General features: G+C 37.1%; 3 protein-coding genes and 2 long non-coding RNA genes across 10 annotated transcripts; 3 read left to right on the forward strand and 2 right to left on the reverse strand.

Annotated features, from left to right (window-relative positions):
• Positions 1-1,953: 1,953 nt before the first annotated feature.
• Positions 1,954-39,741, forward strand: SPARCL1 (SPARC like 1). Its single transcript, XM_079153268.1, has 11 exons — positions 1,954-2,349; positions 21,830-21,894; positions 24,725-24,871; positions 25,251-26,234; positions 27,815-27,887; positions 28,594-28,712; positions 29,085-29,205; positions 30,539-30,675; positions 33,242-33,390; positions 33,987-34,135; positions 39,286-39,741. Exons 2-11 carry the CDS (start codon positions 21,841-21,843, stop codon positions 39,312-39,314), a joined length of 1,962 nt encoding a protein of 653 aa, XP_079009394.1. The 5' UTR covers positions 1,954-2,349; positions 21,830-21,840; the 3' UTR covers positions 39,315-39,741.
• A 7,566-nt stretch (positions 39,742-47,307) lies between these two features.
• On the forward strand, positions 47,308-58,501 carry SCPPPQ1 (secretory calcium-binding phosphoprotein proline-glutamine rich 1). Its single transcript, XM_079153965.1, has 2 exons — positions 47,308-49,248; positions 52,021-58,501. The coding sequence occupies exons 1-2, from the start codon at positions 49,144-49,146 to the stop codon at positions 52,126-52,128; spliced, it is 213 nt and encodes a 70-aa protein (XP_079010091.1). The 5' UTR covers positions 47,308-49,143; the 3' UTR covers positions 52,129-58,501.
• NUDT9 (nudix hydrolase 9) lies at positions 58,358-87,074 on the reverse strand. Of its 6 annotated transcripts, XM_079153329.1 has the most exons (9): positions 86,656-86,672; positions 80,662-80,747; positions 79,471-79,710; positions 75,127-75,222; positions 73,142-73,228; positions 65,435-65,546; positions 63,346-63,492; positions 62,060-62,144; positions 58,358-59,149 (listed from the first exon to the last, which is right to left on the reverse strand). In XM_079153329.1, the coding sequence occupies exons 3-9, from the start codon at positions 79,665-79,667 to the stop codon at positions 58,971-58,973; spliced, it is 903 nt and encodes a 300-aa protein (XP_079009455.1). In that variant the 5' UTR covers positions 79,668-79,710; positions 80,662-80,747; positions 86,656-86,672; the 3' UTR covers positions 58,358-58,970. The 6 variants fall into 6 exon arrangements, with proteins under 6 accessions (XP_079009455.1, XP_079009454.1, XP_079009453.1 ...); XM_079153328.1 differs by lacking the exon at positions 80,662-80,747 and having other exon boundaries at positions 79,471-79,671; positions 86,656-87,074; XM_079153327.1 differs by lacking the exon at positions 80,662-80,747 and having other exon boundaries at positions 86,656-87,073.
• On the forward strand, positions 81,437-84,570 carry LOC306669396. The gene is made up of 2 exons (XR_013766095.1): positions 81,437-82,965; positions 82,998-84,570. It is a non-coding gene; the product is annotated as an uncharacterized lncRNA (long non-coding RNA).
• Positions 87,075-90,037: 2,963 nt separating the features above from the next.
• LOC306669406 lies at positions 90,038-119,792 on the reverse strand. The gene is made up of 4 exons (XR_013766105.1): positions 119,724-119,792; positions 110,841-111,531; positions 108,513-108,625; positions 90,038-92,766 (listed from the first exon to the last, which is right to left on the reverse strand). It is a non-coding gene; the product is annotated as an uncharacterized lncRNA (long non-coding RNA).
• Between the last annotated feature and the right edge of the window lie 3,610 nt (positions 119,793-123,402).

A 123,402-nucleotide genomic window follows, 5' to 3' on the forward strand; every position in this document is an offset into this window, starting at 1 on the left:
AGTGTTAGGAAAAACACTTTGGTTTGTCAAATATTTTTCCATAGCTCTCTAGCTAAAACTTTCTCTGCATTTTCATTGAATTGATGTAGTCAATTGAAATCAACCTCATAAAGCCATTTCAAATAAATGAGAAATGTCAGAGAAGCTAACACTTGGGTCCCTGAGAAAATGTCCTTAACCAATTAGGACAAATCCTCAGAAATGCTTTCCCTACATACCCTGCAATGGTCTCACCATTCCCAGGCCCCTCGGGAGAGTTAAGAGAAAAGGTGCCTGTGTCTTCCACATCTCAAAGACCAGATGTGCTGAGGCGGGGGGGAGAAGCAAAGACAAATACAGCCCACCCCTTTATCCTTCCTCCCAAAGACTGCTCACATCCCAGACCTTGAGTAAGGAAAAACATCCCATTGTCTGAGTCAAAGAGAGGTCACGTGCTTTCATCCTGTCCCTGGAAAGGCAATTTGGAGCAAGTAATCTTGATTCTAGAGGAGTGAGACAGTTCCCAGCTGCACTGCGACATGTTTTTGGTCCTAGGCAAATTGCCCAGTTTCCTCTGCTCCCAAATTTCCCCAACTGCAAAACAGAGATAATTCTTGTCACCTTTATTTTTCAATGTTTTTAAAATAAATAAGGTTAATGTTTCTGAAGTTCTTTGAGAGATTTGACTGAGGAGATCCTTGCCTCGGATTATTGCTGATTTTTTTGTTATTTTTTTGTTGTCGTTGTTGTTTTATTTTGTTTTGCTTTTGTTGGGTTGTTTTGCTTTTGTCAGATTTTGGCATACATTTAGAAAATCTAAATTAAGTTAGAACCATTCATCTAATGTTAATAGAGCATTTACAGTGTGCAAAGCACCTGTGCTAGGCATCTGGAGAAAAAGAGGCACATCCCCCACCTTCAAGGAACTTAGCAGGTTTACAATTGAATAGCACAAGCGTGGCCAAGGTAGCTGACTTGGAATTCCACTCTCCTAGTTATGGTTAGAGACCCTGGAAAAACCACTTAGGTTTAACCAGCATTGCTTCTTCTCATTCTAACCATAAGAGCTAACATTTAGAGTGCTTATGAGGTGGCAGTCGGTGTTCTGTGCAGTTTACTTGTATTGAAGTACTTTTAACTCAGAGCAATTGCCTGAGATAGATACTATTATGGTTTTCATATTCATAGTCCAGTCTTACAGGTAAGGACACTGAAGCTTAGAAAGCTGGTAAAGCCTGTTCCGGGTCTTACCTTTAGGAATTGGTGAAGCCACAATGCAAACCCAAGCTGCATGGCCTCAGTATCTGAATACCTAACCACCGAACTACACTACCCTCAAGTAGAAAGGGTGAAACTTACCTCCGATAGAGTTAGGAGTATCAACTGATATACTGTATAAAAAGCCACTAGCGCAGTGTCTGGCACATAATAAATTAAATGCAGAAGTAGCAGTAGAAGCGATTAGACACATCATAAATAATCAAAATGCATGTCAAACACAAGCACACCCTCCCAGTTATTTCTCAGAAAAATTCCTTCTTATAAACCAAACATTATAACCACGGGCTTATAGGGGGGAGCTGCATTGTGGGGAGAAGAGTCTACAAATTGCAACATCTCTGAATCATCTCTGTACCATAAGGAGCAACACTCCCTCAGAGAAATGCTAAAGTAGCTGAAGCACCCCACTATTAAAATTCAGACTGCATTTGCGAGAACAATTTCCAATCGAGCAATGTAAAAATGCATCTGTTGCAATTATTCTCCTCTTCTTTAACTCCTGCTCCCCAATTGCCTTTTGGAAGAAACAACAGCATGAAGTTTCTTTTCACAGTCTTAAAATCAAAATCCCCCATAAAGGCATCCTGCCTTTGAAACCTTTCAGAGTGGTTTTAAAAAAAAGGGAAAAATGCATAAAGAGCCAAGTGCTTATATTCTGGCCAAGTTATGAGCCTGTGAGAACAAGGGCTTGAGGAGAGGCTGTTAACTCCATGCATGCCAGCAGAATTAGCTCTTTCCCTTCGTGCTTGCACTGTCTGCAAAGCTCACCCTGCCCTCAGAGTGAGAGGCTAGCCGGCTAGAGAAATCCAGGAATCTGCAACAAAAACGGTGACAGTCTGAAATACTCCCCGGTGCCAACCTCCAAATTCTCATCTGTCACTTCAGACCCTGCCTAGTTGACAGAGCAGCAGAATTTCAACTCCAATAGACTTGAATGTGCTTCTGGGCAAAGAAGCACAGCTAACGATGGAAGGGATTTAAAGAGTTTCTCTTGGGTATTTGTCAAACTTTTATTTCCTGGCTGTGTGCAAAGAGGGGATTCAACTTCAATTTTCTATCGAGGCTCTGCATCCAGCCACCTATCTGAAGGTAAATTTTATCAAGTTTACTATATTGTCTAATTAATTGTCTACTATATTGTCTACTTGCTACTTTGTTAAGCTGATTTACATGAATCTGAATCTGATAAAGCTATTTAATATTTTTGCCTAAATAATATAAAGTCATTTATTTACCAAAAAAAAAAAAACTTTTTACCTGATTTACAGAAAAGCTACTGAATAGAGAATTTCACCTTTTGTTATTCCTGTTTCCTTGTTTTTTCCTATAAGATTAAGTAGCAAGAACTAATTAATGGTAGTTTTAGTAAAGACCAAGAACAGATATAGAACTATTGTTAATCAGAGAAGCATTCAGATCTTGATGAAGTCTGAATTCTGAAATGTATGATAAACCATAAGAAAAGGAATTTTTTAAAAACTTCCCAATTAAATAGTTTTTTAAGTTGTATGTCTTCGATATTTAAATTATCTAAAGTTATTCAATCACCACCATAGCGCCAGTTTGTACCTAACAGCAATGTAGAACTGGAACATTTTGCTTTTCTAAGAGGTAGAAAAATCCCTCTCATATTATATTCTTATTTGTTACTTTTAAGTTATTTTAGGTTATCTCTTTCCTCATTTCCTTTTATAGGTTTTTAACTATTTCTTGCTCCCTTCTATCATTTTTTTTTAAATGCACACAAAGGGACATAAAATTTCTCTGATTCCTGATGAAGTCTTATTTAGAAAAGCAAAAAGGGGGAAAGAGAATTTCAGAGCTAAAGGGATACAATAATTCTTACATTATAAGATTTTATCATTTCTGGTTCTCCCTTTTTAAAATATAGCAATAATGCAAGGAGGGCTTACTCATTCCTTCAGGCATTAAAGGTCACCCTGCAGGAGAAAACACTGCTTTCAACTGCAGATCAATACTGTTGAAACTATACACCAAGGGTACTGCAGAAGGAGTATCTCATTTGCATTGCCTTTCATCTACAGAGGTTAAATATGTCACCTTGGCAATGTATCTGCACTCTGCTCTGATCCGGGGCCTAAGCACACTGAATAGAAATGTTCACTCAGTCCAACTCAGCAAAATCTCTTTTTTTTTTTTTTTTTTTTTTTAATTCTCCCCTTTTCTCACGTATAACAGCTTTTTTTGTTCACAGCTCAGTTAAACAGTGGTGGTTATGACTATTATTAACTATGACAATTTTTTTTAAAGGCACCCTTCCTGGGAAAGATTTATGTTTTTATTTCTGATCATCCAACAAGATCTAGCAAAGCTATCTCATCTGCTTATTATTTGATTAACTAATGCTGCATTTCATAGTTTGGAAAAGATTATGTACATATCATTCATGAAGTTTGACTTTTTCCTTTAGAGAATTTTTGTACAAACTTTGAGCAATTAGAATACTTGGGGATTTTTTTTTCCTTGTCCTTTGGGATTTAATCCTCAATAGCTTTTCATGCCCCAGTTTCATGTATCAACTAAGTAAAAATAATAAATAGTGATGACAGAAATGAAATGCATAGTGATATATCTGGGCAACTCCAAAACATTATTCACTTCATTTCCTCTTGAGTGCTATTTTTACTGAGTTGACTTGTAGCAGTACATGGACATTGCTATTTTAGAGAAGTTAAGCACAATGTCCAGAACATGTTGGGAACATTTTCCATCAAAAACATAAACAACTTGTTAAAAGACTTGAGGTGCACTTTATTTTCACATATCACTCTGGAACAATCTTCAGAGGAGGAAAATGGGACCCCATAAATCTGGAAGAACTTCTTTGGTGGATCTGGCTTTCTGAGAGATGCCCAGCCAGGCCAGAGGTCTCTCAGGGCATCTTCTGCCAAAGGCTGAGCTCACAATTATGGTCCCAGCTATCACTAGCCTGGTTTTTGTCTTGGGCATCAAAACCTGGACACAACTCTGGAAAACAGAGTATGTGGTCTTGACCGATTATACCAAAGGTAGGGGGCTGGTCTAGTAAAGCAAGTAAGACTGTGGGCCCTGGTTTAACATGACCATAGAGGTCTGCTTTACTTACGACCACATAGACCTGATTTATATTCAGACTTTACCACTAAACTGCTCTGTGACTTTAAACAAATGACTTAACCTCTTTGTGACTCAGTGTCCTCGTTTGTGTAATGGAGTTCTTAAAATTAGTAGCAATCTTAGACATTTATTATGAGAAATAGGAGAAGAAAGTAGCTGTGCCTGGTACATAGTAACTAATGAATCAACGTTAACATGAAAGTACTGGCCTACCTATGTGTTTGTGTCAAAACTTTAGGAAGATAGCTAACTCTTGCTTTCCCTCAAGGCTCATTCCTTAGACTTGTATATGTTGTTCCATAAAAATATGTCAGTGCCAGGTCTGTGCCTCTGAGCCAGCACAGCAGCATGGACAGAGCATGGGCTTCAGAGTCTTACTGACCTGGGCTGGAATCCTCACAGTGCCTCTTACAAACTGTGTGAACTTAGGCAGTCTCAGACCTCCAGGACTGTTTAGCAAAGTGATGATAATACTGTCCACAGATGAGGTCATTGAAGAATCAAATGAGATATTTATTTAATACCAAGTAGAGCACCTGGCAGAGTACTCAAAACACAGGACATTTTATTGATTACTCATAGGAAATCTCATATACCAGTGAGATATCTATTATGCACTTGGAATGATGTTTTCAGGAGTAAAACTGAGATCCAGAAGGAAATATTCTGTGAGTTGACTTTTTTCTTAATCCAAAAAATGTAAAAGTAAACCTGGTGCTACTGGATTCCCCTGGGGGGCTCCAACTTGAGGTGTTTGTTACTGTGGGTCTCCACTGCTTCCTCAATTAGCAGCTTCTTAACCTCCAAGTCACCAGGGAGCGTTTCTGCCACAGTTACCATCAGGCAGAGAGAAGACCTGCCGCTCTGCAGTCAATCCTGCTTTATTGGCCCACTTGGACAGAGAAGAAGGCCCCCAACGTTTTTCCTTTCAAATCTTTTCTGGAGGCAAGAATAGGGGGTTTTGACTTACTCTAGAGGGTATTTTTTCCTCTCTCACCAGAATTCAAAAGAAAGGGATTTTTTTATTTTGTTTCTTGTTTTCTTTGTCAACCTCTCCCCTATGTTCCTAGCATTGAGATGTCAGCTGCTTTTTCTGGCTGTGTGAAGCAGGAGCAGCCTGTCGTCATAGTGATGAAAGAGCATAGAGAGACTCCGGAGTCATGACCGGCTCTGTGAAATAGCTTAGTCGGCTTCAAAATCCTTCTTTAGAAATGAAGTCTCCAGTCCTGGCTTGTCCCTGTCCTATTAGGCAGCCAACTTATGTACACCAGTAGCAGTAGCTAAGTGTTTCCTTTAAAGATTCAGTGAATAGGAATTAAGAAAATGAACAAGAAAGCTACTAAAACAGAGGCCAGCCTACTGTGGGGTGCAAGGAATAAACAACTGGGAAGGCAAAGAAGGAGAAATAGAAATGGCCTCACTTAATAAAACACACTGAGCACCCAATCAATGCACTTTCCAAGTTCCCACTGCCTCTTCTCATCGCCCCTGCCATTCAGGGGAATGCCTCCGTTCGAATCCTGGCACTCACCCTCTCTAGTTTTTTTAATCTTATCCCCTCTGGGCCTCTCTCTTCTCATCTGTAAAATAGAGAAAAATAACAGTCATAAAATTGGCATGGGAGTTGAATGAGATAGTGTGCATCTGAAATTTATGACAGTATCTAACCCGTGGTAAAGGCTGATCGCTCGGCTCAAGAGCCTCAATTTCCCTTACTTGTTATAGGGGGATAACAGCTAATTCATAAAATCATTGTAGGATTAATCGAAATGATGGATGTGAATGCCCAGTAAGTAGCAGTTTTTACAGTTCTTTTCACGGTTGGGTCTAACTCTGCTAGTTCTTTTTCAACCTGGAATTTCCCAGTGAACACACTGTAATAGTGACCTCTGAAATATCATCGCACAAATGTGAAGCACTGACTTCTAAAGAGAAAAAAAAAAAGTAAATATGATTTTTTGCTCTATTAAAAAGTAAAGAAGATTCTTCTCATCTTGATTAACACTAGGGCAAGAGGTATTAAAACATCATTAATGAGAATGCTTTTTATTAAAGTTTCTTTTTTAGAGCCCCAAGTGTTTTCTAGGTCATGCAACTGTGTAAATAATATTTTTATCTGGTGTCTCAATCAACAAATATACCCAATATTTACCCAGTATTCCACATGCTATGAAATGCCAGAGATGCACAGGGAGCCAAGCCAGATAGGGCTGTGTCCTTGAGGAGCTTACAAAATCCTTAGGGAAATGATCATTAATCAAATCATCACATTAAGGAAAATTGCAAATGCCCAAACATAAAGTGACCTTGAATCCAAAGCCATCTTCATTTTTCTAATGAAAAATTTTGACTAACCTAAATGCACAAATGGATAATGTATTGTAATGTATACTTAGAATACTTGATCTATTTTTACACATACATATTTAAGATCTCATTTCATCTCAAATGTTTTACACTTATAAAAGTGATTCCAGTCTCACATATCCTGAAAAAATGTTGTTAAAACTCTTCACATACATACACATTTACATCAGTGTCATCAGTATGCACTGGATCCACTCTGTAATTATCTAATACTGAGCACATCATCAATCCTTGTGCAGGTTGTTTATAACACACCTTTAAAAAACCTGCTGATGCTGCAGATGTAATCCTGAGGCATAAGTTCTCATTCTGTGGTGATGCTCTCCACATTCTAATTACTTACCATATTGCTTTTTCCACTACTCTTTAAAGGACTTATGTAAAACCACTTGAATCTGTAAGTGTGGTTTTCTGAAAGTGTGTAATTTCAACACTTGCAATAATGAAGTCATACCTCGAGAATGACTGAGTCCTCTTTAACTCCTTTATCATCCATTCTGCCAAGGTGACCTTCCTATGAACAAAACAAGTATTGCTTGAGACTATTTCAGATTGACCTCTTGAATGGTACTTTGTTGTTCAGAATGAAGTAATTGACACAGTGTCCTTTAATGTGAGCGACTTCGGAAGCACTAGCATATGCAACAGATCCGTCTCTTTTATGGCATGATTTGGGGGAATGAAAAAATTTGCATTATATTTGAACACATATCATATATAATTATATGCTGAAATAAATGTTACGAAGACATAGCACCTTTGTTCCTAGACAGTATTGTAAAGGAACCAATTGACCTCCACTCAAGGTCAACATGGCTTCCCCTGAATACAGGTTAACTCTGAGTGGGTGTTGGGAGCAGGCGTTGGGTGGTGAATGAGAGGACTGAGTGCTGGTAAAAGAATTTTTCAGAAGCTTGAAAATTGTGTGCAAAAACCCTGAAGTAAGATGGATCATGGCCTTCTTGACTAACTGATAATCAACTCCTCTAAGTGCCAGGACAGGGAAGTGGGAGATGTATGTCCTTAGCAACGCCCCATAAAACCCTCTTCTCTGTCCCCTAAATATATGTACTGTGCTTGAGCCCAGTTAAATGTATAACTTTAACATTTCTGTGGAATTCTGGTTAGACTACAAACCCCTAACAGGCAGGAGCTATGTCTATCATTAGCTGAGACCCAGATGGTGGTAAGTTCAGTTAGGAAGAATGGTGGGCAGATAAATGTCAGAAAAGCTTATCATTGAGTCAGAGTATGTCATGTACATTCCCAGAGGAGGACACCTTGATGTCAGGTGGTGATTCAGCAGAGGACTCAAAAAGGGCTTTGTTTTCATCCTTCAGAAAACTTGAATGCCAAACCATTGAGCTCTCCCCAGAGACTCATTAATACTTTAAAAGCCCCAAAGTATCACTGTTAACTCTGGATCAGGTAACAGCATGTATTTAGTAGCCAAAATATGACTAAGGGATTTGGTCTCTGATAACAAAGCCTTTGACTCTCATGTAAAGACAAGGTGAAGGAGCATGTTCTGTCTGAGTCTGATTATGAAGTACCTATAATAATCATTTTGTTTGCTACCTTTCCCAGAAAGGAAATTTTTCCATAGTTATAATAACTACTAAAAATAGCAGCCTACAGGCTTCCTTTGATATAAACGAATTCAACAGAGGATACCTGGCCTTATTTGGAAGTGTGGATGTACATCCTCCAGGAAACAAAATACCAACCAGAAGAAGAAAAAGAAAATAGCAGGGACAAGAGTCAGAGCAAATGTCTCCTTTCTCTAGGATACATGGTATATCTTTCCTAGATCATTTGACTTCAGAAAAAATGAGAAAAATATACTAAATCGTCATCATCTGCCTTGAAAACCAAAAATACTAAAGCAGAACTCCATGGTCTAGAAGGAAGGAGGACTTTAGAGTTTTCTTGAGGCTCTCAGTGGAAGAGCCAGCAACTGGAAATCAAGAGACCCACTTGAAAATTCAGTTAGAAAGATCCGAAGCAAAACTACCAGCACCAAAATTGCCAAAGAGCCATTGATGTGACCAATAGAAAGAAACAATCCTTCCAGAGGTGTGAGTGACTATCCCAACCCCAGCTCAGTGTTCACAAAGCTTGTTCATTCTTAGGAGAAAAAGAATGAGAAGGGAGAGAAAACGAGAAGAGGAACAGTGAGGCGAAGTGGCCAGTGGAGACAGGTTTATGCTCACTAAGTTTAAGTGACCAGGCAGTACACAGAACTTCAAAAATAAAATGTATAACTTTATATTTAAGTTTATGTTCTAATTAATACAATAATTAATGTTCTAAAAACTTAGGAACTGAAATCAGAAAAAAATTTGCTCTCACCTAATCTTATTCTAGTTTAAATTTCTAGAAAAATACTATATACCTGAAAGGAAAGCAATTACAAGAAAGAACACAGAATTAACCACAGGACCCCAAACAGATTCTGGTTGTATAAATTCACTACTCTGTCTAAATGGAAAATGATTTTTTTGGGGTACGCCAAACTTTGGACACCCTTTTCTTCTCCAGTACATAGAAATTTCAGGACAAAGAGATAGAAATGAGTCAGAGGGTCTCATTTGGAGGAATGTCTTATGTTTCCTACCTAACGCATTGCCCAAGCAATATGTAGCAATTACACATAGACTTTTCCAACCCTCACCTGGAAGACTGAGTACTTTGTCTGAGAGGCCAAAGTGGAAATTTCTCTATCAGAGATTGGGAGTAGCTGTTATGTGCATGGCCCACTCCATGGTGCCTTTCAGGCCAGTGTATGCAGGCTGGGCTGGGCTACATTTCCATCTACTTGAAAGGATATTCAGTCCCCTTTCCTTGTTTTTCCAAGGAAACAGACTTGTGGAGCTGCTGAGAAATCTAATTACTACTTCCTTTCATGGTGAAATCTAATTACAACCTCTCCTATGGTGAAAGCCAATCCTTTTAATACAAAGAGAAGCACAACAAAAGGGCTTCAAGCAGGGGATATGCCTGTTCTGCCTTCTTTCATAGGCGACTATGCAGAAAGGTTACAGTGACCTTGATTTACCTTGCTTAAGAACAATGGTCCTAAATCTACTAGTATCCCCACTCCTATAAAAAGGAAAACTACTTTTATATCTGATGCCAGGAGTTTGGGGGATTTTCTAGTGATCTATTAATGAAGCAAAGTGAATCTTGAACCAACATCTACTCCCTCCACCCACACATTTCTTATTCAACAAAATTACTTTCGTTATTGAACTTGGAATGCCATGATAAATAAGAAAAATGCAAGAAGGGAGCTATTTAGGGCATCATTCTCCTATACTACTTCTGATAACCTTAACACTGTGTACGACCCTTTATCCAAGCTTGTCACTCGAGGTTAGTGAGAAGTAACAGTGCATCTTGGCAAAGGGTCACCCCTAAATTCCTAAAACCTGAGGCAAATGGAGGTTCTCAAAATTTATGTTATTTATGGAAATACATATTATGTATGTGCCTACCACAAATCTATAATTGCTGAAATAATAAAATTACTAATTACTTCCCAAGGTCCCATACTAATCCTGGTGTCAACATGCTGGAGACGCCATGCAAAGAGAAAAGGGAGAGTACTAATAAAGTACTAGGACTAGTTGTCCATCTTTCTTTCTAAAGCTCCTCCATTACACAGCATTTTCAAATTTTGTGATGTTATCAGTAAAATCATGTTTTGGGTGGTTTATCACATTTGAGTATCTTGAGCTTCTAATTATCTTCAAATATGAAGGCTGCTATAGTCCATTAAAAACTGAAATTAGTGCCTAGGGGTATCACTCAGTGGTAGAGCATGTGCTTAGCATGCATGCTGAACTATCTATATCTATCTATCTATCTATCTATATATATAAAATATATATTTAATATATATATATTAAAAATTTTTAAAACCAAATGTAGCTGTTAAGGTGGCTCTACACTGACTTAAAACAGGGCACTCTTGGCAGGAGAGGGGCAGCTTCATTGGCCGCAGATATTCAAATGAATCATAAATTTTAAATCAGTCAAGAACCCAGATAGAAAATGATGGATTGATACAGGAAACTCAAATTTGGAAACTTGAGAAGAGTATGATTAAGTAGTTATTTTCCAAAGTATGGACAGATTAAGCAGAGGCCACAGGGGTTGTAGGAACAGATGAGGGAACATTTTCTGAACCCATTATGAGAGGATCACCATGAGAGGCTATGACTAGATATTCACAGGGAAAATCTCCTCCCAGGGTGGGAGAAGAAAAAGGAATAGCCAAGGACCAGCTGTAAACCAGCTGCCTTTTCCTTGCCTGAGGGAAGCTTCCTAGAGCTTTCCCTCTGAAGGCACAAATAAGCTACATACAGTTTTTTATCCAATTTTCAAAGAACTCCTTAAACTCCAGCCCTAAAGTCCATCAGGAGTTATAATATCTGCTTCTTTTGGGAAGGTGGGCAAAGGATAATGTTACCCCCTTGGGCAAGCAGTTGTTTCCCTCATTAAACGTGTTGGGCCCAATCAAGGAAGATTGTGTGGAGGAGCTTCGTCCACAGGCTGCATCCTGAGGGGTCTCCTGCTTGCAGTAAGTACTTCATTCGTGGTTCACATCAGAACTACAATCTCCTCAAAGCACACCATTATCCCCAGAAGGTCCAAATACATGAGAATGAGTCTACTGGGAACCATTCTTAGGTATTATTTGCTGTTTTTCTTAATCCTGGAAGAGAATTCCCCCAACGAATAATTCTTGGTCAATTCACAGAGCTGAAAGCACTTGAAATTCCTCTCCCAAGTAGCAGCCTTTAACAACTGACTTACTTATCAACAAAAGGGAGACAATTTCCACTGAATCCAAAGAGGTTTTATATTATGCTGGTAGAGTTTAACTAATGAAGGAAACTCAAATAAAAGTAGTCAGAAGAGAAAGCCAAGAATTGAGTATTCAGAGGAAAGAAATTGCAAGGAGGTAGAAAATAAAATAAATTAAGGGGTAGAGAGTAGAGCTAAAGGCAGAAAAAGAATAGGGTTCATCTGTTTGATCATTTTATGACCTAAGCTTTACAAAAAGAGTTGTCACACTATTAATAACATGAAGCAAATCATTTAGACATTATTAAATCCCACAACGTTGCAAATGCTACAGGCTTTCAGGCATGCCATACTTAGGAGTGGGGACAGGATTTGTGAAACCAGGAGTTCATACAATGTGTGGGATCTTATTTTTAAAAAATAGAAGAGTCAAAATCATGTATAGGATTTTGTATAGGGCCTTTTATAAAAATCCTGAAACTCAAAACTTCTTAGTTTTGTGGTATATCCACTCTGTACACAAATATCTGTGCCCAAAGAACATACAAACATAGTGTGGGGGGATAAATTAATGTAAATGTGAGAAAACCCTGCAATCATAGAGAAAGAGGGAACAGAAGGACAGCAACGAAAAATAAATATGACCAAAACAATTTCCCCCACTACACTATGGGGCAGGGAGGGGCAGGGGCTTCTGAAGGCAAATGACTGAGGAGAAAACAAAGAACTGGTGCATGGATCCACACCTTATGGAGTTCTAGAATGAGGCACAGTGAGATTAGTGAGTGGTATGATGAGGAGCTCTGAAGGAATGATGAAGAGGCGTGGAGAGGTGGTCATTGCACCATCTCGCTGTGAGAAGACAGTAGGACTCATCTAGATGTGATTAAAGAAATCCCTCAATTACACATTATAGAAGAGGAGGAATGTACTAAGTTCTTCTGAGCAAGAAAGAAAGCAAGATCGTTGAGAATGTCCCTGAAAATCCATCCTTTTGGGGTGTCCGTTGACTTCCATGACTGGAATGTGCACAGTGGAAAAGACTGAACACAGGCAAAGTAGGATACTCAGAAAGTTCCCACTGGATGGATATTGCTAGGAAGTTGACAAGAGGTCACAGGTAGGAATGCATAGGTGGTACATAGGTGAAGGGTTTATCACAGTACCTGGCATATAGTATTAGCTACCTTTAAAGTCAATTTTTTAAATGTATAGATTATCAATAAAATAATATTTGATGAACATAAGTGTTTCTCCCCTTAATATAACTTAATGAATATACCTGAGTGCTATTTCACACATAATATTAATATTTATTCCAATTATATATCTCTGCTTATAAATTTAGTGACTTAAAACAATAACCATTTTATAATGTTTCAAGATTTTGTAGGTCACAAAATTGGGCAGGTCACTCAGGGTTACTCAGTTGACAAATGAACTGACCTAGAGTCTCCTAGTTGGCTCCACTCACATGTCCTGTATTTTGCAAGGACAAATAGAAAGCAGAAGTCATTAGGAACTCCTAAATGGTTTTCTGTGGCATGACAGTCTCTTACAACTGACTCAGGGCTCCTAAACAACTGTTCCAAGATATTCAGATAAAAACTCCAGAGTTCTTATGACCTGGCCTCAAAAGTCCCAGAATATCTATCACTTCCAACTCAGTTACTATGTCAAGCAAGTCACCAAGGACAGTGCAGAGTCAAGGGGAGAAGAATTAAACCACCTCTCAATGAGATGAACAACAAGGAATTTACAGCCATCTTTTCTGGACCATGATATTTATGTGTATTAAATGAAAATATAAGAAACTATCTCAAGACAGCTACCCAATGTGAGTTAGAGTTGACATTTGTGAATGTTTGTTTCTTGGTGGGAGACCTACTTCTCTCAGACCAAATGGTTCACCTAGATATTTGTTTTAAGGGTACATTGGAAAGCCAATGAAAGAACTCTAGGCATTTGAAATTCCAAATCATAGGCATTTGATATCTAGGTTTCCCCAGAATGGCCTGGCCTACAAGATGCAATCTAGCTGTCACTTTTAAAGTTTCAACTTCCAACTCTGTGAAGTTGGGCAATTAAGTGACCTTGTTCCTAACAAGACAAGATCCTCCTTTAAGTTTCCCACCTTCCCTCATCTTCAGCCTCTCTAGATCCAGGAAAATAGACAGAGGCGTAAGGGAAGAAAAGAAAGAAATTACTGAAGGACACTAAGTAATGAGATGAATTAGTCTCCGTGCATTATTAATTATTGGGGTTAAGTGATTTTCTGCCTTAAAGCATTTCAAGAAATGACATTTTTCACTTCATTTTTATAGTTGTTAAAATTGTCAAATGACTAGATGATCACATTTCAGTCTCAAAACAACTCTAGAAGACAAATGGAAAAATATATTATTTTTTCTCCTGTTTTTGTAGAAAAAGAAACCAGTGACTTGACCAAAATCTCCTGACTTGATAAAAGGCATTTCAGGCCTGGAAGATAGATATTTCAATTTCATCCTGTGCTGTCTTGAATAAGTTCATTTATTTGGGGAAATAGCATTTATCTAATTTCACATGGATGTCACATATTTAAATCTTCAAGAATAATTATTATGTATATTCAAAAACTTGTCTCATTTGTGCATTTTTCATCTAGAATTTTATTTTCCCTTTCTGCAAAATAAAAACCTGCATTTTGTAGACACAGCACGCCAAATTTGAATATCTCAAAATAAGTGACTTTTTACATATCCAAGAATAAATGGTATTCATCATATTGAGCAAGGACATCATGGTTTTCATTTTCAAAGTACTTTGCGAGCATCAGCAAATTAAGTCTCCCTTAGTCTTCAATATGACACTCACTTGTTTTCAAAATATCATTCATTTCCCAGTACAGTTCTACTCTCTCTTATTTATGCAAATCAGCACATTTGTTTAGTTCTTCAAATAAGACTCTAAAGACCATGAAATTGTCTTCATCAATGTGTGGCAAATACAATTAGCTAAATGAGCCCAAAATGTCCCATGACTGGTCTGAAGGACAAAGCAGAAAACAATAGACGTCAAAGGCCTTCTAAATTCTAAATATTGGATTGCTCCACACTGTCCAGACCTTATAAATTCAACACAGGCATCTTCTTTATAATTGAAACATGAGATGGTTTCCTGCTTGAATCATTCTAAATGACATGGACATATTCTGTCTTTAAATTGTGTTTTCAATTTCAGAGTGAAAATAAACACAAGATTCCTAAAAATCAGTTCCATCCTGGGACAATGCTGGAAGCGATCAGGACCCATGCCTGGATTATGGGCTCTCAAAACGCCTGCACAACCAGCCACCCAAAGTTACACAGCAAACTCTATATTTGCTCTATACCTTAAACATCTCGCTATATCTGTGGAAAGGATTCCAGGAGTCTCAGCATTCTACCTGCTCCTTTGAGTTAAAGCTAATAGGAAAATACCTCTTACTTGAGAATAGAAACATATTCATTCAGGAATTTTCTTATCAAATGTAAAGATTATCAGTTAAGTAGGTTTGTTTTTAAAGAGTGAATCAAATGTAAATATGTCCCGGATCTAGGGCTCCTGGGTAGCTTGAAATCACCTCGGGGAGGAAGGCTTGGAAGGACAATGGAGACAAAGAAAGGTTCTTTTCCTGTGATCACACTTAAGGCATATTCGTTACTCTTACATCAAACAATATAAGACATAAGTGATTATAATGATAATATTGTTGAGGGACAGCAGGCAGAATAAGGGAAATAATAATCACATGGTACTTCAGAGTTTGCAAAGTGCCTCTCTGCTTCAATGGCTCCTTTGACTCTGAAAGGAATTATTATTCCCACTCCGTAGATAAAGGTTGCAGAGTTTTAAGTAATTTGTTCATGCTGGCATTTAGTACTTGGCAGATCCAGGTCCTGAAGCCACAACTTCTGACTTCTAGCCTGTAACCTGTCCCACTAGTTTGTGCTGTGCGAACACTGGACACTAAGTCTAAAACTCAGCATTCTTATTCTTGACCACCTCTTAGGCCTTGTACATTTGGCCAAATAATTTAGATTCTTCAATCTAATTTTTCTTTATATTTAAACATTGTGTACCTTCCTTTCCTCATTGAATCAAAAGAGACTGTATATAGGAAGATACTTTATACACTGAAATGCTATAAGGAAGCCATAATTAAATCCATCTTAATGAATTGATGTTTCTGGAGCCCTGTCTCAATCTGTCCTTAAAGTCATGCTTTTTTTCCTAAAGAATAAAGAATCCCTCCTTCTCTGCAAAGTTACGCCTTCTCCCTATTCTTTATTATCAGACCAGCAAATATTTATCAAGGGCTTATTGAGGTTGTATCATTCTGCTTAATGTTCACATCGTTTTATGCATAATGAGTTAAAGCCCCCCCAAGCTAAAACACTTTCCCAAGATTCTGCAAATTAAGCATTAAAGCCCAGAAAGTTCTGTTTCAGAGGCTAGTCTTTGAACTCTATGTAATACTATCCTGCCATGGCTCAGGCAACTTGTCTATTTTCCTCTGATTCAGTTCCCTATTGATGTTTAACAATCCACTCCAAAATTAAATGGCTTTAAATTATAGACCCTTGTTTTCTCCTGGTGCTGCGGTCTGGACTGAACTCAGCCGAGTGGTTCTTCGGTTGAGTTTTGTCTGGATCACTTGTGGCCCAAGTGAACTGGAAGCACAGTTGAGACTGAACCATCCAAGATATCCTCATCCTCTAGGGTTCTCTCCACACCGTGGCTCAGCATTTAGTAATCTAGTCCAAGCATTTGTAGAGCATGATGGAGGCTTCCACAGGAGGACACACCCCAATGTGCAAGGGTTTAACAAGCCTCTGCTGCATCATGCTTGCTAAGGTCACATGAGCCCAAGCAAGCCACAAGTCACAAGGGTGTGAAGCCCATGAGCTGTGGTTCACTGAGGGCCATCAGTATCTACCATATCTTCTCTCTTTTCTCTTACCTCCAATTTCTCATTCTTTACTTATGCTTTCCCCTCAGCATGGACGATAGTTGAATGCCCATTTTTAAACATGAAAATGCCCCAAGACTGCACATTCAGTTTTAGCTACTATTCTATTCTCCTTCCTTTCAAACTCAGACTTCTGTAAAAAATGATCCACACTCACTGTCTTCACTTCATCACTGTCTTACCCTTTTCAATTCAGACTCTCTTTCACCAACCCTGTTGAAAAAATAAAAATAAAAACTTGTTCTATCTGAGGATTTCATAATCTCTGCATTTCCAAACACAATAGATAATTTCCTGGCCTTAATTGCTCTGACCTCTCTGTGACATTTAACATTTTCTTTTTCTTATGTGACCCTCCTTTGTATCTTTAGCTCTTTTCATTCTCTGATGACACCTAATAACCTTTATTTACCTGGTTTGGTCTCCAGACTTCTTTGTTCACTGTATATCTTCTCAAGCAAATAGTACCCAAACCATATTTTTAGCTCCAAACTCTATGCTTATCTATACACCAGTTTATCCAAGTGTCTACTAGATATCTCTACTCAAATTCAACAAGTTTAAAATTAAATCGTCTTTCTTCTAAAACCACATTTTCTCCCTAATAATCCCTCATCTTTATGATTAACATCACCATTTACCCAGATGTCCAAAGTAGAAATAGGCTAACCCAAGATTCTTCCTTCTCATCTCCTCAGTGTCTAACTGGTCATGAAGTCTTGTCTGCTCTTCCTTTAGGTATTTTTCACAACTACCCAGAGATGTGCTGGCAAATGTTTAACAGTCAGCTCTCTGAGTGGTAAGGGTAACATTTCATGGTTTCCATGATGGAATCCTCCCATAATGACTGACTTTAAACTCCTATATGATATTCTGGAACAGAAACAGGAAGAGATGTATACTAGAAGCACACATTATGTAGTATTTGCACCTAAAAATAAAGGTATAAATACCTTGATATTAGATAATAGTAAAATAATTATAAAATCCTGTGCTTTGAGTTATTATTTCCATTAGTTTTAATATAATTAATTTATAAGTGTATATAGTTAAAATTTTATTTCTGGCATTGACAAATTCCTGGCATACAGAATTCTTGAAATTTGACAGTTGACTTTTATGAAGCAGTACAAATTGGACCTATCCCTCCCTTCACCATTTCCAAAACCACAGCTAAAATTCAAAACTCTTACTACAATCTCACTTTGATATTGTACTTGACTCCTAAAGGTCTCTTTGCTGGTCTTTCTTCCAAACGGTTGTCCCAAAAGCCCTTTCTAAAGTACAGATCTAATTATATCACCTCCACATTTACGGTCATTCATTGGATTCCCATAGTTTTTTAGTTGGAATTTAAAATTCCTACTTTAATGCACAAAGGTTTTCACAAGCCATATACCTGCCTTAATTTTGAGCTTTATCTTCCTCCAATTCCCCCCCAAAATTTTTAGGATTTCTGCCTCTGAATCTTCACACATGCTGTTTCCACCTGTACTTCCCATGCTTCATATAGCTAACTACTTTGAAGGTGCTGTGCTTTGAAGGTGTCCCCCAAATTTCACATGTTGGAAACTTAGTCTTGAAACACATATATTAATGATATTTGGAAGCAGGGCCTTTGGGAGATGATTGGGTCATGAGGGTTCTGCTCTCATGAATGAATAAGTTCATGAATGGATTAGTGGGTTATTAAAGGAATCACTTCATTGTAAGTGAGCTCTCTCTGGCATTCTTGCCGTGTCTTGCCATGTGATATCCACCTCCTTTTATGATGCAGCAAGAAAACTCTCATCAGATGCTGAGCAGAGTCCAGTACCATGCTCTTGGACTTCCCAGTCTCTAGATCCATATAAATCCAAATAAATCTGTATTCTTTATACATTCTCTGGTTTCAGGTATTCTGTTATAGTAACTTAAAAACAGACTACACACTACTATTTATTAGTTTTCAAATTCCAGTTCAAGAATTACCTTCTCTGGATGTCTTCTGTATAGCACAATAATTAGGAACACAGACATGAAATGAAACAGTTCTTCTAGATGAATTTCATGATTGCTTTCTCTATTTCTGTGAGAAATGTCATTGGGATTTTAATTCGAATTGTGTTAAATCTGTATAGCACCTTTGGAAGTATGACCATTTTGATAACATTAATTCTGCCTATCCAAGAACATGGGAGATCTTTCCATCTTCTAAGGTCTTCTTCAATTTCTTTCTTTAATATTCTGTAGTTTTCATTGTAGAGATCTTTCACCTCTTTGGTTAGATTGATCCCCAAGTTTGGGTTTTTTTTTTTTTTTTTTTTTTTTTGAGGCTATTGTGAATGGAGTTGATTTCCTCATTTCCCTTTCAGATGTTTTCATCACTTATGAATAAGCCCCTTTTTTATAGTTTATTTAGAGACAGGATCTCGGTGAGTTGTTTAAGGCCTTGCTAAGTTGCTGAGACTGACTTTGAATTTATGAACCTTCTGCCTCAGTCTCCTGAGCCACTGGGATACCAAATCTAGCCCTCCTTCAAAACTCTTAAAGCAGAAACTGTATCCTTGTACTTAGTGTCTGGAAAACATTCAATAAATGAAGGAAATAGTGAATGAGAATGCGAGTTCTAGCCAAATAGATACGTTTCTTCTTGACACATTCAGCTACACTTAGAGTTAGGAATGTGGAGGCAATTCCTACCCTCCTGTGGTCAAATTAAAAGGGAATATTTGGTTCCACAATCTAGCTATTGTGAACTGAGCTGCTATAAACATTGATGTGGCTGTGTTAGTGTAGTATGCTAATCTTAAGTCCTTTGGGTATAAACTGAGGAGTGGGATAACTGGGTCAAAAGGTGGGTCCATTCTAAGTTTTCTGAGAATTCTCCACACTGCTTTCCAGAGTGGCTGCACCAATTTGCAACTCCACCAGCAATGTAAAAGTGTGCCTTTCTCCCCACATCCACACAAACATCTATTATTGTTTGTGTTGTTTAAAATAGCCATTCTAATTGGAGTAAGATGAATGGGGGTTGGGGGTGGGGAGTGAAAGAAGAATGGAGGAACTTTAGCTTATGTAGAAGGAAATGAGAGGGAGTGGGGGTATGAAATATGGTGGAATGAGACAGACATCATTACCCTATGTACATGTATGATTACATGAATAGTGTGAATCTACATCGTGCACAACCAAAGAAATGAAATGATGTACCCCATTTGTATACAATGAATCAAAATGCAGTCTGTAAAAAATTTAAAAAATAAATAATTTTTAAAAAGGTAATACTTTCCCAAATTTAAAACTATAAAACCACTATAAAAACCAAACTCAAAAAAAAAGCTTTTTGATCCACAACACTTTGGTTATTCTTGCTGCCCATTTGTAGAAAAAAAAAAAAAGTGGTAAGATTCTTTTAGCCTAATTTCCAGTCCATTGTTATTTATGATAAATGTAAGAAAGATCTTGAAGTTAAAGGGAAATTTGGTAAGTTTGTGGCCAAAATAGATGCTAAATGTTCCACTGGAAATTTTTTCTGACTTACAGCAAATTTTGTATTATTTTCTTGAATTCAAAGTTGTTTATTTAAGAATCACAACTTCTTTGGAAGATGAGAGTGGAAAGAATTAAAATTTATTGAGCAATTCCTGCATATCAGGTATTATTATGAATAGCACTTATAAAATTTTCAAAACTAAATCAAATATTTTATTAGGGTTCTCCAGAAAAATACAACTGAGGAAGAGAGATTTATTATGAGGACTTGGCTTACATGATTATGATCCCAAAAACTTCCCATATCTTCCCTTTCTGGAAACCCAGAGAGGACAATGGCATAGTTCTGGTCTAACTATAACAGTCAGAGAACTGAAGGTCTCAGTTCTGCCTAAATCCAAGGCCTACTAGAAGACTGATGGCTTAGTCCAGCCTGAGAGCAAGAGAAGGCCAAATGTCCCAACTTGAGAATTCTTCCTTCCTCTGTTTTTTGTTCTATTCAGACCTTCAACAGATTGAAAGATGCTTACTCACAAGGGGTAGGGAAATCTGATTCATTCAACCTACTGATTCAAATCCTAATGTCTTCCAAACAAATCCTTACAGAGATACCCAGAAACAATGTCTAACCAGATAGCTGAGCACCTCATGACCTAGTTAATTTGAAATACAAAATTAACCATCAGAGATGTTACCCCCATTTTAAGATGGGGAAATCTGAGAATCTGAGGGCATTCAGCAACTTGCCAAAGATCCCATGGATGACAAGTGTTGGTCCTGGATCCAAACTCAGATCTACACTGAGAGCACTAGTCTTCTTCTGCTAAACCAGTATTCCTCAATTGTGGCAACGTCACTCTCCATAGGATATTTGTCAATGCCTGGGGACAGTTTGGGTTGTTACAACTAGTGAGGGCTAGCGGAATGACACTGACATCTAGTGGGTCAAGGCCAGGAATGCTGCTAAACACCACAATGCATAGCACAGACCTTCACAACAGAGAGTATTCCAGCTCCAAATGTTATTCAACTATACACCAAACTATACTGAACTATATTGTTTCAGATTTGTTGGTTTTCAAGAACAATTAGAACAATAATACACTGACCTATAACTAAATTTCCATAAATTTAATAAATACTTTTGGAATGAATGATGAATGTTAAATTTTGAAATAGAGGAAGGAAACTTCATTTTTCAGTGATTGTTTACAATTAGCATTTATTAAAAGAATAAAATATTTAAGTGATCTTCAATAACAGAGATATAAGTAGATCTTACATATTTGCTCTGAACATTAAATTCTGTATATAAAGTGTTTTATTTTGATACAATAATCATATATTTTAGGTTTAATAATTTGAGGGGAATAGATAGCAGTATTTAGGAGCTCATGAAATTCATAGATTTTCAGTTTTAGAGTTCTAAAATATTACAGCAAGAGGATCATCTAAGCTGCCTCTTCACAGTTCATCACATAAGAAAGCTGTATCTAAGAAAGAATAAGAAAAGTGCCTTAAGATCTCTTGGCCGGTTAGGGACATTGCCAGAGCCAGAGTTCAGTTCTCCTGACAGTTTGAAGTTTCTTTTAGTTATAAAGGCAAAAAAATTAAGAAGTAATTTTCAGAGGGACAAAACTGGTAAGAACTGTCATTATCTGGCTTTTCAGACATACTATTCCACAAAGACAATAATCTCCTCCAAATACAGAAGACAATATCAAACTCAGTATTTGCTAAGATTATCTTTTAATCTTTCTAAAGGCAATTTTTACCGATCACTGAAATTATCTTCTTGGTTCACAGGCCTAGAAAGCATGAAGACTCTCCTGGTTTTCCTATACATCTTGGGAACTGCAGTTGCAATCCCGGTAAATTTCCTTTCCTCTGTTATTACATCTCTCCCTCCTGACATTTACTTCAGAAACCTACTATTTAAAAGGAAATGTTCTTATATGGTGGCTTGAAATTCTGGTTTTTATTTCAATTACATTCCTTCCTGTGCAAACAGTGAATGCATGACTAAAAATCAAGATAATATTTTTTCAGGTCTATCTGGTTCTATAAGATACAATCAATACAGCTGCAAGTGTTGGCTGTCAGTTTATTAACCATGGAATAGGGCAAAAACCAAAAGAACAGGAAAAATAAATTCTCCTATAGATTTCATATTGGTATAAGAAATCTATGAATTTAACTTGAGTGCATATATACATCCATACTCATATAGCATTTTCGTCAAGATCAAACACATGCTGGCTGAGAACTTCTAATAGTCTTACAATAAAAACAGGAACCAGTGGGAACAGAAGCACTATGGTAATCACAAATGGATTCCTAACTCATTTTTGAGGCACTGTCCAAACAAGTATGCTGAGAGTAGACAGGACTAAAGCATTCTCCACGTCGTGGTAAGATACACTGAGTTCAGCATTCACAAGCCATCAAGCTGCCACACACAAATCAGACCATGTTAGAAAACTCAAAACGACCCCAAAGTTTTAAGAAAAATTGTTTGTATAATCATTTTAGATGCTCTACAAATGATCCATATCACCTTTAATTAAAGCAAAAAATTTGTGTCGTGTTCTTCTTTTTTATCAACGAACAAAGTAATTTCTCTATAGTCCCTTCCCTCCCTTCATCTTTAAGATTCTGTCCTTGCTTTTTGGATAACTGGTTGCTGCTTCAGGTTGACAGCTGCATCAGCAAAAATAAGCTACATGCCACCCAGATCAAGCGATCCATAGAAAACAGATTTTCTGACCACCACGAAGAATCCTGCTTAAATAGTCGGGAGCTACGCCAGCTGAAATTACACAATGTACTTTGAAATTACACAATGTACTTTGAAATTACAAAATTGGGACAAATTAATAAAGAAAGGAGATCCCACAGAGCCATTGCTTTCTCTTGAAAATGTGCTTTGCCTTTGCAAGTGTTGCAGTATTGAAAATAGGCGTTAAAACTGTATGTGAACCAAACGTTTGAATGACATGTCTGCCTAAAGACATGCCAGATGTTTCTTTTCCAGGGTAATTTGTTATACGCAGACCCAGGCAAATATTAAAAAGCTAAATATCTTTTCATAGTTTTGAGCTATTAAAAAATCTTGTATCATTTTCCTCACAGCATGAATTCTCCAGAGGTAAGTGAACTCTGAGTGGTCAGGAGACTTCCAGAGAGAATGTTAAATAAATATAGATGTGGATATAATAATTTCAATTACCAGATATTTTATGAAAGAAAATGAGCTGCCATGGTTTTTATACATTTCTTCCTGCTACAGGGAGGTGTGATCTTGCGGATGGGGAGAGCAGTGGAAAGTCATCTACTAAAAAACCTCAAATCCCCCCCATCTGTTGCTTTTCATGAGGGCCCGTGTTGGCAATTCATCAAAATAGTCACCTTTCTTTCTCCTTGATCCTCACATTTTTTTTTTTAATGTGGTGGCAGTGCTGGGGACTGAACCCAGGATCTCATGCACACTGGATAAGCACTCTGCCCACTTCTTTATGACTTCTTTCAAAACTTTTATGAAAACTATTAATCCTCTTAGTTATAAAGGGGACAAGAAGCAAAAGAACAAACCAAATTTAAAACAGATTTGTACCCCATGGATCATTTTATAGTACACAGCACTAAAGGACCTGCTAGTGAAGTAAAAATGAGCCAATACAAGTATTCTGAGTTTTACACTTACCTCAGCTGCTAAGCATCCACAGCAACTCTATAACAGAGATCCCATGACAAATACCTGCCTCAGATATTTGAACAGTTCATATCATTACCACCACATGATATTACGATGAGGAATTTTAACCTGGATAACTCCTCAAAATTTGCAAAACAGTTTATGTAAACAACTTTTACTCGATATTTATGCTCATTTCGCCTTGAGACAGCAAGGTAGAACTTAGCAACTTGTCAAACCACGGATAGGAAGTAAATGGCAGTTAAGATTTAAAGCTTCTTACCCTCCAAGTCCAGTTGTTCAACTTCCCATCATGCATCACTGCCCCCCTCCATCTTAGTCCCCGGTCTTTCTAGAAACAGACACCACCATCTCTGTCATGGAAATAATCCATAGCTGCCTTTCTCTACTAGACTGGGTGCTCTACTTCACACAATCTTTGAATTAGTTCTAGATCAATTTTTTTATTAATAGACTTCCTGATGGATATTAAGGCCAACAGTGTTAAAAACTTGATAGTCAAAAGTTTTATAACTTTTTCTGTTAATTTTCAGTGAATCCTTAAATGTTATGGAAATGAACAATACTATATCCTATGGCAAGTTTTATTTGATTCCATCTTTCTGCAAAACAATTCTTTTCAAAATTATTAAGTATTAATGTATTGTAAAAGTTTGAAAAACAAAAAATAATTCCAAAACTCAGAAATAATTATTATTGAATTATCAAATCATTACATAATTATTGACAGTTTTTGTTTGGTTTTTGATTGAATGGTTTTCATCTAATCTCTTCACATGTAACTTTTTCTTAACAGTGGAATTTTGCTTTAACTTAACATTATTCTGGGCATTTGTTGTATTCTCAAATATTCTACAAAATATCACTTAGCAATGCTCTGAATGAGCAAAACTGCTACTAATAATGATGATAACAAAAGTGTAATATAAATTTTTTAAATTGGCACCTAGAGATGAATGACACAAGCAAATTTTTAATTTTTTCAGACAAATGCAAGGTTTCTATCTGATCATTCCAAACCAACTGAAACATCAGTAATACCAGACAATACTGAAATTCCCAGTGCAAGTGTTGAAGCTGCAGAAAATGAAAAGGAAGCTGCAGTATCCAGGGAAAACCTTCCCAACCATAAGGTAAAAATAGCATTGTTGTATTTATGTAATTGCTTATTTCTAGAAAAGATTCAGTATCATGGTCAAAGAGACTACATTATTCATGTCCTCAGTTTAGATTCTTGAAATGTGATGATCACATCAACTGCCTCCAATCACTAGAAGATATGAAGATTAATGAGTTTTACTCCTTGGGCTAACATGCTATATAATTGTTTCACTTGACAAAATTCAAGTTCAGGTTGAATCTGTGGCCACATAATGTGAAGAACATCATTAATACATTTACAAGTTATGTGTGAAGAAAAAGAAGGATGAATATTAAAGGTTAGCTTAGGAATTGTAAATATGATTACATTATCAATTGTTTAAAAAACAAACACTTATTTTTCCTTTTAAGGATGAAACATCTTCAATATTAAAGTCAAAAGAGGAAAACCATGAACAGTCAGCAGAACAGGACAAGACTCACAGCCAAGAGCTAGGACTGAAGGATGAGGAGGATGGCGATGGTGACTTACGTGTGAATTTGGAGTATTCACCAACCGAGGGTAGCTTGGATCTCAGAGAAGATAAAAGTGAGCCTCAAGAGAAAAACCTCCCTGAGAGCACTGATTTCCCTGCTTCTGATTCTGTGGATTCTAACCAACAAGAAAACATCACAGAGGGAGAGGAAAACCAAGAACAACCCATAAGTGATCCACATCATCAGTTGAACAAGAACAATACACACAGCCAAGACCTAAGGGATCAGAGAAACCAAGAGCAGGATTCTAATACTCCCAATGAAGAAAAGGAAGAGGAAAAAGAGCCAGGGGAAATTGGTAGCCCTGATGATACCCAAGAATGGGAGAAAGAATTTCCTGAAGAGAATTCTAACAGTAAGCAAGAGGAAGACAGTAAGAAATCTGATGATATTTTGGAAGAGTCCAATCAGCCAACTCAGGTAAGCAAAATGCAGGATGAATTTGGGCAGGGTAACCAAGAACAAGAGGAGGATAACTCCAATGCAGAAGCAGAAGAGGACAATGCATCAAACATCAATAAGCACATTCAAGATACTGAATGGCAGAGCCAAGAAGGAAAAATGGGTCTTGAAGCTATTGGCAAGCACAAAGACATGGATAAAAAGACTGTTTCTCAGGCTTTGTTCATGGAACCTACTGATGATGGGAACATCATGCCCAGAAATCATGAGACTGATGATGTAGGTAATGATGGTCCCAGGCAAAGTGCAAGTGAGGACGACTTCATCCCAAGCCAGGACTTTATAGAGGCTGAAAGAGCTCAATCCATTTCCTACCATCTCAAATATGAGGAGCGGAAAGAAAGAGCACATGAGAATGAGCATGTAGACACCAGTGAGCCTGAAGTCTACCAAGAGGTGAGACTATTTACAACGATGCTTGTCCAGGAAAGTTAGTTATCAATAAGTAACCATGACCTTTCTCTGTGTTCTCACAGTCTCTTGTGAGTATTTCTATCAGTATATTACTAAAATACTGATGATAAGTTGAGCATCCCTTATCTGAAATAATTGGGATTCTAAGTGTTTCCAATTTCTTTTTTTTTTTTTTTTTAATTTTGGAACATGTGCATATATACAATGAGATATCTTGGAGATGGAACCCATGTCTCAACACAAAATTAATTTATGTTTCATATACATACTTTATATGTGTGGCCTAACAGTAATTTCATGTAATATTTTTAGCATGTCTGCCTTTTGACTGCATTCCATCACACGAAGTCAGGTATGGCATTTTCCTATTGTAGTATCATATCAGTGATCAAAATGTGTTGGATTTTGGAGTATTTCAGATTTCAAATTTTCAGATTAAGGATGCTCAACCTGCACAATTATTTATTTTTCTGTCCATCTCCATTATTAGACTGAGAGCACCTGTTTTATTTGGATTTCCCTAAAGTTATTTGAGAGGTACAAGGAATAACAGAGGAATGGAGAAATGATATAGGCAAGTAGACTAAGCTAATGAAAGGAGCATCATTATTCATCTAAAGAAAATTCTTCAGAATTTTTCCATTTGAAATTAAGTAACTAGGGAATCTATTTTGGCTGAGGGATGCTAGAGAGGCATTACTTTCCCACCACATCCAGTCAGTCCTTCGAACAGACCAACTAGATTTGCATGGTTTTCTGGGGCGGGAAATGCAGATGATGAAGGTTGAAAGTGCCTGGGGCTAGCTGGAATAGGCTCTGACAGACCTGAAAAATAGGAGATGTTGTTGGCCACAGCTCTAATGTCTTGAAGGCAGGTGCCATGTTGCGTTGCAATTGAAGCTTCAGTGTCAAACAATGTACCTCTGACATAGGGAGAGAGCCAGCAATGTTTGTTGAGTCCGCTGTAAAAATTAAAAGTACTACTTTATTAAGCAAACACATACCAAAATGAGAATCCAGAAATTGCAGCAGGGAGCAAGGGTAAGTATATTGCTATTTGACTATTTAATCATTTGGAGCTTTTGTGCAAAACTTTGCAGCCATCCATCTGAAGGATTTGGCACAGCTTTTGGTGAGAAATTCGAAACTAGTCTCGAATACTGAGAACTCTGCTGCCATTCTAAGATAGGAGTTTTCTTACATTTTAAAATCCTGCTAGAAAAGCTTTATCGACTTGATGGAAGTTAATGATGTAACGCTGTCTTAACTACAGAATCAGAAGATAATAACACATTGCTAGTGTTTTCCCAAATCCAAAGAGAAGATCCTAACTTCTATCACATAATGCCCCCAGATATGGCACTGAATTCGGCTGAAGCTAGAGAAGGGTTCTGTTCTCCAAAGGTTATTCTCTATCTCTGCAGTTGCGACTTGTTTTCCTTTTTGAGATCTGACATTAGTTGACCACAAAAAAACTCTGTGAAGACACACACAGTAGGAATACAATTAAGTAACAACTCTCCTCTTAATAGAGTGTAACTTCTGCTCTCGTTATTTTAAAGGCCAAGAAAGCAGGCAGCTCATCAAACGAAGATGACGCTTCAAGTGGAGGCAATGTGGGGGTTCACAGTGTGGGTACGTGCCTGAACCAGCTGTTTGTAACCATCCCAAGGAAGAGATGTGGTCTGCTACCTTGGGTTTGTCCCTCATTTCATGACCAGAAATTTCCCTCTCCCCATCCCTCCCCTAGGAAATATTCCCATAAATTGTTGATATTATCTTGTGCCTATTTGATAAACTATGAAACAATGTGTTTACAAACTGAAAGTCCGGTTGAGATACAGTACACAGCTAGAATTCTTTTCTCTATCTCTTTTTGCTTCTGAGAATTAATTCTGCCTTATTTATTCTCAAATCCATAACTTACTATTAAATTTAGATTCCATACTGAACTAAGGGCCTAATTCCTACCCTAATCACAAACATTTGGGATTTCAACACAATAAAATTCTTATGGTTCATTTAACTTCTAACTATTTCACATAGCACTGCACTATATATTTCAGACTATGCTCATCTTAGGCAGGCCAAGAAGAACTGCTTGTTCTTTTTACATCACCAAACCAAATGGCTGCAAGAAAGCTAAACAATCATATAAAAGTTTGATGCCAGAAGGCTCCATCTGGAAATCAACACATCAGTTAAAGCAGTTTCTTAATGTTTTCTTGCTTTTAAATTTTCAAATTTCAGAATTTCAAAATTCCTGCCTTATTAACATAAATTTGCATTTATATGCTCAATTTTGCTGAGTCCACGTTTCCTGTTCAAACTTTTCTGTTAGATTCTTGTGTAAACTTCCAGTGCAAAAGAGGACACATCTGCAAAGCAGAGCAACAGGGAAAACCCCACTGCGTTTGCCAAGATCCAGCAACTTGTCCTCCAGCAAAACCCCTTGACCAAGTAAGTATTCATCAAAGTAGTCCTTAAGACACGCCAAAATGCCAGGAATTTGAATGAAAGTAGTTTGCATTGAATTTTTTTAAAAGGTAGATGCACAGTTTATAATCTAATATTTGAAGTGACATTGAATAGAAACAAATGCCAGAAAAATCAAAGTATTTCAATGGTTCCATAAAAAGACAACCGTGGCATTTAGGCTATGAATATAGTTTGACACCAAATTGGAGAATAGCAATTTTAATAATCTCACCTTCCTGACCACATCTTTGGCACAGCACCATTTACCAGACACCCTGTGAGCTTTCAGGAGCAGAGTACTCTCGGAAGAGCATTTAGGGTCTATCAACTTTTTCTCTCACTTGTCTTTCCTAGGCTTGTGGCACAGACAACCAGACCTATGCGAGCTCCTGTCATCTGTTTGCTACTAAGTGCAGACTGGAGGGAACCAAAAAAGGACACCAACTGCAGTTGGATTATTTTGGAGCCTGCAAATGTAAGATCCCATCCCTTCTGCCAACCACCATTTCTGGGAGGGTTTTGGGTGAATCTGTACATGACTGAATCCTACATATGCAAATAAGATGAGGCTAATATAGTCATGAACTCAAGCTGCAAATTTAAATCAACTGGGGAGATTGGTTTTTTTTTGTTTTTTTTTTTCTTTTTTTTCCTGAAAAAATAAGAATTCACAGGTCTTAACCACAGGCAATTCTGATTTAATTGAACTGGGTTGGAACCCTGGCATTGCCTTTTCATTTGTTTTTCAAGTAACCTAGACAATTCTAATACACAACCAGGGCTCAGAACCACTATGATAATGTTATCCATTAATAGAGATAAGATACTGGAATTTTAATAAATAATAGAGATGAGATACTGGAATTTTACTAAATTATTTGCCCTCTTCCCAATTTAAGATGTTATCAAAAGTTTTTATGACAACATATTCTTCCAGAAGTTTTTTTAGTTTTGTTTTGTCTTGTTTTTAAGTTATCTTTCTTCCCCAGGATACTCTCAATTGTGTTTGGCTCCCCTTACAGATAAGTGATTCTCCACATTGGCAGTGCTCACCCATGTTTCTGGTTCTCCTCTCCTTGCAGACGCTCAAGAGAATTAAACATGCCAGACTCCTTGATGTTAGGTGTGGTCATATGACTCGCTTTGTTCACTGGAATGAAGCACAATCAATCATCCATATGCATTCTGGGCAGAAGCACTTCAGAGCTGGAGTGGTTCTCCACGTTTGCTCTCTTTACCACCACAAGCCTGGAGGTATTATGTTGAGATGGTAGCAGCCAAAGATGAGCCCCAGGGAGGCAGCAGCAGAACCCTGCTACCAACTTGTACTAGAATTGTAGCAGGATGGAGAAATAAGCTTTTGCCTCTTTAAACCATGGAGAATTAGCATTCCTTGTTACCATAGTGTAAACGAAGCCTAAGCCGTCCCTTTTCCTCTCATCCTCTAGTAAACAGCTCTTGTGACCTCCTTTTCTAAATTCCTGCTCTCTGGTTCTGCAGCACTGATTCTCAGCCCTAGCTGCACACCAAAATTACTTTTGGAGGTTTTAAAACTCCTGATGTCCAGGTTCTACCCTAGAGCAATCAAATTAGAATAATTAGAATCTCTTCAAATGGAGTCTGGCATTTGATATGTTTTTAAAACACACCAGGCAAATCTGTGGTGCCACCACAATTAAGGACCTCTGAATGAAGGGGCAGTGAGGATGCCCCGGAGGTCTCCAGAAGTTATCCAGCTTCCTGTTATGAGGACTGCCACAGGCAGAACTAGTGCCCAAAGATCACAGTGTGTTTTCTGCTTATAACAGCTATTCCTGCCTGTACGGACTTTGAAGTGGCTCAGTTTCCTCTACGGATGAGAGACTGGCTCAAGAATATCCTCATGCAGCTTTATGAACCTAACCCTAAACATGCTGGCTATCTAAATGAGAAGCAAAGAAGTAAAGTAAGTTATTCACGGGTCTGCTACCTAAGGATCTGTCCAGAGGGCCTGAGGAAAAAAGATATGGTGGCAGCTACCCACCTCCACTCAACGGCAGAAGCCCACTCTGCCTCCCACACACGATTATCCCACAGGGATTAACATTCTAGTAGTGGTCACTATTCATACTGCCAAGGTTTGGGACACTGTCAAACTGCCCTATTCCTACTGAAAGGGCAATGGCCTTTGAATCCGGGCTCTTTAATTCATACCTAGAGCCAGCATGGTTGAGCAAAGTTACCATATATTCAGCATCTGTATAACCAGGCCATGTGTTGTCAGCTTTCTGTACAATAACAAATACCTGAGATAATGCAACTTAAAAAGGATAGATTTATTTTAGCTTGTAGTATTGGAGGTTCCAGTCCATGATCAATTGGTCCCACCGTTTCTCAGTTCTGTGGTGAGGCGGCACATCATGACATAGAGCATGTGGTAGAGCAAGTTGCTCACCTCATGTTGGACTGGGAGACAAAAAAAGAAAGAGGAAGGCCCAGAGTCCCAATATCCTCCCATATGACAGAGGGATTACAACTTGGTCCCACCTTTTCAACCTTCTACCACCTCCCAGTAGTGCCACAGGCTGACCAATCTTTAACACATGAACTTTGGGAGACATTACAGATCCAAATTAGAATAAACTCCAACATATTTAAATCTGACTTTTTGTTTGCGTGATATAGATATATAAGGAAAATCTATTATTCATAATGCCAGTGATATGTTTTAGTCAGTTTTATTGCTGCTGTGACCAAAAAACCTGATAAGAACAATTTTAGAGATTGACAAGTTTATTTAGGACTCATAGTTTCAGAGGTCTCAGTTCATAGATAGTCAACTACATTGCTCTGGGTCCAACATGAAGTAGCACATCACACAGAAAAACATGACAGAGGAAAGTGGCTCAGGACATGGCCACCAGGAAGCAGAGAGAGAGATAGTTCCACTCTCCAGGAACAAAACATAAATCCCAAAGGCAAGCCCCCAATGACCCACATTTTCCAGCCATACTTTACCTTCCTACAGTTACCACCCAGTTAATCCCTATCAGGGGAATTAATGCACTGATTGAGTTAAGGCTGTCATAACCCAATCATTTCACCTCTAAACCTCCTTGTATTATCTCACACATGAGCTTTTGGGGGACACCAAATATCTAAACCGTAACAATATATTAAGCTTAAAAAGTGAAGAATATTAATTCCAGATATTTCATCAGAGTTATTGAGAATATCCTAGATTTCAGGAACTGATCTAAGTACCAGAGATACAGCAAGGAGCCAAACAAATCTCTGCCTTCACAAGCCCACATTCTAGCTGATGAGACAGATTCCAAACAAATAAGTGTGTGTGTGTGTGTGTGTGTGTGTGTGTGTGTGTGTGTATAAACATATGTATGTAAATATAAACCTATGCAAATATATCAAATCAGCAAACATGCATAAAATATGTCAGGTGCTTTAAAACATGAAGAAAGATTAAAGAAGGAGGGTGTGCATTAACTGTCACTGATTTAGCATATGGTGGTCATAACTGGCCTTGACACAAGCAGCAGAGTGGATCCAGGCAAAGGAAGTCTGAACGAACAGCGTTCAAGAGAGACTAAGAGAAAGGATGTAGAAGCAACAAGTATAGGCAATACTTTGAAGGAGTGCTACTGGAAAGAGGTAAGGAGAAATGAAGTGGCAACTGGAGGAGAAAGTGAGTTCACGACGTCCTGTCGACCAGTTAGAGATGGCAGAGGATGATTGTATGTTTCTACAAATAAACTAGTAAGGAGGATTTGATGAAGAGCAAAGAACGTGCCCAACTTCTAGAGGGTTTTCTTGAGGAGGTATTTCAGGCAGAGGAGAAGGGTGAGGCTCAGAACAGGAACACAGGAAGTTCATCACTGGTAACAGTGAGGAACGCTGGGAGAGCTAGGCATGGGAACAGGTGGAAGTTCTGTTTACTTCCAATTGCTCAATGAAATAATAGGTAATGTCACAAGCTGAGAGTCTCATATGCACTGCTCATGGATAATTTCTGATCACCCCTCTTTAATACATTTTCACAGATAGCCTTTCAAGTATTAGGTATGAAAATCGGAATCTCAATGGGGTAGCCAGGCAGCCACAAAGCAGAGCTAAGCAGACTAACCAGGCACTGGATGGAACACATAGGGGATGAAGAATGAAGTATATCAGTTGTAGAAGGAGCAGAATTTTTCACTAAGTAATCAAAAATTTTGCTCAAGTCAGTTCAGTTCTTTTCATTAAAATCTTCTCATAGTTTTAAGAAGTGTTACTGGTTAAAAGAAAAACTCAAAAAGAACTTATTTTGAAAACCACAAGTTTCTTACATCAGCTGTTATTCTGTGTAGATTAAGGAAGGCTATAGTATTGACTAGAAGGCATTAATTTGATGCACATGATGCCTGAGTGTGTTTTCCTCTGTCACGTCACTGTTACTCTTCAAGCGAAGCTGAACAAGTGGCAATTCCATTACACTTGTCTGATGCTCTGACAATCTACTCCCTTCTTAATAACAGGTCAAGAAAATTTATCTGGATGAAAAGAGACTCTTGGCTGGGGACCATCCCATTGAACTTCTCTTAAGGGACTTTAAGAAAAACTACCACATGTATGTTTATCCTGTGCACTGGCAGTTTAATGAACTTGACCAACACCCTACAGACAGGTAAAAAACTCTACCTTCCCATTACTAGGTCACTCTCTGATATAATGATATCTAGTGAAAGGGAAAAGGAAATATAATTGGGAAATTTTTTGGCTCCATTTTAGAACAATTAAATACCAAATAATGGTGTTTGGGAGTCTAAAACACAAAATTGCCTTGAAAATAAGAGAATATGACTACAGTACAGCTCCCACATTTATATACTAAGATCTACCTTCCCACAGAAACTCCTCCAGCTTTTTCATTCTTGATTCTAAATTCTCAAGATAATCTGACTGGCCCAACATGGGTCAAGTGCCCACATATGGAACAATCAAGTATAGCCAGGGGTTGGAATGAGGCAATACAAGTGTGACTCTACGTATGCTCTAGATTTAGGATGAAGGGAGGACAGTTCCCACTGAAGACATACATTGGGTACTGACATTCCATCTCACCCACAAAATTGTTTATAACATTTTAGACTTTTTATCTGTGTACTGTTTATTTGGCACACACAGCAACCTTGTGGAAGTAAACTGTCCTTGGTGATCCTAAGATTTAAATCTTTATACACAAGTCACTCAATTAATAGGCTGCCATTTATTTCCTTGCAGAGTCTTGACACATTCTGAGCTTGCTCCTCTGCGAGCATCCCTGGTGCCCATGGAGCACTGCATAACCCGCTTCTTTGAGGAGTGTGACCCCAACAAGGATAAGCACATCACCTTGAAGGAGTGGGGCCACTGCTTTGGAATTAAAGAAGGTAAATTCATCATCAGCCAAAGGAGAATGATGTCCTTTTTTCCCAAATAAACCCTGAAGGTCTAACAGAGAAGTCCTGCTGTAGGTTCTAAAAGAAACCTAGAGGCAATGAGGTGTCATATCCCAGACAGGACCATCTCATACACAGACTGTCATTGCAAGGTCATTTTTCACTGCTTTTCAGAGCAAGGGTGAATATGCATTGCATTCTCAGCAGTTGGATAAGCCTAAGAAACTATGGGAATCCAGAAAGCTGTGCCAAGTCTCAGAGGGCTCTATAACTTATTTTATCTCTTTATTGGGTAAACTTTTCAAACTCATACATGCGCAGCAAGGCTGCTTCTGACAAGGAGAGATGTCAGAAGACACATTAGAATCCATTATTAATTAAATATTGGATCTTACATCACAAATTGTGACCAGATATTATTCCTTTAATCCTAAACTGGCTCATGCCTACATCTTCAGTGATTGGTGTGTTAGGAAGCAGGAGGGATCAAATGGTTCTTTCTCTACTCTTGCAATGGAAGAATTTAAATTTAGACATTTGTTATGCTGGGTTATGTCTTAATCTACTTCCTTAAGTTAGAGTAGACTTTTATGAGCAAGCATGTTTTCAATAATCAAGTTATAAAGCATTTCCAAAAAGATAGCACTGAAACTGTTCACAGAATGTAAATCAACATTAAACATCAAAAACATCTAAAGCAGAGGTTTTAGGAATATATGTATGATACAGATGTAGGATGAATATGCAATCAAGCAGTAAAGAAAAGTAAGTTCATCCAAAGTCAGAATTTTCCAAAAAGAGGTAAGCCAATACTTTAAAAATATTCTTCATGCTGATATAGAAAGCCTTGAAATTGGAAAGAACTAAGAGCATAAGGAAGGCCTAACAGAGATTATTGTTTCTTGTTTATTGATTAATAGGTCAACCAAAAGAGTAGTCCTTTTCCCCTACAATATCATTCTATGAAATAAACACAACCATAATGAAAAATGCCTAATCACATAAGCACCTAATTCTGTGTATTAGCTATCTATGCTGCATAACAAGTTACCCTAAACTTAGCAGTTTAAAATTTCTCACAATTTTCAAGGATCAGGAATCTGGAAGTAGCTTACCTGGATGTTCTAACTTAGTATCTCTCAGTATGAAATCAAGCTGTCAGCCAGTATGGCAGTCATCTGATGGCTTGACTAGAACAGAAGGCTCTGCTTCTAAGCTCACTCATTTGGTGATCTGCAGATTCCACTGCCTCACCATATGGGCCTCACCACAGTACTGCTTACAACATGGGATGTGACTGTCCCCAGAGTGAGTGACCAGAAAGAGCATGAACCCAATACTAAAGCCCGTACCGTTACTTCTGACATGTTCTGTTGGTCACACTGGCCAACCCTGCTGTAACATAAGAGGTAGGAAATTAATGGCAGTTACCCTGGAGGCTGAACCCTATTAGTACTTGTAAGTTATTAAGACCCATATCCACAGAGATAATGTCAGTTTCCTTTCCAACATCTATTCTACAAGCAGAGTACTTACAAAACTTCAAATGTATTTCTAAAAATAGCTTAAACTGTTTTAAAACTTCTCTATTAAAAAGACAAATATACAATATACAAATACAACTGTGCCACCTTTTTGCATTCCCCCACCATTATCAAGAGGGGAGAACTTAACTGGGATAGGACATATTTAGGTGTGCCCTTTTATAGGACATGTGATTTTAAAGACCTGATAAAAGGGCAAATTTGGACAGATGCTGTTTATTTAAGGAAACCAGTTGCATTTCACTGTTCTTTTGCAAATCTTCTGGCAGCTCTTCAGCATGTGAGCTCACCCAAGCCCTGTGCTGTGGGGTTGTCTGGGAGAACAGGAAGCGCTTAAAGTCCAGTGACTTGCAAAGCCACTAATGATCTTGTTTGTGTAGTGTGGTTTAACTGTCATTATGTTATTTTGAAAAAAAAAAGAATTATCACATAATAAACCAATAAAACAGATATTAAATATTCAGTCAGAACAAGTAAACAAGTTACTGCTTTGGGATACAGCTAGGGAAAGAGAAAAATCTCTTTGTAAGTATACCCTGCCTTCCCTCAGGGCTGGAAAAATCACAAGAAAAGACAGATTTTAGCTAGTGTTTTCCTGAATTTTAACTGCCCGTGGTCTGATCTAGCTAACTGTGTTTTAATATTTCAGTTCTGCCATTAACTAGCTATGTGCCATAGGGCATGCCACTTGTACTCAGTGAGTCTCATTTTTTTAAACCTGTAAAAATGGGGTTCAAGTGCCTGGTGGAGGAGTCTTCATTTATTTAGAGCCCAGGACATACCATGTTTTGACATCTATACATGTTAATCTTTAGGAAAACTCTCCAAATGAAACTAATAGGGTAAACAAGTCAGATCATGCAGATCCTACTAAGTCATTTAGAGACATTATCCAAAGAGCACTGGGGAATCACTAAGCAGGGAGTGATTTCCCTGGGTTTTTATTTAAGAAAGATTTTTCTGATTATATTGTGGAGAAGCCACAGATAGTTGAGAACATGTTGTGTTAAATACAGGTAAGAGTTGTGACAAATTAGAGGAGTGACCATGGGGAGATAGAGAAGTAACATATTCAAAGATGTATGTTTAAACATAAGCATCCTCAAGATATATAACATGTAGAATAAGAAGACAAGATTTGACAAGAAATACGTAGGGACAGGGAGTAGACAGTTGAGAGACTGAGAGAAAGAGAGATAACGATGCCTCGGGTGCTGGCTTGGGTCAGGCAGGATAACTAGAGCCAAGGTCTATTGAGGTAGAAAACACAGGACAGAAGCAGATTTGGGGGCAATGACAAATTTCCTTTCAAATGACATTGAATTTTGAAGTACTCAGGAGATAATGTATCATTGGCAATTAAATATATGTCAGCATTTCAAGACAGATTTTTAGATTTGAAATACACAGTTGGGGATTATGAGCACACACAGAGTAATTGACAACAAGGAAGGGAATTAATACTCTCAAGGAAAACGAGTCAAGTTATATGAAAACGGGTCCAGAGTTGAATGCTAAAGGCCATCACCCAGATGATGGATATAGGAGGAAGAAGAGTTCACCAAGGAGAATGAAAAGTCTCAACTGAAAGGAAGGAAGACTATCAGAAGAGCGCCATGTTAAGGGGGTGTTTCAAGAAGGAGGAAGATCTTGAGTGTGCCAAAAGCTGCTGAGATGTCAAGGAGGAAAAAGACTAAGAATATTCATTGAACACAGAAATAGGATATACTGGTGATCTAAGTGTGTTAGTTTTTCATCCACTGTGACAAAATACCTGAGGGAAGAAACTTACAGAAGGAAGTTGTTCTTATTAGCTCATGGTTTCAGAGGTTTGGGTTCATAATCACTTGGTTCCATTATTATGGGTGTGATGTAGGAGCACCTGGAAGAGCAGAGCTGCTCACCTCCTGGGGGCGGGAAACAGGGAAAGAAGGCATAGAGGGAACTGGAGACAAGATAAACCCTCAGGGTACACCCTCACCTACCTCTTACACCTAGGCCCCATCACCTCCCAATAATGCCATCAGATTATGAATCCATGAATGGATTAATCCACTGATAGACTTAGGAGCCCTCATGATCCCAAAAGCCCCACCTCTTGAGTATTTTTGCCCTGGGTACCAAGCTTTCAATACATGAGTCTTTGGGGATATTCCATATCAAAACTATAACACTTGGTATGAGCAGTTTGGGTGCAATGGTAGGGTTGGAAACCAGATTCTACATGTTGAGAAAGAATGAAAAGTGAAACAGAATGAAGAATGAATGTTTGGAGGCAGGAAAGAGCTAGAAGAGGACATAGAGTTGAGGGAAGCATTTTTTAGAATAAAAAAGGCTTGAGCAGTCCATTCATTCTTTCATTATTCATTCACTTTATCAGTGGTCTCCATAGAGCCAGGCAATATTCAAGAGACTGAATATATAAAGGATATTTAAATGTCAAGGGGAAGGATCTAGTAAAGAGAGAGGCGGGTCGGGGGGAGGCTTTGAATATAAGGGAAAAAATAGGAAAATGGAAGGAGAATTCTGAGATCAGAAGAGATCTTGAGCACAGGTAGAGGAATTAGGCTTAAGGTCAACAGAAAGGAAATCTCTCACAGGGTACAGTGGTACATATCTATAATTGCAGCTACTTGGGAAGCTGAGGCAGGAGGATCGCAAATTCAAGTCCAGTCTGAGCAACATAGTGAGACCCTGTCTCAGAATAAAAAGGGCTGGGGGTGCAGCTCAGTGGTAGAATACTTGCTTTTCATATATATGGCTCTGGGTTCATTATCCAGTACAGAAAGAAAGAGAGGGGGAAGGAAGGAAGAAAAGGAAAGAAAGAAAAGACATCTCTCATCTGAGCAACCAAAAGAATACAGAATAGTATGTGTGTGTGTGCAAATATAAATTTACAGGTAATGAAGATAGTATCTCCATTTTAATAATAAAGCCAGTGCTCAAAAGAAAATATGTTAAAGTTTATACTCTTCAATTCTCTGGGCTAAAGACTTACACTGGACAGGAAATTTACCTGATGCCCCAGGCAGGGTAGTAGTTTAGTTTGTTTTAAATTAATCTGCTATAAATATCTAACAAAGCACACCCAAGTACAGCTGGATAGACCAGGAGAGTATATCATATATATCTTATGTCTTATATATCCATGATATCTTTGTTTTCTTCTAGTGGTGTGGTAATAGGTTCTTCTGCAAATTATTACATTGGAAGTTCATTGAATTGGCACTATACATCTGCCTCTTTCTATGAAATTTTAACTGCCCTTATAGATTATTATATTTGGCACTTCCCGGCTAGACCGCCACTTAACCTGCCCTTCCTTTATCAGTGATTCAAAACTACCTGCAGAGTTGTCTACATACCTACCTGCCATCAGTCCACCCCTAGAAATTCTGATTCCAGAGACCAGGAATGAGATCAAAGAATTTATATTGTTTAAACTTCATGGGTGATGTTGATGTCCTAGCAGGGTTCACAAGCACCACTGTCCTGCCTTATTTGGTGGCCTGTCTAATCTCCCGGCTCTAACACTATTTGTTGACCTTTCTTTGATGACATTCTAAAAGTATATTTGTTTTGTTTTTGTTTTTACAGAAGACATAGATGAAAACCTCCTGTTTTGAATTAAGATTTGAAGAAGTCAAACTTTCCAGCATTCTCCTCTGTTCTAACCACTTCTGAAATATATGCAGCCATGATACTGGTAGATATATACTTAGCAAAATATCTGCATGTATGAGAAGACAATGAGAAAAACTGCTTGGTACTATATATACACCAAGCATTTAACATTAACTTAGGAAATAGAACTTTAAAATTAAGTAATGTCAGTATATACAAAAGACTGTAAACCATTTATATAAATAGGAGTTTAATTCATAGTGATTTCACTCTCTACATCAATTCATAATTACTAATTATAAAACTTAAAAAATAATGTGTTCATAATGTCCATAACATAATGTGCACTTCAATAAAATGGAATATTTGTGCTTAACATGTATTGTTAATATCTTAATATCCTAATAAAGAGTCCATAAAAAATCCAAATGCCTATTCAATTTTATTTCTAGGCATTTATTTAAATAAACAAATTTATTTAGATAATCCCTCAGTGAATGATCAACCCAGGACTCACAATTCAAATCAAATTATAATTGTGCTTTCTAGTCCTTACTACAAGAGAAAAGAAGTGAGTGTGATTTGAAAAGTGTGAGACATTTCCAATGGAAAACAATACTGGGAGGTAAAAATAGTAGTTGCTCATGAAAACCCTTCATCATTATATAAATTCAACAGGAAAAATTGAATTAAAGTGCTTTTTAGCCAAACTCAATTTAAAATGTGGATTACTATGCACATCTTGATCCAACTAATTATAACTTTTGTGCAGTTGTTTGTGTGCATGGGGGAAGAGAATCTAAAAAAATTCTACACAATCCATTTTTTCAAAATAAAGGTAATGAAAGATGAAACAGGTCAGTGGAGAGCCATGAAGTGTCATGATAGTCAGTGTGGTGAGAGATGGACATTACCACTATAAACTGATAGGGAAGGCGGATTCAAGATGGCGGACTAGAGGGTGGCTGCGTTTCATGTTGCTCCAGGACTCAGGACTCAAGAAGAGGAGATATAGAGAGACTTGGGACCAACTCAAAGCAGCCTGGTGAGTCTCTCCCGTTGGGGAGGCGTCCCAGACGGGGCGGTAGCCCCGAATGCAGGGATCTTTGTGAAGTAGAGCTGCCCGGCGAGACACCTCTCCCCCCGCTGGAGCAGTGAACACGGACAACTGGGAGCATCGGAGAGGAGGCCGCTCAGCACAGCACTGGGACTTGGAGCAACCCACCGGGGCTTTGGGAGGCTGCCCAAAGGAGGGAGTGCACGGTGAGCTGTTTGGACTGAAAGCAACCACTCCTGAAAACCAGGGGCTGCCCAGAGGAGAAGGAGAAGCACGGGCTCGGCACATCGCTTGACCTTGGAGCAGCTGCACCAGGGCTCCAGGCGGCTATCTGGAGGAGCAGCGTGGACTCAGGACTCAAGAAGAGGAGATAGAGAGAGACTTGGGACCAACTCAAAGCAGCTGGGTGAGTCTCTCCCGTTGGGGAGGCGTCCCAGATAGGGCGGTAGCCCCGAACACAGGGAACTTTGTGAAGTAGATTTGCCCAAGGAAGACACCCCTCCCCCCGCTGGAGCAGTGAACGCGGACAACTGGGAGCATCGGAGAGGTGGCTGCTCAGCACAGCGCTTGGACTCGGCGCAACCCACCCGGGCTCTGGGAGGCTGCCCAAAGGAGGGGGTGCGCGGTGAGCTATTTGGACTGAAAGCGACCACTCCTGAACACCGGGGGCTGCCCAGAGGAGAAGGAGAAGCATGGGCTCGGCACGTCACTTGGACTTGGAGCAGCTGCGTCAGGGCTCCAGGCAGCTATCCAGAGGAGCAGCGTGGTGAGTGGTTTGGACTCAGAGCAACCGCTCCTAAACACAGGGGGGTTGTCTGGAGGAGGGGGAGGAGCGCGGCGGGGTGCTTGGGCTCGGAGTGACTGCACCAGGGCTACGGGTGGCAGTCGGGACGAGGAGGTGCACAGTGAGTTCCTGGGACTCATGACAAACGCACCAGATCTCTGTGTGATTGCCTGGTGGAGAAGGAGGTGCGCGGTGGGTCACTTGGACTTAGAGCGACCGCACGGAACACCAGGCAGCTGCCGGAGGAAGAGGCGTGTGGTGGGTCACTGGGACTCAGAGCGACTATAAGGGGCTCCAGGTGGCTGCTCAGAGGAGGGGCCGCATAGCCAGGCGATTAGGTGCAGAGCAGGGTCCCAGGACCTAGGCGGCTTCTTGGTGGAAGAGCCACACAGACAAACTGAGGGGCAGAGTGAAGGCTCCAGGACTGCAAGCAGCTTCTCTGAGGAGAGGCAGCCTAAGGAGATTCATCTGCGAAGGGCGAGGCTTCCAGGCCCAGGAGGTAGGTCCGGGTCCCTGGAAACATTGCAGAAGAAGGCTGTCCAGCCCAGGCGGTAGATGTGAATTGAACGGAACCTCTAGGAGGGGAACAGACCAGCGAGACCTCCCCACCAGGTGAGTCCTCCCTGCCGGGTGAGGTTCTCCCACAAGGACTGTAAAACCAGAGACACAGGCCCAAACTGGCCTTGCATCAGCCCACATCCTACTTCCCCTTTGGATGACCATTCGTCAGCAAGAAGGTACCTCTGCCCACTAGAAGGGAATATACCCCACCGGAAGGCCACCACCCCTAGAGAGTCAGCTTCCTTGTGGAGCACTGCATTATCAACTTCCTCCAAGACTTCAGGCTACTGAAGGCTAAGAGGGGATATACTAGGAATCTTCAGGGACATTATAAGTCAATAGAGGAAATCTGCAATATCACAGCGGTCAACTGATACCTGAACAATATGAGAAAACAAGGAAAGAAAATGCTGCAAACAAATCTAGATGTTACATCAATGAAACCCAACGACAGCATGGCAGAAGAAATGACAGAAAGGGAGTTCAGAATGTACATAATTAAAATGATCAGGGAAGCAAATGACGAGATGCAAGAGCAAATGCAGGCACTGAATGATCTCACCAATCGACAGTTAAAAGAGCAAATACAGGAAGCAAAAGATCATTTCAATAAACAGTTAGAGATATTGAAAAAAAAAACCAAACAGAAATCCTTGAAATGAAGGAAACAATAAACCAAATTAAGAACTCCATAGAAAGCATAACCAATAGGATAGATAGAACACCTGGAAGACAGAACCTCAGATATTGAAGACAAAATATTTAACCTTGAAAATAAAGTGGACCAAACAGAGAAGATGGTAAGAAATCATGAACAGAATCTCCAAGAACTATGGGATATCATGAAAAGGCCAAATTTAACAATTATTGGGATTTAGGAAGGCTTAGATAAACAGACCAAAGGAATGAACAATCTATTCAATGAAATACTATCAGAAAATTTCCCAAATCTGAAGAATGAAATGGAAAACCAGGTACAAGAGGCTTATAAGACTCCAAGTATACAAAATTACAACAGACCGACACCAAGGACATTATAATGAAAATACCTAACATACAAAATAAAGACAGAATTTTAAAGGCTGCTAGAGAGAGGAATCAAATTACATTCAGGGGGAAACCAATACAGATATCAGCAGATTTTTCAATCCAGACCCTAAAAGCTAGAAGGGCCTGGAACATTTTTCAAGCCCTGAAAGAAAATGGATGCCAACCAAGAATCTTATACCCAGCAAAACTTACCTTCAAATTTGATGATGAAATAAAATCCTTCCATGATAAAAAAAAAAGCTAAAAGAATTTACAAAAAGAAAGCCAGCATTACAGAACATTCTCAGCAAAATATTCCATGAGGAAGAGATGAAAAACAAAGAGGCAAATCAGCAATGGGAGGAACTATCCTAAAGGAATTGTCAAATAAAGGAAGAACCAAGTCATGTCAAAATAAATAAATAAATAAATAAAATGAGCCAAATGACCGGGAATACAAATCATATCTCAATAACAACCCTGAATATTAATGGCCTGAACTCATCAATCAAAAGACACAGACTGGCAGATTGGATCAAAAAGAAAGATCCAACAATATGTTGCCTGCAAGAGACTCACCTCATAGAAAGAGATACTCATAGACTAAAGGTGAAAGGATGGGGAAAAACATACCATGCACATGGACTCAGCAAAAACGCTGGGGTATCCATCCTCATTTCAGATAATGTGGACTTCAAGTCAAAGCTAGTCAGAAGGGACAAAGAAGGACATTACATATTGCTTAAGGGAAGCATAAATCAGCAAGACATAACAATCATAAACATCTATGCCCCAAACAGTGGCTCATCCATGTATGTCAAACAAATCCTTCTCAATTTTAGAAACCAAATAGACCATAACACAATAATACTAGGTGATTTTAACACACCTCTCTCACCACTGGACAGATCTTCCAAACAAAAATTGAACAAAGAAACCATAGACCTCAATAATACAATCAATAATTTAGACTTAACGGACATTTATAGAATATAGTATCCAACCAAGAGCGAATACACTTTCTTCTCAGCAGCACATGCATCCTTCTCTAAAATAGACCATATATTATGCCACAAAGGTAATGTAAGTAAATACAAGAAGATAGAGACACTACCTTGTATTCTATCAGATCATAATGGATTGAAATTAGAAATAAATGAAAGAGTAAAAAACAGAAGCTACTCCAACACCTGGAGATTAAACAATATGCTATTACATGATGAATGGATAACAGAAGATATTAGGAAGGAAATTAAAAAATTCTTAGAGGTAAATGAGAACAAAGAAACATCATATCAAAATCTTTGGGACACTATGAAAGCAGTACTTAGAGGAAAATTTATTTCATGGAGCGAATTCAATAAAAGAAGTAAAAATCAACAAATAAACGACCTAACACTACAGCTCAAAGCCCTAGAAAAAGAAGAACAGACCAACACCAAAAGTAGTAGAAGACAGGAAATAGTTAAACTCAGAGCTGAAATCAATGAAATTGAAACAAAAGAAACAATACAAAAAATTAACAAAATAAATAGTTGGTTCTTTGAAAAAATAAACAAAATTGATAAACCCTTAGCCACTCTAACAAAGAGAAGACCAGAGAAAACCCAAATCACTAAAATTCAGAATGAACAAGGAAATATCACAACAGACACGAGTGAAATACAAAACATAATTAGAAGCTATTTTGAAAATCTATATTTCACCAAAATAGAAAATTTCGAAGACATCAACAGGTTTCTAGAGACATATGAATTGCCTAAATTGAACGAGGAGGACATACACAATTCAAATAGACCAATTTCAAGTAATGAAGTAGAAGAGGTCATCAAAAGCCTACCAACAAAGAAAAGTCCAGGACCAGATGGGTTCTCAGACGAGTTCTACAAAACCTTTAAGGAAGAGCTCATTCCAATACTTCTCAAAGTATTCCATGAAATAGAAGAGGAGGGAACCCTCCCAAACTCATTCTATGAAGCCAATATTACCCTAATACCCAAACCAGACAGAGACACATCGAGGAAAGAAAATTTCAGACCAATATCATTAATGAACATTGACGCAAAAATTCTCAACAAAATTTTAGCAAATCGCATACAAAAATATATTAAAAAGATAGTGCACCACGATCAAGTGGGTTTTATCCCAGGGATGCAAGGTTGGTTCACCATCCGGAAATCAATAAATGTAATTCACCATATCAATAGACTTAAAGTCAAGAATCACATGATTATTTCAATAGATGCAGAAAAGGCATTTGATAAAATACAGCACCCCTTCATGCTCAAAGCACTAGAAAAAATCGGGATAGTGGGAACATTCCTTAACATTATAAAGGCCATCTATGCTAAGCCCATGGCTAATATCATTCTAAATGGTGTAAAACTGAAAGCATTCCCCCTAAAAACTGGAACAAGGCAGGGATGCCCTCTTTCACCACTTCTATTCAACATCGTACTTGAAATGCTAGCCAGAGCAATTAGACAGACCAGAGAAATTAAAGGAATACAAATAGGAAAAGAAGAACTCAAACTATCCCTATTGGCAGATGGTATGATTATATACTTAGAGGAACCAGGAAATTCCACCAGAAAACTTTTAGAACTCATAAGTGAATTCAGTAAAGTAGCAGGTTACAAAATCAATGCTCATAAATCCAACTCATTTTTATACATAAGTGATGAATCCTCAGAGAAATTATGAAAACTATCCCATTCACGATAGCATCGAAAAAAATAAAATACTTGGGAATCAATCTCACAAAAGAGGTGAAAGACCTCTACAATGAGAACTACAGAACACTAAAGAAAGAAATTAAAGAAAACCTTAGAAGATGGAAAGATCTCCCATGTTCTTGGATAGGCAGAATTAATATTGTCAAAATGGCCATACTACCAAAAGTGCTATACAGATTCAATGCAATTCCAATTAAAATCCCAATGATGCACCTTACAGAAATAGAGCAAGCAATCATGAAATTCATCTGGAAGAATAAGAAACCCAGAATAGCTAAAGCAATCTTTCACAGGAAAAATGAAGCGTGTGTGGAGGGGGGGGTATCGCAATACCCGAACTTCAACTTTACTACAAAGCAATAGTAACAAAGACGGCATGGTATTGGTACCAAAATAGAAAGGTAGAACAATGGTACAGAATAGAGGACATGGACACAAACCCAAATAAATACAACTTTCTAATACTAGACAAAGGTGCCAAAAATATGCAATGGAGAAAAGATAGCCTCTTCAACAAATGGTGCTGGGAGAATTGGAAATCCATATGCAACAGAATGAAACTAAACCCATATCTCTCACCATGCACAAAGCTCAACTCAAAATGGATTAAGGACCTTGGAATCATACCAGAGACTCTGAAGATTATAGAAGAAAAAGTAGGTCCAGATCTTCAACATGTCGGCCTAGGACCAGATTTCCTCAACAGGACTCCCATAGCACAAGAAATAAAAGCAAGAATCAATAACTGGGATAGATTCAAACTAAAAAGCTTTCTCTCAGCAAAGGAAACTATCAGCAATGTGAAGAAAGAGCCTACAGAGTGGGAGAATATCTTTGCCAATCATACTTCAGATAGAGCACTAATCTCCAGAATCTATAAAGAACTCAAAAAACTCTACACCAAGAATACAAATAATCCAATCGACAAATGGGCTAAGGAAGTGAACAGACACTTCACAGAAGAAGATGTACAAGCAATCAACAGATATATGAAAAAATGTTCAACATCTCTAGTAATAAGAGAAATGCAAATCAAAACCACCCTAAGATTCCATCTCACCCCAATTAGAATGGCGATTATCAAAAATACAAGCAACAGGTGTTGGCGAGGATGTGGGGAGAAAGGTACACTCATACATTGCTGGTGGGGCTGCAAATTAGTGCAGCCACTCTGGAAAGCAGTGTGGAGATTCCTTAGAAAACTTGGAATGGAACCACCATTTGACTCAGCTATCCCACTCCTTGGTCTATACCCAAAGGACTTAAAATCAGCATACTACAGAGATACAGCCACATCAATGTTCATAGCTGCTCAATTCACAATAGCCAGATTGTGGAACCAACCTCGATGTCCTTCAATTGATGAGTGGATAAAGAAACTGTGGTATATATATATACACAATGGAATATTACTCTGTCATAAAGAACGATAAAATTATGGCATTTGCAGGCAAATGGATGAAATTGGAGACCATCATGCTAAGTGAGATAAGCCAATCTCAAAAAACTAAAGGAAGAATGATCTCGCTGATAAGTGGATGATGACACATAAGGGGGAGGGTGGGAGGAGTTAGTGTTAGGGTTAGGGTTAGGGTTAGGGTTAGGGTTAGGGAGGGGGGCAAGAATAGAGGAAGAAAGGACTGTTTAGAGGGAAAAGAAGGGTGGGAGGGGTGGGGGGAAGGGAAAAAATAATAGAATGAATCAAACAATATTACCATATGTAAATTTATGATTATACAAATGGTATGCCTTTAACCCATGTACAGACAAACAACATGTATCCCATTTGTTTACAATAAAAAAATTTTAAAAATTAAAAAAAAATAATCTGATAGGGAAAAAGTCATAGAAAACGTGTGCTTTTATTTGTGCTCTTCTTTAGTAACTATTATGGTTCAAGCTGGATCCCCAAAATATTTATATAAATGAAACCATACAGTTTTCCAAAGTCTGAAGCACAGCAATTAAAGATGCTGTCATTCACTTTATTCCACTTACAATATTTAAAAGAAAGAGGGTTCTTCAAAAACATTTTTCTATCTTACTTTTCAGATATCACTACAATTAACTTTATTTTTATCTTTTTTCTTCACTCAGTAAGTCCCTTGCTTTTAACCAGAGTCACATTAAACCATGTCCTTTCCAAACAATTAAGCTCAATTAATCTTAATGCTAAGGACACTGCCTATTTACTAAACTTTTTAATTTGAAGATAATTTTCATTTTGAAATGAAAATAGCACTTAACATAGAACATTCTAAACCTTACATTTCTCCAGCAGCTAAGGCTTCCATATGGATACCTGGATGACACATTATAGAAACACGTTAATATTCTTGACAGATATCATTTTTAATTATGGGTTTGTTGTGATAAAGATCCACTCTAACCTCAACCAAAGAGATGAAGTTATTTTCTTAGTAATCAGGCTTTAAATCTCTGTGTAATTGAGATACTAAAGTTGGAATTCCCAGTCCGAAAACAATTGTTCGGTTTAGCTTTGAATCGTGTGACTCATATTGCCCGTGACTATAAAGGCATTAGTAATATGGTTTAAACACTTGATGGGTAAAGCGGCTCTAGGAGATCACTCTGCTTCCCGATTCTGTTGCTCCGAAGGCCATTTGAAGCAAAGGTAATTAAAGAGAGAGAATTTGGATGATTCTATTGCACTAGATAAAAGAATGTAAGATATTCTTGTGTTGGCTAATTTAATGATAAGATCCACTTATCAAAGCAAGAAAGAACTTCAAAATTTTTAATTCATGAGCAATAAAAATACAAAGGAAAGACATAAAAAAGAAATGGAAAGGGAATAAGTTGTCTAAATTCCAGCAAAGTAGCACTAAGAAAACTTAGAATTAAGTTTTAAATATACATAAAAAGCTAAAGAATTATCTATAAATAGTTATAACTTATCTCACATACTGGAAGTAAGCATTTATAAGAATATGATGAAGTGTTTTTCTTCCAAAATCAAATTCCAGGGTACAGTGATTTGGTTTGAAACTCACACAGTAAGTTCATTTGAATTAAGTGTATTTTTAAAACATTTAAATGTTTACTTGCACAAACAACAGGTCAGTAAATATTATGTTGAGTTGCTTTATTGAATTTATTCATACTATACTTATTTTCTACAACCCATTATACCTTACAAATTTTTTCCTATATACTTTCTTCCTGAAAACTGTGTTCATCAATAACAGCATCCAGACTATGTGAAGGTATGGTAAGTCTCTTGGCACAAGCTCCAAGCAGATTTATTTATGTATTACATAAAAATTGTCCTCTCGTTTTAGCCACGATGATAAATAATATTGCTAATAATAAGCATTATGCAACATTAAAGATTAAAGATTTGTGTACAGAAACCACAATTCAAACAACTGAACCGATACAGGCTGGGTTGTGGGTTTTAAGAAAGAGTAGGAGATGGCGGGTGGTATTAGGAGTCAGAGATTGCATGTCTGGTTGAAAGGCATTCCACACTTTTTAAAATGCTCTTCTGGGTTTACACAACCTGAATCTGAATCTGGAGGCACGAGTTAACTTGACCATTATTTCAACATCTCTACCTCAACTATCTATTTATAATGGAAACAGGACTTAAAAGAAAACTGGAAATGATCTCCTGACCTTCAATTCCAGGCTCTACCTTCAGAATGAAATTTCTCATTGTGGCTGGCCTTTTGAGCACTGCCATTGCTCTGCCCATCCCTGTGAGTACTCCCTCCTCAGCTGTTGACTCAATTTCAGATTTGGAGTCTTAAAGTCATTGTATTTCTGGGCTAGAAAGCATTTCCTATGTCTTCTCATCTCACAAAAGAAGAGGGTGGAGCCCAGGAAAGTCGTGAGCTCAGGAATTCACCACTCTCTCAGTTCAATGTACTTCCTAGTACAAATCCCAGCTCCATGTGCCATTTACTGAGTGACCTTGGTCAAGGAACTAACCCATGGTTTTCCTGCCTGTAAAATGAGTTAAAAGAACAATCTCAGAATAGTGTGGAGATGGTAAAATATATCTCAAGTACTTTAAAGTCCTAACTCAAATCATAGGAAGCTCTCAGCAAACTTCACAATAGAGAACAAGTTTCTACAGTGACTTTAGTCTAAATTAAGCAGTTTGAATTGATCTTCATTTAGAATACCCTTCCCCTAAACTATCTCAGGTTTTCTTAAAAGGCGGTTCTGTAAAAATTCTCTGACACCATAAGAGTCTTTTAGATCTGATTTTATACCAAGGAATATTTAAGACTACCTGTACTGATTACTAAGTTACAAATGTAAAAACTTATGCTTGAATTATATTTGAGTCCAGTATAGAGATAAACCCAAGTCCAAAATTTTTTGTTGTTCTTTTTAAATATACATGAGTGTATTGTGACATATAATGCATACATGGAATATAACTTATTCTAATTAGTGTCCCATTCTTCTGGTAGTACATGATGTGGAGTTACACTGGTTGTGTATTCACATATAAGAACAGGAAAGTTATGACCAATTCATTCTACTGTCTTTACTATTCCCATCCCTCCTCCCCCCTTCATTTCCCTTTGTCTAATCCAATGAACTTTTATTCTTCCCCTCATTACCCTTCCTTGTTGTGGGTTAGCATTCACATATCACAGAGAACATTTATTTGGTCTTTAGTTTTGGAGATTGCCTTTTTTAACTTAGTATTAACAGTCTTCTTTCATCCATTTACCAGCAAATGCTATAATTTCATTCTTCTTTTTGGCTGAGTAATATTTCATTGTGTGTGTGTGTACATATCACATTTCCTTTATTCATTCATCTACTGTAGGGCACTAGTTGGTTCTATAGCTTGGCTATTGTGAACTGAGCTGCTATAAACATTTAGTGGCTATGTAGATGTAGTATGCAGATTTTAAGCCTTTTGGGTATAAACTGAGGAGTAGCATAACTGGGTCAAATGATGGTTCCATTCCAAGTTTTCTGAGGAATCTCCACACTGCTTTCCACAGTGGTTGCACCAATTTGCAGTCCCACCAGCAATGTATAAGTGAACCTTTTCCCCCACATCCTCACCAACATTTATTGTTACTTGTATTCTTGATAATTGCCACTCTGTACCTAATGCGGGGGTAGAAGCCAGGGGGGTAAAAGAAAAATGGAGGAACTTTGGATTGTGTAGAGAGAAATGAGGGGAGGGGAGGGGGTAAGGGAAGGAAAGATAGTGGAATGAGACAAACATCATTACTCTATGATTATTCATGTATGACTACATGAATTGTGTGAATCTACATCATGTACACCCATAAAAAAGTTGTGCCCCATTTGTGTACAATGAATCAAAATTCAGTCTGTAAAAATAAAAATAAATAAAATTAAAAATAAATAAAGTTCAAATTTTGAAAACCATATCTGGATCAAAAGCTATATTCATATATAGTGCTCCTAGATAAAAATCTAATCCAGGCCACATTCTTTATGCCACAGTTGACAAGTACTGTTTTGTTTTGTTGCAGTGCTAGGGAGTGAACCCAGGGCTTCAGCACATGCTAGGGAAACACTCCACCACTGAGCTACATCTTCAGCTCCAAAAAGTATTAACTGTCTAAAGCTCCAAACCATTTATATTGACTGTTTCTTTAAGATTATTATGTTCCAGTATACATATTTCATTAATTTTGATATGTACTTTTCATATTTTAACATCACTGAAATTGAAATATCTTTCAAATGTGATGTAATCAAGCATTATGGCAGCCAAACAGCAGTGTTTTTCTTCTGGAGTGGTGATATATGAAATAATGATGCATTTTAGAATGACGGCATCTTAGAATACATGAAATACAATAATTCCAGAACACCAGTTAACTTCATCGTTATAGACCTTCTGCTACCAACTGACTATAACCATGCCTTCCCATTTGTATAAATGAGAACTGTAAGTTCAATCTGTGTTTACTGTAGTCTGAATATGCATTACTAACTAAGCAAGAAACCTCTCCCCCGCACATTTTATAACAAAGGAGATTTCAAAGGAGTGAGGGATCTTTCAATATTTGAGTTTGGGGACACAAAACTTAAAGTTTACCCTCCCATATTCCCTTCACTTTGAACTTAAAAATGTTAAAAACCAGAAAACACTATTGATTTCAGAGATTTTTTAAAGGCACATTATTCACAACTAATCTTAAGAAATGTAAATAAAGGCATTGCATATAAGTTTAAAGGCAAAAAGTATTCCAGTGTTCTAAATCATTGGACAAAATTAATTCAGGTTTTCCCATTAGATATTAAACTGCTTCTATTTCAGAGGTGAAGCTACATCACTGTCAGGTATAATGCTCAATGGTGAATTGTTACCTATTCTCTTTTAAAACCAAATTAATGGATCACTTACTATCTTTTGCTGCCTTACTTTATTGCTCTTGTTATTTTACAAGTTTGAACAATCTGGAGGAAGTTCCAGTGCACAGGTAAACTTCTAGTTGTATCTTCAAATGACACATTCATCATTTTAAGTGTTTTCATTGTCGGAATCACTCACATTATATTTCTTTTCATAGAGATTTAACTTTTTCCCACTACAAGTGTCACCGTTTTTCCCTCAGATCCTATTTCCCCAACCTCCACAAGTGCCCCCGGTAAGCATGGGTTTGGGAATATCAAATTGATTAGTAGGACAATGGTTATGAAACTTTCTGAATTTTCAAACGGAAATAGGTCACCAGGCATCAGCAATTCACACTCCTGTTCCTGCATATCTTGTGGTGGGGTGTGACAAAGGATGGGCAAATTTCCCCCAAATCATCAACAACCTCCTCCAGTGTCTTTCTATGCCTGCCATCAAAAAGATGTTATCTGCATTGATTATGTTATGATATCCCCTAGTTACTCTTCATAAGACACCACCTCTATGACATCCATTCTTTTGTTTTTACTAAATATCTTTGCTGCTTTCTTTTCTCTAAAAAGTTTTCCCCAGCTTTCTACAACTCTTTATCAAAGATCAAACAAACTATTTCTGTTTTTGCTGGGGTCGTTTCAATCTCTCCTAATATATTTTATATACCTTTTCAATAAAGGCTGGAAGAACACTCAACAGTTTCCTTTAGTCTATATATAACACTTGTAGACAGCATTCATTCAACTAAGTGTCTACCACATAATAGGGGTGATGGTGAATGCTAGAAACACAAAAAGCATTAGATAAGTTCACAATCTGATAAGGAAGACAGATTGATCAACGAAAACTACAACACAGTTTGATAAATGCTCCTACACAAACACAAAGCTAGATTAGGCTGCAAGTCAGACTTCAAGAAGGAGTTAGCATCTGGGCCAGGTCTCAAAGGATGAGGAGTGGGTGGGACATTTGGAGAGGAAGAACAGTAAGTGCAGGGGCACAAATCTGAAAAGCACAAGGCAATTTGGGGGAAGAATAATTAATACAAGGAGGCTGTAACACATGGTTGGGACCATGTCAAAGTTGGACAATACTTAAGTAATGATGTTCCAAAAAGTTCAAACACATTTTAAAATAGCACCTTGTTCAATTTCTTGTCTGATTCTCTAAATCTCTTTAAAATACAAACATAACTTTCTTAACTTAGTTTTATATTTAAGTGTAAAAAACATTTCCCCTTATAGTTCATTTCAAACCGTTTCAACTGCAAATAGGCTTTGGAAATTTGTGGCTAAACTTGTCCTCAATGGAACATTTCTTTCCCTTTAATGTTTTCACATATCAAATTTTAGCTGCTTGATTTCTGGGTACTTGCATTTATAATTAATTGCTAATTATTTTGTTTTTCTTATAGGAGCTAAATACACTATCTCCCTTTTTTGGCTGAAATTCACTATGATTTAAGTGGTTTAAGACCCTAAAGTTTTAGTTTTTAATTATAATTTAGTAGTCTTCATTAACATCTTCTTTTTTGAGTGTGTGTGTGTATGTGCGTTTATATTTCGTCAAATAGAATTTTTTGTTAAAGAATAGTATTATCCAGGATATCAACAAATTAAAATAAATTATTATAAATATTACTTAAAATGCAATGTTAAATTCACTATGATTTCCGTTCCTGGCCCATTAACATCTTTTATTTTAAATTATGTAACTATATGTAGGAACAAAAAGAATATAGGAATCACTAGTATTGGAAATGGAAACTCTTCCTACCACTAGAGGGCAGAATAGTATTTAAAAGTAGGCAAGTAAAGCCCACTGGAATTTGCAAGAACTGTAACACTGATTCACAAGTCAGATTGTCAGGCTTTTCTTTTGAAAGATAAAGCAAAATGACCATACCTCTTGAAAGAAAAATAAATCATACAGAATCCTATGCTTCCTAAGGGAGGTGTCTTGTGTACTGTTATGCCCAGTCCTAGACACAGAACAACTGCTCAATACATATGTCAAGCATGGGGATGAAGAGATGGTTGGAAGAATAAGTGAATGAGTAGTGAGGAAAAAAGCCCAAAGGAAATGTCTGTAGTTTGTTTTTTCATAATTCATTTTTTTCCCTTCTTTAGATTCCAATTCCTTTTCCTTTTCCTTACGATCCAAACCAGGTAATTATACTTAAAGCTTCCTTTAAGAAAATATTTAAATGAATACAAAATATAAACTTGAAAATCTCTAGATTTTAATTGAAGAGAAATTTTATACCAAGAATTAATGACTAGCATTCTTTTTGGGGGTCTATTAGTTATTTATATTCAATGTACAAATTCAACAATTCAATGTACAAATATAGACCTAAAACCTGATACATTCAGTGGTTGTGTGGAACAAACCCTGGGACCAATAGAAAACGTGAAAGCAAATTGGTCTGGAGATGCCAACTCTAGATCTGTTCTTTAACACTTTGGAATAATCAAGCTCCTTTGGGCCTTACCTTCTTCTCAAAAGCAAAATAGTAAAAATAGAAAATTTATAAAATTCATTGTGCCACTAAAATGTTATGCTTACATTTAACATTTAATGGGGGTGGGGATACTTTCTTACTGAAATGTAATCTGACCTAGAAAACTTAACTGTATTTAGGGTTATGGTCATTATGGTACATAAGGTATATTAAAATTTTACTTTTGATGGGATTTTACTGAATTAGTGATAATTATATGAGACTGATTTTAGTCAAAAAACAAAAATGATATATATTTTATAATATATTAATTCTAATTTTTAAAATGATACTCTTCTTAAAAATACAGAAAATAACATTATTATAATTTCTTTCATAAGTTAACTCAAAAGTATATATTTTTTCAATCTAGTAAGCACAGGTTTAACAATCTTCAAAAGAAGTCCATACTATGTTTAGAGTCCACAAAAGAAAACATGAACATGTTTCCAGAAATAGGTTTAAGAAAGAGGCACCAAACCAAGAGGGGATACTTAAAATATTAGTGAATATGAATCTTGATAGATATTTTAAATGCTAAGAATTCTAAAAAGCATGTTTTCATTTACCAAGCTAATATAAAATTATAACAAAAAAGTTAAAATGCTGAATTTATAACTCCAGGATTATTTTATCCTTCCTTTATTCTAGGTCCTGACACCTAGTGAATTCATAATGGTAAATATATTTTGCCTTATTAACCTATAAAGTTTATAAATATATGATATACAATACCCTGCATAAAATGAGCCAATTCATTCTGAAAATTATTAATCCAATTCATGTAGATACAAAATAAAGCACAGCTGTTAAATTGGAACCCCCAAAACAATCTTAATGCCTGAGAACGATTCTATATTCACTTATTATTCAAGTCATCTCAACACATGGCAGAATCAACCCACCTTATTAGAACTCATGAGTTATAAAATCAGTTTCCTCCAAGACATTTAGATCAAAGTTTCTGCATGAAACAATTTCCTCTATGACTGATGAGAGTGAGAGTCAAACATAATGAATATAGTTACAAGACAGAAGAAAACATTTCTATAAATTAAAAGAATGTAAATCTTGGTATTGCATCTTCATTTTAAAATTTTACATTATGTAAATAAAATCCTAAGCAATAAAATGGAATTTTCAATAAAACCATTTTCATATACAAAATAATCTAATTTATACATGTATTAAATAAAAGTTAAAAATAAATTCATTGATAGTCCTGATCATTGATTTTTCTTCTTTTACAGTTAATTACCTCTATTTTGAACCAACTAGGGGTAAGTAAATTTTATGCTATTATAAACTACAAATTTACTGAATGGATTGAAGATAATAGCTTGTTTTTTTTTTTATTTATAGGGCTTTCTTGGGGTAAGATTTTATCTCTATTTATATTTATAAAAGTAAGTGGCAATATCAAGAAAGGTAAGAATAACTCCTCTGAACTATAAAAACACATGGCAGAATTAACCCATCTTATTAATTTAGTACCTTTTTTTTTTTTTTTAACCACTTCAAACACTTCTATAAGGCCCTCAGAGGCAAAGTGGGAAAAATAAAGTCCCATGTTGTAGACAAGACAGGTCAAGGTCCAATTTAGCAACATTAAAGTATAGCAGAGTCACATTATTTTCTACTCTCAACCCACACAGTCACATCAATATTAACACATTAGCCATAAAATGGGAGAGACAAGTGGTTACAGTGCTTTCATATAACTATAACCTGTATTTTCTATTTCAACAGAAATAATCCTGTCACTGTTATGCCACAAATTATACATGGTTAGTAAAATCTCTAAATATTTTTCTATTTGGAGAGCACTGTTATATATTTTTAAATATTTTATCATAAGTGTTTTATCACCTGAGATTGTGTCCATGTTGGTATATTAATACTATGATGAAATCGTGTGTAAACAAGACAACCAAATTACAAAGGATTTCTTCAAAGGATGTATTTTTAAATCAGTTTATTTATTAAAACTCCAGAAATATGAGAAAAGAATAACCACCAGAAGTCCTATGCATAAAAGAACTTACACTTCTGAACAACAGTAACCTCTAAAAGTGCTAGAATTTTCAAATTCCCTCTTTAGCTACCAAATATTTTGCTTTTAAGATAATTATGACCTTACATAAACTTAGCATACACTTGTATTTGAGTTGGAAATTCTTTCAAAAGCTCAAGAATGTCTGCTGGCAAGACAAATACTGATATCTTAGATTAAAAGATATTACCAAATAAACTGTCTTCAGTTCAAAATTATGCAGACAATTTCAACAATGCTAGCCAAATCAGGTGTGGCTCTTAGACTTCAAGTCACAAACTGCATTATTTTGACTAACATGCGAATCATTTATGTAAGACATACTTTTCCTATCTGCATCCTTAAAGTAATAAATCACAAAAGATTCATAACCTGAGTAGGGTTATTGTACAATAGAGAAGAGAACAGATTCTGTAACTAGGTAGACCAGAATTCAAACCTAAGCTCTGTCCCTTACTGAATAAAATCTTAGGCAATCTTTCAAAATCTCATTTGCTTCATCTATAAAATGGAATATCACCTGACTTCATAGGACTATTGTGAGGATTAAGTGATAATGATGTAGATACTCAGAAAATGGGATCTATCATTGCTATTTACTCAGTCTCTAAAAGAAAAACAAATTTCATTATCTCTAAAACATTAGAAAAGCAAACATGAAGGGGACATAACCTAGCAACAGAGATGGCAGATGTTCCTCCAGGAAGGTCTTAAACTAACATTTTAATCTGATTTTTCTTTCTTATAGATGGTGCTGAATAGTTACAATTATCAGAAGATTATTTGCATCTATCTTATCTATAGCTGATAGTGGTTTTATCATTTTTCATATTCTGTCAATGTTATAGTGAAAATTCTAAAATACCACAAAGAATCTGTTATCTATAAACCATCTGCTTCAGTCATACTTTAAATAAAACTTCAACACAATCTAATGTCTTTATTAATTTCACTTCAAATATATCAAAATTATTAAAAATTAAGTAAATGACATTTTCATACAGTTTCTCAAACTTTCTTTTGAGAGCTTTCATAAGTAGTTTCAATTTCAAAGAATTCTATTTATTGCCAGGAAGAAGCAACTACTTCTTGTCAAACAGTAAAAGTAGAAGCCAGCTCTTTCACATTGGGAAAAGGTAACCAATGAGCACGATCCTAAGGACCAGGATTTTATGAAATTTTAAAATAATATCATATTAAGCCTCACAATATAACTCTTCCAGAGAGACCAAGGTATCCTAAAATCAAACATAGCAATATTTCTTTGCAAAACTTACACTAAGAAGGAAAAAGCCTCTTCCCAGATCAGTTCAGGTTTACCACCAAAAAAGTCAATACATCAAATCAACAACAATCAAGACAAAAAAACCCACCACTTTGTTTTACCTTAGCCCGAGTTCTGCTCGGTAGGCTACACAGTAAGCCTACCTTTTCAAACATCTGAAAAAAGGTACCATGCCCCTTTTCCCCAAATCTCCTTTTCTTTAGATGTCTCATCTATAATTTAACTGTAAGGAAAAAGGAATTCTGATAGTCCATACTGCAGTTTGTCAGGAGTCAATACCATGGCACTTTCCAATAGATATCCTTAGCCAGAGTGTGATACACATGTCCACTGGAACAAGTAATGTTCTTTTCTTTCCTCTTCCCTGCTCCAAAAGACCTTAGTACACCAACCCTCTCCTTTCCTCCATGATTTACATTAACCAAGTATCTCTCAAAAACTAACTTCAATCCTTAACATTCATTTCTCATGAAAAGCACTCTAAATTCACAACAACCTCTCTCTGTCCCTGCCTGATTTCAATTCCTTTTCACATCCATCTTTAATTCATTTGTGATATACAGTAATTGCAGTAGAGTGAAATCTCCATAAATTACTAATTTCCTAGACATATTTTTTTTAAATTTAGAAGTTCTGAAAAATGAGAACATGAGCTCTTATTCATTGATCTTGATCTTTATTGACCAAAATAACTGAAAATTTTCTTATAAAATGGATGACTCAAAGACAAAAATACAGTTTCCACTTTTGAAATCAGCTTCAACAAGATCATACAAAGCAAAATATGAAGCAAATAATTTTTAAAAAATCATATTAGACATTAAACAACAAGAGCAACAGAAATACTCCTCCAAAGAAAGACTGACGTGGCATGAACATCCTTCAAACCTCAGATTGCGGGAGGAAAAGAACTAATAACAAGAACTAGATAGAAAGCAGAAGTTACATCTGATAGGGAATTTATCTTTGTTCTAACTACAATTCTTCAAGAGCATCAGTTAATAAATTTGGGTTAAGCCATGCTTAAGTAGAATACATACAAAATATAACTATTTCTAATCCTTTTGACCAGAAAGGTAGAAATTCCATTTTATTGTATTTACTGATTTTTTTTTTCCGATGCAAAACCTTCTAAATACAAACACTTTGAAAGTGAATAAAATGACCTCCAAGCGAACTACCCTGCCCTTCTATAGGATGAATTCTGTCACTGCCTTCTTTTCAGTGCACATTCCTTTGCTGGCCTCTGGCTTACATGGACACCACAAGCTATGACCCATTGCAGTCGGCTTCAGAGTCCTCACTCCAGTGTGCATCTCGTTTCTCTGTCACAAGTTTGATGAATTGGGAGTGGCTGGCATAAAGTTTGAGTTTATCACTGATGTCAACCCATTTCACTTTTCCAGCATCATCTCCAGCTTCTAGGGTAAGATTGTCCATTATCTCACCTGGTTACCAAAGAAAAGTCATCACCAAAAAAAAGGAATTCATTAGTTTCTTTTTCCCAGCATAACTACATCTTCAAGTATTCTTCATAAAAATAATCATAAATCACTACTGTATGAGTGGCCAAGAAAATTAAAAATTAAAATATTCCAAATTGCCCACATTTTAATTAACTTCCTAAATTTCAAGTTGAGCAGCAATAAGAAAAGATTTTCTCTTTAAAAAGGTAATAGTATGTTTATGAAAGAAAATGTATCAAATGAGTATGAAACCTTATATCAAAAATAAAATACATGAGAAATTAAACTTGAATGAGAAACACACACACACACACACACATACACACAGACATACAAACACATACACACACACACAAACACAAATAACTAGAGACTTAAGTGGACTTTTCTCAGCATGACCAAAAAAATTAAAATCAGAAAATATTTATACTTACACATGCATACAAATACATTTATTAAAGTCTCTTAACTATAGTTATTTTAAAAATTAAAATAAGCATTCTCCATCATTTTTAGGACTATAAATAACATATTTTTATAAGACAATTTGGAAATGTTTATCAGGTACTTTTAGAAAGCAAATGTTCCTTGATAAGCATTCATTAAATAAATATCAGAGTGTGTACCAGACACTAAGCTGGGCACTGAAGGTAAATAACAATCCAGGGATTCCACTCTGAAGAATTTATCCAAAGGAAATGAGGCAAGCCTGTTAAAGACATTCCCTGTTTACATCATCTATTCTCTAACTTTCAATCAACTTATAATAATTACTTTTAATGAAATAATAAAGGTAATGCTTAAAAGTAAGAACTATTCTTATATTTTAGCACATAGATTCCGAAATCCCAATGTTAAAATGACAGCTGTATGTGCATCCTCATTATAACTGCAACATCCAACCATTCACAGGGAACAAGAACTAAAAAGTAAATCTGAATCCGAAAGTTAAAGAATCAAATTATCTAAATAACAACTCTCTAACATTAATTGTCTTATCAGAACTAATATATCTGAAAGGTTCTTTTACTCACCCCTCTGGACACTTAATACATTATACAAAACAAAAATTTTAAAAGTTTAAAAGCAGATAGATGGTCTGAAAGAGTTCAGAAGTCACAATGCCTATCTTCACAGAAAAAAGCTGAATTGAAAATTAACAATTCTTTTTAGATCCAACAGAGGGCACACTGCTTCCCCCTGTCTAGAGGAAGTCCCCTCTTGGTTTCCAGAAGGGCAAAATGAAAGTAACCATTTTAAAATGTGCTCAGAGTACACTGCCCTTGTGGAAAATTATTTTACTGAGGCCTAACCAACCTTGGAAAAGGGAAATATCCAATTCCACAGCACTCTGCCTTCCTGTCTGACCTAAGGATGAGAAAAGGAAGAGAAGCCGAGAAGCACCAGTAAAGGTCACAGGCAGGGGTAGAGGCTCACTAAAAGGCTGAGACACAATCACTGGCTTCTCCCCGAAAACTTACCATCACAGGGGAACACAACTGAAGGGCACATCTTACGCCTTATTAAGAAGTCTCTAAGGTAACCCAAAAACAACAGAAGAGATAAAAAACAAGGACACTAGAGGAAATTTTAGTCTCTGACTCCTATATCTTTAGCAATAAATACAGCTATTCTGGCCAGATTAAAAACAAAACTTCACACTAAAGTCCTATTTGTCTCAATTTCTTTTACCAGATAAATCATGTCCAGTTTTTAAAATACACTGCAGGTATGCTAAAAGTCAAAAACACAGTCTGAGGAGACAAAGTAAACATCAAGACCAAAGTTAGATATCTACTTCAGAAAAATTTCTTTCTTTCTTTCTTTCTTTCTTTCTTTCTTTCTTTCAAGGGAGAAAGGAAAGTGAAATGAAAACAGTGAACAACATATAAACTATGTAAACAATCTTTTTGGAGGATCGGTTATTTTCTTTTAACTACCCCCACCAAAACAAAATAACAAATTTGTCACTATTCACGTTGTATAAACCTGACTGTAAGTTCTATTTGCATATTTCTTCTAAGTTCTTGATACTAGAAGGATGAATTTTTTAATATATTAAAGTAGTTGTATAAGAATGGAAATAGTGCCAGGAGTTTCCCCCACCAAAAGCACAGAGAAGTCACAGATCTTCTAATCTAGTCCATTTTATAAATGAACAAATTGAGTCCAAGAGGAAAATTGATTTGCACATGGCTGCACAGCTCAGAGTAAAGCCATGAGTAGTAGAACATTTGGTTCTTGGATACACAGAATTCTCACTTCATTATGCTACAGATAAATACCAAATACCTAAGAAATCGTCCAATTTGGCAATCAAATATGTTTCAAGAGAAGTTAATCAATGTATAAAAATAATTTTGAAGATAGATTTCCCTCTTTTTATAACAGATTTGATTCCCCCAAATAAATTCTAAAATCCACAGACCAGAAAAAGCATTCATTTTTAATTTTCTCAGTATTTGGAATCTTTCTGATATTGTTCAGTGTTTTAACAATGTGTGCTTATTATTAAAATATTTCAAACAATAAGACAAATATGAATCCCATTTACTTTATCATTGCCCTACTAACCCACACAAATTCCCAGTAGCTTTCATTTGCGTCTTATGCAAATGGAAATATATTATACAAATAATATGATAATCTTTTAAAACACATCATTTTAGCCCATAAATTCTTAATTTCATACACTACCAATAGTTACTGGCAATAACACTTTTGAGGCTTTATTCTATGTAATCTTTCAAAGCCAACAACTTCGCTTTCATATTAGTTCTAAAACTAATAATTTGCCTAAAATGCTAAAATAGTATAACGGCCCCAGTAAGCTTCTTGACTTACACTGATCCTCAATTCCAGTCAATCCAATAAACATGAGTATAAAATTACCTGTTTCATCATGGTAGTTCACAGCTTCTGTCTCCATCCATGCATTATCAGTGTTTCGAGGATCATCAACATATCCCTTATATATCTATTTTTAAAAGGAGGTAGATAAAAAAAAGTCTAGGGTGAAACAGAAATGGTAGAACAAAAACATGTTCAGAAGATTCACTAGATTCAGAAATGTAAATATCCTGTTGCACAACAATGGTTAAATTTGTTGTGTGTATTTTATCAAAGTTTTTAAAAGAAACATAAATATCATAGACCCTTTAATGTAGCTTTCATACACTTCTTTTAAATTTCCCATGGGACAATATTTTCTTTTGAGGCAGCTTTAAGATTCACAAAACTCTCCATACCTTAGATTTCTAATTTCAAAATGTAAGAGGGGTTGGGGATGTAGCTAAATGGTAGAGCGTGTGCTTTAACATATGGGAGGGTCTAGGTTTAATCCCCAACAGCAGGAAAAATATTAAAACAGTCCTTTTGAGCCATAAGATTTCTTTTAAAAGCTCCACAATTTCGGCATTTTTCCATTTTAATATAATTTCTGTGATTGTAAGTTCATAAGCAGAAAAGTAGATTCTTCTATTCAAACAAAGGAGACCTATAAATAAAACTAAGATATTCATGCTGTTAATACATGAAAAGATTTGGATCTAGTGATCTAACACAAATGTGATCCAACAAAAAAATAAATAAAACTGAATAACAGAGATAAAAGATTAAGAAATCCCAATTCTGGAAAGAAAACAAAGTAATCCAAATGAAAGTCAATGAAAAGAAAAGAAAATCTATTCCTTTCCTTATTATTAGTGCACATATATCTTATAAGTTTTTTTTTTTTTTTCTTAATTACAGAGAGTATGTAAACAAAATAGACCTGGGACTTAAGTTGTTATCTACCTGAAAGACTTATAAAACTCAAAATGTGTCCTTTCAAAGAGAGGATTCATGCAAAAAACAAAAAAGGGGGAAGAGGGTTCTGTTGGATGGGTACTCAGCAGATAAGAAAATGGCTTATCTGTCATATTGAGTCATATCTGGTCTAAAGAAAAAACTAAAAGGAACAAATAAATTATGATTAAATTGACCTAAAGTTAAACTATGAAAGTTTAAATAGAAATGTATTTTAAAGTGAAGATCTATAATCTGTTTTTATGAATATATTTTTCAAATATACAAGTGTTTAATTTTCTTTAGAAAAGGTTCTAGGTTGCAGGTGAATTTTAAGTCATTTTTTATTAATTCATAGGACTAAATCCCTTCTGGGAACCACCAATTCTTACCACTAGATGTTCCTGGCTGAAGAGTTTGTGCAACTGTTCCTCTATTTCTCTCTTTTCAGCACTGGATTTCTGTAATGAATTAAGAGCTTCCTCACCAAATTCTCTTTTCAGTGTCGCACTAATCTTCTCTCCTGGATCTACCATCCCCTAAGAATCACATTATTCAAAAAAAAAAAAAAAAAAAAAAAGGAATAATAGGTTTGATTTATTCATGAAATATTTACTGAGTTACAATAGACTATTATTCAATTGGCCCATAATAATGGCCCCCACTCCTCTGTGATATGCTCTTCTCTAAATCATCTGTTTCTAGTAGAAGCTGCCATAAACGTACCTCATCTATGTGGCCACAGTGATTGCCCAAAGTTAGCCTATGGTGAGCCAATCAAATTCATTTCCTGACACATTCCAAACTTAAATTAAGCAAAGAAGGCCAGGGGTAAGAAAGAATACAGCAAATAAGAGTCTTCCCCACTGTTCATTCGATTCCATCATATTGACCTCCTTAGTGTTCACAGGACACACCAGACCTACTCCCACCTTTGCATCTGTTATAACCTTTGTCCAAGATGTTTTTTCCTAGATGCCCACATGGTTCACTCATTCACTTCCTTCAGATTACAAATACCACCTCAAGAAGGACTTCACTAACTGCACTTTTTAAAATTGTGAATTCTCAGACATGTCTTAGTCTTCTACGTTGCTTTAATTTCTTTCCTAATACTTAGCCCCTTCTAAGATAAAATATATTTAACTTCTACTATCTCTCTTACTGGAATGTGAGCACTATAAGATAGGAATGTTTGTTTATGTTGCTGTGTTGTACCCTCAATGTCTAAGATATTAGTCAACAAAGTGAAAATACTCAAATTACATTGAGTAGATGAATAACTCAAAATTTTATCAATGATCACAGTTACCTTTTGATCAGAATGACAAAATATAAGATACTATGATGAAAACATCATGATGTAGTTGCACTGAACACGAGTGAAGTTTGATGATTTGACTCATAATAATTAGTCTAAGTTTTTATCAGTCAGCTAAAATTCTATTCTTATCCTACAAAACATTCTATTCTTATCCTACAAAACAATTCTTACAGATACAAGTACATTTATAGAGTATGGAGGAACTTCGGATTGTGTAGAGGGAAATGAAGGGGAGACGGGGGAGAAGGAAAGATAGTGAAATGACACAGACATCATTATCCTATGTACATGTATGATTACACGAATGGTGTGAATCTACATTGTGTACAACCATAGAAATGAAAAGTTGTACCCCATTTGTGTACAATGAATCAAAATGCAGTCTGTAAAAATAAAAATAAAATTTAAACAAATAAAATAAAATAAAACTACCATCACAATGACCAAGGGTGAGAATAATATTCTTCTTTCTTTGGTAAAGGGAGAGGGTATTTTTAAAAAATAAAAAATAGAAAACAACTTTTCTTACTTAAAAAAAAAAAATCTCCATTTCACAATACAGCACAAAATAGAGAACCTCTACCATATATATGATACATATATTAAAAGTTACTTCAAATATCTTACTGACATAAATTCAAACTAAAAGTATACTTGGTTGACAAAAGTATATTTTTCCTGATAATATGGAAATTTTTTAAACTAAAAGGAATAATAAGTAATAAATGCTATCATTTTCACTATGTCTAACGTATCAGAATTCAGTAAATAATGCTTAAAAATACTACCTTCGATTTGGAATAGTGGTTGAGATGGGATCCCACATTGTAAGTGCCTATGCTATTAATAATCTTGTAAGGTAGATATGATTACTTTTATTTTAAAGATGGTCTGAAGTGTAAGTTATTACAAGTGGAAAGGCCAGAACACAAGCTTAAATCTACCTTCAAAGTCTGTGTGTTTTTACAAAGTTGTTAGAATTAAACTCAGATTTTACAATTGTTATTGAAAAATGCCACTTCATTACAGTGAAAGATAATGGAAATGGGGAGAAACTCAGGAGAAATGGGTTAGTAAAGCTCCCACACAATAACTCTGTAGTAAATAAAGCAATTAAAAGGACTCAAACATTAATTTGATTTCATTGCAATGCTTACCCCTGGAATTGCCCACTCTCCACAGTCTTTCCTTTTTATTGCAACAAACTGTAAGATATGTTTGCCAGAAACAGGGTGGGTGACTTTATTTCCACTGCTATCCTTTTTCCACCTGTGAATAGTAATGAAAAATCACAACTGACTTAGAACAAAGACCAAGGTTCTAGCTCAGGCCAAGGCAAAATTATACGATATATTTTTCTTTGTAAGAAAAAGAAAAAAAAAAAAATATATATATATATATGTATATATATATACACATTTACCTCAAATTAGTTTTATCCAAAAAAACTATTCTTTTTTTCATTTGAAATATTCTATATTAAGCACTGTTAAAAACAAGAACAGATGTCTACTAAACATAAAAGATACTATATTCTTTCTTTAGCGAAAATTCAGGATATTAATACTAAAGTACTATCCAAAAAAAAATAGTTTAAAAGCAAACAGAATTGAAAGGAAGGGTCATGAACTTTTCTTTTTAAATAAAAGGTGTTTTTTTTTTTTTTTTTTTTTTTAATTATAGGTTTGAAAAAGAAAAGACCTGGCAACATTAGCATTTAACAGTTCCCCATGAGTTATCAGAAAAGCAGATTACCTGATACAGTTTCATTTGGTGTCTAAAGTAGTGTTTTTCTATCTTTATGCCCTCTTTTGATTTAAAAAAAAAAAAAAACCTCATTCTATTTTATAATCGAATTTTGTTTTGAATTGAATTACATGATCTTATCAAAAGTATCAAAGCAGTGTTAATTTCAGAACACACTTTTTCTAACTATCATCATCTTTCCCAGAGATGACAAATATACCTTCCCCTTCTTAACCTCCATCATACCAATTTTCACCCCCAATTTTAAGAACTATTCTGATGGTCTCTTAAGTGAAGTAAAGATTTTAAACTTCCAATACTAATTCAAAATAAAAATCTATGATCTAGTCATCTCGCCGGATGAGACTCAACAAAATATTCTACTTTGCAGATGAGTCTCCAGATTGCTTGTTATATAATAGCTGACTATCATATCCAACCCAAAATTTTCCCTTGAAAGAACTTACAGTCTCTATCAGTAGAGCTAAATGTGTGTATATGAATAAGTTACAAGATGGTAACAGTTTGATGAATAGGATAAATAGAAATGAAAGAATAACTATTAAAAATATTAAAATATTTAATAATATTTATTAAATATTTAAAAATAAATATTTATTAAATATTTAAAAATATTTAATATTAAAAAATACCAGACAGAAGAATAACATATGCAAGAAGCACAGCAATAAAATAAAATAATGTGTTCAAGAAACTGAACATCGGAGCTGAAGAAATAGCTCCTTTTGGAGAGCACTCGCCTAGCATGCGCGAGGACCACGGTTCGAATCCCTGGCCTCTCAAATGAGAAGAAAGGAAAAAAAAAAAAAAAAACCCACAAAAGAAACTGAACATCTATATGGTGTCTGGTACCGTGGGTATCACTGAGGGGAAAGATGGGGAATGAGGATGAGGAAGTAGGCAAAGTGTTTACATGGGAGTCATAAAATCCATCTGCTTTGAGAGCCAGAAAATATTTTTAAGGAGGATAAAGCCACAACAATTTGGATATTAGAAAACTCACTCATTTTGACAAGCATGGGGGTTGGTTGGGAAGGAATCAAGACTAGGGACAAGAAGACCAGCTAAAAAGTCACCAGGATCCATGTAAAAGATGAGAAGGATGGGACTGAAGGTGGAGACAGTAAAAATGGAGAGAGAACAGATTTATTTTACTAAAAGTTATTTATATAGCACTTATTATATACTCAATGCTATTCTAAGTGCTTTAAGATATTTACTCATTTAAGCTTCAAAACAACACCATAAAAGTAGTTGTATTGTCTTATTTTACAGACATGGGAAATGAGGCAGAGAGAAGTCAGATAACTTACCCAAGACAATAAGGGTAAGGGTTAATAAGGTTATAAACCAAGATTTGAACCTAGGCAATCTGGTTCCAAAATATGAGTTCTTACTATTGCTATCTATTTAAATCAAAAAGCAGAATGAATGCATTAATCAGATGAGAGGTCATAAGACAAAGGATAGCTCTGTTCACTCATAAATATTTACTGGCACCTACTACTAGGAGACAGGAAAACAGACATAACACAGAGCCCTGCTCCACATCCAGGCAGTCTAACAGGCATGGCCAGAAAGGAGCAATAAGAAGCAGAAGACAGAGATGCTGCCAGGTAAGAAGACAGGACCAAAATGATGAGGAGCAGTCAGCCTACAATGTTTGTGTTCTCAGATTTTATTTTGAAGGAACTTCTTTAAGGATTTTAAGTAGAAAATTTTTTGTTATATTCTTTATTAGTACTAGATATATAACATCAAAGTAAAAGTAATATTTCTTGATACAAAAGAAGAAATGTTTCATTTCAATTAACAAACCTCATTACTATTTACTGTTATCATTAACATGTAATATGTGATAACAATGTGATATATGATAACATATGCCCTATTGATATTCTCTACCCACTTCTGATGGTACATACCTTCCTATGTTTAACCAAAAATGAAAAGAAAATGATATTGCCATTAATCATTTGAACTAAGTTTATTCACAGTAACATACAACACTTCCCATCTCGTCTTAACTTTAAACAATGTGAAGGAACTTACTGGGAATTTGAAAATCTCTTACTTGCCCAGAAGATTCAGAACTGGAAGGTTTGTGAAACTCTGCACCATACAATGCTGTTCTGAATCATGAAATATATGAAAGAAAAGGGGATGGAATCTTCATGCCCATGTGATTCTGATTACTCATTATGGGTAAAGGAAAAAATACAATATTTAAAGCTACATACCCCTGATTCAAATTTCAGATCTGAAATATTTAGGTAAATCACTTACCCAAGTTAAGACTCCATTTTCAAATCTATAAAATGGATATATTAATACCTACTATGGGAAACCCAGAGTAGAACCTAGCAGAATGGCTGTAGTAGAGTAGTATTTTTAATAATCCATTTAAGTCCTATTAATTCTTTCTTCAACATCTTTCCTTCTTCTTGTCCCTCCATTTTCCTGCCACTCATCTATTTAGAGGAATTTATCAATTAATATATGCATTATATTATATTATCTTAATAAAGGTAATAAACATCAACCTAAAAGTACAGGCCCATCACTTTGGGCCTATGGTGAGGAAATAACTCATGGCAGGAGCTTGTGGTAGAGAAGTCCTATCACCTCATAGAGGCTACAAAGCAAACAGAGAGAAGAAGGGGCCAAGGTCTCAGTATCCCCTTCAAAGGCATGCCCCTGAAAACCTAGCTTTCTTCCTCTAGGCCCCACCTCCTAGAAGTTCCATTACCTCCCCAAAACACCACAGGCTGGCAACCAAATCTTTACCATATGAGCCTTCATGAGACATTTTAAGATTCAAACCATAACTTTATGCCCCTGGCCCCCAAAGACTCATGTCCATTTCACAATACAAAATATATTCAGTCCATCTTCAAGAGTTCCCAGCATTGCTGAAAAGTTCAAGTCCAAAGTTTCCTCTGAGATTCAAGGCAACTGTTAGCTGTGAACTTCTGTAAAAATCGAAAAGTCACATACTTTCAAAACACAATGGTTGGGCAAAATACAATGGTTAGGCATGCACAGGGTAAACATTCCCATTCTGAAAGGAAGGAATAGGCGCATAGAAAGGAAGAAGAGGACCAAAATAAGACTAAAACACAGCAGGGAAAACATCAAATGCTGTTAACTCCATGTCTTTCACTGCAAGCACTGAGTAACATGATGGGACCTCCAAAAGGACTAGACAGCCTCATTCCTACAGTCTTGCTGACTCTGCTCACTGCCTGCAGCTTCCCTCAGCAAGTTTACCATGTTCCTAGCATCTCTAACTTCTGGGATCTCCATCAAAGTCTTGGCTTCATTCTCACAGCTTCACATATCACCCTATAAGGGCATGCTTACAGGGAACCTACACTTCCATATACTACCTGGCCTTCCAAGATTTCCTTTGCAATCTTGGTGGAAGCCTTCATGAACACATACCGGCTGCTTTCTGGATACCTGCAAAACCAGCATCACATGAACACCATCAAGGTCTGCCAACTGTAGGAGCTATACCAGGGCCCACTAGACCCAAGGCTGCACAGCCTCTGAGTGCCGGAATGTAGGGAAAAGAATCCGAAGGAAGGGGCTGGGTTGTGGTTTGATGGTGGAGCACTTGCCTAGCATGTGTGAGGCACTGGGTTCAATTTTCAGCACCACATATAAATAAATGAATAAAAATAAAGGTCTATCAACAACTAAAATATATATATGTATTTATAAACAATTTTATATATATAAACAATTATTTATATATATATAAACAATTTTTTAAAAGAAGGAATCCCAAGGAAACAGTTCTATAGCTGGCCCTGAGTGAGCAGGATACCTAAGGGCTCTCTTCTCAAATGAGTCTTTGAAACAAGTGTACATTTTTATATCTTTAACTCTATAGTGGGTGGGATCCAGCTGATGCTTAAAATACCCACAAGGCATCTTTTCTGTTATCCTAGAGCAAAGCACTTGGCTTCTTTTTAATGGTGCTAATCTCTGTAGCAACTGCACCCTCCTTGAAAACAACTCTAACTGCTCTCCTATTCTGGCTGAACTGTAAGTTTTCCAAATATTTCCACTCTGCTTTTTGCTCCCAGATCTCACTGCAAATCTGGCTAAAAGCAGCCAATAATACCTTGCTACTGTCTTCTGTGCTGCCTTGAAATTTCCTCTGTAAGATTAATTAACCCATCACCTTTAAACTCAGCCTTCCACAAAGTCTCGGGGCACGTAGTCAAGTTCTTTGCCAAAATGTAACACAAACAAATGAACTCTAGTCCAGTTTCCAATAGAGTCCTCATTCACACATGAAACCTCATGAGCCTGATCTTTACTCTTTGTATTCCTACCAGCATTCCAGTTTTCTAAGCTCTCACCAGAATCACCTACTACGTTCTGTTTACAACATTCTAGGCTTTATCTAGTCTGCTTCTCCAAACTTTTCCAAATTTCTCCCATAAGCCAATTCCAAAGGTCTGAACCACATTGTCAGGTATAATCCCAGCAATGACCCCACTTCTCAGTACTAATTTTCTGTGTTTTTTTCTATCGCTGTGATTAGACACCTGAGAAAATCAAATTGTAAGGGTGAAAGATTTATTGTGGTCCATGATTTCAGCCCATGGTGGGTTGGTCCCAGTGCACTTGGTCCTGTGGCAAGTCAGTACATTATAAGGGGGAGGATATGGCACTTCATGATGGTCAGAAACCAAAGGTGGTGGTGGGGGGAGGGGTGCCAGAATCCCAACATCTTCTTCAAGGGCCCTCAGTGACCTAATTTACTTCCCCCAGTACCCACCTCTTAAAGGTTCTACCAACCTCCCCAATGGTACCATAGGTTGAGACCAAGCTTTTAACACATGAGCCTTTGGGATAAATTTGAGATCCAAACCATAAGGATTGTTAACATTCAAGTTTTCAAATTCTCTCTTCTGTTTCTTGTCCTCTTACTAGCATTATAGTTCTCCTCCAAAAGTTTCAAAACTTCCTACATTTAGCCAACTTCACCAACACTGGAATGAAACTGGTATTGCTGGCAATATATTTTACTTCATTCATAAGAATACATTCACTCTTCCTTTCTCATTTAAACTATAAAAGTTCTAAGAGAATTGTAGATAGAAAAATATGTATGATGGTAGGTAGATAAGTTAGTAAGTAGGTGGATGAATAGATGGACAAAAGGACAGACAGACGGAAAAAAGGGAAAACTTGAGGAGTAAAGATCGCTTGGGGCAGGGAATTTAAAGGATAAGTAAGAGAATATAAAAGGGTGGGTATTAGTGCCTCTTTCAGTAACTTGAAAATAAGGCAAATAAGCTGCCTTCCTAGAATCAAACTTCCTAGAGCTCCAAATCATTATTATAGCTCAGATCAGAGAAAAACAAAATCTCCTTGAAGAAAGGAAGGCATCCAAAATAACAAAACTAAGAAGTAACAACATTAAGGGTATCTGCATCATTTAAAGAAGGAAAGTAATAATTCCACGATGGAGAAAGAGCTGGTCAATAAAGAAACTGTAAAAGTGAAAAAAAAAAAAAAAAAAAGAATAATAGATATAACAATATTCCAGATGCACTTGAAAGATAATTCCTGTGGAAATGGCTAAGTCCAACTAAACATTAAATTCACCTACCCTCTTTTATTTTGATTCATGATTCCTAACAGCCTTCTGAACATGATCTTGTTTAACTGGATAGGCATGCCTCAGTAAAAGACTGCATTTCCCTTGTTCTGAAACCTTCAATGGCTCCAATTTATACTTCTTAACTTTGGCATTTAAAATTTTTGGCAACAAAATTACACAAAAATCTATTGTAAGTTCATGTAAAGAATAGCACATACAATTAAGTACAGTACATAATAATAATGATAATAAATGAGTATGTTTGGGGTTGGGGCTATACCTTGGTGGCAGAGCACTTGCTTTGCATGTGTGAGGTTCTATTCTCAGCACCACATAAAAAAATAAATAAAGATATTATGGCCATCTACAACTAAAAAATTTTTTAAATAATAATAATAAATGAATACATTTACTGTATTTTTTATTATCACATTAGAGTGTACTCCTATTTATTTTAAAAAGTTTACTATAAAAGAGTATGCCATACTACAGTGATGCAGTCACATCAATGTTCACAGCAACTCAATTCACAATAGCTAAGCTATGGAACCAATTCAGGTACACTTCAACAGACAAATGAATAAAGAAAATGTGGTATATATAAACAATGGAATACTACTCAGCCATAAAGAAAAATGACATTATGGCATTTGCTGGTAAATTGATGGAACTAGAGACTATCATGCTTAAAGAAATAAGCCAATTCCAAAAATCAAAGGCCAAATACTCCCTCTGATATGCAGATGCTAACCTACAATAAGGAGTTTAGGGGATAGAAGTTCATTGACTTAGACAAAGGGGAATAAAAAGAAAAGGAAGGAAGATGGGAATAGGAAAGAGAGTAGAATGAATCAGACATAACTTATGTTCATATGTGAATACACAACCAGTGTAACTCCACATCACATATAGGCACAAGAATGGGAAGTTATACTCCATGATTATATGTCAAAATGCATCCTACTATATGTATATCTAAAATGAACAACAACAAAAAAGAGTATGCCATGTTATACCAGCAGCAATCTCAGATATCTTGTGTTTACTGCATCTTTTGATTACATTGAGAATCCACATCAAATAATTGACAGTGTTCTTATACATACCCTCTACAGTGCCTACTCAATGCCAAAAACAAATAGAAAATCCAATAAATATCTGGCGAGCTAACTTTAAATGCTTATTTTACTCATACAACATAAAACTACAGCTTTATACTTATACCATGATAATTTTACATGTCCCTTTAAAATACAGATTTATGTGTGTATACATATCTACACATACATATATTAAACATATATACACATAGAAATATACCTATGTATATGGGTATACATAAAAACATGTAGGTTTACATATATGCATACACATATATATGTATCTATACACATGCAAACGCACATATAGCTACAGTCTGCATATTTCTGATCACTTAGCTCTTTACTACTGAAATATTTTATTTGGTTCTCACCTGGTAATAATAGGATCTGCAGCATGATTTGGGCCCCATCGCCCCAAAAGTCCCCGGCCAACCAATCCTGTTCGCCCTGCAGGATTTCTGGAGAAAAAAAATAAAATCAATTGCATATGTTCATCTTTTTTAACCCAACTTGATATAACCCCCCAAAATGCACTAGAAGCTATAAGAGAGAAATATATTTCCTCATAAATCCAGCAGTGCTGTCACATATCTATCACTGAAATCATATTCACATTATACTGAAATCATTATTCACATTATATTTTCTTTTGCACTTGTCTTAAGCTTTGGGTTTGATCTATATGACCTGATTTCCAAAGTGTTTCTACAATATACAAATTTGTTTCAGTTTTCATATGTCCTTCGAAATTCACACTAAACCTTACTGGACTCTTAATGCTCTGTACCTAATCATCTATCTCTACAACAGTTTATCTTTCAGGATAGCCAACTTCTCTTCACTTTCTCATCATTCTCTTTTTCTACTCCAGTCTCCTACAACCCTTCCCATTAGTTTATATTACATTTTTAAGGCCATTTTGCCTAAGTAGGTTCTGAACATTGCTATTATCAGTGTATCAGTAATATATATTTTGTAACACACAGTGTGATACTGGTATGAAAACCTACGTGTGTGTGTGTGTATGCACATATATACATAGGTGTATTTGTATATATGTGTATATTTGCTCACGTTTATATGTACACAGGCACACTTGCATAAATGTAACACAAAGTGAGATATTGGTATCATTTTTATAAAATTAGATTTTAATGAAGTAGAAATCTAATAGAAATCAATTTGCTTTATAATCTAATGCCATAACCCATTGTTAAAGGTCTGTCAGATAAATATATCAACACTCATGCCTGAGTAACTTTATTCTAGTCAACATTCTTTAAATGTTCAACCTTCATTATATGCCAATAAAATGATCTAATTAGTAATAACAGGAAGAAGGGCAGGATAGCCACCGAACATTTTCTATTCCATGTAAAAAACACACCCTTGAATACAAATAATCAAATCCAATATAAAGAGAATGTCACTTTGTATAAAGACCAAGTTTATAGCTTATAAACTAGAAACTGTGAAACAGACATACAGAAATTATCCTATAGCCTGAGAAGCAGAAAAAGTTGTTTGCAAAGAGAGAAAAATGAAGCCAACCTACAGGGAAATAGAAATTGGCTTCTGTTAGAATCATAACTAAAACAAGAACCCATCTTGGCTTTGCTGCCTATCGTTTTATGTGTGTATATATCCTTTCATAAATTTTACCCTTTCTGGGTTCTTTTCTAGAACCTAAGGAATAAGTCAAATTCAAGAGTTAACTTGAGGAGACACAATAATCATTGAAAAGTGAATAAGTTATCACTAAGGAAAGAATTTTGCAAAACTAAAGGCCAGGTTGGAATGAAAGAAACACTACCACTTCCTGTCCTAAAGAAACTAAAAATATGGTTATAACCGTGATTGCAATTCCTCTCTTATTTTATGTAGGGTATGCTAATTTTTACATTTGCTCCTCACTTCTATGTCTTCTTAAGGAAAGTAATTGTGGAGTTGTGCAGAAAAATCATTTTTCAAAGTACATAAAAACATTGCTGTCATAATTATTGGGTTAGTTACATTCTTAGTCTTACTTTGGATAAATTCTTTCTTTAAAGCATCAATAACAACTAAAACTACAATTGTCAATCCTTTCTGTTAACTTATTCAATTAATTATTTCTACCTTGAAGATAAAATTATGAAAAAATGCATTCAAATTTGGCCTCTGCTACTTACACTCTTTTCTTATCTATAAATTGAAACTAAAAATATACCACCACAGTTTTGGGAAGATTTATTTAGATCATATATATCAAATTTTTGTACAATGTTTGGCACATATGATCACATAATAAATGTTAGTTATCTTTTCTACATTTTGCAGATCCATTATTATAAGATGCTCCATTCCCGATACCTACCGAGGTCTTCCATTTTCAATCTCATACAAGCCATTCTGACTCTTTCTCTCAACATGTCCATCCTTTTCATTAAACTTGGGAGAAAAGTTACTTTCACTGTAATGAGAATACCAATGCAAAATAAGAGACAATCATTCAATACTACCAATAACTTAATAATATAAGTCTATTATTCATAAGTGAATTCCTTGAAAGAATAATTTTTTTTTATTTTTACAGACTGCATTTTGATTCATTGTACACAAATGGAGTACAACTTTTCATTTCTCTGGTTGTACACAATGTAGATTCACACCATTTGTGTAATCATACATGTACATAGGGTAATGATGTCTGTCTCAGTCCACTGTCTTTTCTTCCCCCACCCCCTCCTGCCCCATTTCCCTCTACACAACCAGAAGTTCCTCCATTCTTCTCTTACCCCTCCACCAACCCCCAGTTATGTATCATCATCCACTTATCAGAGAACACATTCGACTTTTGGTTTTTTGGGATTGGCTTATTTGAAAGAATAAATTTTTAAGGGTTAGTTTTTATTTATAAATCCATCTAATTTCTTCAGAACAGTTACTTTAAAGGGAAAAAAATTACAAGGATGTGTATTATTACTAGATTTAGAAAACACTCTTAGAAGAACTACTGGCAAAAGAACCAAAGGTCCTCCCCATGCTATAAAAAAAAAAAAGTCTACATTACCATCAGCAACAAAAAGTTGCCTGTAGAACATTATAGGATTAGTATTTTGTAGTTCCAAAAATAAGATTCCTTTTGATATTCTTTTGTTTGCCTGTTTTGTTATTCTATACTGGGGGTTGAAACAAAGCAGGCTCTACCATTAAGCTAAACCCCTTGCCCTTTTGTATTTTATTTTGAGACAAGGTTTCACTAATTGCTGAGGCTGGCATTAAACTTGCAATCCTCCTGCTTCAGCTTCCTAAGTAGCTGGGAGTACAAGTGTGCACTGCCACACCTGATAATCTTGATGTTTCTATTGTTTAAAATCTTAATCTTCAAATGTATACTAATTAGTGTTATCAAGGTATACTCTTAAAACAGTGAATTCATCCCACAACTATACAAAAAGCATTAGATAGATTAAAAACACACATATATGCTAGAAATGTTTTAGGTCTTGGCCTGGGTTGTAGTTACAGAGCTATACAAACAAAATTTTATTAAGCTTCACCTGCACACTTAAAAAAAAATGTGCATTTTACTGCATTTATATCACCCCTCAACAAAAATATTTGTTAACCATTTAAATTATGTAACTTAAGTACTGTGCTCACCACTAGGGCATCATTGATATAACTATACCAATAGTGGATAAAGAGTTGTGTGGCACTGGGTAGTTCCTGAGTTTTGACACAGGTTTCACTTTTTTCTTGCTTTAATAATTCCGATAAGTAAATACAGAAATGGTTATGATCTGTTTTAGGAATAATATACAATTTGAATGATCCAGACATTCTCTCAAGATTTTTAGCCAATCTGCCACAAATATTTAAAAATTAAATGATAAAAACCATGAAATTATAAAACCAGGATTACAATGTTCATGAGATTCTCGGAATTCACCATTTTTTAAAAAATGTGAATCTAATTATAATTGAAATGTTAATATTAGTAATAAGGTTTGACTTAGATAGATACAAAGTTAATTTTTAAAAAATAAATAAGAACCAAAAAAATTCCTTTTTCCTCTATTTACACTATATAACATCCTGCCAATATTATTAATCTTAATTGAGTCAAATGTCTATGTGTAATAGATATATAAATATGTACAACCTCTAAAATGGGGAAAATGGAACTTATTTAAACCTAATAATTTCTCCACAGGATGGTTGCATGATTAATAATCCTAAGACTATCATAAAGTTACAGACATTATCTGTGAATACAATAAGGAAACCATAAGTCAAAATCAAATCACAGAAATAAAATCATGTTGAAGCTTAATAACCTAATGAACTATTACTAGACCTATTCAATTAGCAAACGTCTTATTTAGCACAAGGGAGTTCACAATAATTATTGTGAGAGGACTTTCATTTATAATAAACTTACTCAATGAATCAAACTTTTTTAAATGTTCTAAAAGTAAGATGTTAATGTAACAAAACAGTGAAAAGAGAATCAATTCTGGAATCAGTCTGAGTTCGAGTACAAACTATACCATCTACCAGCTCTGTAACCATAGGCAAAGGACAAATTTTTTGTGCTTCAATCTTCTGTTGTTTTTTTTAATTGACACAAAAACAGTACATATTTATGGGTAGTGTGATAATTTGATACATGTATAAGAGTATGATGACTGAATTAGAGTAATTAGCATTTCCATCTCCTTAAACATTTATCATTTCTTTGTGGTAGGAATCTTCAAACTTTTCCTTTCTAGTTCTTTATAAAACATATAACAAATTATTAGGAACTAATGTCACCCTACCCTACTGTGCTGTACAAGACTTTAACTTATTCCCCCTGTGTAACTATACTTTGGTACCACTAATCCAACCTCTCACCTACTCTTCCTAACCTCTGAAATTGACTTTTTTAGCTTCCACATATGAGTGAGAACATGTGATACTTGTCTTTCTGCTTTTTTTTTCTAGAGAAATAAACATGTTTGCTTTCCAGAAAGGTTATTAGAATAAGGTAAAATAATGCTTTTTAAAAAAGCATGGAGTACACTGCCCAGATCACAGTTAATACATAAAAAGCCTCTATCATTACCACATTATCTCACTCATGGAATCTAAAAAAAAGTTGATTTCACAGAAGTTGAGGGTAGAATGGACGTCACCAGAAGCTGGGAAAGTAGGAATGGGAAAAGGTTTACCAGTGGGTCCTAAGTTACATTTAGAACTAACGAGTTCTGGTGTGTTGCTGCAAAGGAGAGTGACTATAGAGAACAGTATGTACTGTATACAAAAGCTAGAAGAAAAGATTTTGAATGTTTTTACCATAAAGAAAGGACAAATGTTTGAGAAGACAGGTATGTTTAACCTCATTTAAACATCATGCATGTATACATGCATCAAAATGTCACATAGTACCTCATTAATATGAACAGTTTCTATGTATAAGTTTAAAAATAAATTTTTAGTTTTAACTGGATGTATATCTCAGTTGAAGAGTGCAAGCTTAGCACTACTCAACACTAAAAAAATAATAATAATAAAAATAAATCTAATTAATATCAGTAACTACTCAGGCATGAGGGCATGACTCTAACACCAGCAACGTGGGAGGCTGAGGCAGGAGAATCGCAAGTTCAAAGCCAGTCTGAGCAACTTAGCAGACCCTATCTCAAAACTGAAATTTTAAAAAAAAGGAAAAGGCTGAGGAAATAGCTCATTTGCCTAGCATATGCAAGGCCCTGTGTTCAATACCCAGTACCATAGAAATATAATAACTAATTTTTAAAAAGAAAAATCTTTATGGTAACATTTATTATTAAAAGAAACATGGGTGAATGAAATGGGGAGATGTTGATCAAAGGATACAAGGTTTCAGTTACACAGAATGACTAAATTCTAGAGATCTCATGTACGATTTAGTGACCATAGCTAATAATAATATAATGTATCCCCAAAACTTGCTGAAAGTAGATCTCATATGTTGGCACCACAAAAAAAAGAAAAAGAGGTAACCATGTGAAGTGACAGGTATGTTAGTTGGCTTTATTGTGGTACTCATTTCACAACATATACATGTATCAAAATATCAAGTTTTATACCTTAAATATATACTTTTGTCTATTATATTTTGATGAAGTTAGGGGGAAAAAAAAAATATAAACATAAAATGTGAACCAATGCTGAACTTTTATGAATTTAATCAAGAGATCATTTTTACTTGAGTCAAGTCTCAATCAATATTTCTCTTTCCCTCTCCCTCTCTGTATCCCCATCCCTGCCCACCCTTTATCAATCCCTTTTCTATTTTTTCACAGGGGTGTAATTTCTTATCATCCTGTTCTCAACAATCTGAAAAAGTGTCTGAAAAACATTTTCACTACTTCAAATACAAGTCTAGCTCTGAAAGATAAACTATTGATAACCCAAAAAACACATGAAAATAGATACCACCAGCTGTTATTTCATAACAAATGGTCAAAATGGACTTATCTATTATAAAGGGTGCTCGTAAAATTCCCCCCAAAATTAACAAATGTGAACTTCTTAGCTTTGGCAAAAATTCAAGCAAATACTGAAACTGAATTGTATAAAAGTCAAACAGATAAAAAATGTTTCAAGTATCATAAAAATAATTTTACAAATATATTCACTACCTTTTCTAAAAGTCTTATACCCAGCTAATGACAGGTTCTTTGCTCACCTGATTTGAGGATCTGCCCACCGGGGACCAGCCAAAACAGAAACTGCAGTATATTCCACAGGGTTATAGTCCTGCCACTCAACAAGCCAGCCTACTTTCTCATTAGGAACCTGGCTTCTTTGAACTTTTGAACCTGGGTAGGGAGATGTCCTCGCCTTGTTGTGGGAATTGTCTTTGACACCATTAGAACTAGACATTATGCTGGAGTTAAGATGAAACCAAGAGGATAAAAGTGAGTTTCTGGGAAGGAAAAAAAGGAGAAACATTTTACAGAAATACTAAAAATACGTTAATTTAAAAACTTAATTCAAAGACCAAAAAACAGTGTTCAATTTCAAAAGCTTTTAAAAACCGGAAAATTCAATTTGATATATATTTGTATCAGGCATCTGTAAGAGGTTTTTAAATATGAAAAAAAAAAATTTAATTTAGTTAAATTTTATTAATTGGAGGCTGCTCACTGATTTTAATTGAAAAAAAGGACACATTTACTTTCGTATTATTTGTTGGCGAAGCAAAAATTTGTTATAACTCAACCATAAAAATGAAGTAAAACTGCTTATGTGAAGGAATATTTTTTAAAAAGCATTTATAGTCTAACATGTGTAGAACATGACAAAAATAGCACAAAGAAAGAATGGGAAGATGAAAATTTACTGTTGTAAAGTTCTTCCATTCAATGGAATGAAGTAGTGAAATAATCGATGTAGTAATATTTGAAGTTAGACTGCGATAGATATATATGTGTGTGTATGTATGTAAATGCATGTGAGTTATATAAACAGCTTTAGAGCAAAATTTAACGAAATTAAGAGATAGAAAATATTTGAAGAGCACAGCAAAAAAGTAATAATAACTAAACTTTCACTCTCACCTCAGAGCATACACAAATCTCCTCTTGCCTTAAAGCTTAGATTCTCAACATTCCTACAATAAAAATAAAAATTCCCAATGACCCTAAATTAGAACACCTAACGTGGAGAAAAGGACTCTGAGAACATGGTAAACTGATGACAGCTCTGAAATAAAATACATTCAAATTGGAAAGGAAGAAATAAAATTATCTATTTGCAAATCACATTATCTTTTTTTTTCTTTTTTTTTTTTGTGGTGCTGGGGATTGAATCCAGGGCCTTGTGCATATGAGGCAAGCACTCTACCAACTGAGCTATATCCCCAGCCCCACATTACCTTTTATGTAGAAAATGCAAAGGATTCCATGAAGAAAGTTATTGGAACAAATAAATGAATTCAACAAAATATTTATATTCAAAACACTAAAAATGAACAATCCAAAAAGGAAGTTAAGGAAACAATTCCATTTAAAATAGCGCAGAATTATTATTTAGTGATTAACTTCAAAGAGGCAAAATTCCTGTCATGTTGAATATTACATAAGGTTGCTAAGAGACATTAAATAAGATATTAATAAATGAAAAGACATTCCACGTTCTTTGAAGGACTTCATATTGTAAAGATGTTAAAACTACCCAAAGTAATCTACAAATTCACTTCAATCCCTATTTCTATTTTTTCCAAAAAGAAAACTCCATCCTAAAATTCATATGAAATCGCAAAGGACCCCAAACTGTCAAAGCAATCTTGAAAAAGAAAAATAAAGTTCAATGTCACACACTTTGCAATCTCAAAATTCACTACAAAACCACAGCACTCACAACAGTGTGGTACTGGCACAAGACAAATGGAACAGAATAGTAAGTTCAGGAAAAAAACCTTATATATGTGGCCAAATGTTTTTTTTTAATTATTTTTTAATCAATGAAATATAATTATACATAATTATTGTAAAGATATTTGGTCAATTTTTCCCCAATACTTTCACTTTCCCTTCTAGCCTCCCTCCCTGTCCCCTTTCTCTACTCTGCTGGTCTCCTTTCTCATTTCTTAAGATTCCCCAACCCCTTTGTTGTTCCTTTATTCTCTCTAGCTTCCACGTAGAGAAAACACATGACCCTTGACTGAGTCTGGCTTATTTCACTTACAAAATACTCTCAAGCGCCATCCAATTTCCCACACACAACATAGTTTCATTCTCCTTTATGGCTGAACAAAACTCCATTTTGTATGTATACCACATTTTCTTTATCCGCTCATCTATTCATGGATACCTACACTGATTCCTTAACTCCCCAAATGTTTTCAACAAGTGTGCCAGGACCATACAACCAGGAAAGGACAGTCTTTTCAACAAATTATACTGGGAAAACTGGCTATTCACATGCAAAAAGATGAAGTTCAACCTTTTCTTTATGCCATATACAAACATTAACTAAAACTAGATCAGAGCTGGCAATACAACTCAGTGGCAGCGCACTTGTCTAAAACATGTGAGCCCTGAGTTTGACCCCCACCCCAGTACAACAACAACAACAACAACAACAAAAAAAAGATCTAATCATAAACCAAAAATGATAAAACTCTTAGAAAAACACATACAGGGAAGCTTCACGATAGTGGATCTGAAAAGATTCCTTAAATATGACAACCAAAACATGGGCAACAAAAGAAAGAACTAGGTAAATTGAACATCAAAATTTAAAATTTCTGTCCAACAAAGAACACAATCAACACAGTGAAAAGGGAACTCATAAAATGGAAGAAAAGTATAAATCATATCTCTGATAAGGTGTTGGTTAAGATCCGGAACATGTAAAGAATTCCTATAACTCAACAAGAAAACAATTCAATTATAAAATCGGCAAAAATGCAACACAAAACCACAAGGAGATGTCATCTCATACCCATTTTGACCATTTTGTGGTCATTACGAAAAAAGAAAGAACAGAGCAAGTACTGGCAAGGATGTAGAGAAATTAATTTGCTGTTAAAAGTAACATCAAAGACTTGGCTGTATTTTAGTATGGTAATGTTTAAAAAAGAAAGATGTAGAAAAGTGTATACAATAAGATCTTAATTTTATAAAATAATGACTTTATGTAACAGTATGTACATAATATACCATTTTCTACTGCTGCCATAACAAACTCAGCAGCTTAAAACAATACAAATTTATGATCTTACAATTCTATGTTAGAAATCCAACACAGATCTCATAGGGCAGAAGCAAATTTGTTGACAAGGCTGCATTCTTTTCTAGGGGTTCTAGAGAAAATCCATTGCCTTGACTTTCCCAGTTTCTAGAGAGTACCATGGTTCTACAGCAATGGCCCCCTTTCATCATCTTCAAAGACAACAATACTGAATCTCTCTCTCTCTGACCATTTTTCAGTAGTCACTTCTTTCTCTGAACACAGTCCAGAACATGTCTCCATTTCTAAGGACTTGAATAGATCAAATGCAAATGGATAATCCAGGATGATTTCCCAGCTCAAAGTCTTTAACCTTAATCATATCTGTATGGATTAGAAAATATAGTATCACTGTGAGGTAGAGACAGAAGGAAAGCAGAGTATGAGGGAAAGGTTGGGAGAAGAAAAAGGAAAAAGGGGAAGAGGAAGAAAAAGGGAAGAGAATGTGGCAAAAAAAAAAAAGGGGGGGAGAGAAAGGAAGAAAAGGGGGCAGGTTGAAAGAAGGGATAAGAAAAGGAAGCAAGGGAAAAAGGACTATCAAAACGTATTAAATAAAGGGAGGTATGAATCAAGTGATCAAATTTATGAATTAAGGTCAAATTATGTATTTAAACTTATTAAAAACAGATTAAAATTCTTTTTTTACTTAAAAAGTTTTGTTTTTGTTCTTCAAACTCTTTATTTTATTGTAAACAAATGGGGTACAACTTGTTTCTCTGTACATGAAGTAGAGGCATACCATTTGTGTAATCATACATTTACATAGGGTAATGGTGTTTGAGGATTAAAATTCTTAACCTGACCTTCAAGGACTGCCTATCACACCTCCTCCTGGCCACTTTTCAATGTGTTTCATATATATATGATGAACATATGGAAACATGTAATTATACGGTTTATCCAAATCCATAAATAAAACACTGAGTGACTCTAATGTAAACTATAGGACTCCAGGTGACAATGACACATCAACACAGGTTCATCGACTATAACAAATGTACCATTCTGTGGGATACACTATAAAGGGGAAGCTATGCATGCATAAGGGTTGGGGATATATGTGAAATCTCTATACTTTCCCTTCAATTTTGCTCTAAAAAAATAAGCTATTAAAGAGTAATCATCTGTGCTCCCCCTATTCATTCATCTCTCCCCCACAACTCCTGATCTTGTTACTGTTTTGATTGTTTTGCTTTCAAGAATTGTCATATAGGGGCTGGGGCTGAGGCTCAGTAGCAGAGTGCTTGCCTAGCACATGTGAGGCACTAGGCTGAATTCTCAGCACATAAAACTAAATAAACAAAGTAAAGGCATTGTGTCCATATACAACTAAAAACATTAAAAAAAAAGATTTGTCATATAGTTTGAATCAGATAACCTTTTCAGATTGGTTTCTTTCACTTAATAATAGGCATACAAGATTCCTCCACATCTTTCCATGCTTAATTTTTTTTTAGAAATTATTATTCCGCTACCTGGATGTACCACAGTTTACCCATTCACCTATGAAAAGACATCTTGGTTGTATCCAAGTTTTGGCACTCCTGAATAAAGCTGTTATCTGTGTGCAGGTTTTTGTGTGGACACAACCTCATTAATTTGGATAAATACCAAGACTTGCGAGACACACAATAACAATATGTTTAGTTTTCTAAAAAACTGCCAAACTGTCTTTTTATCCTTGATTTTTTATGGTTTAATTCTTTCCTGTTCTTTTATCTATAGCACTTGTACAATTCAAGCTTCTTTCATCCTAAAGACTTCAAAACAAGCACCAGTTTGTTTTTGCATTCCCTTTGCATCCGTGAATATTGTCAAACACCCAAAATTCAGGGAGAGCCTGACTAGTAAAGAAGTTAATATCCCCTGAGAGAATGAAAAGTAGTGTAAAGTAGGAGAATTTCAACTTGTGACTAACTTTATTAAAAGTGGTAGGTTTATTCACTGTTTTCATGTTATGATGACTTGCTTGCTTTAGCTGCCACAACTTTGGAAATCCAAATAATGATTACTCTGAAAAGATCTTTCTCACTCATTCTAAAATTCATACTCAATAAAAATGTACAAATATGAAACAGATTTATCAAAATTAGATTTCAGGCATGTGATTTAAAAAACAAAATATATGAAGCCCTGGTCTCTAAATAAATTCTATTACAAATAAGAATTGTTTCAATATTTGAGAGCAGGGAAGGAAAAAATATGTCCACAGGCAACATGGATCTTGTTATACTCTACCTCGACAGGTACCAAAAAAAATGTTCTCTAAGTGACTCTGGGTTCTCTGTTCCCTGATTTAGCAAGGTTAAGCATATGGAATTCCACAAATCTGCTACCAATTCAAACAAGAGAAAACTTAACACACCTGATTGTTCACTTTTCTAAATAAATTTAATTCTGCAAGAAAAACATCAAAAATTCATCTTACCCTACAAAGAAGCACTAATGCCATTTACATCTTCTGTGTAATGTGACATACTGAAAGGTATCCGGACAAGTAAACTTAACATATATGGCCTAGGGCTCTCTCAACTGCATTACTGAATAGATGCAAGAAATTTATCTGGCCTAACAAATGGCAATTAAGTAGCTGATAAAGTTCATCTTACAAAGCAAAATCCAGTTACCAAAACTGGCAAATTTAAAGCAATACAATATTGCCAGGCACAGTGGCACCCACCTATGATCCCAGTGACTTGGAAGGCTGAAGCAATAGGATCAAGATTTCAAAGACAGCCTCAGCAACTTAGTGGGGCCCTAAGAAACTCAGTGAGACCCTGTCTCTAAATAAAATGCAAAAAAGCTGGGGATATGGCTCAGTGGTTAAGTGCCCCCAGGTTCAATCCCTGGTACCAAAAAGAAAAAAGAAAAAGAAATGTAACAGTGACATGTGCTTTAAATATAAACAACAAAAAAAAATTGCAATAATCATAATAGTTATAATAATAACTACACATATATAGTGAGTGCATGCTGTGTGAGACATTGTTCCAAATATTGTAATATTATTAACTTATTTGATCCTCAACACTGAGTTTAGGTGCTACTGATTCTTTTTTTAGAAATAAGATCATTAAGGCTAATCTAGAAAAAAATTAAATAAAAAAGAATATGATGGACCAGAGAGGCTAAGTTGACCAAGGTCACACAACTGAGAACAGAATCAGAACCAAATCATAGCAAACTGGCTCAGAGTTTCAGGGTCTAAACACTATGCAATACTATCTCTACTTCATCTTTAGTTCAGCCATGTTTACATATATTCACAGAAACAAAATATGCAATGTTCTCCACCAAGCTATGTTGTGGTAGATCCTGTTGGGAAACCTAGAAATATGATAATCCATATACAACCACTTTTTCTAGAAAACAGATATTTGAAACTTTCTGGTCAACTCAAAAAACTGTAAAACTGTCACTGTCTGGATATTCCCCAATTACTAAAGAATATTAAAATTCTTGATGATACATTTCTTTTGTCTCCTCCAGGATACTTTTGAACATTAAAAACTAGGTACTCCACACATATTTGTTGGCTTAAGACCCTTACCATGAATACTGGGTGTTAGAAAACAGAGCAGAAACAAGTTTAATAACGTTACAAGTCAGACAAGAAAATAAAGTTGAGGAAACTATACCACTACTGTAAATTCTGGGGTAAAAGGATTCAGGTCTGTACACCTGGTACGAGCTCACACTCTCGACTGAAAACGTTCAGGTTAGGAACCAAATACAAACAGCCAATGTCAATCAGTCTTCCGGAATAGAGAAAACAACTACTATTTATGTTAATAAAATATAGCCAATGTCCATGAAATTAACCAGAAAAGAAAATGACACAGGACAACAGAACCCCAAACAAGCGCTGATCTCTCTGATGACTACAATGTTGATGACTTCTAAGGGATGACAAATTTCAAAATCAGAGATCAATAAGGGTCCCAGAACTAATTTCCCTCAAAAATCAACTAATACATTTTGAAGGTTTTTGTTTTGTTTGGTTTCGTTTTTGGTATAGGGCTGCGTAAATCGGGGACATAAGCAAAGCCTACTGAAAACGCCGGAAAGGAAGCGGATTCCCACCCACTGAACCCAAGGTCTCAGGATAGGGGCCGGCACCTGGAGGGGTGAATACCTGTACGCCGGGACACTGCGACAGACTGAGGACCTGACAGTCACAGAGGCCAAGGCCACTGAGAGAGATACCGTGGCTAAAGCCTTTCCCAGGGAGCGTCCGGCCATCAGCGCCCCACGGGCGGCTTCGCGGAGCTAAGCTCTTGGCTTGGGCCTCAGCGTCCGCAGGCCCCAGCGCTCAAGCCCAGGCTCCGGATATCTAGCGGGAACTAGGACCCGGCACCTCTCGGGCTCTCCAGCTGTGTCTATCCAAAAATATACACAGCCCAGAAGCCCTCCCAAAACAGACCGCCGCTTTCCCCAGTGCTATACAGAAACCTCCACTCAAGTACAGCTGACTAGCCCAGGGTCAGCTGCCCGGAACAGCCACCCGCACCCATGACGACCCACGTGCGTGGCGGTGCTTTACGGCCCCGTCGCAAAGCAAAAGCCGTGCAGACTTGGCAGCGCCTGTCCTCTCTGACGGCCGAATTTGCGCAAGCGTACTGCGGCGAGGTGGAGGAGAGTACCCAGACCGCAGGAGAAAAGAGCCCTTGAAGGAAAGGAAGAACTAGAAGGGGATAAAAGGGGAAAGAAGGAAAGGGATTTGCGAAAAGTTTGGTGCCCTGATTTCTAAGGGAGGAAATGCAGAACCACGCGCGTCATAGTCATATGTTGAACAATCGGTGGTCATATTCAGAAGAAGAAAAGGAACCTGGAGTCCACGCACCTGGAGGCGCTTCTCTACCTTTTTTAACAAGTCGTTCTCTGCGATTGGTAAATTTCGCAGGGCTTCGCTGGGTGTGGCCCTTGGAAACTTGCGGCTGAATAAACAGGCTGTAAAATAGGCACACAGCCTGGATAATAAACTCGAAAAGCAGATATTAGCCAAGTTGGAAACCTAAGTTGTCCAAAGCAGTTCGTGATCTGGTTTATATATACATATTTTTTTTTGTATTCATGATTAATATAGCAAATTCGTAATGTTTAAATATATAATCCACTGTTTAAGGGATACAGCTCAGATGCAGGCATTGTACTATCTTACAGACATTTGACTATCTTAAAAAGCAGTTAATCAAATTTTAACAACCCTTTTCCTGAAAGCTGCAGAACTCTTGGCACATAGTGACTCTGACCAAACCTATGCATTAAGATTTGATCACCCGCTAGCATGGTTCTCAGCAGCATTAGGGCGTGTCTTTGAGATGACTCCAGACCCTCTTGAAAAGCCTGCCCGAACCTGAAGCTGGTAGAATTTACTGCTATTCCAGTCAAAACCCAGTCATATGCAGATAGGTGTCTTAACTCCTCTTAAGAAGAGACAAATGGGAATGGTGGGAACAGGAGATTAAGAGTATAAAATGGGCTCACTGTGATGACACCACCACCCCCCATATGTTTTCTTTTCCAAGAAGCAATTTATTTCAAGTTCAGCTTAAGTGGACTTGATATGTCACATTTCTCAGCAAACTGCCTGTTATTTTGCAGAAGAGATGCAGGCTTGAAATACTGTCCATAAAAGGAACCCAAGTTACTCTTGAAGGGGGAGAATTTTATGACCCTTTTCACAGACCAGATCCCAAAACCCGAGGAGATAAGGATAGTTCCTCCTAACCATCTGTAAGAATTTATGGTTAAGAATCCATTTAGAACTGGTGAGCATGGGCCAAAGTGACCTCGAGTTGCCATGGCAGTAGGGACTTGAAAGTGTGATGCCATCTAGCTGTGAGTCAAAAGTCAAGAAGACCTATGTGGGACTCTGGAAATTTCTCTGGGCTCCCCAATAAAACTGTAGTACAGGAGAGGCACACTGTCCCTCTCCTCTCTGAAAGAACCCACTCTCTCCCTTGAGAGTTTCCCTTTTCCCTTTTCTTAACCCTTCAATAAACTCATCCCTGTTACTGTGAGTGACATGTCTAAATCTTTCTGACTTAATGCCAAGAATCAGGGTTTGAAGAGAGTAGTAATGCTGCCTCAGTTTCCCAGAAGGCCCCAGTGCTGTAACACTCTTAGGGAAGTTACTTTAGAAAGCTTGCAATTATAACTTCTTTCCCTACCACACAACTCTGTTGGACTTGAGACGCTAACACAACTCATACTAACCCTGAGTCCTTGTGAGAAGTGACTTGTTTCAATTTGCACCACTGTCTTCTGTCATAAAGATAGAAATTTGTTTCTCCTCTGGATAAGTGTCAGTTAAGTCCAAATAGTTTGGTCTTATACATCAACACACACACACAAACATTTTAGATTCTGCAGTGCCTTTACTTTAGCATGTCACAGCCTTTAAAACATCTCCCACCTTTTCTTTCAGGGAAGTAGAGTTCAGTTCATACTGTATTCTCTGCCTTTTGGAAAAAGTACTAATAAAATCTTTCCTTAACATTTTAACTAGAGCTAACTTTTGTTTATCATTGACAACTCATTCAGGTAACAAAGTACTTTTATTAAAATATACACTTCAAAGAAAAATATCAAGCCAAGTATGGCAGTAATGTAGCTGTAGTCCCAGCTACTCAGGAACCCAGGAGTTCCAGGATAGCCTGGGCAACATAGGGAGACCCTGTCCTGAGACCAGGAGTTCCAGGATAGCCTAGGCAATGTAGGGAAACCCTGTCTTAAATAAAATATGAGCACTTGGCTTTCTTTGCTCAGATAAGCTTTGTTTTCAATGTTCTTAGCATCCATTAATCACTACTTCAACCAGACCCATGTTAGGCAGGCTTTGTTTGCAATGTTCAGCTCATCAAAAGTTTGCTGGCAAATTAGTCACTAGGGAGAAAAGGAGTAAGGCAGAGACTCTGAACACCTCTCATAAAAGGGAGCAACAGAAAGTTCTCATAGGAAGCCCCTTATACCGTACCCTTCTAACTCCACATTGAGGGGAGTCTGGAGTAGTGCTAGTTTTTAGAACCACACAATATGCAAACAAAACCATTCTGTGCACTGAAATTGAACCACAATGGGCTCAGACCTCAGGTCTTCTGGGCTCCTCCCTTCAGAGAGGTATACTCCCTGCCTGCAAGAGTGTAGCGAGTGCAAAGAGTATAGCCAGTGCAAAGAGTGTAGCCAGTGCACATGCTGCAGGTTACTCTTGGGCAGAACTTAAACACCTTCTCATCAACTTACTTACATCCAAAATTAATCAAGTGCATATCATCCTAAGAAAAGTGAGCACTTTTATTTTCTTCTTAATTTAGAAACCATATCAGCTTTAAGGACACAGGCATCTTAAAATACTAAGATAGGCAAGAGACACTGAGAAATGAATGTTTTTAAGTAGAAGAACCATGTATCTGATTATTGAAATTAATATGTATGTTTAAAATAAGAATGATTAGGAATATTAAGTATTTCCCCCTTTTTCCATTATTGCATTATGCCACAAATATTTACTGAGTACTTACTTACTATTTACCAAGCACTGTCGTGGGTGCCAGGAATACAGTTGTTTACAAGATGGTGTTCAGTCCCAGGACTACAAATGCCCCAATGCATTGTTTACATATTCCCAAAGAAAGAACTTGGATGACTCAAAAGGGAGGTTTTAGACATTTTATTACCCATACTTTTCATGCAACAGGCCATCCAGTAAAGGGCTGTGACTCATCTATAAGCAGGGGGAATATATAAGAAAGTTGCATGCCCACTGTACAGTGGATTTCTCAGATGTTTTATGAGTATATTCCTTTAGTTTACAACAAGTGTCATTCTGTTTATGTCCTCTTCTAAAGATGGGAGATAAGGGAAGTGACACGCCTCCCCTCTCCATTTCTTTCATCATCACATGCTTTAGAGATTCTCCCTTACTACTGGCTCTCCTAGGCACAAATTAGTATTTAACCCAACATTCCACCCCTTCAATGCCCCAGAAACCCCCTCATATCCCTCACAATCTAATATTTTTTTTCATCTTCAAAAAAGCCTTTTGGACAAGGTTCCAGAGGCATCTTGCATCTATATTTTACAATAAAAAGAACCTATCAGCAAAATTGCTAAAGTAATAAAGATTTCATTAATTTGTTTAGACACAGGGGTTTAAGCATGAGTAATTGTGTCCATTATCAGGCATATACACACATCATTCTGTCCCCAACACTGAACATATACCACTTTGGGCAGCCATGAGAATAATGCCATCTTATTTTGTAAAAACTTCCTTTCTAATCAGAGTAGTTTCCTCAGTTAACAACATTGTGGCATGTTTAGTCTTATTAAGAACATGAACAGTGTGGGAGATTAAAGTCAAGACCTAAGTTTCTACATCAATCACTGTAGATTGTGCAGAAAGATCAGCTAATGGTTAAAATCACCAGGAGGCATGGTCCAGTGCCTGGTATGATGTATGGTTATGCTATCCCATTTACTAGGTATATGTGGTAAAAGAGGCAGAACTTGGGCTGGGAAATAAGACCTTTACATTGTCCTGTCCAGTGGTAAGGTAGGTAAGCCATCCTTAGTAGCCATCACATATAGGTGATATATCCCATGGCAGGGGGAAAGCCCCATGAGCAACATGGGGTGATGAACGAAGACATCTGCTGAATTGATTTTTCTCACATAGAGGGGCAGGCACAAAACCCACCATCTTGTTATTATGACCATACTAGGTAACACAAAGGAAAGTTTACTTTTTAACTACAACCTTAATTGCTACCTCCCATGAAAGTCCATTCCATATATAAGTATACCCAGGTACTTGAGAAATCTTTAATGTCTCTAATCAAATCAAACAGTTTTTTCTTTATTGTAATCATATGAAGGCCATTTTTGCAGGTGAGTGTTTTCTGTTTAGTCAGTTTCATCCAAGTCTATTCCATTTCATTTGCAGGTTGACACATCTAAGAAAATTCTGTGCTGCAGTCACAGAGAGTTCTGAGTAGATGCACATTCATTCTGTTTGGCATGATGTGCAAATTTTTATTACTCGGTCCAAGAATACATTACTTATTGCTTACCTATGGAGAAGATGAAAAATGTTTAATAAACATCAATAATAGCAAATCAACTCCATGAGGCAGTATGCAGGCTACTGTGTAATCTTGTGTTCATAAAGTAGCCTGCAAATAGGCTTGCCTGGGCAAGTGCACCATACCATCTATTAGCATCTCAGGGGTATAGAAGGAATAAGACAACTCTGGAATATATAACTGCCATAAACTGATAGAAAATTTTTCTCAGGTGATAGCACCAAGAATAACATCACCTGCACTTGTGAAGGCCAGTTTCCCAACATTATAGGCTTTTCTTTTACATTTAGACATTCTTCCTTTCCACAAGGGACCAGAAAGGCAAACCTCTGGGGGTTTACTTTTACATCCATAGCCAGCTAATGTTCCCTGTCTCCGAGGTGATGTCTTGAGGAGCTGGCAATGGTAAATTGTTACTTGTGTGCCAGCCCAGTTTAAGAAAACATTCAGTGATGTATTCTTTATCTGTAACCTTAACACTGGCAGTTGTGGACAGGATAAAATAGAAACGGCTTCAGGCAGCTGATGTCTGGATTTCTCCTAAGGAAAAGCCATCCCTGCATAGAGTCATTCTTTAGTCTTTAAGACTTGTTTCAGCAGGCCATTCATTCTTTCAGTTAATCCAGCTCCTGTTGGATTGCATGGCAGTTAGAAAATTCATAGTATGACCCAGTCTTGAGCCCATTGTTGTATGTCATGATCTGTGAAATGAGTTCCTTGTCACTCTCAGTTACCAGTGGTGTGCCACACATGGCACTCTGGCAGTCAGTCCCTTAACAATTGCCTTTTGATTGACTCTTTTTGCTAGGGAGGACTGCACCAACGTTGTAACAGTAGCCACACAAGTCAATGCATATTTGGTCCCTTCTGATAATGTGAGAGGACCAATGTAGTCTATCCACCATTGCTGAAGAGGGACATCACCTCACTTAATATGTCTCTTGATAGCATGCAGTTGTGATGGAGAGTGTTGACTGACCGGTTCTAGCATGCAGCAACAACATTAGACATCTTTATGGGTAGCCCCCAGTATGTCACAGCTACTCACATACTCTTCCAACTTGCATGCTTTAATCTATGATGTAGCCAAGTGGCAATTTCTTCTACTGGGGATTGCTCTAGTCATCTTATCTTCGCCAGTTAGTCAGCCTCATCATTTCCTATAAATCAGAAAGGACAATGGCAATTACATGGTACATTGTAACAATTTTGGTTTGGAAACCATACCAAATATCTTATCATATCTCTTTCCCCACAGAGGCCTGCCATGTATCATCTACTATTGTTGCCATTGAGGCAGTCTTGTTGTTAAGTTCTCTGAATATAACCCCACTATCTGTAAAGATAGCTAATGGCCCACTTTTGTGAGCAATAAATATCCATACCACTCACAATTCAGTCTACTGGCTGCTGTTTCCTTGTCCTTTATCAATCCACAATCTCATTCACTAGATGAGGCTACAGCTCTTCACTCTGGGGGGTTTCCTTTTGCTGATCCATTAGTGTGCCAGGCCAGCTCTGATGTTGGAGAATGGCATTTTTGTATGGGTGAAGGGAGTAAAAGTGTGTCTTCTGATGTTTCATCCTATTCTGCTACATATGTGATGGGTCCCAGGAACTGTTGAAGTTCTAAGTTGAGAGGCAAAATGTTCTGTATTCCTTTCTGTCAAAGGTATTTATCATATTTCTTAGTGGAGCCTTCATCATGGAGCCTTGGCCATTTGATGTAGCCATCCACTTGTTACCAAAAGCTTAGTCCTTGTCCCCAATGCCAATCCAATGATGAAGACTAAATTTGGAGGAAAAAAGGAAAACGAAGTTTCATTTCTTTGCTAGCAAGGAGAAACACAGGGGATTCCTGTCCTAGAGGCTGTGAATCTGCTTGTCAGGGGGAACAGAGGGCTTTTAGAAAGGTGATTCAAAGGCCACATTCCAGTTGAACCTTGTTAGGGGGTCGAAATTCTCTTGTGGCCCTGAGAGAGAAAGAGCAGTTTCTTAGTTCTTCTGATGCCAGTTCAGTCCCAAGATCCAAATTTATTTATTCCGCTGGCATGTGTACTCAAGGACAGACAACATGGCCTACGATGGCAAGAAGGGTAACCTTGTTTCTCTCCAAAGGTTAGGAAGGTGGTGAGATAGAAGAAAAAAGGGGGGGGGGGGGGGTGTGGGATACCAGTTTTAAAATAAGCCACAGTGGCAGAGCAGCAAGAGTTGTTAAAGCATTAAATGAACTCCTGTTACACATATATAGGTAGTCATGACCTTGACTGGTGATGGGCTCCATGGCTAGGAAGGCAACACAAGTAGCACATGGGTTTTTTTCCAACAACTATAGCATTCCTCTACCTATTTCCATACTGTGACCAACATTCAATGGGTGTCTTATGTCCCTTAATCCACTGCCATAGTCCCATCAAAAGCCATCTGGAGTAACATGGATAGTAAGCACAGTCGGTTTTCATGTCTAGTATCCCAAGGACTTGTGCCTGCTTGACTATTGGTTTGGTTTGATTAAATAAATGCCTCAGTATGCCAGTCCAGTCCTGTACTGTAACCCTTCTACACAAATTATAGAGGTGTACTAATAATTGAGCCAGCCCCTCCAGTAGCCCAGTAACCCCACAAAATTTTGTCCTTGTCCCCAATGCCAATCCAATGATGATGTTTGAAAAACAGAAACACATAAACTTTATCACAGCCTGACGTGGTAGATAACCTTTGTCCTTCCTGACCAGACAACGCCCAAGAATTTCACTGATAAGCCACAAGCCTGCACTTTGGCAGAATTCATGGCCTACCCTCTCCTTTGCAAATGAAGAAAAAGCATGTGAGTATCCTTAGTGAGCACTGAAAGAGAATCTGATGTGATCATTATGTGAACGTTTTTACCAGTTAATGCTGGCAGCAGGTTTCTTACCATACAGTGACACAAGATGGTGTGATGGAGACATGCTCTAGGTAATATTGTAAACATTAATCGTCCAGCTCCCCTCACAAAAGCAAATGGGCCTTGATTCTCAGAGACTTTACCTATTCTAAAGATGGCATTAGCAAAGTCTAATGGATAATGTTATGTTCCCTTATAGAATGGTGGCTGCTTTAGGAATGGCTTCATAAAGTGGATAGGATAGATCGCCATATTTAATTCTCTATAATTCACTATCATGTGCAAAGTTCTTTGGGGTTTCTTACCATTCATGCGGGGGAATTAAAAGGACTGTGGGTTGGGAAAATTGTGTCTACTTTAGCCAATTTACATATAGTGTCTATTATATCTTGGGAGCCATCATGGAGCCATATTGTTTGGGAGGCAACAATTCAGCAGCGTACAGTCAAAAAAGGCGGGTGTTTAGCAAGCCCTCTTAATGTTGGCTTTATAGTAAACACATGTTTAATCACCTGGCAATACAAACAGAATTCCCCAATGGTAGTTTGTAGGCATTTACCCCAAGATATCAACACCTATTAAATATTCAGGAATGGGATCTATGAATGCAGGGTAGGGGTGATGACATTGGGAGGAAGAGATAAAGCTGAGAGGACAGGGAGATGGACCACTGGGTAACTTCCTGGCCAGTAGAGCACAAACAACACCTGCAGATATTTGCTAAGGAATTTACAAAAGTCTATTTTAAAATCAGGACCTATAAAACTGGGGTCCATGCCTTTCCAAAGAAGAAAAATGCCTGACTGATGTTTTGATTGGACTAAAGGCTGCATGAATACCTCGTAGACACGGAATGCCTTACCCCGGATTGGGCAGGGAGCTGATTTCCTTAATCCAGTAGATCTATATAAACCCCTAGATGACAGCCACTCTTTGGAATCTCTTGCTTAGAACCCCTCCCTCTTTGGGAGCTCTGCTTTCTTTCTATTACTCTGATAAATACATTTACTTTGTTCTCACCCTTGTGTTTATGAATTTTATTCTTCAAACTCATGAGACAATGAACCTAATTTCATGCTTTGTGCTACAGTGGGTGGCAGGCATCCAAGCTTTGATGTCAATGTGACAGCTTGGCTCTGACTGTTCTCCCCCCTATATCCATCAACAGCAGTTTACCTGCCTGAGGATTTGTCAGGATTACTATATATCAATACACATTCAGCTCCTGTGTCCACCAGTGCTGCTACTTTCTGAATATTTTTTGAAGACCAATGTACTGCTATGTCTATTTATGGCTTCCCATCCAGAGACATGGCTCAAATCCAAGAACCTTCACTTTTCCCCTACTCATCCCACATCCAAGGGCTCAAAGACTCCTCAGGGAGAGCTGTGGTCTCTGTTTTCACAGCCTCTCCTAAGGAGATGCTTCTCTTTATCTCTTTTTAGAGTTGAAGTTCATTCTGACTTTCTGATACCTTCATTTTTCTCATTGAGAGATAATGGCTGAAATCTCTTGTTCTTTGGTCATTGATTCTACAATTATACCAGGTTGGCCTTAGATTGTGTATCTATTTTCCTTTCATCTACTCTTGCTACTATTAAGTTCACCCATATCTGTTTACTGGAGACTTAAAGAGCTTCTTCTAGACTCCCATATTCTCCTGCAATCTTTCTGCTTCCCCTAGATCTATTATCAGTCGTGTTGCTTGCTGAAGGAGCTGCCCTACTAATGGGGATAATACTGCTGTTAGGGCACCATGGAGGGACCATGTGTAACACTGCATCCCTCATCCTGGCAGTAAAAGTCATACTGTCTGATCCTGGGAAAGGCTGCACATAAATAGCTCTGTAGTTCCTCCATAGAGGCCCAGGTGCCTCTGGGCCTAAGAATAACTCCAGAAGTTTAACCATGTATTGCAAATGGCCAGAAGCAGCTAAGCTAGTTATACCACACGCTTTCATCAGTGGCATTGGTATAAAACTGTTGACATAAAGCAGTGCAAGCCATTTTAGCCAATTCTATATCACTCAACATAAGCCCATCAGCTCCTGTGTCCCGCAAGTGGAGTAACCATGCAGGTACTTGCTTTTGTTTTCTAACTGAACTTGGACCCCAGTTCCGCCAGCTCTGCTGGGTTATAGTGTTTCAGGGTGGTATGTAAATCTCTTTGTGGATGTGGAGTAGGTCTGGGTCGGCTACTTAAGCCACTCCTGCTGGTTCCTCAAGTTTTGGTTGGACCATCACTGGTCTAGCTGCTATTATATCTTCATCCTCCACCTCAACTTCTAGGTCACTGGCAATTGGACTCCCTGAGTGGGTCCCACATCTGAGGGTCCCAGTTTTCTCTAGTCACCCATGCCTCAATATGGACTATGGGTCAGTGACATCCATTCAGTTTAGCATAATGGCATGCTATGACCTGCAGACACTCAGCTACAAGTTCTATGCACTGCAACAGCTCATCTTTGCATCAATCTGTGCTAAACAGGCCTCTCTTTGAAGCTTTTTTTTCCCATTATGTTACATTTTTTTCTTTTCTTTTTAAATTCTTTTTTATCTTTTCTAATTGGTCACACATGACAGTAGAATGCATTTTGACACATTATACACAAATGGAGCATAGCTTCTCATTCCTCTGGCTGTACATGGTGCAGAGTCACACCAGTAATGTAATCATACATGCATATAGGGTAGTAATGTCTGTCTCATTTTCCCATCCTTCCCATCCCCACCACCCCACCCCTCCCCTCACTCCCCTCTGCATAATCCAAAGTTCCCTCATTCTTCCCTAACCCCCTACCACCACTATGGATCAGCATCCACATATCAGAGAAAGCATTTGGACTTTGGTTTTTTGGGATTGATTTATTTCACTTAGCATGATATTTTCTATTAATCTACAAATGCCATAATTACATTCTTCTTTTAGACTGAGTAATATTCCATTGTATATATGTATCACAACTTCTTTATCCATTCATCTGTTGAAGGGTGCCTATGTTGGTTTCATAGTTTAGCTATTGTGAATTGAGCTGTATAAACATTGACGTGGTTGCATCACTGTGGTATGCTGATTTTAAGTCCTTTGGGTACAAACGGAGGATTGGGATAACTTTTCCATTCCCGGTTTTCTGAGGAATCTCTATACTGCTTTCCACAATGGGTTTCACCAATCTGCAGTCATACTAGCAATGTATGAGAGTACCTTTTTCCCCACATCCTCACCAGCACTTATTGCTGCTTATGTTCTTGAAAATTGCCATTCTGACTGGAGTAAGATAAAATCTTAGAATGGTTTTGATTTGCATCTCTCTAATTGTAAGAATTATGGACATATTTTCATATATTGTTGATTGATTGTATTTCTTCTCTGTTAATTGTCTGTTCAGTTCCTTAGCCCATTTATTGATTGAGTTATTTGGTTTTTTTGGTATTAAGTTTTTGAGTTCTTTTTATATCCTAGAGATTAGTGCTGTATTTGAGGTGCAAGTGGTAAAGATTTTCTTCCATTCTGTGGGCTCTCTCTTCACATTATTGATTATTTCCTTTGCTGAGAAGCTTTTTAGTTTGAATCCAACCCATTTATTGATTCTTAATTTTACGTCTAACGCTTTAGGAGGCTTGTTAAGGAAGTCAGGTCCTAAGCCAACAGGATGAAGATTTGGGCCTACTTTTTTTTCTATTAGGCACAGGATTTCTATTCTAGTGCCCAAATCTTTGAACCACTTTGAGTTGATTTTTGTGCAGGGTGAGAGATAGAGGTTTAACTTCATTTGGTTACATATGGATTTCCAATTTTCCCAGCACCATTTGTTGAAGAGGCTATCATTTCTCCAATGTATGTTTTTGGTACTTTTGTCTAATATGAGATAACCATATTTATGTGGGTTTTTTTCTGTGCCTTTTATTCTGTACCTAATGAGATTAATGAGTCTACATGTCTACTTTGGCGCCAATATCATACTGTTTTTGTTACTAATGCTCTGTAGTATAGTTTGAGGTCTGATATTTTGATGCCTCCTGCTTCCCTTTTCTTGCTAAGGATTGCTTTGGCTATTCTGGGTCTCATTTTTCCAAATGAATTTCATAATTGCTTTTTCTAGTTCTATGAAGAATATCATTGGGATTTCAACAGGAATTGAATTAAATCTGTATAACACTTTTGGTAGTATGGCCATTTTGACAATATTAATTCTGCCTATAAAAGAACATGGGAGATATTTCCATCTTCTAAGGTCTTCTTCAATTTCTTTCTTTAGTGTTCTGTAGTTTTCATTGTAAAGGTCTTTCACATCTTTTGTTAGATTGATTCCCTAGTGTTTTAATTTTTTTTTTGAGGTTATTGTGAATGGGGTAGTTTTCCTAACTTATCTTGCAGTGAATTCATCACTTATGTATGGAAACACCTTTGATTTATGGGTATTGATTTTATATCCTTCTACTTTGCTGAATTCATTTATTAGTTCTAGAAACTTTCTGGTGGAATTTTTTGGATCTTCTAAATATAGAATCATGTTGTCATCAAATAGTGATAACTTGAGTTTTTTTTTTTTTTCTTATTCATATCCCTTTAATTTCTTTTGTCGGTCTAATTGCTCTGGCTAGAATTTCAAGGACGATATTGAATATAACTTTTCAAAGTAGTTTCTAATTATCTTCTGTATTTCAGTGGAACTGGTGAAAGTGGGCATCCCTGACTTGTTCCAGTTTTTAGAGAGAATCCTTTCAATTTTTCTCCATTTAGAACAAAGTTGACCTTGGGCTTAGCATAGATAGCTTTTACAATGTTGAGGTATGTTCCTGCTATCTGTACTTTTTTTAGTATTTTGATCTTGTATTTTGTCAAATGCTCTTTTTCTGCATCTATTTAACCATATGATTCTTGTCCTTAAATCTATTGATGTGATTTGTTATGTTTATTTATTTTTATATGTTGAACCAGCCTTGCATCCCTGGGATGAACCCCACTTGATCATAGTGCATTGTCTTTTTATTGTTTTTGTATGCAATTTGCCAAAATTTTATTGAGAATTTTTGCCTCTATGTTCATCAGGGATATTGGTCTGAGGTTTTCTTTCCTTGATGTGTCTTTTTCTGATTTGGGTATCAGGGTGATACTAGCCTCATAGAATGAGTTTGGAAAGGTTCCCTCCCTTTCTATTTCATGGGATAGTTTGAGGAGTATTGGTGTTAATTCTTCTTTGAGGGTCTTGTAGAACTCAGCTGAGAATCCATCTGGTCCTGGGCTTTCCTTGGTTGGTAGGCTTTTGATGGTGTCTCATATTTCATTACTTGAATTTGTTCTGTTTAAATTGTGTATGTCCTCCTGCTTCAGTTTGGGTCTCAAATGTCTCTAGAAATTTGTTGATGTCTTCAAGATTTTCTAATTTATTTGAGCATAACTTTTCAAAATAGTTTCTAATTATCTTCTGTATTTCAGTAGTGTCCATCATGATATTTCCTTTTTCAACATTGAATTTTAGTAATTCAAGTTTTCTCTTCTTCATTAGTGTGACTAAGGGTTTATCAATTTTATTTTTTTAAAGAATCAACTTTTCATTTTGTCAATTTTTTGAATTGTTTCTTTTATTTCAATTTCATTGATTTCAGCTCTGCTTTTAATTATTTCATGTCTTCTACTGCTTTTGGTGTTCATTTGTTCTTCTTTTTCTAGGGCTTTGAGATGTAATGTTAGGTCATGTATTTGTTGACTGTTTATTCTTTTAATGTATGAGCTCAATGCAATGAACTTTCCTCTTAGCACTGCCTTCATAGTGTCCCAGAGATTTTGATATGTTGTATTGGTGTTCTCATTTGCCTCTAAGTATTTTTTTATTTCTCCCTGATTTCTTCTTTTATTCATTCATCATTCAACAGCATGCTATTTAGTCTCCAGGTGTTGGAGTAGCTTCTATTTTTTATTTTATTGTTGATTTCTAATTTCATTCCATTATGATCTGATAGAATGCAGGGGAGTATTTCTATTTTTTTGTATTTGCTGAGAGTTGTTTTGTGGCATAACATATGGTCTATTTTAGAGAAGGATCCATGTGCTGCTGAGAAGAAAGTGTATTCACTCCATGATGGATGAAATACTCTATATATGTTCCTTAAGTCTAAATCTTTGATTGTATTATTTAATTCTACAGTTTCTTTGCTTAGTTTTTGTTTAGAAGATCTATCCAGTGGTGAGTGAAGTGTGTTAAAGTCACCCAGTATTATTGTGTTGTAGTCTATTTGATTCTTGAAATTGAGAAGGGTTTGTTTGATGTACATAGATGCTCCATTGTTTGGGACATATATATTTACGATTGTTATGTCTTGTTGGTGTATGATTCCCTTAAGCAGTATGAAATGTCCTTCTTTATCCTTTCTGACTAACTTTAGTTTGAAGTCCACTTTGTCTGATATGAGGATGAAAACCCCTGCTTGTTTTCACAGTCCATATGAGTGATGTTTTTCCCAACCTTTCACCTTCAGTCTGTGGATGTCTTTTCCTAGGAGGTGATTCTCTTGAAGACAGTATATTGTTGGGTCTTTTTTTAAATCCAATCTGCCAGTCTATGTCTTTTGATTGATTAGTTTAGGCCATTAACATTCAGGGTTATTATTGAGATATGATTTGTATTCCCAGTCATTTTGGTTTATTTTCAGTTTTTAACGTGACTTAGTTTATCCTTTAATTGACCTTTCCTTTAATGTAGTTCCTCCCTTTCCTGGTTTTCATTGTTTTTGTTTTTGTTTTTTTCATTTCCTCCTTATGGAATATTTTGCTGAGAATGTTCTGTAGTGCAGGCTTTCCAGTTGAGAATTCTTTTAACTTTTGTTTATCATGGAAGGTTTTTATTTCATCTTCAAATCTGAAGCTTAATTTCGCTGGATATAAAATTCTCAGTTGGCATCCATTTTCTTCCAGAGCTTGATATATATTATTCCAGGACCTCCTAGCATTGAGGATCTGGGTTGAGAAATCAGCTGAGATTTGAATTGGTTTCTCCTATATGTAATTTGATTTTTTTCTCTCAAAGCCTTTAAAATTCTATCCTTATTCTGTATGTTAGTCATTCTTATAATTATAATGTGCCTTGGTGTGGATCTGCCATAATATTGTACATTTGGGGTCCCGTAAGCCTCTTGTAGTTGATATTCCATTTCATTGTTTAGATTTGGGAAGTTTTCTGATATTATGTCATTGAATAGATTGTGCATTCCTTTGGTTTGTATCTCCATGCCTTTGTCTATTCCAATAAATCTTACATTTGATCTTTTCATGTTATCCCATATTTCTTGGAAGTTCTGTTCATGGTTTCTTATCATCTTCTCTGTGTGGTCAGTTTTATTTTGTCTTCATTGTCTGGGTTTCCGTCTTCTAAGTGGTCTAGTCTGTTGATGATATTTTCCATTGAATTTTTAATTTGGTTTATTGTTTCCCTCATTTTGAGAATTCCGCTTGATCTCTTTTTATAATCTCTGCCTCTTTATTGAAGTGATCTTTCACTTCCTGTATTTTCTAATACTATCCTTTATTTTGAAGATCAATCTATGCATTTTCTAAACTTCTTATCTGACATTTCTTCTACTGTGTTGCCCATGGATTCTATTGTTGGGACATCTAGGTTTGTTTGAGGCATTTTGTTCCCTTGTTTTTTCATGTTGTTTGTGTGTCTTCCCATCTAGCAGTACGGTACTGAAGCAGTACAGTATCTACCCTGTAGTCTTATACTGTCTCTGAAGGCTTCTAGTACTTCATATGTGGGTACTGTAACAATGGACTTCCAGGCAACAGCAGGCAGTGGGCAATCCACTTGCAGTCTACAGACGGTCTGCAGGTTAACATACCATACCATCGGTGGGTGAACCATCAGGGAGGCAGACCATGGTTAGGTGAAAGGCAGGTGGTGGGCAGGCAAAAAGCAGCAAACAGGCAAGTAGCAGATGGTAGGTAGCAGTCAGATAGCCTTCTGTTCAAAAGGCAGGCCATATGCTGGCAGATGGCGGTGATCTCGGGGGACAAATGGGGCTAAAAAGCAGGATATAGGTGGGCAGTAATGGCTGCCCCACAGAGAAACAGTATTTACTCTGCCTGAATCCCATGACTACCTTGAATTGCTTTTGCTTTTCTGTGACTACTTTGGGTGCTGCATCCAACATTTGCAGCACCCTTCTTTGTGTTTTCAGGGCATTCCTGTACTCACATGGAAATCCCCACCCCTCTGATGGGGAAGTCACCTCAAACTTCATGGAGGCTTATGGTCAGTCTGAGATGTCCCCTACAGACATCCCCCCATGCCCTTTCCCAACTCTGGAGTCAACCCAACACAGCCTCTTTTGGGATACTGCTGACTACGCCAATTGTTCACACATGGGCCCATGTGGGGTATCCAAAATTCAAATTATAGCAGAGTAGGGAGTCCGATTACTGGATTCTTAATACTTGCTTCCACTGCTATCATCTCTCCCTTCTATCCATAATCTACTGGGTCATTAGTAGCTTCTACCCTCTTTCTTCCTTGTGGCAAGGATTTTCTTCATATGATCTATGTTCATTCAATCAGGAAAAACTTCACATCTATTGGTCCTACTTCTTGTTAGTTGGTAATGCTAAAAGAATTTTTTAAATCCTTTCTCACTTCACAAAGCCTTGCTTTCAAGATTAATCCTGTGCTAGAAACTCAAAAAATCCCATTTGACAGACACGTCTTTGTTCTAATTCATGTCTGACCTTCCCTCTGAAACACTGAAACCATTATTTCAATGGATAAGGTGCCTCAGGGAAATAAGATACTCAGAATATTTAAAAATACATTTAAAAATATTTCAAAAACATTCAAATTATGATATTTTAAATTTTGACCATGTAATTTGAGCAAATATTTTAACTTCTCCACACCTATTTCTTCCCCTGTAAAATAAGGAGGTATGGTCCTTGACATCATGGAACTATGGGAATTCTTAAAGATGATGATTTTTAAAATGCCTAACAAAAATTGTAATCATTCTTTTCAAGCATTTACAATACAGTTCCTGCTATTTTCTCTGTACTTTACACACATTACCATATTTACCAGGACATCTGGTGTAGTTGCCCCTACTTTAGAGATGAGAATACAGACTCAAAGAACTTGCTAAAGGTCATGCAACCTATCTAATAATTTGTAGGACCAGGTATATTAATTATCTTTAACTACTTAACAAGTTACTACAAATTTGTAGTTTAGCTGATTTTTTTTCCCCAGTACTTGGGATCAAACTCAGAGCTTTGCACGTGCCAGACAAGCACTCTACCACTGAGCTACATCTTCAGCACCCTACAAATTTGCAGTTTAAAACAACATAAATCCATTCTCTCACAGTTCTGAAGATCAGAAATCTGAAAACAGTTTCACAGAACCAAAATCAAGGTGTCAGCAGGAGTCCAGAGACTCCATTCTTTGTCTCTTCCATCTTCTGAGAGCAGCCAGCATTCCATGGCTTAGAGTCACATCACTCTAATCTCTGTTTTTGTAGTCATGATGCCTTCCCCCTTTTATGTTTTGACTTGTGTTTTATAAGGACACGTGGCTTCCCAGATAGTTCATGATAATATCATCATCTCAATGATAATATTACAGGTTAGGTAATACTACAGGTTCCAGGAATTTGGACTTCGCATCTTTTGAGGTCCTCACTCTGTTTACTATATCAAGATTAAAATTTAGGTCTATATGGTTCTAAGCTCAATTTCCTAACCATGCATTTGTTCACTATTAAACACCTGATATGTGCAAGCACTGTGGTAGATACTGTGCTGTAATGGTGAGCAAAACCGACGACCATTGATTGATTGAGGCAGCCCCTATAAACCTACAGGTTAACCGGGGAGAGAAACATTGGTTAAAAAAAATCACATAAATACCAAGTTGTGAATATGATATATGTTGTATTGAGAGGTTCATGGTGCTCTGAGAACATATGATAGGGAAATCTGGCCCAGTCTGGGAACCTTCCACATGAGAAGTAACACTTGCGATGAGATCTCAAGGAAGAATAGGACGCCTTAGACATAAAATGAGAACAAGCAAAAGCCCTTATGTAGTTCTGCTAGGAATAGTTTCGGCACATTTAAGTGCTCAGAAAATCAAGTTCCCTCTCTCGTTACCCTCCCTTCTTTAGGAAGTCTGCTAGGGTACCTACAGGGTTATTACTATAAAATACTCAGGTTCCTTGAGAGTCTTTCTAATTCACACTCTATGCAATATTCCATATGTCTTCAGAGTCTTAGTTGATCAGTGTAAACTTTAACTACTCTTTCATATACCTTGCTTGCTTCAGCAAGGCACGAACCAAGAAATAAACTCTTAGTATGCTGTGTAAAGTGACAAGCATTTTCTCAATGCTGTTAGTGCTGTAAAATAGGATGGAGACATGATCAAGGACATTCCCAGAGACCAACAGATAATCTATTAACAGGACATTTTTTAAAAAGAATGTCTTGTTGACTCTGTCTCAGATTAATTATTGTGCAAGATAAAGTTGTTCAAGGATAATCTTTGCAACTGTTATTATGGGTTACATGAAAGAGATTTCAGAAAAAGTGTTTTTGCAGCTGAAAATAAACTTCAAAGTTTTCACTGACATTTGTTATGTGAAAGAAATAAAGTTACTTTGTTTAACTGCTAGTCAAAAACATAACATGAAATAGTTTTTATATTTTAAGAAAATAATTTTTGTTCTTTTTAGCAAGTTCCATAAGGTTCCATTAGTGACCTCTTGTCAGAATTTATAGCTAGAGAAGGAACTGAGAACTGTGAGTTTACAGCAAATAGAAACTACTGTGTATAGTAGAAGAGCTACCTGAATGTGCTTCCATAATTATGAGTTCCCTCCCCATCTTTCCACCTTACATTATTCTTATCTAACAGCCTATATGTGCTTTTCATTTGTTAACAGTTTGGGTACAGCATCTTCCATGTTGAATATAATACTGCATTTCTTTTATTTTAGTAAATCATACATAAAAATTTTACCATTTTAACCATTTATGTGTATAATTCAGTGACATTAAGTGTGTATAATTCACAATATCATGTAACCATCACCGCTCTCCATCTCTAGAAATTTTTCATTTTCCCAACTGAAACACCGTACTCATTCCCAACCCCACAATAAGTCTCCTACATTCTGTCTCTCTGAATTTGACTATTCTAGATATCTCACATAAGATATAAGAATCAATATCTGTCTTTTCATGGCTTATTTCCCTTAGAAAAATAACATGCTTCATCCATGTCATAGTATGTATCAGAATGTCATTTCCTTTTATGGCTCAGTCATGCTCCACTGTATATGTAGACACATTTTGTTTATTTGTTAATCCATCAGTGGGCATCTGAAGTTGTTTCCTCTTTGGGGCTATTGTGAATAAGGCTGATATGAACATTGGTATACAAATATCAGTGGGAGTCTCTGTTTTTGTTTCTTCTTTTTTTTAATTATTTTCTCAAAATCGGGTCTTGCTATGTTTCTCAGGCTAGCATAGAACTCCTGGGTTCATGTGATCCTTCTGTCTCAACCTCATGAGTAGCTGGGACCAGGCACATACAACAATGCTCCATTCAATTTATTTTTTAGTATATGCTCAGAAATGCAATTGCTGGATTATATGAATATCATATTTCCTATGAGAAAAACCCAAGAATCAATCTGGAGTTCTCCATTTTGCTAATTTCTACATCCAAGCCATCAGTAAATCCTATCTGGTTTAAACCTGAATGATCTCTCCAACTCAAACATATGCCCTCTACTATCTTCATCCTATGCCTATCTACCAGCATCTTTTTCTTGGGCTCCTGAAATAGCTTTCTAATTGATCTCTGTACTTCCTCTTTACTGCCCCAAAATTGATACAGCTGTATTTTCTGCACAGCTAACAGAGCTTTTTTTTTTTAACCTTTTTTTAAAATCCCAAGTCAAATTTCATTATTCCATTTGTTTAAAACCTTCTTAATGGTTTCCTGTTAAATTTAGAATAAAATTCAAATATTTTACCATAACTTACAAGATCCAGCAGAGTCCAGCATTTGCTTACCTTTTGGAACTTCATTTTATAATACCCTTCTCCTTGTTCACATGTCAGACATCCACTGTGCCCCACCCCCATTCTCTTGTCCATATTTTACCCCAGCATTTCTGCCACAACCACTTTTTCCCAGGAGTAAACTTATAGCACTTCCACTCAACTGCACAATGTATCTCTCTTTTTGCTCTGGGGCCTTCCAGATGCCAATGCTGCAAGGTACACCCACAAGGACCCAATCTGGTTGTCATGGAGGCTACTCGTACTACCTGGAGGTGCACTCCACAGGTAACCTGTTGGAAAATGGAGACCAAAAACCTGTAGATAAATGCTCTTCTCTTCCATGCTGAGGTGGAAAATTCTGAATTCTATGGTTTTTCAGAATCACGACTGTCAATTGCCCACTGCAGTGACTACATCCATAACACACCCTATACTGGTTTTATTTTTTCCCATTTTGTATACTTTATAGTTCTCCTACTCACTCTCCTAGGATCACTTCACAAACTCCCCACATTTAAACCCTTGGGCTCTGCTTTCCTGAGGTAATCTAGGCCAAGAGAGTTGGTGTGGGAAGTAACCATGGAATAAGACACTCAGAATAGGATTCTGGAACTGGATCATGCACAGCAATAAGGACCTCATTGCAATTGATTGAATGGTGATAACTACTTGAGTATACAGTAATACAACTACTAAGACTTCACTTGTGGTTGATGAAGTGCAAGTATTAAGTAAAGCTTTGGCTTATACAGGTGGCATTGGCTCCTAAATAGTATAGGAGAAATCATTCTGCTGAGAAATAGAGGTACTGATTTGAAGTGTCATGAAAAAAAAATTACAGAATCAGATTCATTATCTTCTTGAGGTATGATATAAAATTCAGAAATCTTCCTTGGCACTAAAGAAAACCTTACATGAAGCAACCATATTATAGACTGAACTAAAAGTGAAGACAGGATTTAATTGTAGAGCTAGGAGAAATTTAAAAAAGACTGAATGCACAGCTCACTATATATATGAGGACAGAGTTTGAGCCTGAATAGGAAAAGACCAAGACTTGGAGCCGGATTCAGAATATTTGGATAGGGAACCTAAGAATTTTGAACTTCCAGACTCCCCAGACTTCTCCAGGCCTGCATGGGTATTTCCCTCTCTCCCCCTTTTTATAAAAGGTATAGAAGTCTCCCTTCACTGGAAGACCCTGCAAAGACCTCCTGCCTCCTTTCATTCTCTCTTGACCAATAAATACTGGTCAGGTTGCAGCACAACAATAATGAGGAGAGACAGTCCCTGCTCCAGGAAAATGTAGTATAATCTAAAACTTACAGGTCCTGCTTTTTTTTGTACTGGCATGAACCAGAGGGGCAAGAAACGAATAAATCTTGAAGGTGGTATCAGTCTGGGTATAATCAGTGAACCCACACAGCAAGGTAAACAGGAAAAGTTTAACAGGAATAATTATAAGAGGGAATTGGCATGATGAGTGATTGGCTAGTTAGAAGTAGAGAATACTGCTGGGCATGGTGGTGCACACCTGTAATCCTAACAACTTGGGAGACTGAGACAGGAGTACCACAATTTAAAGACGAACCTCAACAATTTAGCAAGAACCTTAGCAATTACTGAGACCCTGTATCAAATAAAAAGAATTAGGGATGAGCTCATTAGTAGAGCACCCCTTGGTTCAGTGCCACCCCCTACACACACACAAAAAAAAAGTAGAAAATGCTGAAGTACATAGGAAAAGCAGAAATAAGGAAAAGCCACACCACTAGGGGTAAAAGACAATGATCAAAGAAAAGTTCTTCATTCCCACGTTGGGATTAAGAACTTATTGAAAAGGCGCTCACTAGATGGCAGACAAGTGAGTGTTGGTACCCATCTGCAGAAATACCCTCTGGGTCTTGTGGGAAATATATCCTCTAGGGTGCCAAGGAATGATGTTTGGGGGATGGAGTACCTGCAGAAGTTGCTGGGTGCTTGGTGCTGTTGGCCTCCATGAACGTCAGGAAGCATGTGTTTCAGGAACCTGCAGAGGTAACAACAGAATTAGGAATCCAGAGTAATCATATCCTGGGGAAAAAGGTAATACCCAGACTTTTTTAAGGGCTGTTAGATGATCTATGGCCTCCCAATAACAATATTTGATCTAACAATGTTACCAGGGAACCTTAGAAATTATCAGGACCCCTCAGAAGTCTATGAAGAATAGGAGATAAATGAAATCTTGTCCCAAGAAATCCTTTGCATCTCTGACCACTGTTTGGTTATTTCTTTGGTTTATTATGAGTAATTTGAATAGACATACTTTGCATTGGTTCCCTGAGCTATAGATGAGATATTGTGAAGAGAAGGGTCAAGTAAATAAGAATTAATTCTTCACAGGACAGCAAAGATTAGCACCACTATCACAGTTTTTATGAAGATGGGTGGTAGTCCTCATAATATTCTCATTCAAGTCACTCCTATGGCCCTTGCCAAAACCAAATGGATTGTAGTAGATGCTATAGATGGCTTCTAATAAGACTAATCAGATAGTAGCCCCAATTTTAGATGCTCTACCACTGTGATATCTTTACTAAAATACAGTCTCTGACACTTGGTATATAATTGTTAAGTTTGTGTATTGTTTTTTTTAATCCTTATAATTTTAAGGAGAATCAAAATCAGCTCCCTATTGGAAAGGAGAGAGACTTACTCTAGTGTTTTAGTAAACTTATAGTTCTCTTTCACAAATATAGTCCACAGGGCCTTACTTAGCGTGTTCCAGTCCGTTATGTTGACAATATCACAAGTACTGGAGCCAGTGGGCAGAGGGGCATGTACTCTGGAGTCCCTAGGGAAACACATGACTACCAGAGGGTGGAAATAAACTCCATACAAATTAAGATCTGCCACATCTATAAATTTTAGAAGCTCAGTAATCTGAAGAATCCCTCCAAGGTAAATGACAAGTTGTCATATGTTATATCATCCACTACTAAGAGAGATAATTAATCATGACCTCGTTGGTTTTTGAAGGTCACATATTCACAAGTATGGCTATTGAGACACTGCTTTAACACATTTATGGACTAACTTGGAATGCTAAAATTTTTATTAAGGCAAGAGAACAGAGTGTAACATGTCAAGTCCAGGTTGTTACAAGATTGCTTGCATCTTGGCCCACATAACCCTCAAGATTTGTTGGTACAAGAGTTATCCACGGGGGATATGTTAGTCAGGTTCCATCACCATGACAATATACCTCAGAAAAATCAACTTAAAGGAAGAAAGGTTTGTTTTGATTCATGGTTTCAGAGGTTTCAGTCTATGGTCAGTTGGTTCCACTGCTTTTGAGGCAGAGCATCATGGCAAGGAGTACTCAGTGTACCAAAGATGCTTACCTCATGGTAGTTGGAAAGCAAAGAGAGAGAGAAAGGAGCACAATATCTCTTTTATGGGCATACCCTCAATGATCTAACTTCCTTACACCATGAGCTACCTCCTAAACAATCTATAGCCTCCCCATTACACCATAGGCTAGCAACTAATCTGTCACTTATGGGCTTTAAGGGACATTCAAGATATAAACTGTAGCAGTGGACTGTGGGAAGCCATCCATGTTTAGCAGAATCAGGTTTGGCTGAGCCATGGGATACAGGGGTCTGAGTCCCCAGACCTGGCAGTCATGAGAGACTGTTTCAGAGAGCCTGGTACAGGTGACTTGTGCAGGTGGCTCACCGCCTGAGGAAATGTTAATTCTCTAAGCAAATGGCTTCCCTAACTCCACCCCATCCTGTTCCTCACAGAAGAAGCCCCTCCTCATCCCTCTTTATCTGTGTGGCTATAGAGAAAAGTAAAGGTGGGCTCCTCCATGTTGTTTTAGAGGCCAGATCTGGCATGGCCCAATCTGTCATGCCCTCTCCCATTTGAAAAGATTATTGACTCTTGTGTTTATTTGATTAGATAAGTTTCTTGGTGATTAATTGAAAGCTGGCACTGTCCTCCAACAGAAACTCTTTCCCTCATCCATGCGGGATATGGCAGGAGAACCCCCCCCTCAATGGACAGGAAGGCTCTGCAGAGTCTCTGGTTGGTCCCAGTAAGAGAGTCAAGATCAAAACCCTTAGGGCTCTGGAGCAGGACTCTGTCTTTCATGGCAGAGAACTATTTGTTATTTGAAAATAAGCTCCTGGCATATTACTCAGTCCTAGGAAATACCAAGTAATAGCCATGGACAAGCAAGTGAATATGGGCCAAAGTGACTGCATTAACTCTATGATATTATTAGAATAGCAATTAATACCTTCAAGGAGGAAATTTCAAATGATCTTCCAAATTCTATTATATTAGTAAATCTTTGATTTCTTCTTGTGGTTTCTTATGCATTTGTGACAAGATATCATTTATGTCTACTGTTCTTGAATCTTAAAGGAATTGTGTTCTCTGTTCAGTTTCTACAGAAGGTATAGTGATAATAAGATTAAATACAAACAGGAAGAGACCACATTATGTAGATGTAATACAAAGCTAATCTCCCGCCCCTTCCATTGCACCACAACCTAACTTGCCAGTCTGAAAGTTGCTCTGCCCGCCCCTTACTTTGCAGGAATTTCCGGCCTAGGCTACAGCCATTTCCTGCTTCCCACGTTACATCCTAGCTTGTCAGTCTGAACATCCTAGCTAGCTATTGGTTCATCAGTCAGCTTGCAAGTATTCTCCTCCACTATTGGTTCCTTCTAGCCTGGCAGATTCCAATATCCGGGAGAAGCGTCCACACCATCTCTCTCTTTCCCTTCTTTTCCAACCCAGGAGTGGACGTGCTAGTCCTCCGCATAATAAAGTCTCTTGCATGAGGTCCTGTGTCCATCGTGGATTTTCTGGGAGCTATTGTTGAGCCACAACTGAGACCGGGTGTGCGGAGCACCAGTTCCGTTGGAAGGGCTGGAGCCACCGCGGGTCCCGAGCTGAGCTGCGTTTTTACTTACAGTAGAACTCTGTAAAAGAGGGCAAGGAGTTTGTGTTTTATTATATGTATAATGAGAAGTCTAGAATAAACTGAAGTATAGGTGAAGAAGAAGTGTAAGACAGAGTTCGTGTTTAAGAGATAAGAATGTGCACCAACAAGAATGATGCAATGAAGTACTACAAAGTGTTCAGAGTAGCTGTTGAATTATTTTGAGCAGAAGGCATTTGAGAATGCTTTTTTTTCCCTATTATCTGCCAAAAAGCAGGCTCTCCCAAATGAACTCAATTGAAATAAGTCCTCTCCCAGGGAGCCGTACAACCAAGGAAGACTGATCCTTACCACTGGAGAGAAGTCAGCACCACACCTGTCGTTAGTCCATTTTCTGCTGCTATCACAGAATACCCACAGAGTGGGTATTTCTAAAGAGTAGAAATTTATTTCTTACAGTACAGTTGTAGAGGTTGAGAAGTCCAAGCATGTGGTGCTGGCATCTGTTGAGAGCCTTCCTGACACTTCATTCCAAGGCAGAGGACACCATGTGGCAAGACAAGAAATGAGTTATCTCAGGTTTCTCTTTCTTTGCTTGTATAGCCACTGATCCCATCTTGGGCCCCAACTTCATGACCTTTCTAGCCCTAATTACCTCCCTTAGTCTTGATCTTCAAATGCCATCAACATGAATATGGGGATTAAGTTTCTAACACATGAATTTTGAGGGAACACATTCAAACCACAGCAACATTTAAACAGACTTTGTCACAAAACTATCATATCTCCCATTCTTTTTCCTAAGGGAGCATTTATCTTTCCTAAAACTCATGTTTTTCCATAAATGACCAACTCTTCCTCCCCTTTCCCTATAAAAAATGATAAGCAAACCCTCCTTGAGTCACATTTTTTGTGAAATCCTATATACACATGAATAAAAATCTGCCTTTTTCTTTCTCTTGATAATCTTTAGTCAGTTTAATTCACAGCCTCCCACCCCAGTGGATTTAAGAGGTTAGAGAAAAATGGTCTCTTCCTCTACAGCTAAATTATGGTTCAGTAAGTGTCACAGGACCAATCCCTTAGGCTCTGCAGGAGGACTTTTCTTCCAGAAGACAATTACTTGCTATTGGAAAATCAACTCCATCACAAAGAAGAGGGATTAATTGCCAAAGGCTAGGGGATGGGACAGGATTAGATCTAGTGCCCAGTGGGAGAGCTGTCCTGAGGGAGGAGCAGAAACAAGTCTTTCTTAGGAACAATCAAGGACACAAGAGACTGGGATTAGGTACAGGAAGTATGATGGATCTGGTGGTTAGACTGTGAAGACATTCCTCTTGATGATTTCTGATTTTGACAGTGAACATGAGGCCATTAGCTGAGAATGAGGTACGAAAGAGAGTCCAAGCAGTTTAAGAAGAAAGGACAACTCCCTTTCAGAAAGTGGAAAAGCAGATAACACGGGAAATTTTCTCCCAGGGAGTATTGAACACCGATTTGAAATCTGAGTATATAAATTCAGTCATCATGATTGAGGGGGTTTGATTGTTTCAGGAAGGCTCAGCCTCTTCCTACAGCACAATGCAGAAAATAGTGGGTGTCAAGTACAGCTGGATCTTGGCCCAGGTGAGTCCAATGGAAGGAGCAAACATTAGGAGTGTAAGAACCCAGAAACCACTCCGGACACAGAACTCACATAAGAGGGTTTATTAAGCAAACAGAGTGTCTCCCTGCAGGGAGGGAGGGAGGGAGAGGAAGGGAGAGGGGGAGAGAGAGAGAGAGAGAGAGAGGGAGGGAGGGAGTGAGGGAGGGAGGGAGAGAAAGGCCAGGAGGAGAGAGCATGAAAGTGAGTAGGAGAGAGAAAGCATGAGAAAAGATGGCGGGGAAGCTATCCTTAAGCAGTTGAATTCCACTGGGATAATAGGGGACCTATAACGGAGAAGGATACTTGCAAGCTGACTGATGAACCAATAGCTAGCTAGGATGTTCACAGACTGACAAGTAGTTGGGAGGCGGGGAAAATGGCTGCAGCGGAAAGGGCAGGGGAAAAGCTTTATATTACATTATAAGGAGAATGATTATAATGAAGAGCCACAGGATCTAAGCTAAGATTGGAAGGGAAGAACAGTCACGCAATTGGCAGTAGGAAGTGCAAGAGCCCATTAACTGAGGATGCTGGTCAAGCAGTGGCTCTGGTGGGCTCACCCATGTGTGTGTAAGTTGGACAGTTAGGGCTGATAGTGAGAAAAGGGGAGACTCCGAGTTCAGATTGGGGTGCAGGGCTGTACCTGGGGCTGTCAAGGTCATGAAGACAGCCCCAGGAATGGGTGATAAAACTGAGTGAAAGGTCAGCCTATTATTTCTTGACCTCTTTTGAACCCCTCTCTGCACATTGATCTCTAACCTGTAACTGTTATTACCATTGCACAACAGCAGTAGAGCCAGCAGAGCTTAGAGGCCTGAGCTTCAGTGTGTATGAAAGAGCAGTGAACTCTCAAAGGTTTTTCCTGACAGGTACATAGCACATGGTAAACAGACTCATAATTCACACAGTAGAGGTCATAAGACAAAGGGAACAGGTAGCACTCCAAACCTCCAGGAAAGTAAGGGAACAAAAACCCCTGTGCCACTTGTAAGGCTGCAGACAACAAAGGTGGTAAAGAAGGAAGAACTTTGGGTGTTCTCACAAAAACTTGTGACGGGGCTGGGGTTACAGCTCGTGGTAGAGCACTTGCCTCGCATGTGTGGAGCCCTGGGTTCGATTCTTGGCACCACGTAAGTAAATAAAATAAAAGTATCATGTCCATCTACAACTAAAAAAAAAAAATTAAAAATAATACTTGTGACATGACTCCCTAGCTGAGTCGCAGAGCCCTACATTCACCATTAATAAAATCAGTGGGGGAGTGGTGGAGCAGCCCCAGCATGCTGGAGCACAGGAGACGAGCAAGGCTCAGGGCCATGCCTGAACCCAGCATGCCAGCACAGGACCGATGCAAGATGAGCCAGGGCCAAGGCAAGTCAGGACATGCTCATCTGTTACCACCTGCCAGCCCAGCCCTGGGCCAATGAGCAGTGAGGAAACAGAAGTAGGGGCAGATCTAAATGAAGAGTGCAGGGCTAATTAATAGTATTGATACTTTCCAAGATCTGATTAGCATAATTTGGACAGATAACATTGATACTTTTCCAAAACCTGATTATCATAAATTTGGACCAGTAGCATTGACCCAAGTACTATATAAATCCCTAGACTAGCACACTCGAGCAGCGATCCCTATCACGTCCCACCACCCTGTGAGAGTTCTGTTTCTTTTCTCCACACTTTCATAAATCCTGCTCTTTCACACTCACTCTTCCTTGTCTGTGGATTTCAGTCTTTGAATTCTCAAGACAAGAACCCAAAAAGAAGAAATCGGCGATGAGCTGCTGGGGTCTGCTGCAACACTGGAGGGCGTAGTCGACCATTAAGAGCTGCAACAGGCCACTTGATAGTATTGGAGAGGAGCCTGGCTTTGCCAGCTGTGACCTGTAGAGCTGACACCGGCAGGCATCCCCTGCTGTGATTAGCGGCTAACACTAAAATGGGCTTTCTTGGCAGCAGAGGCTTACATTTACACAAACTCAACTCACCAGCAAGAAGTGGATAATCCAGTTTTCTCTCAAACTTCAATTTCACTTATATCCAAATGTGTTATTTATTTGTTTATTTTTATGGAGTTGGGGATTAAACCCAGGGCCTCATGCATGCCAAGCAAGCACTTTGCCATGGAGCTACGTTCTGAGTCCCACAAATGTTATAGATTATTAATAAGAGGGAAAATGTTGAAACACCCCAAATATCCTTCAATGAATGGATAAACCAAAACAGTGTATCCATATAGTAGAATATTATTTGGTGACAAAAAAGGAACTGTACGTCCTCCAATGTGGAAGCATGTATCCAAGTTCTAGACAACATTATGCTAAAAGAAAGAAGTCAATCACAAAAGCAAACATACTATGGGATTGCATTTATATGATGTGTTCAGAATAAGCAAATATAGAGAGTAAATTGGTGGTTGACTTGGGCAGGGAAAGAGGGGTTGGGAGAATGGGAAATCATGGCTAATGAATATGAGCTTTCTATATGAGGTGATGAAAATGTTCTAATATTGATTTGTGGTAATGATTATACAACTCTGAGAATGTTCTGAAAACCACTAAATTATACACTTTACACAAGTTGATTTTACAGTATGTAAATTATATTTGAATAACACTTTTTAAAAAGGTCATAGATCTAAATCCCAGCCCTACCACTTGTAGTCAGTAATTCCTTATGCAAGTTACTCACCCTCCCTGAACTGTTCTTTCTTTGGAAATTGGGTATTTTATTTTTCTTCCTCCTGAAATGTTTTTTTTTTTTTTCTTGTGTAGTCAATATTTGTACATATGAAAAAATGTTCATCATCTTTTGCAATTAAAGAAATGAAAATCAAAACTACTCTAAGATTTCACCTCTCTCTAGTCAGAATGGCAACTATGAAGAATACAAGCAATAATAAGTGTTGGCGAGGATGTGGGGTAAAAGGTACACTCATACATTGCTGGTGGGACTACAGATCGGTGCAACCATTATGAAAAGCAGTATGGAGATTCCTCAGAAAACTGGGAATGGCAACACCATTTGACCCAGCTATCTCGCTCCTTGGCCTATACCCAAAGGACTTAAAATCATCATACTACAGTGATGCAGCCACATCAATGTTCATAGCTGCTCAATTCACAATAACCAGATTGTGGAACCAACCTAGATACCCTTCAATTGATGAATGGATAAAGAAATTGTGGTACATATACACAACGGAATATTATTCAGCCTTAAAAAAGAATGAAATTATGGCATTTGCAGGTAGATGAATGGAACTAGAGAATACCATGCTAAGTGAAATAAGTCAACCAAAAACCAAAGTTCAAATGTTGTCTTGGATAAGTGGATGCTGATCCATAGTGGTGGTGGGGGTTAGGGAAAAAGGAAGGAACTTTGGATTATGCAGAAGGGAGTGAGGGGAAGGGTGGGGTGGTGGGGATGGGAAAGACAGTAGAATGAGACGTGTTATTACCCTATATACATGTATAAAAAATTATTTTTTTTATATTTTTATTTTTCCTTTGCCTCACCCCTCCCACCCTTCTTTTCCCTCTATAAAGTCCCTCCTTCCTTCATTCTTGCCTTCCTCCCACCCCCCATTATGTATCATCATCTGCTTATCAGCAAAATCATTCGTCCTTTGGTTTTTTGAGATTGGCTTATCTCACTTAACATGATATTCTCCAACTTCATCCATTTGCCTGCAAATGCCATAATTTTTTTCTTCTTCATGATTGAATAATATTCCATTGTATACATATATACCATAGTTTCTTTACCCATTCATCAATTAAAGGACATCTAGTTTGGTTCCACAATCTGACTATTGTGAATTGAGAAGCTATGAACATTGATGTGGCTGCATCACTGTAGTATGATGATTTTAAGTCCTTTGGGTATAGGCCAAGGAGCGAGATAGCTGGGTCAAATGGTGTTGCCATTCCCAGTTTTCTGAGGAATCTCCATACTGCTTTTCATAATGGTTGCACCGATCTGTAGTCCCACCAGCAATGTATGAGTGTACCTTTTACCCCACATCCTCGCCAACACCTATTGTTGCTTGTATTCTTGATAATCGCCATTCTAATTGGGGTGAGATGGAATCCTAGGGTAATTTTGATTTGCATTTCTCTTATTACTAGAGATGTTGAACATTTTTTCATATATCTGTTTTTAAAAAGTATAAAACATTAAAAAAATATATATTTGTACATATTATCCCTCTCAACGTGGAACTAAAAAGAGAAGGATATATCACAGACTATACTTTAAACCTAAAATTATTATTGATAAATGATCAAGCAGTTCTTTTTTGTTTGTTTTTTGTTTTTAGTTGTAGATAGACACGATATATCATTTCACTTATGAAGTGCTGAGGATCAAACCCATTGCCTCACACTTGGTAGGCAAGCACTCTACCACTGGGTTACAATCCCAGCCCTCAAGCAGTTCTTAAGTCTGAAGTCATGGGGTTAATTCATATTTGACTAGAACAATGACTTTCAAAGTTTTTTGCTTCAGACTCTTGGTCACAAATGCATACCTTACCATATAACAAGCCCTACTCTGAACATTTTATAAATATTTCATTTAATCATCATGATGAGCACAATAAAAATTACAATGATCTTATATAATTTATAATAATTGAAGGAATTAAAACCAAGGTCCAAGGTCACAGATAGTAATTAGTTGAGCTAGGATTCAACTTCAGGCAATCTGTTACAGAATCTAACACTGCTCTGTTGTCTCCCAAGTAAATAGTACACATAGGTTCTCTCTCTCTGTCCCCACCCCACCCCATCTACCTATTTAAAATCAAAATAAAAGTTTCACCAGAAATTGTCCAGAGCAATACTCTGTGATATGTTCTATAAGTATCCTTTAAATATACTTTATTTTTTAAAATGATGGTTGATTTTGCAACAAAACTGATTCCCTAATTTATTAATACATCATGATTTGCAATTTTTTTTTTCAATTGGGCAAAAAGTCCCTTTATCGACTTAGATGCAGATGAAACAAGTAATCTTAATTATATTGAGTGGATTTAAGAGTTTAATGATCTTGAACAAAATAGAAGGTGCTATGTGAAAATGAAGCTTGTACTTAACATGGAACAGCATAATATTTTTTCTCTTTCAGTTGGACTTAGGAGCAGGACTGAAATGTCCTGCCCCATCACTATCTTTTAGAGTCCTACCCACCCACAGGGCACAGTTCAAATCTAATCCTACAGCCATTCCTAACCCTAGTCATTGGAATTCATCTCTTTCCCCTTTTTGCTTTAGTTCCTATTCAAATATTTGTGTTTGTGTTTTCTCTTTTATGGATAATTTATTGGTATGTGCTTGCTCTTTTTGGTTACTAAAGAGAGATCTTTTTCTCTACTTGCATGAAAAATGAGTATGGACACTTGTTGAATTGGTTTAAACAGAATTGACTGTAATCTTTTAGACGTTTTTTGTTAGAAGGGATAAAAACACTAAAAGAGTTTCTTGGGGAAAAAAAGAAAAGGAACAAATAATTCTTCTCAGCCTTTCTGGACAGTATAATGGCATTTTCTTTGATTCTTTTGTTTTAGGGCAGACCCATTAAAACAAAGAATTAGAATCTGCTTTTGCTAAAAGCACTGACTCTTCATTTGGGTTTGCAGAAGATCAATGGGTAACTAAAAGCAAGAAGAAGCTTGGCATATCTGCCTTCATTTTGCCTGTCTTTTTTCTTACCTTAAATTTTGGGTAAGCTTCCTACTCAGCTCTACACATAAGCATGCTAATACAGGTTTCATTAGCCCTAAATTTATCTAACCTCATCCCCCTACAAGACCAAGGATACCAAGATTAAGAGGAACTAAGATATTTTTAAGATCAGCAGGGACATTCAATTGCCAGTTTTTACAAAACCCTGTTCCAGACCCCTGGAGAAGTACCTAGAAGTCTCCAGTCATTGCCCTACACCTTCCTAGAATAATGGATCCTTGAAGACAGATCACCTCAGATTAAGTGTTCCTCCACAAGCAGGAGCAATCATCTCTTGGAAACCAAATTTCCCACTTCCAGGATCCCAGGGCGAATAGAAAAATATTCTTTGAAACAAATGAAGATTGCCCCCTTCAAGCAACAAGAATTTCTTGGAGTTACCTGGCTATACCAGAACTGAGATAATGATCAACCAAACCACAGTCTGACCAAGACAGTTTAATTATGCACACCTCTCAGACTCTGCCCCAATTCTTCCTAAAGCATATGTCAGTACTAGAAGACAGGACTGAGACACTTGATCTCACTTGCCTTCCCAATATCTATATTAATTAAGGCTCCTTTCCTACTTTTCACCATTACTTTTTCCACTGGGTTTTTGGGGCAAAATGACCAGAAATGATTTGTTGAGACACCCAGATTCAGGCCTCTGCCTAGGACTCCAGTAACACCAGCTCCTTTTATATAGATTAAGGATTAATTTTTTATGTTTAAATCAAAAAATAATTTTAAAAATTAAACCAAGAAATTTGATAAAATTATTTATTTCTCAATAATTACTGAATTAAGTATATGAATTCAATTAATTAGGACTATTCTAAATGGATCTTCACTTACTTTCCAGTAGGACAATCTGTGCATTTTGATGTTGCAGTGCAGTATGTAACAGGGACTTGTGCTTTATTTGCTATAACTTGCAAAATAAGAACATGTAGTAGGAAACAGATTATTTGAGAAAATTACATATGGAAAGTCTGAGTCTTCTGTTCAATTTTAAATAGAGAAATTGGAAACACTTGGATTTAGGTCCTTAGAAATCACAATCTAACAGCTGCAAAGTTTTCCATGAAAAACAGGGGCAATGGCACAGAATAATCTCTTCAGAATAAATACACAGTATTGGCTATCTCCAGATTTTCCTCTTAAGTGAGTTTCTGAAGTCATTTATTGTTCTAACATATAATAAGGAACTCTGCCTCACTGCATTTTACAGATTCATATTATTTTTATTTTGAACGTCTATATTTTCTCCTCTCTCACTAGCTATACCTTTGCTCTATGTTCAAGAAAATATTTTCCCAGTTACTTTAGGTGCAGCATTTCTCCACAGCTAAAGCAATCCCAGAAGAGGTCACCACCTGAAGACTGTCTCCTGACAGCGTCCACAGTAGCTGGATAGGGAATCTGAGGGGCACATCTCCAAGATCATTACAATCTGATTCCCTTGTACTTAATTCTTTGCCAAAACTGGGTCACAAATGTCACAATGTTCGCAGAGCTGCCTTTGGTTACAGAGAGGAAGGTACTGAAACAAAAGAAAATCTGTCCTAGTATTTCATGATATTTGTACAACTCTTCAAGGGAGTTTGAGATTGAAAATTAGCCCAAAGCCATAGTGCGAGGCCAGGGGCCAGGGATATAGCTCAGTGGTAGAGCACTTGCCTAGCCCACGTGAGGCCTTGGACTGGATCCCCAGCCAGCCCTACAAGAGAAAAAGAGAGAGAAATCAAGCAACTGGGTTTAAATTTAACCCTGCCATTTATACTATGACCTTGGACAATTCGCTTAATTTCTCTTAATCCTTTATTTCTTCCTTCATTTAACAGAGGTTTCAATGGAACCTAGTCTTAAGATGATTGAGAGGATAAAAGTAAGTGTTTATGTATGTGAAACACTTAGCATAATGCCTGGCCATAGCAAGTGCTCAAGACACTGATGAAGGACCCCTTAAAAAAAGGTAAGGACCTTTTTTTCCTATTGTTGCTATTTTGAATACCACTTTGACATCTGGAAAAGCAGCATGAAATTATGATGTCCCATGCAGAAAACATTTCAAGCCCTCCTAATGAACGTATTTTTCAAAAGCACAAATACATAAGATCACATATTTACGACAGGCAGATATTAATCATCATTTCACAAAACCATCCACATTATAACCATCCTTCACAAAAACATTTGTATCATTCATATTAGTGTTAATTATAATTTACCTAGTGCTGAAGAGTTGATAAAGCACTGTGCTATGTATTAACTCATTTTCTTACCAAGCTGAGGTCTTCTGGGAAACAGAGTCAGTGTGAAGACTTCCTTTTCAAATCCTGATCTTTCGATCATGTCGCTCAGAATAACAAGAATGAGTTATTCAAAGGATAGGAAAAGGGAAAGGAGACACTCTCAAGAGAGAGAGTGGGTCCTCTCAGAGAGGAGAGGGATAATGTGCTTCCCCTAAAGTCCAGTTTCCTTGGGGATCCCATAGAGTCCTGCCCAGGTCCACCTCTTGACTTTTGACTGACAGCAGGGTGACAGACTTTCAAGTCCCCATTGCCGTAACAACTCTGTGTCACCTTGGCCCATGTTGTTTCTAATTGGATTCTTAATCATTTTTACATGTTTCATAATTAGGAGGAATTATGCTTATCTTCCAGAATCAGTCTGTGAAAAAGGTCCCAAATGTCCCTCCCTTCAAAGTAACTTGTGTTCCTCTTATCAAGGTTATTTCCTGCCTGAATTTCCTTGCAGATAACAGGTAATGTGCTGAGGAATGTGACATATCCTGTCCACTTAGACCATAAAAGGCTGCAGATAATTTTTATCAAAGAAAGCATGTGGGGATCAGCACAGTGGGCCCATTTTATAGAATTATTCTCAACCTTGTGTTCCCACCATCCTCATCTGTCTGTCCCCTAACAGAGTTACCAGAATCCTGCAGGTAACTCAGGAATCTTTCAATTCTACAAACTAGGAAACAGTTCTGTTCAGAGGGATGAAGTCACATACACATATGAATTCAGGTATGACGGCTTTCATACATTGGGTTAGTTCCCAAGACCAAAGAAACCTTGGTCAGCCTAGTAAGTTAAAACTTCCCAGGTGCTTTTTAATACAATATTTAAATTGTGTTTACTGGTGGTGTTGGGGATTGAACCCCGGGCCCTACAAATGCTAGGCAAGCGCTCTATCACTGAGCGTCATCCCCAGTTCTTTTATTTTAAGAACTTGCAATCCTCCTGCCTCAGCCTTCAGAGTAGCTGAGATTACAGGCATGTACCACCATGCCCAGCTAATACAATTTTTACAATAGAATGGAATAGGAAATAGAAGAGCCTAAGCCTCAATATGTATGAAAGTCAATGTAAATAAAAGCAAACACCCATAAATGTACTTGATCACCGTGTAAAATGTAATTTCTTCCTGTAGGTATGAGGCAAAAATGTTTGACCATCACTGACCACCATCTAGCCCCAGTTATGCTTTTACTTACTGTGAAATTTTTAAGTCAGTTTCACTGATCTATTCCTGTATAAATCAGGGATATAAATAAATTTCTCTACTTTCTAGGAGGCTTTTGAAAATCAAGTGAGAGAGACTATGTGGAAAAACTTTGGAAACTAAACTTTCACTATGTCTTTGTGCTTTTAAAACTTGGATTTGAAGGGTATATGAAAAAGTTGCAGAAGATATACATTCAGAATTAAAATGTAGATATCAGAATTGGTGGAACTGCTACTATCCCTTAATCCCTCACCCCCATCTAAATAAGAAGAAGTGGGCATAAACTATTTGTGAATTTCAACTTTCTGTGATCATTCATTGTCCAGAAGTCTCCTCCACAAATGTAGAGCATCTTATTCAAGGCCCAAATTCAAATACTGTGGAGAGCTGAATTGAAAAAAACAAATGCAAATAGCAGAAAATTATTAAGCTATTACAGCACAAAAGCCCTACTTATACATAAGTATCCTACTCACTAGGATATATTTAGTTTTTAATTTATTATTATTATTATTAGTGTACTGGGGATTGAACCCAGGAGGGCTTTGCCACCGAGCTTCAGCCCCAAACACTTTAAAGTTTTTATTTTGAGACAGGGTCTCACTAAGTAGCTCAGGGTCTTGCCAAATTGTGAAAATGGCCTCAAATTTGCAATCCTCCTGCTTCAGTCTCCCCAGTCACTAGGCTTGTAGGCCTGGCTGGGAGTCCAGCTATTTTTAATTTTTAAATCACCAGTTAACATACTGAGTAGTCACACATATAAACTGTGAAACCAAAAACTACATAGGTAATCTTCAGGTAAAATGATATTCTTCCTATTTTATTATGCATTTGGACACAATGATTTATTGACATAGGTAAAGATACAATTATTACCCTGAAATAGTTTGTTGTTGTTTCCAAATAACGAATTAAGTGGAAAATGGTTAGTCAAATATATTGTTATGGAAACGATCCCCTTTAATATGATAAAACACTTTGCTAAAACTTGATTCTGGCAGTCCTTGAAAGGACAGTTTCC

This window comes from Sciurus vulgaris (genome assembly GCF_902686455.1).
Source record: "Sciurus vulgaris genome assembly, chromosome: 9".
Lineage (NCBI taxonomy): Eukaryota > Metazoa > Chordata > Mammalia > Rodentia > Sciuridae > Sciurus > Sciurus vulgaris.

Coding starts and splice junctions, on each gene's coding strand:
- SCPPPQ1 (XM_079153965.1), top strand. CDS start 49,144: ATGAAATTTCTCATTGTGGCTGGCCTTTTGAGCACTGCCATTGCTCTG. Junction 49,249..52,020: donor CAATTTCAGATTTGGAGTCT/TAAAGTCATTGT, acceptor TTCTTTTCATAG/AGATTTAACTTTTTCCCACT.
- SPARCL1 (XM_079153268.1), top strand. CDS start 21,841: ATGAAGACTCTCCTGGTTTTCCTATACATCTTGGGAACTGCAGTTGCA. Junction 29,206..30,538: donor TTATTTTGGAGCCTGCAAAT/GTAAGATCCCAT, acceptor TGCTTATAACAG/CTATTCCTGCCTGTACGGAC. Junction 33,391..33,986: donor GACCAACACCCTACAGACAG/GTAAAAAACTCT, acceptor ATTTCCTTGCAG/AGTCTTGACACATTCTGAGC.
- NUDT9 (XM_079153327.1), bottom strand. CDS start 86,762: ATGGCCGGACGCTCCCTGGGAAAGGCTTTAGCCACGGTATCTCTCTCA. Junction 63,493..65,434: donor GAGAGTGGGCAATTCCAGGG/GTAAGCATTGCA, acceptor TGTGATTCTTAG/GGGATGGTAGATCCAGGAGA. Junction 59,150..62,059: donor GAACTACCATGATGAAACAG/GTAATTTTATAC, acceptor TTTGGTAACCAG/GTGAGATAATGGACAATCTT.